Raw genomic sequence first — 123,107 nt, 5'->3', positions numbered from 1 at the left:
GAGGGCTGTCTAGCTCTCCTATTTCTCTAGCTATTTCCTGTAAATGGGGCCATTATAGTAATAGAGGGACCATAGTTTTACTTTCACTTTTATTTTACAAATAAGAACATCAGGTGGTTATGTGGTTTACACAGAAAGACACTCAGCTCTTATAGTCTTCTAAACCCATTACATTTCTATGAAGTCAGACCATTTATGAACACAATTGTTTATATTTTATCAATATCATTACAAGTGAGAGATGGTCAGTGAACTATTAACATAAATATTTACAGTATTATATTATGTGAACTGCTGTCATATAATATGCTTATGTTTCTCACAATACTTGTGTGGTTAATTTGTCCTGAAACTCCCAGTACGTATAGAGTTCATCCAGGCTACTTTTGAAATGGGCTTATGAGGTGAAATAGAACCAGAACCACCCTTGTCCTCCGTCCTCCGTGAGCACTATGAGGTAAAATAGAGCTAGCAACCAGCATAGCAACCAGTATAGCAAGCTGCATAGCAGCAGACGCTTTGGTTCATTGCGTAGGCCGGTCAGGATTTGACAGGTTCTAGCAACGTCCCCAGCAACAAACGCTAACAGCTAATTGACCCAGGGGTGGAAACCATTTGGCAGTGGACACTATTTGACATGGCAGGCCCTGTTATAAATAATGTGAATATCATTTTTTGAAATAACCCTCCCATTCAAAATAAAGGGCAGGACCTTTTGTTTTCTCTGTTCTCTAACCTGAACCTGCAGAGGCTGGCCAGTGAAGCAGAACGTGTCCAGCGAGACCTTCCCTGGCACGACAGCGTCAAGGTAACACTACTGTAACACACCCTACCAGCAGACTGTCTGCATTTGTAACGTATAAATGATTCAGCAGGGGGTCATGATACGAAGCACATCCCCTATTGATGTAATGATTATATCAACAGTAAATGTTCACACAACCATCATCATGCACTCCTCAAAGTCATCAGTGACCTCCTCACCGCTGCTGGTACTGGTGCCCTCAACATCCTGATTCTCCTTGATCTTAGTGCCACCTTTGACACTGTGAGACATCATATCCTACTCAGCAGGCTGGAGGGTCTGGGTGTTGAGGGCACTGTAGTCTCCTGGCTACAATCCTACCTCACCAACCGTGTCAGGTTTTGCCAGGACATTTCAGGTTTTGTTCACTAGATGTCCCCCTTGCACCTTTTTTGTACCTTTTGTTTTTCTTGCTCTAATTATTGTTTGCACCTGTAAGTCATTCCCTTGTTAGTATTTAAACCCTGTGTGTTCCTCAGTTCCTTGCTCTGTGTTTGTATGTTAGCACCCAGCCCCAGCCTTTGTGTACATTTTTCTCTTGTTGGATTTTCCAGAGGTTCTCTGGTTTTGTTCTCGTGTATTTTTGGATTGGTCTTTTGAGGTTTGTTTTTTCCCTTGCTGTTTTTACCACTTTGTGGATTTTCTTTTGTATTTTGGAAGATATCTATTTTTTATTAAACCACCATCTCTAGTACTGCTGTGTCTGCCTCATCTTCTGGGTTCTGCCAATTATTAGTGACTGTTTCTCGCACCGGGTCCTGACAGAAACACTGAGCCATTAATATGAACCCAGAGGCAGCCAGTACCCAGGACTTTTTTCCCATGCTGTCCCACCACGAGGGGACTGTCCAACGTCACGAAGCTGCTCTGGTTCAGCAAGAGGCCTTACTGGCTGGACATTCTCAACTTCTGTCGGAGGTGATGACTTCCATAAAGCAGATTTCTGATCAACTTTCTCCTGCAACCGCTTCTGCTCCAGTTCATCAGATTCAAGTGCCCGTGGCAGTTAACCTCCTGGCTGAACCTCGTCTGCCGCCTCCCCAACAGTTCTCAGGTGATCCGAGTGTTTGTAAGGGGTTTTTCACCCAATGTTCTCTTTCCTTCGAGCTGCAACCCTCGTCGTTTCCCACCGACCGGTCCAAGATAGCATATATCATCACCCTGCTGTCGGAAAAAGCCCTAGCCTGGGCTACTGCTGTGTGGGATGCCCAAAGTCCCTGCTGTGCCAGCTACTCTACCTTTGCTGAAGAATTCAAGCGAGTGTTTCAAGGTCCTACCAGCGGTCCTGACTCAGCCAAACAGCTCCTGACTCTCCGCCAAGGTCGGCGCAGCGTGATGGACTATGCCATCCAGTTCCACACGGTGGCAGCAGCGAGTGGCTGGAACGACGAGGCGCTCACAGTGTGCTTTTTGAAGGGTCTTTCCGACACCATCCAAGATGAACTGGCCACTCGGGAACCACCAGACAACCTCGAGTCCCTGATCAAGTTGGCTTCACGCATAGACCAGCGTCTGAGAGAGAGAGAGCTCAACCGTAGATCTCTCACCCTAGCTCCTATCGGTCCCAGCTCCGAGTCTCCACCTTTATCCTCGCTGACTCCACCGGAACCCATGCAGGTTGGACGCATCTCCCAGGCTGAGAGAGACCGCCGGATGAGGGAGCGATGCTGTCTATATTGCGGCAAACCGGGCCATTTCCTCTCCACGTGTCCCGGGCTCCAGGGAAAACGCACTCTCCCGTGCAGGCCTGGGAGGACTGTAACGGGAAACATAACCTCCTCCCATCCATCCAACTCCCGCCTGCTCATTCCAGTTACCCTTTCCTGGGACAACCACGAGCTTCCCCTTCAAGCCTTGGTAGACTCTGGAGCCGCAGGTAACTTCATGGATGGTGTCTGGGCGAAGGAGAATGGCGTTCCCTCTGAACCTCTAAGTGACCCCATAAGGGTTACTACGTTGGATGGAAGCCCTTTGGGATCTGGACTTGTCACTCGTGTCACTACCCCCTTGCGACTTTCAGTTTCCCAACACCAGGAAGTGATGAACTTTCATCTGACCTCGTGTTCCGAGTTCCCTCTCGTCCTTGGATACCCCTGGCTTCACAGCCATAACCCTCACATCGACTGGTCTGTGGGCACTATCAAGCAGTGGGGTCCTACGTGCCAAGCCACTTGTATCTTCCCAAGTTCCCCGAGTTCCCCTCCCGAGTCTCTAGAATCCATCGACCTGTCCCGAGTTCCCGAGTGTTACCATGACCTCAAACCGGTATTTAGCAAACAGAGGGCCACCAAACTACCACCCCATAGACCTTACGATTGCCCCATCGACCTGTTTCCGGGCACCTGCCCCCCCAGGGGTCGGATCTTTTCCCTATCTCCTCCCGAACGAGCTGCTATGGATACCTACATCAAGGACGCTCTGGCAGCAGGCCTCATGCGTCCATCCACCTCGCCGGCGGGAGCAGGGTTTTTCTTTGTGGCCAAAAAAGACGGGGGATTACGTCCTTGCATCGACTACCGGGGACTTAATGCCATAACCGTCCGTAACCGCTACCCGCTACCCCTTATGGCAACAGCCTTTGAGCTGCTCCAGGAAGCAGTTGTCTTCACTAAGCTTGACCTGCGGAACGCATACCATCTTGTGCGGATCAAACCCGGTGACGAGTGGAAGACCGCTTTCAACACGCCTACTGGTCACTACGAATACTTGGTGATGCCCTTCGGCCTGACCAACGCCCCGGCTGTGTTCCAAGCGCTCATAAACGATGTGCTTAGGGATATGCTTAACATCTTCGTGTTTGTTTACTTGGATGACATCCTCATCTTTTCGAGCTCCCTTCAAGAACACACTAAGCATGTCAGACAAGTACTCAAACGCCTCCTTGACAGCCATTTGTACGTTAAGCCGGAAAAATGTGAATTCCATTCCTCCCGAGTACAATTCCTGGGATTTGTAGTGGAACCCGGTCGAGTCCAGATGGACCCCAAGAAGGTAGGGGCGGTAGCGGATTGGCCCACCCCCAAGTCCGTTAAGGAAGTTCAGCGTTTCCTGGGCTTCACCAACTTTTACCGCAAGTTCATCAAGAACTTCAGCTCGGTGGCAGCCCCTCTCTCAGCTGTAACCAAGGGTGGCAACACAAGGTTTCTGTGGGGAAGAGAAGCTGAGACGGCCTTCCAAGGACTCAAGCAGCGCATCCTCTCTGCTCCCATTCTGACACTACCAACGGCGGATGAACCTTTTGTGGTGGAGGTAGACGCATCAGAGGTTGGGGTTGGAGCTGTCCTGTCTCAGAGGGGTGAAGACAAGAAGCTTCATCCTTGCGCCTTCTTCTCTCACCGGCTTACCCGGCCGAGAGGAATTACGATGTGGGGGATCGTGAACTCCTAGCGGTTAAGATGGCATTGAAGGAATGGAGACACTGGCTCGAGGGGGCTTCTCAACCGTTTCAAGTGCTTACGGACCACAAAAATCTGGAGTATATCCAGCAGGCGAAGCGGTTGAACTCCAGACAAGCTCGATGGTCTCTTTTCTTCAGCCGTTTTCAGTTTATCCTCACCTATAGACCCGGGTCGAAGAATCTCAAACCGGACGCCTTGTCACGAATCTACTCTCCTGCCATTCGAGAAGATACTGACATGACTGTCCTTCCGGCCGCTAAGATCGTGGCTCCGATCTCGTGGCAAGTGGAGGATACCGTGAAACAAGCCCAAGCCATCGAACCGGGCCCTGGAGGAGGTCCTGCCAATCGGTTGTTTGTTCCCAAGGCAGCAAGGTCCCAAGTCCTTCTGTGGGGGCACTCCTCTCGCCTCACCTGTCACCCGGGCGTAGGTCGCACCTTGGAGTTCATCCAGCGTAAGTTCTGGTGGCCCACCATAAAAGAAGACGTTGCCACTTTCGTCAAGGCCTGTTCCGTGTGCTGCCAGGGCAAATCTTCTCACCTCCGCCCTCAAGGACTCCTTCACCCTCTATCTATTCCCCACCGACCCTGGTCCCATATCTCATTGGACTTTATTACTGGCCTTCCTCCGTCCCATGGTAATACTACTATCCTAGTCATCATCGACAGGTTTTCTAAGGCGGCCAGGTTCGTTCCCTTGACTAAGTTACCTTCTGCCAAGGAAACGGCTGAGTTGGTGATTAACCATGTGTTCCGAGTCTTCGGCATTCCGCAAGATATGGTTTCCGACAGAGGTCCCCAGTTCGCCTCAAGGTTTTGGAAGGCCTTCTGCCAACTCATAGGGGCCACTGCCAGTCTATCTTCAGGGTACCATCCGGAGTCCAATGGCCAAACCGAGAGGATGAATCAAGAGCTGGAAACCACCCTCAGATGTATGGTCTCCAACAACCCGTCCACATGGTCGTCCTTCATGGTTTGGGCCGAGTACGCGCACAACACCTTGTGCTCCTCCTCCACTGGTATGTCCCCGCACGAGTGTCAGTTTGGCTATGCTCCTCCATTGTTCCCGGACCAGGAGGCAGAAGTCAGTGTGCCTTCAGCCTCGAGGTTCATCAGACGCTGTCGGCTTACGTGGAAGAAGGCCCGTCTTAATCTTCTGCGTTCCTCACAGAGGTACCAACAACAAGCCAACAGACGTCGCCGTCCCGGGCCTACCCTGCGCCTCGGCCAGAGAGTATGGCTCTCAACCAAGAATTTACCGCTACGGGTGGAGTCTCGCAAACTGTCCCAGAAATTCATCGGTCCTTTTAAGGTTGCCAGAAGAGTGAACCCCGTTACTTTTCGCCTGCACTTACCCAGATCCCTTAAAATTAATCCCACGTTTCACATTTCTTTATTAAAACCTGTTGTTTTTTCTCCCCTTATCCCGGCAGGCAGACCTCCCCCTCCGCCCCGTATCATCGGAGGCCAGTCGGCTTATACCGTCCATCGGATACTGGATTCCCGCCGGGTGCAGCGGTCCTGGCAGTATCTGGTGGATTGGGAAGGCTACGGTCCCGAGGAGCGCTCCTGGGTTCCTGCCAAGGACATACTGGACCCTGACCTCATTCGTCAGTTCAGGGTCCTCCACCCTGAGAAGGCTGGTAGGAACGTCAGGAGCCGTTCCTAGGGGGGGGATTCTGTCAGGTTTTGCCAGGACTGTTCAGGTTTTGTTCACTAGATGTCCCCCTTGCACCTTTTTTGTACCTTTTGTTTTTCTTGCTCTAATTATTGCTTTTTCAAGGGTTGCTCCATGACTCTGGGCCTGGTTGCATAAAACACCTTAACGTTAACAGTGCTGCCAACTTTCACGCATTGGGCATGAGACACATGCAATTGACCCTCTTCTCACGCTCACTTGCCACACCTCCTATTTCTCACATATTGAAAAAAGCACTGCTTTTATCCAGTGTATCAATCCGCAACTTTTCAACTGTGACTCTAAATTATTTACAAATTGGAGCCTGATATTCTACATCACAAGCATTGTAACTTCAGCAGCTTCATGATTGCTCATGCTGTAAACACAGTCCAGTTCAAAGTGAACGGCACAGATCCATATATGGCAATTATTTGTATATAGGTCTACTGCATCTCTGATTGGTTATTCCACAGCGCAGGGAGTCAGGAAGCAGGTGCAGAAGGTGAGTTTAATAATAATAAACATGACGATAATACAAAACAGGAGATGCGTACTAAACATAACCAAAAAACAATACTGCCTGATGACACAGGCTGCTGAGGGCTATATGAAGGGAGAGTAATCAGGGTGGTGATGACGTCCAGGTGTGTGTAATGATGGGGAGCAGATGTGCGCAATGGTTGCCAGGTGTGCACAATGTGGGTTGCCAGGACCTATGGTTAGTAGACCGGCGACGTCAAGCTCCGGAGGGAGGGAGCAGGAGTAGTCGTGACAGCTGGCATTCGCAGATTCTGCTTTTACGATCCTCGAGTTGCCGGGCAACCTTTTCCATTTGGAGTGCCAATTTTCTCACCATTTCTACCGATCTGCGTGCCAGTTATAATTTCCATATGCACATTTTCGTGGAACAGTTTCATTTAATTTATAAAAAAGTCTTTATATCTCAAAATCATTAACATGTGGTTAAAAACTTCTTATGGATGTAATGACGGGTGAGTGAAATGAGTGAGGAGTCAAATGCAGAGAGCGAAATGAACGGGAAAACGCTTTAATGTCCTTCAAAACGTAACAGGTCCAAAACATGGGTGAATGCCCAAAACACTGGCGCTAAACAAACCCCAAACCTTGTTACAAACACTGGACAGCGAAAACCCAAAACAAAACACGATACATCACCAAACGTAACAACCAACAAGCCTTCACAAACACCAGCGGGCAAAACAAACATAAATATCACCCATCCCAAAACCCCAACAAGGAACAGGTGAAAACAATTAGACAGAAACAAACGAAAAGGAAAAAGGGATCGGTGGCAGCTAGTAGATCGGTGACGACGACCGCCGAGCGCCACCCGAACAGGAAGGGGAGCCACCTTCGGTGGTATTCGTGACAATGGATCAAATCCCTTTAGCGGGATCGATTTGACAACATCCGGTGAAATGGCAGACCGCCAAAATCAAATTAAATTACTATAAAAATTAAACTTTCATGAAATCTCACATGCAATACACCAAATTAAAGCTACACTTGTTGTGAATCCAGCCGCAGTGTCAGATTTAAAAAATGCTTTACGGCGAAAGCAAACCGTGCTATTATCTGAGGACAGCACCCCATCAAACAAAGACAGACAATCATAATTCAACCCGCCAGCCGATATAATTCATGCCTTACCTTTGACGAGCTTCTTCTGTTGGCACTCCAATATGTCCCATAAACATCACAAATGGTCCTTTTGTTCGATTAATTCCGTCGTTATATATCCAAAATGTCCATTTATTTGGCGCGTTTGATCCAGAAAAACACCGGTTCCAACTGACGCTACATGACTACAAAATCTCTCATAAGTTACCTGTAATCTTTGTCCAAACATTTCAAAAACTTTCGTAATATAACTTTAGGTATTTTTTAACCTTTCTAGGCCATGCGTTCCGCTAGCGGAACCCCTGACAACATTCCGCTGAAAAGGCAGCGCGGGAAATTCAAAAATATTTTTTAGAAATATGTAACTTTCACACATTAACAAGTCCAATACAGCAAATGAAAGATAAACATCTTGTTAATCTACTGTCATGACGTTGGCCTGGAGGTAGGTTCATGACAGTCATAAATACCTCTTTCCCCCTTTTTCTCTCTCCCTACTATAACTGATGTGACATAAGAAAACCCATTGGTTAACATAGAGATTCTGGGAACATCAGAAGTTGGGGGGGAAATGAACTATATTCTGGTAATCCGACCAACTGAACATATGCGGTGGAACTTAAGGTATATTATGTCAGTTCGGTTGCCCTCTGACACATTCTCATCAATGATATAATGACATAAACTCTACTGTGGAAAGTCTAAACGTCAGAGGTATCGGATTCACATGGAATTGTTGTTTAATTCAAAAGTTTGAATATGAAATTATTTGTGAAGAGATGAAATGTAATTTTAGCTTCCAAATGAGAGATTTGGGTTTTCATAAGCTTGGCTTCTGCTCAACCAGGGGCCCGCCCCTGTGAAGAGACATGGGTTACAAACTTTTCAGACACACCCCTCTCCCTCCACTATAAAAGCCATTGACAAAAATATAACTTCCTGTTCCGGGGACATTAGGATGACGGTCCGATGTCAGAATGGTTCAGATAATAACTACAGAACTAAGCCACCATCAGCATGGACTTTGGTTGTGAATGGTATGAACTTTGAACTCGTATTCACTACAGAAGTGATACCTCCTAGCCGTTGAGTTAGCAACAGCTGCTACAAACGCAGGTTAGGAAGGACAGTCAGAGTATCCCGTCTACTACACACGACGTTACTCCAACGTATCCAGTGACCACCAGAGACATTCTTCAAAGGACAGAGGACTCGGTTTGGCAAGACGGTCTTCCATCTACCACCAACCTACTGAAGCGCAGCTCAGAGTAAATATTTATTGCATTTTCCTTTTCTAAATGGGCGGTAATTTAGAATGCATAAGATACTGTATTTACGATAGCACAGCTTCGGCCCTGTTCCAGTCTCCCGCTCTTTCACTAAAACTCAGCCCCTTCCCTTTGTGAAACATAGAAACAGACAAACTAGACACACAACATAGAATGCCCACCCAGCTCACGTCCTGACCAACACTAAAACAAGTAAAACACACAAGAACTATGGTCAGAACGTGACAGGTGGGCTGTTTACAGATGGACTATATACAGCTGCAGCGATCGGTTAGCTGCTCAGATAGCAGATGTTTAAAGTTGGTGAGGGAAATAAAAGTCTCCAACTTCAGCGATTTTTGCAATTCGTTCCAGTCACAGGCAGCAGAGAACTGGAAGGAAAGGCGGCCAAATGAGGTGTTGGCTTTTGGGATGATCAGTGAGATATACCTGCTGGAGCGCGTGCTACGGGTGGGTGTTGTTATCGTGACCAGTGAACTGAGATAAGGCGGAGCTTTACCTAGCATGGACTTATAGATGACCTGGAGCCAGTGGGTCTGGCGACGAATATGTAGCGAGGGCCAGCCGACTAGAGCATACAGGTCGCAGTGGTGGGTGGTATAAGGTGTTTTAGTAACAAAACGGATGGCATTAAGATAAACTGCATCTAGTTTGCTGAGTAGAGTATTGGAAGCTATTTTGTAGATGACATCGCCGAAGTCGAGGATCGGTAGGATAGTCAGTTTTACTAGGGTGAGTTTTGCGGCGTGAGTGAAGGAGGCTTTGTTGCGAAATAGAAAGCCGATTCTTGATTTGATTTTGGATTGGAGATGTTTAATATGAGTCTGGAAGGAGAGTTTACAGTCTAGCCAGACACCTAGGTATTTATAGATGTCCACATATTCTAGGTTGGAACCGTCCAGGGTGGTGATGCTAGTCGGGCGGGCGGGTGCAGGCAGCGAACGGTTGAAAAGCATGCATTTGGTTTTACTAGCGTTTAAAAGCAGTTGGAGGCCACGGAAGGAGTGTTGTATGGCATTGAAGCTCGTTTGGAGGTTAGATAGCACAGTGTCCAAGGAAGGGCCAGAAGTATACAGAATGGTGTCGTCTGCGTAGAGGTGGATCAGGGAATCGCCCGCAGCAAGAGCAACATCATTGATATAAACAGAGAAAAGAGTCGGCCCGAGAATTTAACCCTGTGGTACCCCCATAGAGACTGCCAGAGGACCGGACAACATGCCCTCCGATTTGACACACTGATCTCTGTCTGCAAAGTAGTTGGTGAACCAGGCAAGGCAGTCATCAGAAAAACCGAGGCTACTGAGTCTGCCGATTAGAATATGGTGATTGACAGAGTCGAAAGCCTTGGCCAGGTCGATGAAGACGGCTGCACAGTACTGTCTTTTGAGGGTGCCTGGGGACATACCTCCACTTCACCCGTGGAACAGAGGAGGAGTAGGATGAGGGTGCGGCTAAAGGCTATCAAAATTGGTCGCCTAGAGCGTTGGGGACAAAGAATAAAAGGAGCAGATTTCTGGGCGTGGTAGAATAGATTCAGGGCATAATGTGCAGACAGGGGTATAGGGGGGTGCGGGTACAGCGGAGGTAAGCCCAGGTACCGGGTGACGATAAGAGAGATTGTATCTCTGGACATGCTGGTTATAATGGGTGATGTCACCGCATGTGTGGGAGGTGGGACAAAGGAGGTGTCAGAGGTATGAAGAGTGGAACTAGGGGCTCCATTGTAAACTAAAACAATGATAACTAACCTGAACAACAGTATACAAGGCATATTGACATTTGAGAGAGACATACAGCGAGGCATAAAGTAATCGCAGGTATTGATTTGGAGAGCTAGCTAAAACAACAGGTGAGACAACAGCAGCTAATCAGCTAACACAACGACAGCAGGTAAAATGGCGATGACTACACAGAGAGGTGTCGGATTAACTACACCCAGAGCCTGAGTTCGCGGCTGGGGCCGACAGATAAAAAATAAACAGAATGGAGTACCGTGATTAATGGACAGTCCAGCAGGCATCAGCTATGTAGCCAAGTGATCATAGTGTCCAGGGGGCAGCAGTAGATGGAACAGGGAAGCCGCGGAGTAGTCGCCACACGGCGTTTAAAGTTAGTAGCCCGGGGCTAGTGGGAGCGTCTGCTCCGACGGAGGCCGGTTGACGGCACAGCGGATGGAGTATTCGTCGGCAGACCAGTCGTGGTGGTGCGGCGGGGCGCCGTGTCGACAGAGGATCCAAGCCAGAAGGCGAAAGAGGTATTGTAGAATTTGGTTTGCTAGCCGGGAGATGCGCCTGGCTCACGGCTAACTGGTGCTAGCTTCGTGGCAGGGGCGTTAGCCACTAGCTAGCTGTGAAGATCAGAAGTAGTGGTCCAGGGATTACGGCAGGAAACAGGAAACCGGCGTTGTAGTGGAGAGACAGTCCAATACTGGTAGATTGGCGAGTATTATCCAGGCTAAAAACAGGTTATTATCCAGGCTAAAAACAGGGCTGGTATCTGTGCAGAAGGTAAAAGCCGCTAGCATTGGCTAACAATGCCTAAATAGCTTGTAGCTAATTAGCTTGTTAGCTTCTGGTGGTTCTAGAATGTGTTCTAAAATTAAAAATAATAGCGATTCCGTATCACATTGGGTGAGGCAGGTTACCGGAAGGTATAATGGAATTAAAATGGAAAAGAGTGAAAATAAAATTGAAATATATACAAGAAGAAGAAAAGAGGAAAAATGCAAAGTACACGAGAGGACGAACAAAAACACGTCTTCACTGCTACGCCATCTTGGAAGAGATGAATATTCCCTTACCTTTGATGGTCTTCATCAGAATGCACTCCCAGGAATCCTAGTTCCACAATAAATTGTTGTTTTGTTCGATAATGTCAATTATTTATGTCCATGTAGCTACTTTTTCTAGCACGTTTAGTATACATGTCCAAACGCTCGCGCAGGTCCAGGCCAACTCGGACGAAAACTTCAAAAAGTTATATTACAGGTCGAATAAACTGGTCAAACTAAGTAGAGAATCAATCTTCAGGATGTTGTTATCATAAATATCCAATAACGTTCCAACCGGAGCATTCCTTTGTGTCTACAGAAGTACTGGAACGCAAGGCGATATCATTTGGAATGCGCGAGACCAAGAACTGTCACTCTGCCAGTCCACTGACTGAAACAGTCCCCACCCGGCCCCACATAACAGCAGAGGCTTCATTCAAAATTCTACAGACTGTTGACATCTAGTGGAAGGCGTAGGAAGTGCAAACAGATCCATATTCCACTGGGATTTCAATAGGCAATGAGTTGAAAATCGACCAGCCTCAGAATTTCCACTTCCTGTTTGTAAGTTTGCCTGCCATATGAGTTCTGTTATACTCACAGACATCATTCAAACAGTTTTAGAAACTTCAGAGTGTTTTCTATCCAATACTACTAATAATATGCAGATATTAGCATCTGGGACAGAGTAGCAGGCAGTTTACTCTGGGCACGCATTTCATCCAAAAGTGAAAATGCTGCCCCCTATCCCAAACAGGTTAATGTATTTCGCCTTTGAATTGTCTCGCTGAAATTCTTACTCTTTCAAATGACTGCTCGACTTGAACTTGTTTAGTTGTTGGAAGTGTGCGCTTATATTTTTCTGCTATGTTATAAGTAGTCGCTGAACGTCTGGGGGTGATGCACTTTCAAATGAGTAATTAGGTTTGTGGTATTGAAAGATTCCACCTTCTCCCCTCCTCGGGAAATAATTGTCACGCCTGCTCCCACTCTCCCTCCCTGGTGCTTGAGGGTGGGCCTTTCATTACTCACACCTGTCACCATCATTGGACTCACCTGGACTCCTTCACGTTTTGATTGCCTTCCCTATATCTGTCTGTTTCTTCTGTTTCATCCCTGTCAGCATTATTGTCGTTTCCATTTCCCCTGTCCAAACACTGTCTGTATTCTCTTCATGTCCGTGGTTATTAAATGTTCACTCCCTGTACCTGCTTCTCGTCTCCAACGTGGATCCTTACAATAATAGCAGCTCAAACATTGCATATGGCCTTTTTGTTATCTTCCTTTGAAACTTCAAAATAGATCCACACAGCAGACATTGTGGGCTAGGTTAGGAATGCTGTGTTGCACGTGTAATGCTGTATTTTTCATTACATCATTACATCCTCTACCTAAGTTATACAGGTATTTTGCAAACTGCAGAAATGCAGCAATGTTTTTTTGGACAGCAGTGGCTTCTTCTGTGATGTCCTCCTATGAACACCATTCTTGTTTAGTGTTTGATGTATCGTAGACTCGTCAACAGAGATGTTAGCATGTTCCAGAAATTTCTGTAAGTCTTTAGCTGACACTCTAAGATTCTTCTTAACCTCATTGAGCATTCTGTGCTGTGCTCTTGCAGTCATCTTTGCAGGACGGCCACTCATAGGGAGAGTAGCAACAGAGCTGAACTTTCTCCATTTATAGTCAACAAGCCTACCAGACGAGCTAAACTACTTCTATGCTCACTTTGAGGCAAATAACACTGAAACATGCATGAGAGCACCAGCTGTTCCGGAAGACTGTGTGATCACGCTCTCTGCAGCCAAATTGAGTAAGACCTTTAAATAGGTCAACATTCACAAGGCCGCAGGGCCAGACTGATTACCAGGACGTGTACTGCGAGAATGCGCTGACAAGTGACTTCACTGACATTTTCAACCCCTCCCTGTCTGAGTCTGTAATACCAACATGTTTTAAGCAGACCACCATAGTGCCTGTGCCCAAGAACTTCTAGGTAACCTGCCCAAATGACTACCGACCCGTAGCACTCATCTCTGTAGCCATGAAGTGCTTTGAAAGGCTGGTCATGGCTCACATCAACACCATCATCCCAGAAACCCTAGACCCACTCCAATTTGCATACCGCCCTAACAGATCCAAAGATGATGCAATCTCTATTGCACTCCACACTGCCCTTTCCCACCTGGACAAAAGGAACACCTATGTGAGAATGCTATTCATTGACTACAGCTCAGCATTCAACACCATAGTACCCTCAAAGCTCATCACTAAGCAATGGACCCTGGGACTAAACACCGCCCTCTGCAACTGGATCCTGGACTTCCTGATGGGCCCCCCTAGGTGGCAAGGGTAGGTAACAACACATCCGCCACGCTGATCCTCAACTCAGGGGTGCGTGCTCAGTCCCCTCCTGTACTCCCTGTTCACTCATGACTGCACGCCCAGGCACGACTCTAACACCATCATTAAATTTGCTGATGACACAACAGTTGTAGGCCTGATCACCGACAACGACGAGATAGCTTATAGGGAGGAGGTCAGAGACCTGGCTGTGTGGTGCCAGGACAACAACCTCTCCCTCAACGTGATCAAGACAAAGGAGATGATTGTGGACTACAAGAAACGAGGACTGGGCACGCCCCTATTCTCATCGATGGGGCTGCAGTGGATCGGGTTGAGAGTTTCAAGTTCCTTGGTGTCCACATCCCCAACAAACTAACATGGTCCAAGCACACCAAGACAGTCGTGAAGAGGGCACGACTTATTTGGCATGGGTCCTCAGATCCTCAAAAGGTTCTACAGCTGCACCATCGAGAGCATTCTGACTGGTTGTATCGCTGCCTGGTATGGCAACTGCTCGGCCTCCGACCGCAAGGCACTAGAGAGCGTAATGAGTACAGCCCAGTACATCACTGGGGCAAAAGCTTCCTGCCATCCAAGACCTCTATACCAGGCAGTGTCAGAGGAAGGCCCTAAAAATTGTCAACGACTCCAGCCACCCTAATTATACACTGTTCTCTCTGCTACAGCATGGCAAACGGTACCGGCGCGCCTAGTCTAGGTCCAAGAGGCTTCTAGACAGCTTCTACCCCCAAGCCATAAGACTCCTGAACATCTAGTCAAATGGCTACCCAGACTATTTGCATTTCCCCCCCCCCCCTCTTCAATGGCCAGGGTAGAGATGATGGCATCCTTTGACTCAAGAAACCGCTTCAATTTATAAAATGTTGAATTCCACCTTGTAGTGCAGTCTTGTTTAGGCCTCAGCTCAGGCATCCCCATCTGGCGTTGTGTAGACTTTAGTTTTTCAGCACCTACTTTGCTCCTGTGGAAGTATTCCACAGCTGCTTTCACTTTGTCCACAGTGGGCTTCATCACCTTCAGAGCATCTCTTACAATCAGGTTGATTGTGTGGGCAAGATATGGATGATGGGTCCATTTGAACATTTTCATGGCTTTGGTTTTGTTAGCTGCATTGTCGCTAACACAACAGACCACTTTTCCATCTAATGCTCTGGCCACACTCAACAGTTCCTCTGCCAAGTTCTCTGAGGTGTGTCTGTCGCTGAACTCAAAGCTGTCCAAAAGACAGCTAGACATCGAAAAATCTTCAATGAAGGGACATGTAACCGACATGTAAGAAGTGGGTTTACCCTTGATGTCCAGCAGTCAGTGGTAAGTCAAACTGCAGTAGCTTTTTGGACTCTTTCCCGCACTGAAGCCTGTGTGCTCTCGTACAGTTGTGGAATAAGTGATTTTGAAAGGGTTTTTCTGCTTGGAATTGTGTACATTGGATTTAGACTATTGTTATAATTTCTAAAACCTCTGTTCTCCACGATCGAAAATGGCTGGAAATTGGTGGCAATCATTTTAGCCAATACAAAATAAATTTGGCCTTGTTTTGCTACAGACATAGACTTTGGCGTAAACTGGTCCATAGAAGACTGTGTTGCTGTGGGTCGCGGAGTAGGCCTACTTGACTGAGTGGATACATCTCCACGCATGGAGGTGCTGGCTACACCACTATCACTAGCAGGCCCACTAGTTTCTCGACGTTCCGCTACAGCTAGCTTCACAGTTGGGTCCACAGTTCGCATATGCCGGTGTAGGTTGTGCGTAGAACCGGCTTTATATGAGATTTTGTTTTGGCAAATTCTACACTGTGCTCTAACGTTGTCTACATAATTAAAATGCATCCAAATGTTACTGTGCGTGACTCATTTACCAGCTGTTGTTTTCACAGCTGTCCTTCCTCTCTCTCCTCGGCTGCTAAGTGTGTGACTGTGAATGAGTTGGCTCGGCCCTCCCTCACGCATCTTTGCTTCATTGGTTGACACTGCGTGTCTGATTGACAGTAACAACAGGTGAGGCTGTTAGTCTGAGCTGACAGTCAGAACGAATGTGTGTGCAATTTAGCATTTAGGTCTGTATTATTATATTAATTTTTTCGTTCTTTGAATTAGTTAATTCTATTAATTTAAATCTTTTGATTATTCATATCTTAATTTTGTAATGTTTTTAAAAATAGATTATGCTCTTCTGATATGCGAGCCGGCTCCCAATGTTCACCTACAAGAGCCGGCTCTTAGAGCCGAATGTTTCTGGAGTGAATTTACATAACATGAGAATCTGTGTTTATGTGCTGGAACAACAAGCACATCATAAGAGAACAACTGTGTATGCCTGGTGTTAACTCTGCATCTGGATGAATGCATGGTAGGCCCACCTGTCTGTCAGTGGCAAATGTTCTGTCTGTCAGTGGCAAATCTCAATTAGAATAATATACTATTCATACGATCTTGTCATGTCTTGAATTCTATTTCGCTTTGGTGATCTTGAACATGGAAAAATACACTCTACCAACTGCAATTGACATTACTGTGAGATTTATAAAACGGATTTTGTTCAATTAAATAGTACACATTTGACTTATTATTAACCGTTTTAGTTAAAAATTGATAGGACCAGTGCTGTCAAAAATGTGGGTATCCTGTGTTTTATATACATTTCCACACTATGAGGTTGAAATAATACTGTGAAATTGTGAAAATTATGATAATGCCCTTTTAGTGTAAGAGCTGTTTGAAAAGAAGGCTTGTTTTGGTGGGATGGAGTTTTGGCCGTATGGAGTTTTGGCCGAGTTTTGGCCGAGTTTTGGCCGTATTAGCCGGGATGTCCCTTATATTGGGCTAAATTGGTTTGTCCCATACGGGATCTCCCTTGTCCCGTATATTCATCCAATCACAGTATAGCGTAAACGCGCCAATTCCTGCAAGGTCATTTCTGTTGTTGTTCGGTCGGTTTGGCATATCAAGGAATATGGATAAACCTGCAAAAAAGAAAAGACAGTGCAGCCACAACAAACAATGGGAAGCAAATAAGACGTGTGTTAAGCCCGTCAGTGGTGACTCGACTAAAGCTTTCTGTACTTTATGCCGTCGGGAATTCTCAATTGGCCATGGAGGGGAGAATGACCTAACTCAGCATGCATCCACAGAAATGCACAAGAAGGCCACGCTGGCTAAAGGTGCTAGTAATATCGGTCCATTCTTCGTGACGTCTACTGCGGAAAATGCTTTGTTTCATGACTCAAATGTTGTGAAGAAGATGCACTTTTGGAAGAACGAAAGCTGAGATGATTGCAATTAATGTTTTAGGACCAAAGAGTGTGCGAGATATTTTGGATGATCTGTCCCCGACCGAAGGTGAGGCGTTGTATTTCTCAGTTGCCAGTGATGCCTCAAACAAGGGAAATAGAAAAATGTTTCCAGTGTGCGTGAGATATTTCTCTGTGTCTGATGGACTGCAGTGCAAGTCACTTGACGTTTATAAAGACAGTGATGAAACTGAAAATAGCATACATCAAGCTCTGACGAACTGTCTGGAAAAGCGTGAATTGGATATTAGACACATCACACCCTATGCCGCAGATAATGTCAACTTTGGAAAACACCACTCCGTTTACCAGTTATTGAGCAGTGCCAACGATCGCATTCTGAAAGCTAATTGCCCAGCTCACGTAGCTCAAAATGCCTGCAAGCACGCCTGCGATCAGCTGTCAGTGGATATTGAGACAATTGTTTTAAAGATCTACAGCCACTTCTCAGTTTCTGCTTCCCGAAGAGAGGAACTGCGTGCATTTTTTGCCTCTGTTGACACTGAGTGGGGTGAAATTCTGCGACATGTTTGCAGTAGATGGCTCTCTATTCATCCAGCTGTCGATCATCTCCTGCAAAGCTGGCCAGCTCTTACTTCATACTCCAGGTCCCTTGGGGAGATCTGTCCTGTGACACTGAAGAGTATTTTTGAGTTTGAAGAAAAAACGGAAGCTGCTGAGATTTCTCTGTGCTTTTTCCACAACGTGGGGTGTGTTTTGACCAACTCATAAAAAGCTGGAGGAAACAACACTCTGCATCACAGATGTTTACGAGGAAGTCCAAAATTTAAAAATGAAGATGCTTCAGCGGAAACAGGACAGCTTTTTTGGATACCAGACCAAGCAGCTGATGGACAAACAATTGTCAGTGCAAAGGTCCACACAGCAACAGGACTTTGAAGTTCTATGACACTGTCATTACATACGTTGACAAGTGGTTTGATTTCTCACCAGAAAATGTAACGTTGAAACTGAAACCGATCGACCTCTATGAGGAGCTCTCCTTCACTGACCTGGAGCAGGTGGTGGTTGCCCTCAAAATGACAGAGACAGTCAGTATGGACCAACTCTATGAAGAGTTTTGTGCTAGCCGGGAGGAAATACAGAAAGACAGACAGGATACCACAAAATCCACCAGTGAGAAGTGGGTGGCAGTTTTCCAAAACCTAGGGAAAGCCAACTTGATCAACATGTTCAGGATTGTCTCATTTGTCCTCAGTGTGCCAGGCTCAATGCCTTTGTAGAGAGGATTTTCTCTGATGACCATTAAATGGTCAGACTCAAGAAACCGATGCAGCACAGAGCTGATCAAAAGTGAACTTGAAATATCTGTGAACTGTGACTTGTCATGTAAGGACTTCTCTCTGGCAATGCAAAAGGACAAATGACTGCTTGAAATAGTCAAGAGCAGCAAAAAATATCCATGGAAAAAGTAGACTTGGTGAGTGACTCATGCCCCTCTTTTCCTCTTTTGCATTTGGAATGTTTTTTTGTTTGTTGTTGCTGTAAAGGTCCAAATTGTGATTTCTTTGATCATTTATTTTGAGGTTTATTCACATAAGTTTACATGATGATTCAGTTTTAGTAAAGTTATAGACTAAATGGAATATAAAAATGTTTTGCCTTTCCAATTTAATAAGAATATACACTGTATTCATTCCCACAACACCATACCCACACCGCCGTGACACCGTGCACTGGCACGCCACCTTTTGTCCCTTATTTGGCAGTGAGAAAGTTGGCAACCCTACTGGTGACAGCCTATTTCTCTCTAAAAAATATTGGACCAATTCAAAGTGCAATGTCAAATCAAATTCAAACGTTATTTTAAATTGCATTTAAATATGTATTTGCCACAATACTCTTGCATGTTCTGATGGGACAGGAAGCTTGCCAGAAAGACGGAGACAAAGGAATTACCAGTGACGTCACCGATGGGGCTTTTTGAATCGAGATTCCCTAAAAACGCGCCATTTCGATAAAGATACGACTTACACAGCAGGTTAGGAGAATTAACATAGTAGGTTAGGGGAATTAGGTTGAGGTTAGGAAAAGGGTCATCGCTGACCGGACTGTCCGTCAATTTGTGGTGGACGGTACATCACAGGCACACAAACTGCATAGCGCTGCAAAGCTGAGAGTCTACTGCAGCCATAGGAAGTCTCATCATTCTATATCGAATTTAATTTAAAAAAAACTCGAACACAATTTGAAGATGTGATACAAAACCACTTTGTGTTCTTCACAGTGGGATAGAGACGTCAATGAATGAGAGCAGTGCACCGATTGTCCGATTTTCCGACCACTAGTTTTATACCAAAGTATTACAGTAATTAGGCAGCTAAAATCTCATAGCATATCAATATTGTCATTTGTCATGAATTGGTTGTTCATAGCGAATGAAATTTGAAAATAAAATCTAAAATGTTTATTTTGTCATACTATTTCCTATAGCAGTGCGTGCTAGTGCAAGAATTAATACAAATAATAAATACCCCAAAAAAGCAACAAAACCGCTTTCTAACAGTGTATAGGTACTGTTCATGGCCCTCTCATGAAGATATGTTTTATACAGCCATCCACTACACATTAACATTCAACAGGTTAACTAGCATAAGTTCATCATAATTGACGGTATTTAATCTGCTTATAAACTCTGCATGCTTTTCCACATCGTGGTGGTTGTACAACATGCACACCATCCATCGCGTGACTCCAAGTGTACTTCGAAATGATTGTTATTATATCAATATTTGCGCTTAAATGCGTTTCCACTACAATTGTCACATAATCTATTTCACAGACCCCAAAAATGATCCATCCTTGTGAAGGTTATTTTGTTTTGTCGACATTGGGAAATTTTAGTCAAATTTGCCGTTTCCATCAGGCCTTTCGTGAGTTTATTTTATCCGTCAGGTAATTCATCCCCATGAAGTTGGATGGAAACCTGGTTATATATAGAGAGAGAAAGATGGCGATGTCATCAATAGCCATTATTTTTTTAAATTATTTTTTTAACTTAAAATTTACCTGGAAATTAAGTCAACTTAAGCAGAAAAGCAACAAAAAAAAAGATACAACAATAATGATGCATCATATTAATTTTACAGCAATATCAGTAAAACAAAGTATGGTTTAAGATCAGTTTCAGTCATCAAGGAATTCTGTGAAGGATGCTAGTTTATCTAACACAATTGTACACTGTTGGGTGTTAATGTTAAAAAGTAGCATATATGCACAGCAATGTTCAGTTTATTTTAAAGATTTTCTTGTCACACGAAATGCATACTCACTCAAAATACATTTCTCCCAGAGCCGCAGATAACCTATTTAGGCCTCTACATGGAAGTGAAATGATACGACCACAATGTCAAAAATATAGAAATTAGGAACTTCATTCCAATCTTAAACTTCAGGGCTCACTAACTAATCTCTTAATACTCATTCTATTTTTGAATTGCATGTTGTTGGAGTTGCCAGAGGTAGTCGTTGGCGAAGTTCATAATCTGAGTCATGGCGTTCAGTATCAGGATGTCCATGTCGTTATCCAGCATCCCCTCCTCGTGGTAGTTCTTCACCGGCAAGATGAAGTTCATGGGAAGGCCTAGCTCATTACTGCAGAGCTCCATCTGAAAAACGTTGGAGACAAAAAGGGCAGGATCAATTTGATGATCATTGAATCATGTCAGCACACCCAAGATATAATGGCTGACTACATCGCAGACATTGCATTGCGTCAACCAATGGTTGCGTGCCACATCATCATGTCAAGGCTTTGGGTAACTGGTGAAAAGGAGTCAGGCGCAGGAGAGTTGAGATGCGTGGACAAGGTATTAAATACACGAAAAAACACCAGTATAGAAACAATACAACGGTGCGTGAAATATACCGGTACCACGAATAAACGGGCGTAAATACAAAACCCGGCAACAAAATACCAGCCGTCAGATACAGCCATCAACATAGAACAAACACGCACACAAACATGGGGGAAACCAGAGGGTTAAATAATAAACATGTAATGGGGGAATTGAAACCAGGTGTGTAAACACCAAAGACAAAACAAATGGAAAATGAAAAGTGGATCGGTGATGGCTAGAAGGCTGGTAACGTCGACCGCCTATCGCCGCTCGGACAAGGAGAGGGACTGACTCCGGCGGAAGTCGTGACACATCAACTGTGCAGTTGGGCATCAGATTGCCTCATCATATTATGTGGTTAGCTGACATGTTAAAACACTTGTCCAGGCAATGTGAAATTTGATCAGGTCTGAGGTCATGTGATTTACCTTCTCTTTGATTGCCTTGCTGTAGAAGATTCTCTTCACATCCGTGTTCACCAGCTCACAAGCCTTGTCTGGCATGGTCATGACAACAACTTGAGGGATTTCTGCCATAGAAATGAATATTTAATGAATAGAAGGACTAGCATAAGTAACACTGTATCATGTAATAGTGAAAAGTCAAGAGCTACAGCTGAAAGGTGACAACTGATCGCCAGCCATAGTTGTAGTTACCATTGAGAAACAGAGTTTAAAGAGGGTACTTACTCAGTCTGCTGGCTTCTGCCCTGATGTTCCTCATCTTGTCTATGACCTCCTTTGACATGAGAGAGATTTTGTCCGCTGACACAATACTCACCAGGCAGTGAGTTTTGTCACTTAAGCTGGGATTCTGAATGAATTCCTTTTTTTGGTCCGATAATGGGTGGAAAGGATTGAACTGGCCAAGAAAATATAAGATTTATTAGTGTGTGTGTGTGTGTGCGTGCGTGTGTGTGTGTGTGTTTGACTTTTGCATTACCTCATAGCCCTCTGGTAGATGGCCCTTCAGAGCATTGATGATGTCATCAGGGTGCAACCCATTTTTTTGTGTTTCCAGACCCATGACATCATTGAATGCAAAGGGAAGACGTTTTTCTCCTGAACGGCCTTGAATGTAGTGTGTGTCATACTGAAAATACATTTTTTATGTATTAACATGTATCTTTTTTTTCTATGGAAAAGATAAATACCCTCACACACATGAAACATACCAAACTGAGGCACAGAATCAACAAATATATACACTGAGTGTACAAAACATTAGGAACACCTGATCTTTCACCTGAACTCTACCTACAGTACATGTACATAATACCTCGACTAACTGGTGCCCCCACACATTGACTCTGTATTGGTACCCCCTGTTAATAGCCTCACTATTGTTATTTTACTGCTTCTCTTTAATTATTTGTTACTTTTATTTGTAATTTTTTACTTATCTATTTTTTTCCTTAGCACTTATTTTTTCTTAACTGCGTTGTTGGTTAAGGGCTTGTAAGTAAGCATTTCACTGTAAGGTGAATCAACACCTGTTGTATTCGGTGCATGTGACAAATCAAATTTGATTTGATCTTTCCATGACAGACTGACCAGGTGAAAGCTATGATCCCTTGTTGATGTCACTTGTTAAATCCACTTCAATCAGTGTAGATGAAGGGGAGGAGACAGGTTAAAGAATATTTTTAAGCCTTGAAACAATTGAGACATGGATTGTGTATGTGTGCCATTCAAAGGGTGAATGGGCAAGACAAAATATTTTAAGTGCCTTTGAACACATTCTGGTAGGTGCCAGGCGCACAGGTTTGGTTCAAAAACTGCAACGCTGCTGGGTTTTTCACGCTCAACAATTTCCCGTGTGTATCAAGAATGGTCCATCACCCAAAGGACATCCAGCCATCTTAACACATCTGTGGGAAGCATTGGAGTCAACATGGGCCAGCGTCCCTGTGCAACGCTTTCGACACCTTGTAGAAAATACCCTGACGAATGAAGGCTGTTTTGAGGGCAAAAGGGGGTGCAACTCAATAGTAGATAGCTGTTCCTAGTGTGTGTATGTGTGTGTGTGTGTGTGTATACAGTACCAGTCAAAAGTTTGGACACACCTACTCATTCAAGAGTTTTTCTTTATTTTTACTATTTTCTACATTGTAGAATAATAGTGAAGACATCAAAACTTGGAGTCATAATAATAAATAACACATGGAGTCATGTAGTAACCAAAAAAAGTGTTCAACAAATCAAAATATATTTTATATTTGAGATTCTTCAAAGTAGCTACCCTTTGCCTTGATGACAGCTTTGCACACGCTTGGCATTCTCTCAACCAGCTTCACATGGAATGCTTTTCCAACAGTCTTGAAGGAGTTCCCACATATGCTGAGCTTTTCCTTCACTCTGTGGTCTAACTCATTCCAAACCATCTCAATTGGGTTGAGGCTGGTTGATTGTGGAGGCCAGGTCATCTGATGCAGCAGTCAATCACTCTCCTTGGTCCAGTAGTCCTTACACAGCATGGAGGTGTGTTTTGGGTCATTGTCCTGTTGAAAAACAAATGATAGTCCCACTAAGCGCAAACCAGATGGGATGGCGTAGTGCTGCAGAATGCTGTGGTAGCCATGCTGGTTAAGTGTGCCTTGAATTCTAAATGAATCAGCAAAGCACCCACACACCACCACACCTCCTCCTCCATGCTTCACGGTGAGAACCACACATGTGGTAATCATCCGTTCACCTACTCTGCGTCTCACAAAGACACGGCGGTTGGAACAAAAGATCTAAAATTGACCAAAATACAGATTTCCACCGGTCTAATGTCCATTGCTCCTGTTTCTTGGTCCAAACAAGTCCCTTCTTGGTGTCCTTTAGTAGTGGTTTCTTTGCCACAATTCGACCATGAAGGCCTGATTCACGCAGTCTCCTCTGAACAGTTGATGTTGAGATGTGTCTGTTACTTGGATTTTGTGAAGCATTTATGTGGGCTGCAATCTGAGGTGCAGTTAACTCAAATGAAGCAGAAGTAATTCTGGATCTTCCTTTTCTGTGGCGGTCCTCATGAGAGCCAGTTTTATCATAGCACTTGATAGTTTTTGCGACTGCACGTGAAGAAACTTTCAAAGTTCTTGAAATGTTCTGGATTGACTGACCTTCATGTCTTAAAGTAATGATGGACTGTCGTTTCTGTTTGCTTATTTGAGCTGTTCTTGCCATAATATGAACTTGGTCTTTTACCAAATAAGGCTATCATTTGAATATCAACCCTACCTTGTCACAACCCAATTGATTAGCTCAAACGCATTAAGAAGGAAATAAATTCTACACATTAACTTTTAACAAGGCACACCTGTTAATTGAAATGCATTCCAGGTGACTACCTCATGAAGCTGGTTGAGAGTATGCTGTCATCAAAGATAGGGTGACTACTTTGAAGAATCTCAAATATAAAATATATTTTATATAACACTTTTTGGTTACTACATGATTCCATGTGTTATTTCATAGTTTTGATGTCTTCACCATTATTCTAAAATGTAGAAAATAATACAAATAAAGAAAAACCCTTGAATGAGTAGGTGTATCCAAAATGTTGACTGGTACTATAAGTTCAGACCCTTTACTCAGACCCTTTCTATAAAATTGATTTAGAGCACAATACCCCGAAATGTGCATAAAGTAAAAATGCAACACCAACGTTTCAGTTTTTAACTCAAAGGATATACCTAAGCAGTAGAATACATATTATAAACTGGGTGGTTCGAGCTCTGAATGCTGATTGGCTGACAGCCGTGGTATATCAGACCGTATACCATGGGTATGACAAAATATTTATTTTTACTGTTCTAATTATGTTGGTAACCAGTTTATAATAGTAATAAGGCACCTCAAGGGTTTGTGATATATGGCCAATATACCACGGCTAAGGGCTGCGTCCAGGCACTCCGTGATGCGTCGTGCCTAAGAACAGCACTTAGCCGTGGTATATTGGCCATATACCACACCTCCTCGGGCCTTATTGCTTAAATATAACATTTCTACTGTGTACATTTCTACTTTGTATTCTACTGTGTAGTTACATGCTTTGCATTTATCTAGTCTTGATTATGTGATGTATTCAACTCATTTATATTTTCTTTATAGACAGATTTGTGTGCTTTCATTTGTCTTGTCCCTTTTCTTTATGCACCTTTTCACATAAAAATATGTAAATTATATTACATTTGTGCATCTGAGTCTCCATTTTAGTTTTTTATTTGAAGTTTCCAACAGTCTGAGTGTATTTATTCTTTCCATGGTCCTACTTTTGCAAACCGACACCCCTGTAATTGACTACGTTTTGCAGTTAAATTAGCGCAGACAACCTCTCTTTGCTCCTGTAAGTCCCTCTTCAAGTCTCTGCCTGTTTGTAGCTCATGAAATACTGTGTCTTAATGTACCAGGATATATTAGGTAGCCATATCCCATGCCTGCATTGTGTCTGTGTTAAATGTATTAGGCACTGCAGCTTACTGTCATGGTGAAGCTTGTGCCAGAGGTAGAAGCTACCAGGGCACTACTTGTTATCCGATTTTGGAAGACATTGTTGACTGAGTTGATGAAGCTGGACTTTCCTGCACCGACTGGTCCATATAGCAGGCATCTGAGCTGACCCACGTCAGGATCACTCAGTTTAAAGTTCCTCAGTTCATCCACCATGTGGTCTCTCTCTCCTTTACTGTGAGAGACAATGAAGAGTACCTGTTATTTCTTATGTTTACCTGGCCACTGTTTCCAAATGCTAACCTTTTAGCATTTGTGGCACAGATTCAATGCAAATCAATGGTACCGATTGTTTTTGCATGATTCATGTCCTAATCATCCTAAAGTATTTCAAATTGATTGTGTAGCTCAATTAAGTGTCACGTTCCTGACCTGTTTTCTGTTGTTTTGTATGTGTGTGATGGTCAGGGCGTGAGTTTTGGGTGGGCATTCTATGTTGTGTGTTTCTATGTTGGTTTAGGGTTGCCTGGTATGGCTCTTAATTAGAGGCAGGTGTTTTGCGTTCCTCTAATTAAGAGTCATATTTAGGTAGGTTGTTTCACTGTGTTCGTTGTGGGTGGTTGTTACCTGTCTCTGTGTTTGTGTTCTGCACCAAATAGGTCTGTATCGGTTTTGCACGTTTGTTATTTTGTAAGTTGTTTGTAGTGTTCACTTGTTCTTATAAATTAAACATGTTGAGCACTGGCTACGCTGCATTTTGGTCCTCTCCTTCACCCCAGGAAGAAAACCTTTACATTAAGTTACTTATAGGTGATTGACATGAAGCGTGGAAAATGCTAATTTCGGTACCATTAACTTGCAATGGATTTGTGCCACAAATGCTAAACATTTAGGATTTTGAAACAGTGGCCATAGACGGCTTATAATTATGTACAGGGATATTGTATCAAGATAACACCAGGACTAATTTAAGATGGTGGGAAAACTGATATCAGCAATTTAGTATAGCACACCATTCACACAACCCTTGATAGTGATTGTAATTATAACCTAAATGTTTGTTTTACTTTCTCTTTCATCCTCCATATTGGTCAGTCAGTACAGTACTTACCTCCAACATGTTTTCCTCCATTGTTGGTCAAATTCTGTGTGAACACATGGAACACATTTTGATTAAATTAGTTCATTATTGTTTTCCACATTCCAACACCCCCCATCTCTTATTTTCAAAAGAATTTGAAGATTGAGTACAATGACACATAATTAATGAGAGTAGGCAGGGTATGATACAGGGTATGTACTATATATGTAATGCCTTGGGGCTGTGGTCAATGCATGCACTAAAACGGTGTAAGCAGGTTCCCAGAACAAGTAAAAAGAATTGGGACCGATGCACTGTGCTTGAACAGAATTTGCACTCACACCTTATATTAACTATCAGGGGTTGACTGTATTTTACAGATATGTCATCTCTCTCTTACCCTTCTTTGGTGGGGTTGGTGGTGGTGGTGGTGGCGTTGATTCTTCTCCACCCATGTTTGCTTTTCTGAGAGGGAATGTAACAGGGTTGGGGTCAATTCCAATTTAATTAGAAATTCCAATACAATTATTGAATTCACTGATGGAAGGGGAGAATTTATTTTGAATTCAATTTCAACAATCTTTCAAGTTATTGAATTAGAATTAGACTGCATGCACTTTTTTTATTGGAATTTAATCGGAATTGTAAAACATTTAATCTGGAATTGAATTAAATTGGAATTCAGTATTATTACATTTCCCAGTTAATGCAATGTATCAAACATTGACTGCAGGATTTGTATTTCTATAGTTCCAGTATAGTTAGGCTGTCTGAACAGTCACATGATCAATCTGAAAGCCTGAGGGAATTGAATTTGAATTTGTGGAATTGTTGTGACCTAATATTGATTTGGGAATTGATTTCTTGGAATTTACCTAACATTGGAATGGAGAGGAATTTAGTTATCTAAATTCAAAGACTGACATGGAATTATAATTGAATTAAATCGAAATTATAGATATAATTAAATTATTTCTAAATTAATTTGTGGAATTAGAGGCCCAGCGCAGTCAAAAATGTGATTTTCCTGTGTTTTATATATACTAACACACTTTGAGGTTGGAATACTGTGAAATTGATGATAATGTCCTTTTAGTGTAAGAGCTGTTTTAAAAGACCGCTTGAAACTTCAGCCTGTTTTGGTGGGATGGAGTGTTGGCCTCCCTGGTGACATCCCCAGGTGGTAAATTAGTTAGTAGACCAATAAGAAAGAGCATTCCAAACCTCTCTGCCAATAACAAATAGTTTTCACCTCCCCACTCAGACCACTGCCAGACAGTCCTATCAACATTTTTGCTTGAGAAATTGCTCTCTGCTAAGAAGCTATTTGTGTTCGTTTTTAACCATTTTAATTGAAAACAATCACAGAAAGGTACTTAATTGTTAGCATAAAATTATTTGATAGTGAAATAAAACCGGCTGCATTGGACCTTTTAACTCAATCCTGGAACAAAAAAATACTATTTGGGTTGAATAGTACGTCATGTCTGCACTGCAGCTATTAGGGCTGGGTGGATACCAGTATTACAATATTTTTTCCATGGCAAAAATGAAAATACGAAGCAGACCTTTGGTCCTTTAAATACCTGCTGTATGTAAGATAGTGTGCTATAGCTTGAAAAATAAATACATGTGACTGAATGGCAACATAATGATGTTTGTTTCCAACATTAGGGCTGTTTTCCTAAAGAAGTTTAATCCGCTTCATGTTTTGTTTCCTTGCCACGATACTAAGGAATATTGTGATATTGGTATCGTCACGGCCCTAGTAGCTACACTACATGGCCAGATGTATGTGGACACCCCTTCAAATTAGTGGATTCAGCTATTTCAGCCATACCCGTTGCTGACAGGTGTATAAAATTGACCACACAGCCATGCAATCTCCATAGACAAACATTGGCAGTAGAATGGCCCATACTGAAGAGATCAGTGACTTTCAATGTGGCACCATCATAGGATCCCCCCTTTCCAACAAGTCAGTTCGTAACATTTTTGCCCTGTAGAGCTGCCCTGGGCAACTGTGTGTGCTGTTATTGGGAAGTGGAAATGTCTAGGAGCAACAATGGCTCAGCCGCAAAATGGTAGCCCACACACGCTCACAGAACAGGAACACGAGTGCTGAAGCGTGTAAAAATCCTCTGTCCTCAGTTGCAACGCTCACTACCGAGTCCCAAACTCCCTCTGGAAGCAACATCAGCACAAAAACTGTTTGTCGGGACCTTCATTAAATGGTTTTCCATGGCCGAGCAGCCGCGCACAAGCCTTAGATCACCATGCGCAATGCCAAGCGTTGGCTGGAGCAGTGGAAACACATTCTCTGGAGTGATAAATCACCCTTCACCATCTAGCAGTCCGACGGACGAATCTGGGTTTGGCGGATGCCAGGAGAACGCTACTTGCCCCAATGCATAGTGCCAACTGTAAAGTTTGGTGAGGGAGGAATAATGGTCTGAGGCTGTTTTTTATGGTTCGGGCTAGGCCCTTTAGTTCCAATGAAGGGAAATCTTAACGCTACGGCATAAAATGACATTTTAGACGATTCTGTGCTTCCAGCTTTGTGGCAACAGTTTGAGGAAGGCCCTTTCCTGTTTCAGAATGACAATGCCCCCATGCACAAAGCGAGGCCCATACAGAAATGGGTTATCGAGATCGGTGTAGAAGAACTTGACTTGCCTGCACAGAGCCCTGACCTCAACCCCATCGAACACCTTTGGGATGAATTGGAACGCCAACGGTGAGCCAGTCCTAATCGCCCAACATCAGCGCCCGACCTCACTAATACTCTTGTGGCTGAATTGAAGCAAGTCCCTGCAGCAATGTTTTAACATCTAGTGGAAAATCTTCCCAGAAAAGTGGAGACTGTTAAAGCAGCAAATGGGTACGCCATATTAATGCCCATGATTTTGGAATGAAATGTTTGACAAGTAGGTGTCCACGTACTCAAGGATCGGAAACTGTTGCAAATTATGTTAAATGCAGTAATACAATCAGTACATGTACAACATAAGTGGAACTATCATTTAACTGCACTCAAATTTTTAAACTTTTTTTGCAGATCTACAATGAGAAAAGAAGGCAGTTCAGCCTGGTAAAGAATTCTCCTTATGAGATGGTGGAGAAGGTAGCTTTAGACATCGAGAAGCTACTGGCCAAGAAACGCAAAGCACTTGATGTAAGTCAGCAATTTTACTTTATTTATTTCACAAAAAATCACTACATTTAGTGTCAGTTTGACAGACACAGATTTAGCTCGGTCCTGGGCTAAAAGCAAGTTCAGTAGTGAATCTCCATTGAAAATGCTTCTTAATCCAGGATTCCCTACTGGATATTTCACACAAAATGTACACATTGCGTTCGCAATACTAACATATTCCATGGCATATGAAATTACTTGATAGCCTGTTTCCAATAAAAAATGTATCTATATTGAACAAAAATATAAATGCAACATGCAACAATTTCTAAGATTTTACTGAGTTACAGTTCATATAAGGAAATCAGTCATTTGAAATACATTTATTAGGGCCTAATCTATGTATTTTACATGACTGGGCAGGGGCACTGGGGAGCCAGGCCCAGCCAATCAGTTTTTCCACACAAAAGTGCTTTATTACAGACAGAAATACTCCTCAGTTTCATCAGCTGTCAGGGTGGCTGGTCTCAGACTCAGACAATCCCGCAGGTGAAGAAGCCGGATGTGGATGTCCTGGGCTGGCGTGGTAACACCTGTTCTGTGGTTGTGAGGCCGGTTGGACGCACTGCCAAATTCTCTAAAATGACGTTGGAGGCGACTTATGGTAGAGAAATTAACATTCAGTCCTCTGGCAACAGCTCTGGTGGACATTCCTGCAGTCAGCATGCCAATTGCACGCTCCCTCAACTTCATATTTTAGAGTGGCATTATTTGTCCCCAGCACAAGGTGCACCTGTGTAATGATCATGCTGTTTAATCTGCTTTTTGATATGCCACACCTGACAGGTGGATGGATTATCTTGGCCAAGGAGAAATGCTCACTAACTAGAATGTAAACAAATTTGTGCACAACATTTGAGAGAAATAAGCTTTTTGTGCGTATGGAACATTTCTGTGATCTTTTATTTCAGCTCATGAAACATGGGACCAACACTTTACATGTTGAGTTTATATTTTTGTTCAGTATATTTAGTAACAAAAAATGCACCCCAAACCAGCTTTCAGGTGTTTGTGAAAGCAAAGACAGGTGGGATGCATTTTTAGCAAGTTACAATTCCATTTGTGTTACAGTAAACATTTATTGTATAGTTTTAATATATGTCCAGGAAACTGCCCCATAATGTAGAAGATGTATAGGAACAATAGAAGACAAGGTTACAGATTTCCTTTCTGCACAAATTATAGACAGCTTCTACAAACATTGCAGTATAGCAATTAGATTTTTCCTTTTGCAATGCAAATATTGTACTGTATATCGATCAGGTCTACCAATTTTTCCTATCAGAAGAATAAGTTGTTTATAAAAGATAATATAAAAAATGAATAAAAAAAATGTGAATAGACTTACCTTGTTGGTACTAGTTCCTCTTGAGGCTGAGATTCTGATATAGTTCTGAAATAAGGATTGCACCAGCACCTATTTATAAAGGCACAACAGAAAGTGAAATTCAAGTGGGGAGGGCTGTCTAGCTCTCCTATTTCTCTAGCTATTTCCTGTAAATGGGGCCATTATAGTAATAGAGGGACCATAGTTTTACTTTCACTTTTATTTTACAAATAAGAACATCAGGTGGTTATGTGGTTTACACAGAAAGACACTCAGCTCTTATAGTCTTCTAAACCCATTACATTTCTATGAAGTCAGACCATTTATGAACACAATTGTTTATATTTTATCAATGACAAAAAAAGAGATGGTCAGTGCTATGAACTATTAACATAAATATTTACAGTATTATATTATGTGAACTGCTGTCATATAATATGCTTATGTTTCTCACAATATTTGTGTGGTTAATTTGTCCTGAAACTCCCAGTACGTATAGAGTTCATCCAGGCTACTTTAGAAATGGGCTTATGAGGTGAAATAGAACCAGAACCGCCCTTGTCCTCCGTCCTCCGTGAGCACTATGAGGTAAAATAGAGCTAGCAACCAGCATAGCAACCAGTATAGCAAGCTGCATAGCAACAGACGCTTTGGTTCATTGCATAGGCCGGTCAGGATTTGACAGGTTCTAGCAACGTCCCCAGCAACAGACGCTAACAGCTAATTGACCCAGGGGTGGAAACCATTTGGCAGTGGACACTATTTGACATGGCAGGCCCTGTTATAAATAATGTGAATATCATTTTTTGAAATATCCCTCCCATTCAAAATAAAGGGCAGGACCTTTTGTTTTCGCTGTTCTCTAACTTGAACCTGCAGACGCTGGCCAGTGAAGCAGAACGTGTCCAGCGAGACCATCCCTGGCACGACAGCGTCAAGGTAACACTACTGTAACACACCCTACCAGCAGAATGTCTGCATTTGTAACGTATAAAAGATTCAGCAGGGGGTCATGATACGAAGCACATCCCCTATTGATGTAATGATTATATCAACAGTAAATGTTCACACAACCATCATCATGCACTCCTCAAAGTCATCAGTGACCTCCTCACCTCTGCTGGTACTGGTGCCCTCAACATCCTGATTCTCCTTGATCTTAGTGCCACCTTTGACACTGTGAGACATCATATCCTACTCAGCAGGCTGGAGGGTCTGGGTGTTGAGGGCACTGTAGTCTCCTGGCTACAATCCTACCTCACCAACCGGACCTCCTACATCTCCTTCAATGGCCACATCTCAGATTCATTGCAGTTTCACTGGGTGTCCCCCAAGGCTCTGTGCTGGGCCTCTTACTCTTCACCATCTACATCCCCTTTTGGTCAGATCCTCCATCACTTCAACCTTAACTTTCACTGCTACGCTGATGACACCCAGATCTACCTAGGCACCAAATCCCTCCTCAACCCACCTCTGACCCACATTGAATCATGCCTCTGCAATAAAAACCTGGATGCAACAAAACTTCCTCAAGCTCAACAGTGCTAAAACGGAACTCCTCCTCATAGGCATCAAATCCATCCTCACCAAAGATGGCACCCTCACCATTGACGACACCACTGTCTCTTCCTCCCCCCATGCACGCAACCTTGGCACCATTCTGGACTCCACCCTCTCCTTCGACCACCACATCCAGCAGACTGTCAAATCCTTATTCTTTAACCTCTGCAACATTGCCAAAGTCAGGTCTCCTCCCGTCTCGACTACTTTACTCTCAGGCTTCAACTTAAGCTCCCTCCATAAGCTCCAAATGGTTCAGAACTCCGCAGCCTGATTTCTCACCCACACTAAGTCCTGGCACCACATCACCCCTGTCCTCCATGAACTCCACTGTCTCCCTGTCTCCCACTAGATTGAATACAAGATCCTCCTCCTGACCTACAAAGCTCTCCACCACCTTCGCTCCCCCCCTCTTCTCCCCTAGCAACCCACATGCTCACTCTGTTCCACCACAGCAGGCCATCTTGTTGTCACCAATTCCAAGCTTCAGAGCTTCGGTGATAGGGCTTTTTCAAGGGTTGCTCCATGGCTCTGGGCCTGGTTGCATAAAACACCTTAACGTTAACAGTGCTGCCAACTTTCACGCATTGGGCATGAGACACATGCAATTGACCCTCTTCTCACGCTCACTTGCCACACCTCCTATTTCTCACATATTGAAAAAAGCACTGCTTTTATCCAGTGTATCAATCCGCAACTTTTCAACTGTGACTCTAAATTATTTACAAATTGGAGCCTGATATTCTACATCACAAGCATTGTAACTTCAGCAGCTTCATGATTGCTCATGCTGTAAACACAGTCCAGTTCAAAGTGAACGGCACAGATCCATATATGGCAATTATTTGTATATAGGTCTACTGCATCTCTGATTGGTTATTCCACAGCGCAGGGAGTCAGGAAGCAGGTGCAGAAGGTGAGTTTAATAATAATAAACATGACGATAATACAAAACAGGAGATGCGTACTAAACGTAACCAAAAAAACAATACTGCCTGATGACACAGGCTGCTGAGGGCTATATGAAGGGAGAGTAATCAGGGTGGTGATGACGTCCAGGTGTGTGTAATGATGGGGAGCAGATGTGCGCAATGGTTGCCAGGTGTGCACAATGTGGGTTGCCAGGACCTGTGGTTAGTAGACCGGCGACGTCAAGCTCCGGAGGGAGGGAGCAGGAGTAGTCGTGACAGCTGGCATTCGCAGATTCTGCTGTTATGATCCTCGAGTTGCCGGTAGGTAATAGGCTACACCAGGCAACCTTTTCCATTTGGAGTGCCAATTTTCTTACCATTTCTACCGATCTGCGTGCCAGTTATAATTTCCATATGCAGATTTTCGTGGAACAGTTTCATTTAATTTATAATAAAGTCTTTATATCTCAAAATCATTAACATGTGGTTAAAAACTTCTTATGGATGTAACGACGGGTGAGTGAAATGAGTGAGGAGTCAAATGCAGAGAGCGAAATGAACGGGAAAACGCTTTAATGGACCCTTTCAGAACGTCCGCGAGCAGCCAGCAGATGGTCTAGCCGGATAGACATGTCAATCAGCTCATCCAAGCTGAGCGTAGTGTCCCGACAAGCCAGCTCCCTGCGGGCGTCCTCTCTTAGGCTACACCTGTAATGGTCTATCAGGGCCCTGTCGTTCCACCCTGCTCCAGCGGCCAAAGTCCGGAAGTCCAACGCAAAGTCCTGCGCGCTCCTCGTCCCCTGCCGGAGATGGAACAACCTCTCACCCGCCGCTCGGCCCTCCGGGGGGTGATCGAACAGTGACCCCTCGCTGAGTCGGGCCCGTTCCAGACGGCGTTGACCCACTCCAGGGCCCTACCCGTCAGGCAGGAGACGAGGACACTCACGCTCTCCTCGTCCGAGGGAGCAGGCCGAACGGTGGCCAGGTAGAGATCGAGTTGTAGCAGAAATCCCTGGCACCCTGCCGCTGCTCCATCGTACTCCCTCGGAGGCGTGATGCGCAGAGTGCTGGCACCGGATCCCGCTGGAGGAGATGGTATAGTTGCTGGTGGGAGGGTAGGTGGGGTAGTAGGGAGACCACTCCTCTCCCAACGGACGAGAGGAGTGGACGTATGATGAAGGACTCTCTCCTCCATCGTGGGGAGAGGGGTGGTCGCTGCTCCTGCTGACTCCATCTGGAGGTGCGGGCTTCTGTAACGACGGGTGAGTGAAATGAGTGAGGAGTCAAATGCAGAGAGCGAAATGAACGGGAAAACGCTTTAATGTCCTTCAAAACGTAACAGGTCCAAAACATGGGTGAATGCCCAAAACACTGGCGCTAAACAAACCCCAAACCTCGTTACAACACTGGACAGCGAAAACCCCAAACAAAACACGATACATCACCAAACGTAACAACCAACAAGCCCGCACAAACACCAGCGGGCAAAACGAACATAAATAACACCCATCCCAAAACCCCAACAAGGAACAGGTGAAAACAATTAGACAGAAACAAACGAAAAGGAAAAAGGGATCGGTGGCAGCTAGTAGACCGGCGACGACGACCGCCGAGCGCCACCCGAACAGGAAGGGGAGCCACCTTCAGTGGTATTCGTGACAATGGATCAAATCCCTTTAGCGGGATCGATTTGACAACATCCGGTGAAATGGCAGACCGCCAAAATCAAATTAAATTACTATAAAAATTTTACTTTCATGAAATCACACATGCAATACACCAAATTAAAGCTACACTTGTTGTGAATCCAGCCGCAGTGTCAGGTTTCAAAAATGCTTTACGGCGAAAGCAAACCGTGCTATTATCTGAGGATAGCACCCCATCAAACAAAGACAGACAATCATAATTCAACCCGCCAGCCGATATAATTCATGCCTTACCTTTGACGAGCTTCTTCTGTTGGCACTCCAATATGTCCCATAAACATCACAAATGGTCCTTTTGTTCGATTAATTCCGTCGTTATATATCCAAAATGTCCAGTTATTTGGCGCGTTTGATCCAGAAAAACACCGGTTCCAACTGAGGCTACATGACTACAAAATCTCTCATAAGTTACCTGTAAGCTTTGTCCAAACATTTCCAAAACTTTCATAATACAACTTTAGGTATTTTTTTACGTAAATTATCGATAAAATTTAAGACGGGATAAACAGCGTTCAATACCGGACGAAAACAAAGAAAGCATGTTCTAGGTCGCGCGCACCAAATCATTAGAGTGCACCTGGAGTGACACAGGAAAATAACAGGGCTACTTCTTAATTTCTCTAAAGAAAAACCTCAACCAATTTCTAAAGACTGTTGACATCTAGTGGAAGCTATAGGAACTGCAAGGATATTTCTATTAAAACGGCCTTGCCATAGAAACCCAATGGAAAACAGATTGACATCAAAAAATGTTTTCCCTGGATGGATTGTGCTTGGTGTTTCGCCTGCCAAATCAGTTCTGTTATACACAGACTTTATTCAAACAGTTTTAGAAACTTTAGAGTGTTTTCTATCCAAATCTACCAATTATATGCATATCCAAGCTTCTGGGCCTGAGTAGCAGGCAGTTTACTTTGGGCACACTTTTCATCCGGATGTGAAAATAGCGCCCCCAAGCCATAAGTTAATCAAAATTCTAAAACTTCTATTGCCATTGACAACTATGTAAAAATAGCCTACATAAAGACAACAAATAAAAACCTTGCAGCCTGCAGGTAGAAAATATCCTGCTAAAAGCAAATATCATAAATCACAAATCGCTTCGCATGGCTTGTCTGCAAGGAACTTGAAACATTGTATCAACTATTAACTTGGGTCCATCCATGAAGCTCACACTAGTAACTTGCAACATTGGATAAAATATTCTGGGCCCTCTATTTGCATCAGGGATAATAAGTAATCAGGTAGGCCTATTTTTGACGTTTCCACCGGATCAGAGCATTACTATTTTTTCACTTTCATGCTGAGTGGTTATCAAATAGGCTACTTTGAGGAACTATTGTCATTCTCAATGGATCTAAAAACAGACTTTGTTTACTTGCTGTTTGAGGTGAGAGAAAAAAGTACTTTGTCTTAACTTACCACCACAGTGGAGCTTCTCAATCAGAAATAATATCAGATCCCCAAATGGCCACATTTATAGGCCTACATTTGCGCGCAGGCCAGGTAGCCTAGGCCTACTTCTATGCATAATCAGATGCGCGTCTTTACTCAACATTGACAGGAGCACTACAAACAAAAGACAATGAATAAAATTGACAACTCATAAATGGAATGAAAAAACAAAACTTGTTCCTCACAAGTGTACTGTAGCATCGGTTGTTGCGGTCTGCAAACATTGTGTCCACTACGACAATGATAACGGTAAAACACTATAATATATTTTTTAAATGAATTAACAGAAATTGCCGAAACCATACAAACATTGTAGATAAGAAATGATGGTAAATGTACTACTGGTGATACTGGTGTGCCATCCCCGCGGCCTTTGCAATGGATTAGTCCACTGAGACAGGCGTGAATCAGACAGGTGTCTCATTTGCCATAAAATACATCTCTCACACACACACTTCGGAAAGTATTCAGCCACCTTGACTTTTTCCACATTTTGTTATGTTACATCCTTTTTCTAAAATTGATTAAATATTATTTTTTCCTCAGCATTCTACACACAATACCCATAATGACAAAGCGAAAACAGTTTTTTATACATTTTTGTTTAAAAAAAGCTGAAATACCTTATTTACATAAGTATTCAGACCCTTTGCTATGAGACTCGAAATTGAGCTCAGGTGCATCCTGTTTCCATTGATAATACTTGATGTTTCTACAACTAAATTGGAGTCCACCTGTGGTAAATTCAATTGATTGGACATAATTTGGTAAGGCATACACCTGTCTATATAAGGTCTCACAGTTGACAGTGCATATCAGAGCAAAAACCAAGCCATGAGGTGGAAGGAATTGCCCATAGAGCTCCGAGACAGGATTGTGTCGAGGCACAGATCTGGGGAAGGGTACAAAACATTTCTGCATCATTGAAGGTCCCCAAGAACACAGTGGCCTCCATCATTCTTAAATGGAAGAAGTGTGGAACCACCAAAACTCTTGCTAGAGCTGGCCGCCGGGCCAAACTGAGCAATCGGGGAAGAAGGGCCTTGGTCAGGGAGGTCACCAAGAACCCTATGATCACTCTGACAGAGCTCCAAAGTTCCTCTGTGGAGATGGGAGAACCTCGCAGAAGGACAACCATCTCTACAGCATTCCACCAATCAGGCCTTTATGGAAGAGTTGTCAGACGGAAGCCACTCCTCAGTAAATGGCACATGACAGCCTGCTTGGAGTTTGCCAAAAGGCACCTAAAGACTCTCAGACCATGAGAGTCTCTGTTCTGACGCTGAATACCAAGCGTCACGTCTGGAGGAAACCTGGCACCATCCCTACGGTGAAGCATGGTGGTGGCAGCATCATGATGTGGGGATATTTTTCAGCGGCAGGGACTGGGAGACTAGTCAGGAGTGAGGCAAAGATAAACGGAGTAAAGTAAAGAGAGATCCTTGATGAAAACCTGCTCCAGAGCGCTCAGGATCTCAGACTGGGGCGAAGGTTCACCTTCCAACAGGACAACGACCCTAAGCATACAGCCAAGACAACACAGGAATGACTTCGGGACAAGTCTCTGACTGTCCTTGAATAGTCCAGCCAGAACCCTGACTTCAACCAGATTGAACATCTCTGGAGAGATCTGAAAATATCTGTGCAGCAACTCTCCCCATCAAAGCTGACAGAGTTTGAGAGGATCTGCAGAGAGGATTGGGAGAAACTCCCCAAATTCAGGTGTGCCAAGCTTGTAGCATCATACCCAAGAAGACTCGAGGCTGTAATCGATGCCAAAGGTGCTTCAACAAAGTACTGTGTAAAGGGTCTGAATACTTATGTAAATAGGATATTTCAGTGTTAAATTAGTTATACATTTGCAAAAATGTCTAAAAACCTGTTTTTGCTTTGTCATTATGGGGTATTGTGTGTAGATTGATGGAGGGGGAAAAATATAATAAATTTTAGAAAAAGGCTGTAATGTAACAAAATGTCAAAGGGTCTGAATACTTTCCGAATACACTGTATATTTGCGACTGCTCGACCAAAAAAATCTTGGTCGACCAACAGCCCATCGACAAAACAATCGACAAAATTGTGTCAGCCCTAAAGTCAACACACCGATATTTTAGCAATAAAAAATGCTACATTTTCTCTAAGCCTCATATCAAAATGTGTAGAATAGCATGAGATTAGATAGAAAACTCCACATTTTTCTCTTTGCTTAATGGCAAAATGTTAACAAATTTCTGTCTATGCCACTGGTGATTTAATCCACAGGCTACATGTTTCACCTTGTTTGGTAATTGGCAATTTAGCGCTAGGTTCATTTGGCTGTAACAACGAAAAGGCATCATTCAGCAGGCATTTTGGTAGTGTCACGCCCTGACCATAGAGAGCCTTTTTATTCTCTATTTTGGTTAGGTCGGGGTGTGACTAGGTTGGGTAATCTAGGTATTTTTATTTTTATGTTGGCCTGGTATGGTTCCCAATCATAGGCAGCTGTTTAGCGTTGTCTCTGATTGGGGATCATATTTAGGCAGCCATTTCCCTGCTGTTTTTTTTGTGGGATCTTGTTTATGTGTAGTTGCCTGTGAGCACTCCATAGCTTCACGTATATTTTGCTTTTTATTGTTTTGTGCGTTTCACGTCAATAAATATGTGGAACCCATATCACGCTGCGCTTTGGTCCGAATGTTCTTACGACGATCGTGACAGGTCGGGTGAACATTATTTTGCCCAAACAGATTGTGAACCCAAATGTGTAACTGATTCTAGTGGGGGGGGGACAATACGGTGCCTTCAGAAAGTATTCACACCCCTTGACTTTCTCCACATTTTGTTGCATTACAGCCTCACTTTAAAATGTATTACATGTAGATTTTTTTTACACACACACACACACACAATACCCCATAATGTCAAAGTGGAATTATGTTTTTCAAAAATGTTTGTCAATAAGTATCAACCCCTTTGTTATGGCAAAGCTAAATAAGTTCAGGAGTAAAAATGTGCTTAACGAGTCACATAATAAGTTGCATGAACTAACTCTGTGTGCAATAGTAGTGTTTAACATAACTCTGTACCCCACACATGCTGTACAGTTATCTGTAAGGTCCCTCAGTCGAGCAGTGAATTTCAAACACAGATTCAACCACAAAGACCAGAGAGTTTTTCCAATTCCTCGCAAAGAAGGGCACCTATTCTGCCCTACAAAGCAGAAGAGCATTAACTGCACATTTGGTCAGAAATGTGTTATTGACATTTTTGATGGTGCTTTATCATGTGGAGAAATATCCTGCCTCCACTGTGTTGTTTTGGAGAAAAGGTTACAGTGAAACCACAGAAAAAAATCAGTAACAAACAAAAACCATCACTCACTTCAGTTACTGCCTTTAACCTTGGTTTCACCGAGATTTGGGCTGCAGTTACTACGGTTGACCTAGTTATTATTTATTGTTGTTTGCTGATACAAGTTTCAAACTATATAACACTGACAGCCACATACAAATAAATCTATGAGCACATGTTTTGTAAAAAAAAACTATCATAATGGACATGTATTCCAGTGGGTGTACCAAGCAAGAAGGCAGTAACTGCTGTCTAGGGTCAAAGGTCATGTCAGAGGTCAATATGAATGAAAAATGACATAGTAAGACAACAGATAACTACATCTCCAATGATCAGACTACAATTCATTTGGCTGGAAAATGTAAAAATGTTTAAGTCCTTTTTCTCAGTTTCAATCTATGAGCAGTCTCTGCTCTTTTACTTGGTAGGGCAGTATCGGTAGATGGGTAAAAAAACATTTAATATCCCTTTGAGCATGGTGAAGTTATAAATTACACTTTGGATGGTGTATGAATAGACCCATTCGCTACAAAGATACAGGCATCCTTCCTAACTCAATTGCCAGAGAGGAAGGAAACCGCTCAGGGATTTCACCATGAGGCCAATGGTCACTTTATAACAGTTAGAGTTGAATGGCTGTGATTGGAGAAAACTGAGGATGGATCAACAACATTGTAGTTACTCTACAATACTAACCAAATTGACTGAGTGAAAAGAAGGAAGCCTGTACAGAATACAAATATTCCAAAACATGAATCCTGTTGCCAACAAGGCACCAAAGTAATACTGCAAAATATGTAGCAAAGCTATACTGAAATGCCCCTTTCCTCAAATAACCTCTTTTGCTGCTAGGCAAAAATGGTAGGCATAAATGCAGAAGAGCTTGCCTATGCAGAGTAAGATGATGGCAAGGTTTTGCAAATCAGCCTCAACCACCTGAAAATCAAATGAATATCAATTTTTCTTCAAAAAGGCTTTACAGCGAAAGCACAACATATGATTATGTTAGGTCAGAGCCAAGTCAAAAAATCACACAGACATTTTTCCAGACAAAGATAGGAGTCACAAAAAGCAGAAATATTGATAAAATGAATCACTAACCTTTGATGATCTCCATCAGATGACACTCATAGGACATCATGTTACACAATACATGTATGTTTTGTTCGATAATGTGCATATTTATATCCAAAAATCTGTTTACATTGGCGCGTTACGTGCAGTAATGTTTTGATTCCAAAACATCCGGTGATTTTGCAGATAGCCACATCAAATCCCAGAAATACTCATAATAAACATTGATAAAAGATATAAGTGTTATTCACAGAATTAAAGATAGACTTCTCCTTAATGAAACCACTGTGTGAGATTTCAAAAAAACTTTACGGAAAAAGCATAATCTGAGTACGGCGCTCAGAGCCCAATCCAGCCAAGGAAATATCCGCCATGTTGGAGTCAACAGAAGTTAGAAATAACATTATAAATATTCACTTACCTTTGATGATCTTCATCAGAATGCACTCCCAGGAATCCCAGTTCGACAATAAATGACTGATTTGTTCCATAAAGTCCATAATTTATGTCCAAATAGCCACTTGTTGTTAGCGTGTTCAGCCCAGTAATCCATCTTCATGAGGCGCGAGCACTGCGTCCAGACAAAAACTCGAAAAGTTCTGTTACAGGTCGTAGAAACATGTCAAACGATGTATGGAATCAATCTTTAGGATGTTTTTAACATAAACCTTCAATAATGTTCCAACCGGAGAATTCCATTGTCTGTAGAAAAGCACTGGAACGAGAGCTAACTCTGTCGGGACTGCGCGTCACGAGCCTGAGACACTCTGCCAGACCCATGACTCATTCAGCTCCCATTCCCCCCTCCTTTATAGCAGAAGCCTGAAACAAGTTTCTAAAGAAGGTTGACATCTAGTGGAAGCCTTAGGAAGTGCAACTTGACCCCATAGACACTGTGTATTCAGTAGGCTAAGCTTTGAAAAACTACAAACCTCAGATTTCCAACTTCCTGGTTGGATTTTTCTCAGGCTTTCGCCTGCCATATGAGTTCTGTTATAATCACAGACATCATTCAAACAGTTTTAGAAACTTCAGAGTGTTTTCTATCCAATACTATTAATAATATGCAGATATTAGCATCTGGGACAGAGTAGCAGGCAGTTTACTCTGGGCACGCATTTCATCCAAAAGTGAAAATGCTGCCCCCTATCCCAAACAGGTTAATGTATTTCGCCTTTGAATTGTCTCGCTGAAATTCTTACTCTTTCAAATGACTGCTCGACTTGAACTTGTTTAGTTGTTGGAACTGTGCGTGTCACGCCCTGGCCTTAGTATTCTTTGTTTTCTTTATTATTTTAGTTAGGTCAGGGTGTGACATGGGAAGTTTGTGTGTTTTGTCTAGGTTAGGGTGTGTGTATTGTTTAGGGGGTTTTGTATAGTGTATGGGGTTGTGTTCAGGAGAGAGGTCTAGGAAAGTCTATGGTTGCCTGGTTTGGTTCTCAATCAGAGACAGATGGTTATTGTTGTCTCTGATTGGGAGCCATATTTAAGGCAGCCATAGGCTTTAGGTGATTGTGGGAAATTGTCTATGTCTATGTTGCATGTTTTGCACTTAGTCGTTTATAGCTTCACGTTTGTCTATTTGTTGTTTTGTTTTATTTTTTCTTCTTCTAAATAAAGAGAAGATGTATTTTTCACACGCTGCGCCTTGGTCCTCTCTCTCACCGCAAGACGATCGTGACAGTGCGCTTATATTTTTCTGCTATGTTATAAGTAGTCGCTGAACGTCTGGGGGTGATGCACTTTCAAATGAGTAATTAGGTTTGTGGTATTGAAAGATTCCACCTTCTCCCCTCCTCGGGAAATAATTGTCACGCCTGCTCCCACTCTCCCTCCCTGGTGCTTGAGGGTGCCAGGCTGCCTTTCATTACTCACACCTGTCACCATCATTGGACTCACCTGGACTCCTTCACGTTTTGATTGCCTTCCCTATATCTGTCTGTTTCTTCTGTTTCATCCATGTCAGCATTATTGTCGTTTCCATTTCCCCTGTCCAAACACTGTCTGTATTCTCTTCATGTCCGTGGTTATTAAATGTTCACTCCCTGTACCTGCTTCTCGTCTCCAACGTGGATCCTTACAATAATAGCAGCTCAAACATTGCATATGGCCTTTTTGTTATCTTCCTTTGAAACTTCAAAATAGATCCACACAGCAGACATTGTGGGCTAGGTTAGGAATGCTGTGTTGCACGTGTAATGCTGTATTTTTCATTACATCATTACATCCTCTACCTAAGTTATACAGGTATTTTGCAAACTGCAGACATGCAGCAATGTTTTTTTGGACAGCAGTGGCTTCTTCTGTGGTGTCCTCCCATGAACACCATTCTTGTTTAGTGTTTGATGTATCGTAGACTCGTCAACAGAGATGTTAGCATGTTCCAGAAATTTCTGTAAGTCTTTAGCTGACACTCTAAGATTCTTCTTAACCTCATTGAGCATTCTGTGCTGTGCTCTTGCAGTCATCTTTGCAGGACGGCCACTCATAGGGAGAGTAGCAACAGAGCTGAACTTTCTCCATTTATAGTCAACAAGCCTACCAGACGAGCTAAACTACTTCTATGCTCACTTTGAGGCAAATAACACTGAAACATGCATGAGAGCACCAGCTGTTCCGGAAGACTGTGTGATCACGCTCTCTGCAGCCAAATTGAGTAAGACCTTTAAATAGGTCAACATTCACAAGGCCGCAGGGCCAGACTGATTACCAGGACGTGTACTGCGAGAATGCGCTGACAAGTGACTTCACTGACATTTTCAACCCCTCCCTGTCTGAGTCTGTAATACCAACATGTTTTAAGCAGACCACCATAGTGCCTGTGCCCAAGAACTTCTAGGTAACCTGCCCAAATGACTACCGACCCGTAGCACTCATCTCTGTAGCCATGAAGTGCTTTGAAAGGCTGGTCATGGCTCACATCAACACCATCATCCCAGAAACCCTAGACCCACTCCAATTTGCATACCGCCCTAACAGATCCAAAGATGATGCAATCTCTATTGCACTCCACACTGCCCTTTCCCACCTGGACAAAAGGAACACCTATGTGAGAATGCTATTCATTGACTACAGCTCAGCGTTCAACACCATAGTACCCTCAAAGCTCATCACTAAGCAATGGACCCTGGGACTAAACACCGCCCTCTGCAACTGGATCCTGCCCCCAGGTGGCAAGGGTAGGTAACAACACATCCGCCACGCTGATCCTCAACTCAGGGGTGCGTGCTCAGTCCCCTCCTGTACTCCCTGTTCACTCATGACTGCACGGCCAGGCACGACTCTAACACCATCATTAAATTTGCTGATGACACAACAGTTGTAGGCCTGATTACCGACAACGACGAGACAGCTTATAGGGAGGAGGTCAGAGACCTGGCTGTACGGTGCCAGGACAACAACCTCTCCCTCAACGTGATCAAGACAAAGGAGATGATTGTGGACTACAAGAAACGAGGACTGGGCACTCCCCTATTCTCATTGATGGGGCTGCAGTGGATCAGGTTGAGAGTTTCAAGTTCCTTGGTGTCCACATCACCAACAAACTAACATGGTCCAAGCACACCAAGACAGTCGTGAATAGGGCACGACAAAACCTATTCCCCCTCGGGTGACTGAAAATATGTGGCATGGGTCCTCAGATCCTCAAAAGGTTCTACAGCTGCACCATCGAGAGCATTCTGACTGGTTGTATCGCTGCCTGGTATGGCAACTGCTCGGCCTCCGACCGCAAGGCACTAGAGAGCGTAGTGAGTACAGCCCAGTACATCACTGGGGCAAAAGCTTCCTGCCATCCAAGACCTCTATACCAGTCACATGGAAGCAATAAGGCAAGAGGGGGTATGGTATATGGCCAATATACCACGGCTATTGGCTGTTCTTAGGCACGATGCATCGCGGAGTCATTGAGAGCCACTCTTAAATGTTCTGCTGGTTGGCCTGTTATCTGTAATGAAATGTCCTTCATGTGCTTGCTCAAAGCCAAAAATAGCAAGCACACACATTTTCTTTGGAAAATGTCCTTGTCTATTTCATAGTAGGACGTACACAACCGCAGACCACCTGCAACCACGCCAGCCCAGGACTTCCACATCCGGCTTCTTCACCTGCGGGATCTGAGGAATATTTATATCTGTAATAAAGCCCTTTTGTGTGGAGAAACTCATTATGATTTGCTGGGCCTAGCTCCCCAATGGGTGGGCTTATGCCCTCTCAGACCCACCCTGCCAAGTCATGTGAAATCCAAAGATTAGGGCCCAATTAATTTATTTAAATTGACTGATAAATCAGTAAAATCGTTGAAGTTGTTGCATTTTGCGTTTCTATTGTTGTTCAGTATAGTTGTTTAAGGTCATACAAAGACAGGGTGCAGTATCTGCATTTTATGGGTCATAGGTCAAATCAGTGGTCATGGTTGATATGCATAACACATTACTTCATAATAAGATAATACATCAGTGCATTATCACATATCTACCTACAACATGCTGAATTTGGCTGGACAGCAAATACACTTTAAGCAATTTTTCTCAGTTTCACTGTTTGCATAGTTACTGCTCTTTGCCTTTGTAGGGCATCATAGTGAAAGCCATATTAGGGGAGCAGCTCATATTATTCCCTATATAGTGCACTACTTTTTTACTAGATCCCTATTTTTAAATAGGGTGCCCTTTGGGACATAGACACTGTTCCCTCCTTGCCTGCTTCATTCGTCACATACTTACTTTCTGTATTAATCATTCACTTGCTGTGTTTTGTATTAATGTTAGCACACACTCTTTCTGTTTCTCTTTCTAGAAGACCAATGTCCCGCGAGCTCACTGCAATAAAATTATCATGCTGTTCACTGATGGAGGAGAGAATCGAGCTCAGGACATCTTTGAGCAGTACAACTGGCCCAACAAAACGGTCCGTTTCTCAGAAACTAAACACATACACAAAACACATAAGCTGACATTTCAATCACTATTTCATTGGTAACTTCATTCTTGGAATCCATAAATGTGTCACTAGGGTTTAAAAAATTCCTCCTGCTTATTTCCTCCTGATTACAGGAATCTTCCAAATGGGATTTCTGGTCAAAGGATACCACAATGGATATCACAGTTGGCCGTGTATCTCTGTGTTAATGTCCCAGAATAAAGATGAATGGGTTCTTTGAATTCTCTTTCTCCTAAGGTGCGGGTCTTTACATTCTCTGTGGGGCAGCACAACTATGATGTCACACCCTTGCAATGGATAGCGTGTGCCAATAAAGGTGAGTGGGATCTGTGCAGGGCTATTTTTCCTAACCATCAGTGAAGATCCCTCTTGTCCAAAAATAGATGCAGTAGGGAGTTGTAACAAAATTGCCTTTTTCATTTCCTTGTGCCCTCATAAACATGACACTTGTCTGCTTAAGAGAAGTTACTGTAGTCTTTCAGTTTATAACCCTTAGCCTAGTTTATAAGCGCCTGATACACAACCTCCATCTTCACTCTCCCTCATCTGTGCCATAATTGTGAGCTCTGTTTCTCATCCTATCTCTCTTTTTATCCCCCTCTCTCTCTCTCTCTCTGCTCTCCCTCTAGGTTTCTATTTTGAGATCCGCTCCATCTGTGCCATAATCATTAACACCCAGGTGGGTTTGTCTAGTGCCTCTTACACAGCTGATCCTGGGTCAGCCAGTTCTCCTCCTGGCACTGCTTCCTGGAATTGTTTGCTATTCCTGTGTGTTGTTACCAGGAGTACCTGGATGTGCTGGGCCGCCCCATGGTCCTGGCAGGCAGCCGTGCCAAGCAGGTTCAGTGGACCAATGTCTATCAGGATGCCTTGGTGAGGTCACCTAGCTCAGAACATTCAGCTATACCTAATCTATAGCCTGAATGCCAGTCTGTTTGTGCTATCATGCCAACTTCATTGCAGTCAGTCGCTGTTTGGTATGACATTGAGTGACAAGGAGTTGGCATGACAGCACAAACAGACTGGCACTCATGCTAATTCATCTACATTGGACTTAAAGGGCGACTGCATGTCCTGCTTTGGCCAAATTCTTGTCGTCAGGTTTGCTTGATTATGAGCTAGCTAGCTAATGTTAGCTAGCAGGGATAAAACCTTTCTTCAGGTTCAACGATAGCTATGCAATTCTATCTCTGACATTACCAATAAGCAAGAGGCTATGTATTTAGCTAGTTACACCACAGTATCACAGCCTAGTATCATAGCGGCATAACCTACAATGACATGTAGCTGTTTGACGGTTGACAGCCCAAGAAGAAACTAGTCGGATGTAATCCATATCCTGGCCATCTGCCCAAGATTGTTGAACAACTTTCTGGAAGCCCATTTTCTCTAGAGCAGCTACTAACCACACGTCTTGTCTGGGGATGAGGTTCCAGTGGGCGAGTTCGTTTTGCGCAGTGGTGGAAAAAGTAGGCTACCCAATTTTTATACATGAGTAAACGTAAAGATACCTTGATAGAAAATGACTCAAGTAAAAGTGAAAGTCACCCAGCAAAATACTACTTGAGTAAAAGTCTAAAAGTAATTGGTTTTAAATATACTTAAGTTTAAAAAGTAAATGTAATTGCTAAATATAAAATGTATCAAAAGTAGAAATAATTTCACATTCTTTATATTAAGCAAACCAGACGGAACCATTTTCTTGTTTTTTTAATTTACGGATAGCCAGGCTCACACTCCAACACTCAGACATCATTTACAAATGAAGCATTTTTGTTTAGTGAGACCACCAGATCAGTGGCAGTAGGCATGACCAGGGATGTTCTCTTGATAAATGTGTGAATTGGACCATTTTCCTGTCCTGCTACTTTTGGTTTGGTTTGCTGCTATTGTTGTTGTTTGCTTGGGACAGCGTTTCCTCTCCTTGTGCGCAGTCGTCCATGTCACCTCGTGTTTTGTACAGATGACTCAAAGCAGTCAACGGAAGAAGGCCAACGTTGTACAACATTTTGTCTGCTACATGAAAAAAATGTATCTCTAAATGTTTATACAGTGGGGAGAACAAGTATTTGATACACTGCCGATTTTGCAGGTTTTCCTACTTACAAAGCATGTAGAGGTCTGTAATTTTGATCATAGGTACACTTCAACTGTGAGAGACGGAGTCTAAAACAAAAATCCAGAAAATCACATTGTATGATTTTTAAGTAATTAATTTGCATTTTATTGCATGACATAAGTATTTGATACATCAGAAAAGCAGAACTTAATATTTGGTACAGAAACCTTTGTTTGCAATTACAGAGATCATACGTTTCCTGTAGTTCTTGACCAGGTTTGCACACACTGCAGCAGGGATTTTGGCCCACTCCTCCATACAGACCTTCTCCAGATCCTTCAGGTTTCGGGGCTGTCGCTGGGCAATACGGACTTTCAGCTCCCTCCAAAGATTTTCTATTGGGTTCAGGTCTGGAGACTGGCTAGGCCACTCCAGGACCTTGAGATGCTTCTTACGGAGCCACTCCTTAGTTGCCCTGGCTGTGTGTTTCGGGTCGTTGTCATGCTGGAAGACCCAGCTACGACCCATCTTCAATGCTCTTACTGAGGGAAGGAGGTTGTTGGCCAAGATCTCGCGATACATGGCCCCATCCATCCTCCCCTCAATACGGTGCAGTCGTCCTGTCCCCTTTGCAGAAAAGCATCCCCAAAGAATGATGTTTCCACCTCCATGCTTCACGGTTGGGATGGTGTTCTATGTACTCATCCTTCTTCTTCCAAACACGGCGAGTGGAGTTTAGACCAAAAAGCTCTATTTTTGTCTCATCAGACCACATGACCTTCTCCCATTCCTCCTCTGGATCATCCAGATGGTCATTGGCAAACTTCAGACGGGCCTGGACATGCGCTGGCTTGAGCAGGGGGACCTTGCGTGCGCTGCAGGATTTTAATCCATGACGGCGTAGTGTGTTACTAATGGTTTTCTTTGAGACTGTGGTCCCAGCTCTCTTCAGGTCATTGACCAGGTCCTTCCGTGTAGTTCTGGGCTGATCCCTCACATTCCTCATGATCATTGATGCCCCACGAGGTGAGATCTTGCATGGAGCCCCAGACCGAGGGTGATTGACCGTCATCTTGAACTTCTTCCATTTTCTAATAATTGTGCCAACAGTTGTTGCCTTCTCACCAAGCTGCTTGGCTATTGTCCTGTAGCCCATCCCAGCCTTGTACAGGTCTACAATTTATCCCTGATGTCCTTACACAGCTCTCTGGTCTTGGCCATTGTGGAGAGGTTGGAGTCTGTTTGATTGAGTTTGTGGACAGGTGTCTTTTATACAGGTAACGAGTTCAAACAGGTGCAGTTAATACAGGTAATGAGTGGAGAACAGGAGGGCTTCTTAAAGAAAAACTAACAGGTCTGTGAGAGCCGGAATTCTTACTGGTTGGTAGGTGATCAAATACTTATGTCATGCAATAAAATGCAAATTAATTACTTAAAAATCATACAATGTGATTTTCTGGATTTTTGTTTTAGATTCCGTCTCTCACAGTTGAAGTGTACCTATGATAAAAATTACAGACCTCTACATGCTTTGTAAGTAGGAAAACCTGCAAAATCGGCAGTGTATCAAATACTTGTTCTCCCCACTGTATATGATATTTGGTGATTAAATGCTATTGATATTTTTCACTTTAGCTCTTTGTGATTTGTGTCCCTTTGATTTAATACTATTGTGGTGTGCAGTGCATTTGATAACTTCTGTTTCATAGTACTGTAAGTTTTATGACTAACCTCCACAATTGAAATATTATACACACACACAGTGTACAAAACATTAAGGACACCTTCCTAATATTAAGTTGCACCCCTCTTCCCACCCCCCTCTTTTCCCTTCGAACAGCAAGGTGTCGAAAGCGTTTGACAGTGATGCTGGTCCATGTTGACTCCAATGCTTCCCACAGTTGTGTCAAGTTGGCTGGATGTCCTTTGGGTGGTGGACCATTCTTGATACACACGGAAAACTGTTGAGTGTGAAAAACACTGCAACGTTGCATTTCTTGACAAAAACCGGTGCGCCTGGCACCTACTACCAGACCTCATTCAAAGGCACTTAAATATTTTGTCTTGCCCATTCACCCTCTGAATGGCACACATACACAATCCGTCTCAATTGTCTCGAGGCTTAAAAATCCTTCTTTAATCTTTCTCCTCCCCTTCATCTACACTGATTGAAGTGGATTTAATAAGTGACATCAATAAGGGATGATAGCTTTCACATGGATTCACCTGGGCAGTCTATGTCATGGAAAAAGCAAACGTCCTTAATGTTTTGTATACTCAGTACATACATACATACTCTTAGAATGGCAGACTAAGGCCTAGTTTTCTGTGACATTTTAGAGGCAGAAAGTATGAATAGGAAGGCCCCACTCACACACACCCATGAAGAAGTTTTACTTACACTCACTTGGAGCACAAAGAAGAACGAACAGAGAAAAATTGACAATGCCTTAGAAAATGTTAAAAATAAGAAGAAATTCATTGGGACTGGAATTTATTAAAATAATAATTAAAGTTATGTTGAATGTTAAAGGTTGACTATATATAGTCAAATGGTTAAGGATGAAATGTTGGTTTTAAGGTATATTTGGACTATGTCTATTAGGCTTGGAGGATAAGGTCTTAGGAGGTTGATAGTGATACGTTAGAATGTTGAAATAAGAGAATGGTGGGATGTTGGATGTTTAAGATGTAACTGGAGAAATAGAATTAGGTTAGAGTGAGATTAGAATTGAGGGAAATTAGAATAGTCAAGGGAATAAGAAGTGTTAATGTTTAAAACTAGTAATGGTGATGATATGTAGCTAAAAGTATATTAAGGGTGCAAGCTTGACCGAGAACCACCCCTAGCCAGCATAGACTGTTAGAAGGAGGCAGGAAATCCTGTGGATGCGAGGGGGGAGGATCTTGTGGTTTTAGAATGCCTAGAGTGAAAGTAAAAGTGGGGGTTAGTGGGTGGCTGAAAAATAGTTTGCTGATGCAAGTGCAAAAATAGGTGTTAGGCTGAGAATAATGATAGATAGATAGGGGTGGGGTTAGGACCACAGATACAGTGCATTCGGAAAATATTCAGACCCCTTCACTTTTTACACATTTTGTTGTTACAGCCTTATTTTAAAATGGATTAAAGAAAAACATTTCCTCATCAATCTACCCACAATATCCCATAATGACAAAGCAAAAGTTGTTTAAAAAAAAAATGCTTGCAAACTGAAATATCTCATTTACATAAGTAGTTAGACCCAGTACTTTGTTAAAACACCTTTGGCAGCGATTACAGCCCCGAGTCTTCTTGGGTATGACGCTACAAGCTTGGGGTCTGAATACTGTTAAACAAATATATTTTAGATTCTTCAAAGAACTCCTTCAAGACAGTTGGAAAAGCATTCCTCATGAAACTGGTTGAGAGAATGCCAAGACTGTGCAAAGCTGTCATCAAGGCAAAGTTTGGCCACTTTGAAGAACCTAAAATCTATTTTAATTTGTTTAACACTTGTTTGGTTACTACATGATTCCATATGTGTTATTTCATAGTTTCGATATCTTCACTATTATTCTACAATGTAGAAAATAGAACAAATAAAGAAATGAGTAGGTGTGTCCAAACTTTTGACTGATACTAATATATATATATATATATATATATATATATATATATATATATATATATACATACATACACACACATAGATAGATACATATATACTTACATAGATACATAGATACATACATACACACGCAGCATGCAGATCCTGTATCCAAGATGGTAGAATATCAAGTCGTTTGTGACTAGTAGTTTTTAAACTATGTGTTTATGGTGGAGCAAATCTACACTTTACTTGTTGTGTAGTGCAAATTATTTAGTTTTGCTGGTGTAAAGATCGCGGGTCTCCCTCAACTCGGATAATTTTTTATTATCGCTATTTGCACCTCCCTATTCGAAGTTTACCAAAGTAAAACTCTCCTCTGTCTGGCCTGAGTGCTATCCTCTGCTTTCCCTCCGCTGAGACTCTCGTCCAAGCTGCTCAACTTCGCTCTCCACCTGGCTTTCAGCGGCAGCTCAACAATCCCCAACCCGTTCTCTCAATCTACTCACACTGACATACAGACTCATACATACACACAGTTCCTCTCTCTCCTTACCTTTCCTTGGCCTCTATTTCTTACATCTCTCAGAGAAAATGACAATTTTCGTGGAATTGCTTTGCGCACTGATTTTACTGAACTCTGGAGAAAACAAACATTGTCACTGGGTGAGTACATCTGACAATATGCTCTCCTCTCCATTAGACATTGTGTCGGCGGGAACTCGCTCTTTCTCACTCGGTCCACTCGTCCAAGTGCCGATGCGTTTGTGTCATGATTTGAATAGTACGAACTTGTGTCACTACCAAAATCCAATGGTTTTAAATGACTGTTTTGTATTGTCTGGAAGCTCACTTGTAGAATTCGCTTGCAGTAGGTCTCTTAAAAAAGAGAAGCCGTGGAAGGTTATTAAACAGAGATGCCTAGTTATTCTTATTTTGTTGAAATCAGGTAACGTGCAACCTAATCCTGGCCCTGGTATGCAATTTCTCCAAACCCCCTCTGATTTTAAATCTAGATCTGGTCTTGGTATTTTTCATTTAAAAGAACGTAGCCTGTTGTCTAAAATGTATGGAGTTAGGATTTGGCCTAAATCAACTGATGCTGATGTAATGAAACCTGGCTCAAAAAGTATGTTCTTGATAAGGATATTTGTATAAATGGTTACAATGTGTATCGCACTGAATTAGTAATGTTGGGGGTGTGGCTATATATGTAAAGACTAAATTCCTTGTAAGTGTGGCAAAGTCAAACTATTTGTAAACAGTTTGAATTTCTTGCTTTGAATCTTGAGGTTTCAATGTTGACCCTAATGTCACACAATGGCCCCTTTATTTAGAGAAAGACCCATTTACCAAAACAGGCTTCCTAGGCACATCATGCTGAAATTATAAAGGAAATAAAGAAACAAACAGATCAATACAAACCAAGCTTTTGACATGCTAGCCTGTATTTAATGTACCTAAGCAGGCTTCCAAGGATTGGTCTTGTTGCAGACACGAGAGCCCCCAAACGTTTGATTATCTGAAGCTAAGCAGGGTTGGTCCTGGTCAGTCCCTGGATGGGAGACCAGATGCTGCTGGAAGTGGTGTTGGAGGGCCAGTAGGAGGCACTCTTTCCTCTGGTCTAAACAAAGATCCCAATGCCCCAGGGCAGTGATTGGGGACACTGCTCTGTGTAGGGTGCCGTCTTTCGGATGGGACGTTAAACGGGTGTCCTGACTCTCTGAGGTCATTAAAGATCCCATGGCACTTATCGTAAGAGTAGGGGTGTTAACCCCGGTGTCCTGGCTAAATTCCCAATCTGGCCCTCAACCATCACGGTCACCTAATAATCCCCAGTTTACAATTGGCTCATTCATCCCCCTCCTCTCCCCTGTAACTATTCCCCAGGTCGTTGCTGCAAATGAGAACGTGTTCTCAGTCAACTTACCTGGTAAAATAACGGATAAATAAATAAAATAAATTAAATTGACCTGCAAGAGAGAGAGAAAAACCTAATAGTCACAATGAACAGAGGAGGAAACCAAGAAGGTTTGGGTGATATGGCCTAAAAACACTTTCCTAATATTGAGTTGCAACCCTTTTTCCCCCAGAACAGCCTCAATTCGTCTGGGCATGGAATTTACAAATGGTTTGGGACCCAAATTCGAAATTCTGTGTTTTCCTGGGACCCAACCACTTCACTGCACAAAACACATTGTGGGCGCTCCTCGTTATTTCTCAAAGTTTTTATTAAACCAAGAGAAAGAAACTCATCGCCTTACTTGCTTTTCATGACAATTGAGCTCAGTCAGAACCTGTGGCTAGCTTGAGTACATTCGATGACAGCGGCGAGTGTGTATGACAAGCCAGTGCAGTGGCTGACAGCGCATCATCTGCTGCTGAACAACAGCACTGCCCGGAGTGGGTCGCGGAGTGATCTTCAAGGACACTACCGAAAAAAGACACCGGCATCTTCCACCCACTCGCGCAGCTGCCAAACTGAGCAGACACTGGTGCTTAGCAGAGAGCGCACTGGACAGAGTGCAGTTTCACTTGGCCAAGATCTACTCCAGTAATTAATGAAATAATTATCAATTTACTCTGACACGTCGCGACCCACCATTAACAGATCCGTGACCCGCTTTGGGTCGCGACCCATACTTTAGGAAAGGCTGCGCTAGAGTAATTACTGTGCTTCTTGGCAGCAAGAACATTACGGTTATTCTCTACACTTGTTTTATTATTCCACTTCTTTACAATTTTACCAGTGTAATCACATATTTGAAATCTGATATGCCTACGTGAGTCTTTAAAAACGATTTATATGAGGCTATGTATTTTTGCATGCGGTCATGAATAAGTAATACAAATAAGCATGGGTTATTAAATGCTCCAGGAATCAAATATAATTTTTGACATTTTAGTATTGTGTACATGCTAGGCGGAGAGATTGGTAGGGGGACTCAGAACTCCTAAACACATCACATTTTATCTGTGTAGAGCAGTCCTTCTCAAATGGGGCGAGGACCCCGGGGAACATGCTTTTTTTTTTGCCGCAGGGAGTAGTTTTTTTTGTTGCACCGAACAAGAGCACACAGCACAGAGCAGGAGATATGAAGTGCAGATAACAAACCCTTTGTTGGCTTCACTGTGACTACGGTGGGAGACGAGGAAAGACCGGTATGTTTACTGTGTCTAAAAATGTTGGCAGCGGACAGCATGAAGCCAAATAAATTAAGGCGTCACTTAAAGACATTTCACGCTGATAAGCCGCTTGAGTTTTTTCAGCGAAAACGTGCCGAATATTGCCAACAATCGTCCCGCTTTGTGAATGCTACTTCAGTAAACCAGCGAGCACTGTTAGCATCATATAAGGTGGCGTACCAAATTGCTCAGTGCAAAAAACCCCACTCCATAGCAGAGGAGCTGATACTGCCTGCAGCATTAGACATGGTCTCTGTCATCAGGTCCCAGCTAAACATTGAGCAGGAGCTGAGAGTTGCAGTATCATGCTTCAAACCCCGCTTCGAAAAGCTGTGCTCTGCAAAACGTGCTCATTGTAGCCATTAATCCTGACTTCCTCATTTTGATTTTTTTTAAATCAGCACAAATTGTTTTATTAATTTTTGTTTTATAGGTCAAAGTGTTTCATATATTGTGCTCCTGAGTTAATGTTGCTGATCAATTTGAATTTATTTATTGATTATATTAAATTTTATTTTTCAGTATCAAATGGTCAAAAAAAAATTACAGTTTAAATAAGGCTTGAATTAAAAAAAAAAATTCAGGCAAATTGATGCACTTTAAGTCTTTTCTGTTACAGACTAAAAAACAATGTTAATAAAGTTATTCTTTGTTGTAAGTTGATCTATATTTATTTTTTCGTTTTCTTTAATGTTAATAAGGATACAATGTTATGCAGAGGTGTACTTATAACAATTTTATAGACAAATGATACTATTTACAGTCGTTGGGGGGCGCGAAATGTTTACTTCTTCCTAGGGGGGGGGCGTAACAGAAAATAATTGAGAAGCACTGGTGTAGAGTAAGACGATGGCAAGGATCTTCAACTAGAAGGCATAAACCACCTGAATATTGATATTTGTAAAATATTTCTTGAAGGTTGGGTGATTTTGAGAAATTAGCCCTATTTTAAAGAGAGAATTCACCCAAATTACAAAATACAAAATGTTTGTGTCCTTACCTTGAAAGCAGTCTGCCACCTGAGATCTAAGATATAATTAAATCTGCTAACGTTACAAAGGATAAGTTATTGCCCATTTAAGTAAATTAAATTCAGCTAGCTAAGTTCCTGTTAGCTATGTAAACAGCTAACAGTATGGTCATGCATACTGTGCGATGCAACCAAGAGTTTTTACATCATGCACAATGTAAAAACTCTGTTGGTTGCATCAAACCTGTATATACCTATGTATTTGTTTATGAATTAAAATCAGTCATTCGATGATGTAGCCCAGGTATTCCCAAACTGGGGTACGAGTACCCCTGGCAATGCCGTCGGGGGTACGCCAAATAAAAATGTGATTTAAAAAATAAAATAATAATCTTCACACTTTCAAACAGTCCATTTACATTTTACAACGGGGCTATACATTTAGGTGAGGTTTTTTTCTCGCCTGAGTAACCTCGTTTCTAGTGTTCAGCAAAATAACAACATAATGTCAAATACAGGTAGCCTAGTCAAATAATTCTCTCGCGGGAATTACACTAACGGTCCGTATGTAGTCAAACGTTGCTGCTGCTCATGTTGGTATCTGTACTGATGATGCAAAAGCCATGACAGGGAGACATAGTGGAGTAGTAACGCGCGTGCAAGCAGTGGCTCATGACGTCACTTGGGTACACTGCAGCATCCACCGAGAGGCTCTTGCTGCCAAGGGAATGCCTGACAGCTTGAAAGAGGTTTTGGACACTACAGTGGAAATGGTTAACTTTGTTAAAGCAAGGCCCCTGAACTCTCATGTATTTTCTGCACAATGCAATGATATGGGCAGTGACCATGTAACGCTTTACAACATACAGAAGTGAGCTGGTTATCAAGGGGCAAAGTATTGACATGTTTTTTTTAATTGAGAGAGGAGCTTAAAGTTTTCTTTACTGACCATAATTTTCACTTGTCTGACTGCTTGCATGATGATGAGTTTCTCACACCACTGGCCTATGTGTTATGCTGATGAATGAGGACCCAAAAGCGACGTAATAGTAACAGAGTCTTTATTCCAGTATTAAACAAATAATGATTCTCCTGGATATAATCAATGGTAATCCAAAACAGGAAACTGAAATCCTCTCGTCAATAGAGAGGAACGCCTGGAGACGCGACCACAGACTGCAGGTCGCTTCGGGAAGGCACTGGCCGTAGCAGACATTGACACCTGCTCACACGCAGCATCTGAAGAAGGCAAAGAACACGACAGGGCGAAACAAGGACACAGGAACAGCAAACATCAAACAAGAATCCGACAAGGACAGGAGCGGAAAACAGAGGGAGAAATAGGGACTCTAATCAGAGGGCAAAATAGGGGACAGGTGTGAAAGAGTAAATGAGGTCGTAGGGAGAATGAGAAACAGCTGGGAGCATGAACGGAACGATAGAGAGAGAGAAAGAGAAAGAACCTAATAAGACCAGCAGAGGGAAGCACAGGGACAAGACATGATCAAAGACAAAACATGACAGTACCCCCCCACTCACCGAGCGCCTCCTGGCGCACTCGAGGAGGAACCCTGGCGGCAACGAAGGAAATCATCAATCAACGAACGGTCCAGCACGTCCCGAGATGGAACCCAACTCCTCTCCTCAGGACCGTAACCCTCCCAATCCACTAAGTACTGGTGACCACGTCCCCGAGAACGCATGTCCATGATCTTCCGTACCTTGTAAATAGGAGCGCCCTCGACAAGGACGGGGGGGGGGGAGGGAAGACGAACGGGGGCGCGAAGAAAAGGCTTGACACAGGAGACATGGAAGACAGGGTGGACGCGACGAAGATGTTGCGGAAGAAGCAGTCGCACAGCGACAGGATTGACGACCTGAGAGACACGGAACGGACCAATGAACCGCGGAGTCAACTTGCGAGAAGCTGTCGTAAGGGGAAGGTTACGAGTGGAAAGCCACACTCTCTGACCGCGACAATACCTAGGACTCTTAATCCTACGTTTATTGGCGGCTCTCACAGTCTGCGCCCTGTAACGGCAAAGTGCAGACCTGACCCTCCTCCAGGTGCGCTCACAACGTTGGACAAAAGCCTGAGCGGAGGGAACGCTGGACTCGGCGAGCTGGGACGAAAACAGAGGAGGCTGGTAGCCAAGACTACTCTGAAACGGGGACAGCCCGGTAGCAGACGAAGGAAGCGAGTTGTGAGCGTACTCAGCCCAGGGGAGCTGTTCTGCCCAAGACGCAGGGTTTCGAAACGAAAGGCTGCGTAAAATGCGACCAATCGACTGATTGGCCCTTTCTGCTTGACCGTTAGACTGGGGATGAAACCCGGAAGAGAGACTGACGGAAGCACCAATCAAACGACAGAACTCCCTCCAAAACTGTGACGTGAATTGCGGACCTCTGTCTGAAACGGCGTCTAACGGGAGGCCATGAATTCTGAACACATTCTCAATGATGATTTGTGCCGTCTCCTTAGCGGAAGGAAGCTTAGCGAGGGGAATGAAATGTGCCGCCTTAGAGAACCTATCGATAACCGTAAGAATCACAGTCTTCCCCGCAGACGAAGGCAGACCGGTAATAAAGTCTAAGGCGATGTGAGACCATGGTCGAGAAGGAATGGGAAGCGGTCTGAGACGACCGGCAGGAGGAGAGTTACCTGACTTAGTCTGCGCGCAGTCCGAACAAGCAGCCACGAAACGACGCGTGTCCCGCTCCTGAGTAGGCCACCAAAACCGCTGGCGAATAGAAGCAAGCGTACCCCGAACGCCGGGGTGGCCAGCTAACTTGGCAGAGTGAGCCCACTGAAGAACAGCCAGACGAGTAGAGACAGGAACGAACAGAAGGTTACTAGGACAAGCGCGCGGCGACGCAGTGTGAGTGAGTGCTTGCTTTACCTGTCTCTCAATTCCCCAGACAGTCAACCCGACAACACGCCCTTCAGGGAGAATCCCTTCGGGGTCGGTAGAAGCCACAGAAGAACTAAAGAGACGGGATAAGGCATCAGGCTTGGTGTTCTTATTTCCCGGACGATAGGAAATCACGAACTCGAAACGAGCGAAAAACAACGCCCAACGAGCTTGACGTGCATTAAGTCGTTTGGCCGAACGGATGTACTCAAGGTTCTTATGGTCAGTCCAAACGACAAAAGGGACGGTCGCCCCCTCCAACCACTGTCGCCATTCGCCTATGGCTAAGCGGATGGCGAGCAGTTCGCGGTTACCCACATCATAGTTGCGTTCCGATGGCGACAGGCGATGAGAAAAGTAAGCGCAAGGATGGACCTTATCGTCAGACTGGAAGCGCTGAGACAGAATGGCTCCCACGCCCACCTCTGAAGCGTCAACCTCGACAATGAATTGTTTAGTGACGTCAGGAGTAACAAGGATAGGGGCGGATGTAAAACGCTTCTTGAGGAGATCAAAAGCTCCCTGGGCGGAACCGGACCACTTAAAGCAAGTCTTGACAGAAGTCAGAGCTGTGAGAGGGGCAGCCACTTGACCGAAATTACGAATGAAACGCCGATAGAAATTAGCGAAACCGAGAAAGCGCTGCAACTCGACACGTGACTTAGGGACGGGCCAATCGCTGACAGCCTGGACCTTAGCGGGATCCATCTGAATGCCTTCAGCGGAAATAACAGAACCGAGAAAAGTGACAGAGGAGACATGAAAGGCGCACTTCTCAGCCTTCACGTAGAGACAATTCTCTAAAAGGCGCTGGAGTACACGTCGAACGTGCTGAACATGAATCTCGAGTGACGGTGAAAAAATCAGGATATCGTCAAGGTAAACGAAAACAAAAATGTTCAGCATGTCTCTCAGTACATCATTAACTAATGCCTGAAAGACAGCTGGAGCATTAGCGAGACCGAACGGCAGAACCCGGTATTCAAAATGCCCTAACGGAGTGTTAAACGCCGTTTTCCACTCGTCCCCCTCTCTGATGCGTACGAGATGGTAAGCGTTACGAAGGTCCAACTTAGTAAAGCACCTGGCTCCCTGCAAAATCTCGAAGGCTGACGACATAAGGGGAAGCGGATAACGATTCTTAACCGTTATGTCATTCAGCCCTCGATAATCCACGCAGGGGCGCAGAGTACCGTCCTTCTTCTTAACAAAGAAAAATCCCGCTCCGGCGGGAGAGGAAGAAGGCACCACGGTACCGGCGTCGAGAGAAACAGACAGATAATCCTCGAGAGCCTTACGTTCGGGAGCCGACAGAGAGTATAGTCTACCCCGAGGGGGAGTGGTCCCCGGAAGGAGATCAATACAACAATCATACGACCGGTGAGGAGGAAGGGAGCTGGCTCTGGACCGACTGAAGACCGTGCGCAGATCATGATACTCCTCCGGCACTCCTGTCAAATCACCAGGTTCCTCCTGAGTAGAGGGGACAGAAGACACAGGAGGGATAGCAGACATTAAACACTTCACATGACAAGAAACGTTCCAAGATAGGATAGAATTACTTGACCAATTAATAGAAGGATTATGACATACTAGCCAGGGATGACCCAAAACAACAGGTGTAAAAGGTGAACGAAAAATCAAAAAGGAAATGGTCTCACTGTGGTTACCAGATACTGTGAGGGTTAAAGGTAGTGTCTCACATCTGATACTGGGGAGAAGACTACCATCTAAGGCGAACATGGGCGTGGGCTTCCCTAACTGTCTGAGAGGAATGTCATGTTTCCGAGCCCATGCTTCGTCCATAAAACAACCCTCAGCCCCTGAGTCTATCAAGGCACTGCAGGAAGCAGCCGAACCGGTCCAGCGTAGATGGACCGACAAGGTAGTACAGGATCTTGATGGAGAGACCTGAGTAGTAGCGCTCACCAGTAGCCCTCCGCTTACTGATGAGCTCTGGCTTTTACTGGACATGACATGACAAAATGTCCAGCAGAACCGCAATAGAGGCAAAGGCGGTTGGTGATTCTCCGTTCCCTCTCCTTAGTCGAGATGCGAATACCTCCCAGCTGCATGGGCTCAGTCTCTGAGCCGGTGGGAGGAGATGGTTGAGATGCGGAGAGGGGAAGCACCGTTAACGCGAGCTCTCTTCCACGAGCTCGATGACGGAGATCTATCCGTCGTTCTATGCGGATGGCGAGTGCAATCAAAGAGTCCACGCTGGAAGGAACCTCCCGGGAGAGAATCTCATCCTTAACCTCAGCGTGAAGTCCCTCCAGAAAACGAGCGAGCAACGCCGGCTCGTTCCAGTCACTGGAGGCAGCAAGAGTGCGAAACTCTATAGAGTAATCCGTTATGGATCGATCACCTTGACATAGGGAAGCCAGGGCCCTGGAAGCCTCCTTCCCAAAAACTGAACGATCAAAAACCCGTATCATCTCCTCTTTAAAGTTCTGATAATCGTTAGAACACTCAGCCCTTGCCTCCCAGATAGCTGTGCCCCACTCCCGAGCCCGACCAGTAAGGAGTGATATGACGTAAGCGATCCGAGCTCTCTCTCTTGAGTACGTGTTGGGCTGGAGAGAGAACACAATATCACACTGGGTGAGAAAGGAGCGACACTCAGTGGGCTGCCCAGAGTAACATGGTGGGTTATTAACCCTAGGTTCCGGAGACTCGGAAGACCAGGAAGTAGCTGGTGGCACGAGACGAAGACTCTGAAACTGTCCAGAGAGATCGGAGACCTGAGCGGCCAGGGTCTCAACGGCATGACGAGCAGCAAACAATTCCTGCTCGTGTCTGCCGAGCATTGCTCCCTGGAACTCGACGGCAGTGTTGAGAGAATCCATAGTCGCTGGGTCCATCTTGGTCGGATTCTTCTGTTATGCTGATGAATGAGGACCCAAAAGCGACGTAATAGTAACAGAGTCTTTATTCCAGTATTAAACAAATAATGATTCTCCTGGATATAATCAATGGTAATCCAAAACAGGAAACTGAAATCCTTTCGTCAATAGAGAGGAACGCCTGGAGACGCGACCACAGACTGCAGGTCGCTTCGGGAAGGCACTGGCCGTAGCAGACATTGACACCTGCTCACACGCAGCATCTGAAGAAGGCAAAGAACACGACAGGGCGAAACAAGGACACAGGAACAGCAAACATCAAACAAGAATCCGACAAGGACAGGAGCGGAAAACAGAGGGAGAAATAGGGACTCTAATCAGAGGGCAAAATAGGGGACAGGTGTGAAAGAGTAAATGAGGTCGTAGGGAGAATGAGAAACAGCTGGGAGCATGAACGGAACGATAGAGAGAGAGAAAGAGAAAGAACCTAATAAGACCAGCAGAGGGAAGCACAGGGACAAGACATGATCAAAGACAAAACATGACACTATGTCATGACTTCCACCGAAGGTGGCTCCTCTTCCTGTTCGGGCGGTCGTCGTCACCGGTCTACTTGCTGCCACCGATCCCCTTTTCCTTTTCTGTTGGTTTTGTCTTATTGGTTACACCTGTTTCTTGTTTGGGGTTTGTTTAGGCCTATTTAAGCCGGTTATGCCCGCCTGCTTTTGTGCGGGCTTGTTTCTCTGTTCGGTTTTGTGGATGTGTTATTTTTGTATTTCTCCGGACTGTTTGTGTCCTGTTTTTGGGCCGGTCATTTTATGCGCCTGGTGTTTTGGCGTGACCTTTCTTTCACCGGAATAAATACGGTTGTCCTTAACCCTCTGCTCTCTGCGCCTGACTCCGCACCCACTACTCCTAGTCACGTAACAGCCTATCAGGGTGATATTTTTTCTCGCCTGAATGATCTGAATCTAGGATTACAGGGACTCTCCGCAACTATATTCAATGTGCTGGACAAAATTGAGGATATGATTAAGAAGTTGGAGCTCTTCTCTGTCTGCATTAACAAGGACAACACACAGGTCTTTCCATCATTGTATGATTTTTTTATGTGCAAATGAACTCATGCTTACCGACAATGTCAACTGTGATATAGTGAAGCACCTGAGTGAGTTGGGTGCGCAATTAAGCAGGTACTTTCCCGAAACGATCAATTGGATTCGTTATCCCTTTCATGCCCTGCCTCCAGTCCACTTACCGATATCTGAACAAGAGAACCTCATCGAAATTGCAACAAGCGGTTCTGTGAAAATTTAATCAGAAGCCACTGCCAGATTTCTGGATTGGGCTGCGCTCAGAGTATCCTGTCTTGGCAAATTGCGCTGATAAGACACTGATGCCCTTTGCAACCACATGCCTATGTAAGAGTGGATTGTCAGCCCTCACTAGCATGAAAACTAAATACAGGCACAGACTGTGTGTGGAAAATGATTTAAGACTGAGACTCTCTCCAATACAACCCAACATTGCAGAGGTATGTGCATCCTTTCAAGCACACCCTTTTCATAAACCTGTGGTGAGTTATTCACAATTTTCGATGAACAAATAAGGTTTTATATGTAAGATGGTTAAATATAGAGCAAAATTATTTATTATTATATTATTATTTGTGCCATGGTCCTATAAGAGCTCTTTGTCACTTCCCATGAGCCGGGTTGTGACAAAAACTCTCACTCATTCTTATGTTTAATAAATGTATCGTATAGTGTGTGTGTGTGGCAGGCTTACAATGATGGCAAAAAACAACATTTGAAAGTGCATTGACCCTGGTACTATGCAGCTGGAGGTTGAATGTTTGAAAGGGTACGGGACTATAAAAAGTTTGGGAACCACTGATGTAGCAGCCTAAGTTGACTAATTTGCAATGAGTGAGATTTTCTATGTGAATTTCCTTGCCCCCTGGTACAACCTCTAGATGGGGGACTGGGGGTCCTCCATCGGGAACATTTTACTGTTTTATAGCTAATTTCATGAAATTGTACGTATTTTTTACATGGCTTAGGCCTGTGACCAGTGTGGAATATAAAAACCACAGGTCAGGTGTATTCAGGATGCTTTGAACATTAAATGAACACTCAATATTTGATGATTTTGTTACTTTGAGATTTTGGGGGGGGTGAATTTAAAGTATGCTAATATTTTTGTAAACATATTTTTTAAGTGGTTTGACAAGTTGTTCAGACAGTAATACAATGTGATAAAGTGACAGGCAAATGCTAGAAACAGATGGAAGGTTGGACACAGCGATTGATCCCTGTTCTCAGGTGGAAAGATGTAAGCAACATGTGCAGGGAAGTGTTACCACTACACCAAGGCTCTGATCAGGACTTTTTTATATTAATGGTTGGCAGTTGGTAACCAAATCAGATTGATTGCAGTGTCCTTGTCCATAGAATTAAAAAAAACATGTCAATACTTTGCCCCTTGATAACCAGCTCACTTCTGTATGTTGTAAAGCGTTACATGGTCACTGCCCATATCATTGCATTGTGCAGAAAATACATGAGAGTTCAGGGGCCTTGCTTTAACAAAGTTAACCATTTCCACTGTAGTGTCCAAAACCTCTTTCAAGCTGTCAGGCATTCCCTTGGCAGCAAGAGCCTCTCGGTGGATGCTGCAGTGTACCCAAGTGACGTCATGAGCCACTGCTTGCACGCGCGTTACTACTCCACTATGTCTCCCTGTCATGGCTTTTGCATCATCAGTACAGATACCAACATGAGCAGCAGCAACGTTTGACTACATACGGACCGTTAGTGTAATTCCCGCGAGAGAGTAACGGTTAATGAGATTGGATGTTAATTATTTGACTAGGCTACCTGTATTTGACATTATGTTGTTATTTTGCTGAACACTAGAAACGAGGTTACTCAGGCGAGAAAAAAACCTCACCTAAATGTATAGCCCCGTTGTAAAATGTAAATGGACTGTTTGAAAGTGTGAAGATTATTATTTTATTTTTTAAATCACATTTTTATTTGGCGTACCCCCGACGGCATTGCCAGGGGTACTCGTACCCCAGTTTGGGAATACCTGGGCTACATCATCGAATGACTGATTTTAATTCATAAACAAATACATAGGTATATACAGGTTTGATGCAACCAACAGAGTTTTTACATTGTGCATGATGTAAAAACTCTTGGTTGCATCGCACAGTATGCATGACCATACTGTTAGCTGTTTACATAGCTAACAGGAACTTAGCTAGCGGAATTTAATTTACTTAAATGGGCAATAACTTTGTAACGTTAGCAGATTTAATTATATCTTAGATCTCACCAACTTTGACAGTTCTCTATGAAAATCTATGCTAGAGCTACTGTAACGTTCCTGTACCATTACCATGCTAGCTAGCTAGCTAGCTTGCCAGGCAGCTAAGCTAAGCAGCAACTATAGCTACAAGTTAGCAGTTGCTATTTAAATTCTACTGTTGGAAAACAAGTTGGCTCTGGTTAATATCACCATTGCAGTATAAGTCATGTTTTTCATCTTACCTTGTGGTATGAATTGATGATAGTCCAGGAGAAAGTTGGAGAAGGCTGGCCAGCTAGCTAGCTACAGTTCTGTCTTGATCCTGCACTGACTGGAAGTCTCTCTTTTTTTCCCAGGTGGTTCGCTGAGTCAACCAATAATGTCGCACCCCTCCATCTTTTCAATGCTACTGGATGTGTCCTTCTATCAAAGAAGGGGAAGATATACATGATTGGCTTACGAAACATGGACAACTGGATGGTGATTGGACATGTTTGACAGACTTATGTGAGTTAGGAGGCTTTTAAAAACAATTACCTGCACTCCAGATAGACAAATCGGCCAATAGATGGTATGGGCATACTAGAACACATCCATCCGTTTATATCATCATGACAAAGTATATATTTTGCTTAGATGTGCACAATCTAAACAGTTCACCAAATGATTTGTCGTGTCTTTGGCTTTGCCGGATTAAGTGATATGACATGCTATTCTATAAAATAATTTCTCTGTAATTAATATTCCCTGATTAAGCTAATCATGTAAATGTAATTAACTAGAAAGTCAGGGCACCACGAAATAATGTTTATAGAGCTGTTATCTTCTGAATAAACTCTTAAAGAGCTAGTAATCTTTTACATCAATAGCAGTCAATATTTAATCGTCACCTTATTTAGTCTCATCTGAAAGTTGTAAATTCTTGGTTATCTTCATGAACCCTGGCTAACAAGTTGAATCAGCAATACAAAATTTGGTTTAGTTATTTATTTAGTAAATAATCACACAGAATTACATCTACATATAATGGATCATACATTGATTACAAATGATGTCATAAAGGAAAACGTCCCTAGCGCTTCGGTAGATTGGTCGTTGATAGAAGGAGGGTTGGTCCAGCATGGATCTCTGGTCTTCTGAAGAATGTCTCTGGTGGTCAACTGGATACGTTGTAGTATCGTTGTGTATGTTAGACTGGATACGTCGTCCGTCCTTTCCTAGCCCACGTTTACAGCGACGTCTGCTAACTCAACGGCTAGGAGGTATCACTTCTGGAGTGAATAAGAGTTCAAAGTTCATACCAAGTTGCCATACTTTTAAGCTCATGCTATATTCTGGCGGGTATAGTCGAAATTCATCCTTTCGGCGTGTTGACCGTCATCTTCACGTTGAAATTCGATGCTAATTTCGTTAGGTTATTATCTGAGCCCTTTTAACGTAGGACAGTCGCCCTAACGTCCTCGGAACAGAAAGTTACATTTTCGTCAAGGGGCTTTAATAGGATTGGGAGAGAGAGCCGCGTTTCATAGTTTACAACCAGTGTCTGTTCACATGGGCGGGGCCACTGAGTTGAGCATAGTTCACTCATGAAAACCAATTCTCTCATTTAGGAGCTAAAATTACATTTAATCTTTTCACAAATAGTTTCACATTTAAACATATAAATTGCACAACAATTCCATGTGAATCTGATAACTAGAATGTGTAGACTTTCCAAGATACAGTTTATGTCGTCCTATCATCAGTAATCATGTCTCCGACACCAACTGACGTGACATCATATTCATTAAGTCCCACGCATATTTTCAACTAGTTGGATTACTGAAATATGGTTCCGTTTCCCATCTTTTGATGTCACCAGACTCTTTCTCAATGTCAACAAAGGCTCTACTAGAGTCACGTCGGTAGAGTAGAGAGAGGAAAAAGGGGAAAGGTATTTATGGGGGTCATAAACCTCCCCCATCAGGCCAACGTCATGACATATTCAACTTAGTTTCTCCTTCAAGTACCATCTCGCAATGCTCCCATGTGTCTGTGGGAAACGTGGGAAAAGTTAGTTGTTGCCATAAGCAACATGCTCTGCACTAGCTTTGGGCAGATAGGAACTGCAAGTTGTACTCTGTGAGATATACTCCAAAATTGATAGTGGAGTTTGTTCTGGCGATTTTACAGCTAGCTAACTACTTCATCCTGATATTGAGGTTGGTATTTTTGTGTGTAGCTACTATGCTAGCTACCCAGCTAGCTAGCCAGCCAGCCCAAAGAGAGAGCATTTCATTCAGGGTTTTGTAGTCGACTTGAGCTGGGGTAGATTTTCACATGTTGCTACCAACCTTGTTATAACAACAAAAGGAAACATTTGTCCACATAAAATATTGTTTTCACATATTAGTGTTATTTAACACTTTAACACTGTTAATAATAGGAACAAGTCATTTGGGGTGCATTATCCCTTTAATCTTTGTAATGTTTTGAACATGTCATGCAAAAACAAAGACACATTTCCTTAGAAAAATGTAACAATGATTGACATTGTCCTTGGTTCATCCACCCAGGACTCATCCATGAACATTGAGGAATATACATCACAGGCTTCATTAGGAAATATGTTGGTAACGTTGTACCCACAATATCAATCCAGACCAGTGGAGGCTGATTAGAGGACTTCGATACAAAACATAGGAGGCTGGTGGGACTCACCCCCTTCCATAGACATACATGGTAATTATGACCACTTCCGGAGGGCGTCCTCCAACCAATCAAAGATTTTGCAGTACTCTTTCTCAGTGTTAACAAAGGCTCTACTAGAGTCACATGTTGTCCATCCAATCATAGATGTAGGATCAGATAATGAACCTAGTGTGTTGTATTGGGATTGTGCCACAGAGCATTATGGGGGTTCTATGTGTTGAGAAGCTTGGTGACATTGTTAGATAGAGATTAAGAGTGAAGAGTGATAGTTAAGCATTTTTGGGACATTATTCAATTGAAATTTGTTTTTTCAAATTACAGGAGATGGAGGAGGTATATTATACATTGTTTTCTTGGGTTTAGAACTTTATTTTTGTGTCCAGTTAGTGCAATTTATTTAAATTTGCCTTACTAACTTCAGTAGCTAGCTAACTGTTAGCTATTAGCGCCAGAGTGCAGTTTTCTCCGCCAGAATGGTAGAATGGCCAACTCTGCCGAAAATGTTGTGGACCTTTTGTTGAAGAACCCGTTTCATTCTCTGGGGTACACGGAAAAGGTTTGAAATAAAAGCAAGGGTCGAATTCTGCCTGAGATCAGTTTCTTGAAGAAGGGTGAAAAGTTGAGGGTGTTCAATACCAACTGGTATCAAATGTATTAGTCGGCTCTTGTAGGTGAACGTTGGGAGCCGGCTCGCATATCAGAAGAGCCGAATCTATTTATAAAAATATTTAAAAATTAAGATATGAATAATCAAAAGATTTAAATGAATAGAATGAACTAATTCAAAGAACGAAAAAAGAAATATAATAATATAGGCCTAAATGCTCAAGCGCACACACATTCGTTCTGACTGTCTGCTCAGACTAACGGCATCACCTGCTGTTCCTGTCAATCAGACACGCAGTGTCAACCAATGAACCAAAGATGTGTGAGGGAGGGCCGAGCCAACTCACTCACAGTCACACACTTAGCAGCCGAGGAGATAGAGGAAGTCCTCCTGTGAAAACAACAGCTGGAAAATGAGTCGGAAGCACAGTAGCATTTGGATGCATTTTAATAATGTAGACAATGCTAGAGCACAGTGTAGAATTTGCCAAAACAAAATCTCATATGAAGCCGGTTCTACGCACAACCTACACCGGCATATGCGAACTGTGAAGCTAGCTGTTACGGAGCTTCGAGAAACTAGCGGGCCTGCTAGTGATAGTGGTGTAGCCAGCACCTCCACACGTGGAGATGTATCCACTCAGTCAAGTAGGCCTACTCCGCGACCCACAGCAACACAGTCTTCTATGGACCAGTTTATTCCAAAGTCTATGTCTGTAGCAAAACAAGGCCAAATTGATATTGCATTGGCTAAAATGATTGCCACCCATTTCCAGACATTTTCGATCGTGGAGGACAGAGGTTTTAGAAATTATAGCAATAGTCTAAATCCAATTTACACAATTCCAAGCAGGAAAACCCTTTCAAAATCACGTATTCTACAACTGTATGAGAGCACACAGGCTTCAGTGCGGGAAAGAGTCCAAAAGGCAACCGCAGTTTGCCTTACCACTGACTGCTGGACATCAAGGGTAACCACTTCTTACATGTCAGTTACATGTCACTTCATTGAAGATTTTTTGATGTCTAGCTGTCTTCTGGACTGCTTTGAGTTAGCGACAGACACTCCTCAGAGAACTTGGCAGAGGAACTGTTGAGAGTGGCCAGAGAATGGCAAGTAGATGGAAAAGTGGTCTGTTGTGTTAGCGACAATGCAGCTAACATAACCAAAGCCATGAACATTTTCAAATGGACCCATCATCCATGTCTTGCCCACACAATCAACCTGATTGTAAGAGATGTGATGAATCCCACTGTGGACAAAGTGAAAGCAGCTGTGGAATACTTCCACAGGAGCACAGTAGGTGCTGAAAAACTAAAGTCTACACAACGCCAGATGGGGATGCCTGAGCTGAGGCCTAAACAAGACTGCACTACAAGGTAGAATTCAACATTTTATATGTTGAAGCGGTTTCTTGAGTCAAAGGATGCCATCATCTCTACCCTGGCCATTGTCTATGCACCTGTTGATGCTCTGACCAATGAGGAATGGGAGGTAACCACAGGACATGTGACAGAGTTGATGGACACCCTACGTTCATCAATGGACAGAAAGTTCCACAGAATGGAATATAATCATGGGCTATCAGAAACCGCTGCACTTGACCCCAGGTTTAAGAAGTTAGCCTTCAGTGATGCCAGAGCGATTGATGAGGCTCTTCAAAGAATAACCTCAGCAGCAGGGATGGACAGCCCCATCAGTCAGCTGGCTCAGGCACCAGGGCAACAGGAAGAAGAGGGATCAGATGGAGCAGAAGCACCAGCAGCAGTGCCACAAACGTCTGCTGTTTGGATGCTGTTTGACGAGAGAGCAACTGGGGATGCAGCACAAAGGAATCCCTCAGCAGATGCCATAATGGAGGTCCGATCCTATTTGGAGGAGCCCCTCCTCGAAAGATCTGCAGATCCTCTGAGCTGGTGGAGGAACAAGGCCTCTGTCTACCTACGGCTTACTAAAGTCATGACAGGGAGACTCTGCATAGTGGCCACATCCGTTCCCTCTGAGAGGGTCTTCTCGAAAACGGGACAAACAATTACTGAGAGAAGAAACCTCATCAGCCCCTCGAAAGTGATGCAGGTTGCATTTCTGAATGCAAATCTCTCATAAAAGCAAGATATGGTCAGCATTGCTGTGTGCTGCTAGTTATAACATGGCAATAAAGAAGAGAGAGAAAAGAGGGACCAGTTTAATATTTTAAGTGGGATGCTGCAGTTTTGCACATTGTTATTTATTTTTCTTTGACATGGTACAATATTTTATTATTATGTTGTTCAGATTGTATTAGTTTTGAATGGTTAGATTTATATGCACTTTGTTTGTATACATTAAAAAGTTATACTTTAAATGCAAATGTTTAATAGCATTATTTTTCATAACAAACCAATGCATTGTTAAATACATTGTGGTTAAGGTAGAGTATGATTTCGTTGAATTATTTAATTAGAATTGTTTTAACACCAATCATAGTCAAACTATCGCAAACTGTTTGACTTGAAAAAAATACAAAACATATTTTTTTTAAAGAGCCGTTTGGGAGCCAAAATAGACGGCTCTTTTTGGTGAGCTGAGCCGAACGAGCCGGCTCACTGAAAAGAGCCGGAATGCTCATCACTAAGTTTGGTCATTCTCATTGAAAGCAGGTCTACGCCGTAGATCTGTACCATGTGCGTTATTTCTATACGTCCCGTTCGTAAATTTCGTGTTTGCATCTTTTACTTTCGGTTTTGTACACCAGCTTCAAACAGTGATGTTATGTTTGATACCGGTTTGGTGTTCGGGTGCAGAGACGCAGAGTGAGGGACAGCATGATTCGTGTTAACCCGAGGCCAGAGCCATGTCTCAGAGGCTACATAGAAGGTCATACCGTGTTACTGGACCAAACTCGTTATGGCACCTTGATGGAAACCACAAACTGTTAAGGTAGATGTATCTTTGTGATAGACACAATTATCTATATCACTGGTGAGAAGTAGAAGTACATTGTAACATCTCAAATTGTTCAACAACTAACAGTTCAGTTTAGCAAGCAATGGCCCAGTATGTCAATCATGTCGATAATAATTGTTTTATTGTGTTTCTGCTACGTCTGTGATCAATAGAATATCTGCATCATGAAATTAACAAACATGCTTATATTGAGGACATACTGAGACAAAAATGGTTGGAACAAAGTATTTGTTCCTAAGGGTGAACAACAGGAGAGTCTGTCCTCTTGACTCATTAACTTGATTCATTAATAACATTGTTCCACATTTTGGATGTTAATTTAATATATGGTCTGCTGTTTTGCTATATACTGCAGGAACCTGATGCAGCATCTAAGTGGTAAAAGAGGATGGTGATGTTTGTATATTTCATGTTTTCGGCTTTTGTATCAACCAGTGCTGTGTTTTCTGATTTAGGTGGAGGACAGTCATACATGCTGGCATTGATGGGTGCAGCTGCCTCGTTGTGCTTCTCTGTGCTTCCAGCAACAATCACAGCAGTACTGTAATGGATTGCTTTATGAATGCTGTCTCTAGATATGGCGTTCCCTCCAGTTAGGACGGACTTTCTGTAAATCATTTTCAGAACGCAATCACATTGTTTGACAGCTTTATTGCTTTCTCCAAGTTTTTGAAATGTATAAGCCTTTAAATGACCTTTTACAGACTACTTCTACAAACGAGGCTACACTTGTGGCAGCACCTATTCCTGTGGCACCCCATCTTCTGCACCACTTCTTGTGGCCCCCCTCCACCTATACCACTTCCTGTGGCCTCCCCTCCACCATTCCCTGAGGCTTATCGTCCACCTTCACCACACTCTTCTGTTGATGTTGGTGATGACAATGAGTAAGTCATCCCTGTAAATAATTAAATGTCTTGTTATTACAGATGAATTGTGGGAAGTATCTGAACTTTGTTATTCTGAATGTCTCTTTTAGTGTTGACCTCCAAACACTGCTGAAGTTAATGAGATGCCAACCAAATGAATGTGATGAGGGACAACGTTTATGATTGTGCAATGAGAGGCTTTAAGAGAGCCCGCTTTAATCCGGAGGCAAAAATAGACATGGTTTTTAGGGATGCTAACGGAAAAGGGGCAGCTGATGAGAGTGGTCCCTCAAGAGAATTTATCCGGCTGCTAATGAGTGCCATCCATTCCTCTGCAATATTTGAGGGACCTGATTGACAAAAATGCCTTTCTTGCAACTCTCAAGGTGAGTTAACCTTTTACACCAACAAAGACACGTTTGTTTATGGCAATATATATGACTTGAGTAAGACATTTGATTTTTGTATGTAATGTGTCCTTTATTTATTGTTTGTCTTCTGTGTGACAGCAACATGGGGGTGTAGAGCCACATTTTTTCAGAGAGGCTATACAGGCATGTGTGTGGCCTACAACCTGTGCCAGAACTGAAAGAAATTGCAGAATATGACTTTAGAGAGAAGTTGGAGAAGGTAAGTACTTTATACTATGATAGATGTCATGTTACTGTTAATTTGCACTAAGTTTGAAAACATTTTGGGTTGTAGTTCATGAGAACTTTTCCAGCTGGATTTGGTTTATTTTTGTTGGCAGTCAATCTTTAAGGGTAGTGATAATCAGTTTATTGTTTTGCTAATATGTCCCAAAACACAGTTCAATAAACAATCTAAGATCCAGTAGCACAAACTGTTGACGAGGCACAGGAAGTGGTCATGTTGGGTCCAGTGCGATACATTCGTACATTGGAGAGGGATGCCCTGGTGGAGTCAGCCACAAAGTTCTACTTAGAAAGCAGGATACGGGATGCTCTTGAGTAGTGAGTTTCCATATATCTAAGGAATCTCAAGTTTAGTTAAATTCTTCAGGGCAAATTCATACTTTTTTTTCCCTTTATAGATTCAAAGAGGGTCTGGAGTGTCTAGGTCTCCTGTCTTACATGAATAGACACTCAAGCCTCTTCAGAGAGGTTTTCATCTACGCTGAGAAACCTCTTTTGGCCAAAGACATAGCTTCTCTCTCCAAAGCAGAGCGCTCCCCACCTGGTACCAATCAAAGAGCAATAGAGAGAGGAGTCATATGTTTCCGGAGGGACTGACTTCTGGAGGTGGAAGGTTAGATGCAAAACCATGATCATTGAAGTAACACGGCCCACATCAGTAAAACATCACCTAATCACTCACAACTGTGGGACAGCATTTTGTAGCCTTATTCTTCCATGGGCCCCCTAAGAATGTAGTAGATAAATTAAATCACAAACTACTTTCACTTAAGAGTATTGTGTTCTCCAACAAGTGTTACTTATGGACTTTAATGTCCCCCCCTTTCCTTTTTTCAGGGGGGAACACATAACCTCCGTGGTTAAAGGGTTTCATTTTCACTTTCGGGGCTTCAGCATTCCTAGGCTGGGATTGCCAGTGGAGGCACAGCTACAGTTCTCTGCAACCGCACGGCAAGCTGTACCGGAGCACCAAGTCTAGGTCCAAGAGGCTTCTAAACAGATTCTACCAGATTCTACAGACTACTGAACATCTAATCAAATGGCTACACAGACTATTTGCTGCTACTCTATCTATGCATAGTCACTTTAATATCTCTACCTACATGTATATATTAACTCGACTAACCAGTGCCCCCGCACATTCTCTGTACCGGTATCCCCTGTATATAGGCTCGCTATTGTTATTTTACTGATGCTCTTTAATTATTTACTTTTCTTGTAACTGCATTGTTGGTTAAGGGCTTGTAAGTAAGCATTTCACTGTTGTATTTGGCGCATGTGACAAATACAATATTTGATAAAAAATTTTTTTTTAAGGGGAATTATCCAAAACGTTTATTGCATGACCACCTAGCATGTTCGGAATACTGCAGTCAATGTTAATTAGGTGTCCCAAAATAATTTATATTATGAAAGTTTCCGACAGGATTGTCCATCAGCAAAAAAAAGTTGTGAAGTGAAAGTTTTCAAAAACATTACAACCAACCAGAATCAATTGGACACAGTAATACATAATGCAGCTTTAAAATTTAAATAAATGTATGATTTCTTAGTGGGTAAACTGAGCATTATGCAAAGTAGTTAAGTCATGTATGTCAAGGGACTGTTACAACATGTGCAATGTTACCATAAATAAATCTTACAGTAAATATGGACATTTCATTTACATGTGTTATGGCAATAAGACACTGTAGTTGGTACACAGGTCGTGGTGCAGCAAGTTTGAGGGTAGTGGAGAAGCACAAGTGGGACTTTGAGTGAAGTAACTAAGGGCAGAAAAGGATATCAGGGTGCCCAGGAACTTGAAGCTGCTGATCATCTCCATGTCAATGTACAGTAGATGGGAGAATGGTCAAGTATCACCATCTACTTTGCTTTGCTAATGCTGAGACTGTTGTCCTATCACCATTATGTCAGGTCCCACAGCTCCTTCATGTACTTGTGTGTAACGTGGTAGTGTCGGGTCCATTCTGGAGATACACATTCTTATAATGTAAAAAATCGAATTTGTTATTACAGGATTTACACCCAGAGCCTGCTAACCAGCTTGTGGGTAAGGATGGCATTGAAAGCAGAGCTATAAAAGAAAATGCACTGATGTATTTAAAAATGTATAATTGACATTTGTTGGGACAATAGGCAAACTGGAGTTGTGCATAGTGTAGCACAATCTATTGTTCCAGTTTTTTTAATTTTATGGATATCGACTGGGCTGCAGTAAGAAGCTTCGATATCATAACTTCTTACGTCCTTTCCTGGTACACCCACAGACACTGCAGTCAAATGCCAACCTGCGGCACTCGGTCCTACGGTGGTTGAAGACATTTTGCCTGACGTCAAACATTAAGAGTGTCAGATTAAAGGGATCTGGAAAAAATGTAAACAGAACCATAAGAGCAGATTACTTTGTCATCTTTACTGGCACAGTTTTAAAATGTCTAATTGTAGTCACTTTCAATCAATTCATTGACTCCAAGAACTATAGATTGTTTGTAGTTCATAACATTAACACAACTGACAAACGTTGCTTGACTGTAAATTGGGATACATGTTTTAATAACATTGGATATTTGATTGGGCTTAATGTTGCATACCTTGTCGTGTTGTGCATGCATGCCAACCAGGTGAGAATCAACAAAATCAATTGATACTTGATGAATCAGGTATTCTCTGCTGCTTTATCAGACTCTCCCTTGCCCACTCCAAGCTCCTCTTCATGGTTCCCTTCTGCAAGAGACAATTGTGAAAATAAAGCATAAGGAATGGGAAACTATTCCTTTGAAGCAGTACTGGGTATATGCCTGAAGTTATTTTACCCTAATAAGCTTTGATGGAATATATTCAAAAAATGAACGTGCACATTGAAGTCTACTCTGTTCGAAAGCTGACATGTAACGTTAGATGTTAGCAAAGGTTTTACAAGGTTGTCACTAGCCAAATTTGCTTTGTGTGAGCTTTTCTGTGTCATCATTCTAATCGCGAGCTAGCGCGGCTAACGCTAGCATTTAAATGAAAGCCAGTCAGGATGAAGAAGTTGGCTACCTTAAGTTGTTTTGCTTAAATACAAGGCTTTGGGCTAAAAACGTAACTCAAAAACATGTCCTGCTTCAGTACTAGCCGATAAGTCACATTTAGGTAGCTTGTCTTAAGTCAATGATAAATCAAAATAAAGACAATAGTCCAAAAATCGAGAACTACCAGGATTTTGAGCATCTCTGTTGTCTAATCTATGTATGCCTGGCCCTGCATGCAAGCAACAATCTTGCTAGTATGTAAGTTAATTTACCTTGATAGTATTAACACAGTCCAATGTGTTTCCGTGGCTGTTATAGTTTACATGTTTTTTCAGCAGGACTTTTAAGAAAACACAAGACGGTGTCGTTCACTGCGGCTAGCAGTATGACCTGGCAAAATTTGAGGCTAACTAAATGATATAATATGGCCGGCGTTCGAGGCTACCGACGTTAGCTAAATTAGCTAGAAAAATATCTGATTTGGCTTATGTTAAGCACTGCTGATCCTGGTGCTAGATTAATGTTAGCTGAATTTTATAGCCAGGGAGAAACAGATCCTTCCACTGTAAACTAGCTGATAAACTTTAGATTCAGTAACAACACATTTCAAAGACAAACCCGTTATCTTGTAAAGGCTGAAAACTCTGCTTGCAGTGGAAAAGGAAGTTCCTTCAAACTGTGAAATCTGGTTGAAAGGAGGAGCTAGGGAAATTGTCTAGTAAAATTAGCATATTAAGGAATGTGTTAACTTCTTGCAACTATAGGGGGTGCTGTTTCGCATTAGCATTTTTTGGTCTCCAAATTAAACTGCTTTGTGCTCAATTCTTGATCGTACAATATGCATATTATTGTTATTATTGGATAGAAAACACTTTCTAGTTTCTATAGCCGTTGGAATTTTGTCTCTGAGTGGTACAGAACTACTTCTACAGCACTTTTCCTGACAGGGAGTCAGATTTCAGAAATTTTGACCCCTGATCTGGGGTCGGTTTTAAGGTGCCTGTAAATGCTATGGAGAAACCGACACTGCCTACGTCTTCCTCTGGGTGTCAGTACGTCATCACGCTTTGAATGGAGTCGATTGCACAATCAGAGCCACTATAAAACAACAAAACGTGGAAGTACCGTTCTTTCCCTTCACGCGTCTTACGCAAGATGGACATCGGACTTGCCTCCTTCCAAATGGTTGTTTAGCCAGTGATATTTCTCCGGTCATGTTTTTACTCGTTATAGTTGTTAAAAACATCATAATGTAGTTAATTTGAACCGTTTTATAGCAATTTATATCCGTTTAGTGCGATTTTGAGGAATTTCTTTGTCGTGCACTTTGAAGCTTTGGGCACGTTTCGGGGTCTCGGTCGATGTTAGTGGACATTTCGAAGGACAGAGGACATCTATCGACCAAAAGAAGATTAGACCCAAGAAAGGATACATTGCCCAAGAATCTGATGGAAAATCACCTCATAGTAAGAAATATTTAATATGATAAATCGTTGTTCTGTCGAAATATTTTAAACGCATAATCCGCCATTTTGTTTGTTATCGCTTCACTTGGCGAACCCTGTATTGTACAGTAAGGATAATTTTAGAAATGTAAATCAGCGGTTGCATTAAGAACTAATTTGTCTTTCGATTCCTGTCAACCCTGTATTTTTTAGTCAAGTATATGATTAGCTTTCGATTAAACTAGATCACTCTGAAAGATGACGTCCGACATTTTGAGGCTTGATTTGCTAGTATTTTCATTGTATAACCACGGTTTTGTATGGCTAAATATGCACATTTTCGAACAAACTCTATATGTATGTTGTAAAATGATGTTACAGGAGTCTCATCGGAAGAATTCTGAGAAGGTGTGAAAAAATTAATATATTTTGGCGATGATTACGTTATAGCTCTCTTTGGCTTGAATCGATGCTCTGGTAACGTTTGCACATGTGGTATGCTAACTTATCGATTTATTGTGTTTTCGCTGTAAAACGCTTAGAAAATCTGAAATATTGTCTGAAATCACAAGATCTGGGTCTTTCCATTGCTATGCTTTGTCTATTTTTATGAAATGTTTTATGATGAGTAAATTGGTCATACACGTTGCTCTCTTTAGTAATTCTAGTCGAGTTGTGATGGTCGGTGCAATTGTAAACTGTGATTTCTACCTGAAATATGCACTTTTTTCTAACAAAACTTATCCTATACCATAAATATGTTATCAGACTGTCATCTGATGAGGTTTTTTATTGGTTAGTGGCTATTTATATCTTTATTTGGCCGAATTTGTGATAGCTACTGATGGAGTAAAAAACTGGTGGAGTAAAAAAAGTGGTGTCTTTTGCTAACGTGGTTAGCTAATAGATTTACATATTGTGTCTTCCCTGTAAAACATTTTAAAAAACAGAAATGATGGGTTTATTCACAAGATCTGTATCTTTCATCTGGTGTCTTGGACTTGTGATTTAATGATATTTAGATGCTACTATCTACTTGTGAAGCTATGCTAGCTATGCTAATCAGTGTGTGGGGGGGGTGGGGGGTGATCCCGGACCCGGGGTAGAGGCTCGTGAAAGGTTAAATTAGCGTGTGTAGGTGTATATTTAGGCTGTAGGCACCTTTTTGGGATAGGGGGCAGCATTTTCACTTTTGGATGAATAGCGTGCCCAGAGTGAACTGCCTCCTACTCTGTCCCAGATGCTAATATATGCATATTATTATTCGTATTGGATAGAACACACTCTGAAGTTTCTAAAACTGTTTGAATGATGTCTGTGAGTATAACAGAACTCATATGGCAGGCAAAAACCTGAGAAAAATCCAACCAGGAAGTGGGAAATCTGAGGTTTGTAGTTTTTCAAAGCTTGGCCTACCGAATACACAGTGGGATATGGATAAAGTTGCACTTCCTAAGGCTTCCACTAGATGTCAACCGTCTTTAGAAACTTGAATGAGGATTCTACTATAAAGGAGGGGCTCATGAGACCTGTTTGAGTCAGTGGTCTGGCAGAGTGCCTTGGTCTCATGACGCGCGGTCACGAGAGAGTTAGCTCTCGTTCCAGTGCTTTTCTTCAGACATAGGAATTCTCCAGTTGGAAGCTTATTGATGATTTATGTTAAAAACATCCTATAGATTGATTCCATACATCGTTTGACTTGTTTCTACGACCTGTAACGGAACTTTTGAGTTTTTGTCTGGACGAAGTCCTCGCGCCTCATGAAAATGGATTACTGGGCTGAACACGCTAACAACAAGTGGCTATTTATAATGATAGACTTTATGGAACAAATCAGTCATTTATTGTCGAACTGGGATTCCTGGGAGTGCCTTCTGATGAAGATCATCAAAGGTAAGTTAATATTTATAGTGTTATTTCTAACTTCTGTTGACTCCAAAATGGCGGATATTTCTCTGGCTCTGAGCACCGTTCTCAGATTATGCTTTTTCCGTAAAGTTTATTTGAAATCTGACACGGCGGTTGCATTAAGGAGAAGTCTATCTTTAATTCTGTGAACAACACTTGTATCTTTTGTTAATGTTTATTATGAGTATTTCTGCAAAATTACCGGATGTTTTGGAATCAAAACATTACTGCACGTAACGCACCAATGTAAACTGAGATTTTTGGATATAAATATGCACATTATCGAACAAAACATACATGTATTGTGTAACATGATGTCCTATGAGTGTCATCTGATGAAGATCATCAAAGGTTAGTGATTAATTGTATCTATATTTCTGCTTTTTGTGACTCCTATCTTTGGCTGGAAAAATGGCTGTGTGTTTTTTTGACTTGGCTATGACCTAATAAAGTAATATGTTGTGCTTTCGCTGTATTGCATTTTTGAAATCGGACACGATGGGTAGATTAACAAGATGTTTATCTTTCATTTGCTGCATTGGACTTGTTAATGTGTGAAAGTTACATATTTCAAAAAAATATTTTTGAATTTGCGCGCTGCCTTTTCAGCGGAATGTTGTCGAGGTTCCGCTAGCGGAACGCCTGCCCTAGAAAGATTTTTTAACGTCTTCATGCGCTAAATTAACGCCTACACGCGTCATATAAGCACGTGCAAATGTGCTTGCAGGTGGTTCAACATGTGTTAAATAAACGGCTGCAAGCGGTCCTGCACGTCAAGTTAATGTAACGCGTGTACGCGTTAATTTAGTGCCTGCACCTGTTTACTTTACACACAAAGCATTAAAAATATTGCGTTTTGACCACGTGCTTTCAGACCCAAATGGCGTTCCATAGTGTACGTGTGTGAGTAGATTGAGAGAACGGGTTGGGGATTGTTGAGCTGCCGCTGAAAGCCAGGTGGAGAGCGAAGAGGAGCAGCTTGGACGAGACTCTCCGCGGAGGGAAAGCAGAGGATAGCACCCAGGCCAGACAGAGAGGGTTTTACTTTGGTAAACTTTGAATAGGGAAGTGCAAATAGCGATAATAAAAAATGATCCAAGTTGAGGGTGTCCCGCGATCTTTACACCAGCAAAACTAAATAATTTGCACTACACAACAAGTAAAGTGTAGATTTGCTCCACCATATACACATAGTTTAAAAACTACTAGTCACAAACGACTTGACATGCTACCATCTTGGATACAGGATCTGCATGCTGCGTGTGTATGTATGTATGTATCTATGTGTGTGTGTGTGTGTGTGTGTGTGTGTGTGTGTGTGTGTGTGTGTGTGTGTGTGTGTGTGTGTGTGTATACAGTGGGGCAAAAAAGTATTTAGTCAGCCACCAATTGTGCAAGTTCTCCCACTTAAAAAGATGAGAGAGACCTGTAATTTTCATCATAGGTACACTTCAACTATGACAGACAAAATGAGAAAAAAAATTCTAGAAAATCACATTGTAGGATTTTTTATGAATTTATTTGCAAATTATGGTGGAAAAAAAGGATTTGGTCACCTACAAACAAGCAAGATTTCTGGCTCTCACAGACCTGTAACTTCTTCTTTAAGAGGCTCCTCTGTCCTCCACTCGTTACCTGTATTAATGGCACCTGTTTGAACTTGTTATCAGTATAAAAGACACCTGTCCACAACCTCAAACAGTCACACTCCAAACTCCACTATGGCCAAGACCAAAGAGCTGTCAAAGGACACCAGAAACAAAATTGTAGACCTGCACCAGGCTGGGAAGACTGAATCTGTGATAGGTAAGCAGCTTGGATTGAAGAAATCAACTGTGGGAGCAATTATTAGGAAATGGAAGACATACAAGACCACTGATAATCTCCCTCGATCTGGGGCTCCACGCAAGATCTCACCCCGTGGGGTCAAAATGATCACAAGAACGGTGAGCAAAAATCCCAGAACCATACGGGGGGACCTAGTGAATGACCTGCAGAGAGCTGGGACCAAAGTAACAAAGCCTACCATCAGTAACACACTACGCCGCCAGGGACTCAAATCCTGCAGTGCCAGACGTGTCCCCCTGCTTAAGCCAATACATGTCCAGGCCTGTCTGAAGTTTGCTAGAGAGCATTTGGATGATCCAGAAGAAGATTGGGAGAATGTCATATGGTCAGATGAAACCAAAATATAACTTTTTGGTAAAAACTCAACTCGTCGTGTTTGGAGGACAAAGAATGCTGAGTTGCATCCAAAGAACACCATACCTACTGTGAGGCATGGGGGTGGAAACATCATGCTTTGGGGCTGTTTTTCCGCAAAGGGACCAGGACGACTGATCCGTGTAAAGGAAAGAATGAATGGGGCCATGTATCGTGAGATTTTGAGTGAAAACCTCCTTCCATCAGCAAGGGCATTGAAGATGAAACGTGGCTGGGTCTTTCAGCATGACAATGATCCCAAACACACCGCCCGGGCAACGAAGGAGTGGCTTCGTAAGAAGCATTTCAAGGTCCTGGAGTGTCCTAGCCAGTCTCCAGATCTCAACCCAATAGAAAATCTTTGGAGGGAGTTGAAAGTCCGTGTTGCCCAGCAACAGCCCCAAAACATCACTGCTCTAGAGGAGATCTGCATGGAGGAATGGGCCAAAATACCAGCAACAGTGTGTGAAAACCTTGTGAATACTTACAGAAAAGGTTTGACCTCTGTCATTTCCAACAAAGGGTATATAACAAAGTATTGAGAAACTTTTGTTATTGACCAAATACTTATCTTCCACCATAATTTGCAAATAAATTCATTAAAAATCCTACAATGTGATTTTCTGGATTTCTTTTTCTCATTTTGTCTGTCATAGTTGAAGTGTACCTATGATGAAAATTACAGGTCTCTCGTCTTTTTAAGTGGGAGAACTTGCACAATTGGTGGCTGACTAAATACTTTTTTGCCCCACTGTATACACACACACACACACACACACACACGCACATAGATACATACATACATACACACGCAGCATGCAGATCCTGTATCCAAGATGGTAGCATGTCAAGTCGTTTGTGACTAGTAGTTTTTAAACTATGTGTATATGGTGGAGCAAATCTACACTGACTAAATACTTTTTTGCCCCACAGTATATACAGTGGGGAGAACAAGTATTTGATACACTGCCGATTTTGCAGATATTCCTACTTAAAAAGCATGTAGAGGTCTGTAATTTTTATCATAGGTACACTTCAACTGTGAGAGACGGAATCTAAAACAAAAATCCCGAAAATCACATTGTATGATTTTTAAGTAATTAATTAGCATTTTATTGCATGACATAAGTATTTGATACATCAGAAAAGCAGAACTTAATATTTGGTACAGAATCCTTTGTTTGCAATTACAGAGATCATACGTTTCCTGTAGTTCTTGACCAGGTTTGCACACACTGCAGCAGGGATTTTGGCCCACTCCTCCATACAGACCTTCTCCAGATCCTTCAGGTTTCGGGGCTGTCGCTGGGCAATACGGACTTTCAGCTCCCTCCAAAGATTTTCTATTGGGTTCAGGTCTGGAGACTGGCTAGGCCACTCCAGGACCTTGAGATACTTCTTACGGAGCCACTCCTTAGTTGCCCTGGCTGTGTGTTTCGGGTCGTTGTCATGCTGGAAGACCCAGCCACGACCCATCATCAATGCTCTTACTGAGGGAAGGAGGTTGTTGGCTAAGATCTCGCAATACATGGCCCCATCCATCCTCCCCTCAATACGGTGCAGTCGTCCTGTCCCCTTTGCAGAAAAGCATCCCCAAAGAATGATGTTTCCACCTCCATGCTTCACGGCTGGGATGGTGTTCTTGGGGTTGTACTCATCCTTCTTCTTCCTCCAAACACGGCGAGTGGAGTTTAGACCAAAAAGCTCTATTTTTGAATCATCAGACCACATGACCTTCTCCCATTCCTCCTCTGGATCATCCAGATGGTCATTGGCAAACTTCAGACGGGCCTGGACATGCGCCTGCTTGAGCAGGGGGACCTTGTGTGCGCTGCAGGATTTTAATCCATGACGGCGTAGTGTGTTACTAATGGTTTTCTTTGAGACTGTGGTCCCAGCTCTCTTCAGGTCATTGACCAGGTCCTGCCGTGTAGTTCTGGGCTGATCCCTCACCTTCCTCATGATCATTGATGCCCCACGAGGTGAGATCTTGCATGGAGCCCCAGACCGAGGGTGATTGACCATCATCTTGAACTTCTTCTATTTTCTTCTATTTTCTAATAATTGCGCCAACAGTTGTTGCCTTCTCACCAAGCTGCTTGCCTATTGTCCTGTAGCCCATCCCAGCCTTGTGCAGGTCTACAATTTTATCCCTGATGTCCTTACACAGCTCTCTGGTCTTGGCCATTGTGGAGAGGTTGGAGTCTGTTTGATTGAGTGTGTGGACAGGTGTCTTTTATACAGGTAACGAGTTCAAACAGGTGCAGTTAATACAGGTAATGAGTGGAGAACAGGAGGGCTTCTTAAAGAAAAACTAACAGGTCTGTGAGAGCCGGAATTCTTACTGGTTGGTAGGTGATCAAATACTTATGTCATGCAATAAAATGCAAATGAATTACTTAAAAATCATACAATGTGATTTTCTGGATTTTTGTTTTAGATTCCGTCTCTCACAGTTGAAGTGTACCTATGATAAAAATTACAGACCTCTACATGCTTTGTAAGTAGGAAAACCTGCAAAATCGGCAGTGTATCAAATACTTGTTCTCCCCACTGTATATATATACACTGCTCAAAAAAATAAAGGGAACACTTAAACAACACAATGTAACTCCAAGTCAATCACACTTCTGTGAAATCAAACTGTCCACTTAGGAAGCAACACTGATTGACAATAAATTTCACATGCTGTTGTGCAAATGGGTTAGACAAAAGGTGGAAATTATAGGCAATTAGCAAGACTAATTGCAAGACAATAAAGGAGTGATTCTGCAGGTGGTGACCACAGACCACTTCTCAGTTCCTATGCTTCCTAGCTGATGTTTTGGTCACTTTTGAATGCTGGCGGTGCTCTCACTCTAGTGGTAGCATGAGACGGAGTCTACAACCCACACAAGTGGCTCAGGTAGTGCAGCTCATCCAGGATGGCACATCAATGCGAGCTGTGGCAAGAAGGTTTGCTGTGTCTGTCAGCGTAGTGTCCAGAGCATGGAGGCGCTACCAGGAGACAGGCCAGTACATCAGGAGACGTGGAGGAGGCCGTAGGAGGGCAACAACCCAGCAGCAGGACCGCTACCTCTGCCTTTGTGCAAGGAGTAGCACTGCCAGAGCCCTGCAAAATGACCTCCAGCAGGCCACAAATGTGCATGTGTCTGCTCAAACGGTCAGAAACAGACTCCATGAGGGTGGTATGAGGGCCCGACGTCCACAGGTGGGGGTTGTGCTTACAGCCCAACACCGTGCAGGACGTTTGGCATTTGCCAGAGAACACCAAGATTGGCAAATTCGCCACTGGCGCCCTGTGCTCTTCACAGATGAAAGCAGTTTCACACGTGACAGAGTCTGGAGACGCCGTGGAGAACGTTCTGCTGCCTGCAACATCCTCCAGCATGACCGGTTTGGCGGTGGGTCAGTCATGGTGTGGGGTGGCATTTCTTTTGGGGGCCGCAGAGCCCTCCATGTGCTCGCCAGAGGTAGCCTGACTGCCATTAGGTACCGAGATGCGATCCTCAGACGCCTTGTGAGACCATATGCTGGTGCGGTTGGCCCTGGGTTCCTCCTAATGCAAGACAATGCTAGACCTCATGTGGCTGGAGTGTGTCAGCAGTTCCTGCAAGAGGAAGGCATTGATGCTATGGACTGGCCCGTCCGTTCCCCAGACCTGAATCCAATTGAGCACATCTGGGACATCATGTCTCGCTCCATCCACCAACGCCACGTTGCACCACAGACTGTCCAGGAGTTGGCAAATGCTTTAGTCCAGGTCTGGGAGGAGATCCCTCAGGAGACCATCCGCCACCTCATCAGGAGCATGCCCAGGCGTTGTAGGGAGGTCATACAGGCACGTGGAGGCCACACACACTACTGAGCCTCATTTTGACTTGTTTTAAGGACATTACATCAAAGTTGGATCAGCCTGTAGTGTGTTTTTTTTGTGTGTGATTTTGTTGTCAGCACATTCAACTATGTAAAGAAAAAAGTATTTAATAAGAATATTTCATTCATTCAGATCTAGGATGTGTTATTTTAGTGTTCCCTTTATTTTTTTGAGCAGTGTATATTAGTACCAGTCAAACGTTTGGACACACCTACTCATTACAGGGTTTCTCTTTATTTGTACTATTTTCTACATTGTAGAATAATAGTGAAGACATCAAAACTATGAAATAACACATGGAATCATGTAGTAACCAATTTTTTAAAAAACAAATTCAAATAGATTTGAGACTCTTCAAAGTGGCCACACTTTGCCTTGATGACAGCTTTGCACACTCTTGGCATTCTCTCAGGCAGCTTCATGAGGAATGCTTTTCCAACAGTCTTGAAGGAGTTCTTTGAAGAATCTAAAATATATTTGTTTAACAGTATTCATATCCCAAGCTTGTACTGTCATACCCAAGAAGACTCGGGCTGTGATCGCTGACAAAGGTGCTTTAACAAAGTACCGAGTAAAGGGTCTAACTACTAATGTAAATGTGATATTTCAGTTTGAAAACATTTCTAAAAAACAGTTTTTGCTTAGTCATTATGGGATATTGTGGGTAGATTGATGAGAAAATGTTTTTCTTTAATCTATTTTAAAATAAGGCTGTAACAACAAAATGTTGAAAAAGTGAAGGGGTCTGAATTCTTTCTGAATGCACTGTATCTGTGGTCCTAGCCCCACCCCTATCTATCATTATTTTCTGCCTAACACCTATTTTTGCACTTGCATCTGCAAACAATTTTTCAGCCACCCACTAACCCCCACTTTTACTTTCATCCTAGGCTTTCTAAAACCACAAGCTCCTCCCCCCTCGCATCCACAGGATTTCCTGCCACCTAACAGTCTATGCTGGCTAGGGGTGGTTCTCGGTCAAGCTTGCACCCTTAATATACTTTTAGCTACATATCATCACCATTACTAGTTTTAAACATTAACACTTATTATTCCCTTTACTATTCTAATTTCACTCAATTCTAATCTCACTCTAACCTAATTCTATTTCTCCAGTTACATCTTAAACATCCAACATCCCACCATTCTCTTATTTCAACATTCTAACGTATCACTATCAACCTCCTAAGACCTTATCCTCCAAGCCTAATAGACATAGTCCAAATATACTCTACCTTAAAACCAACTTCTCATCCTTAACCATTTTACTATATTACTTAAGTCAACCTTTAACATTCAACATAATTAACCTATAATTATTTTTTAAATAATTTCCAGTCCCAATGAATTTCTTCTGTTCAACGTCAATTTTTCTCTGTTCGTTCTTCTTTGTGCTCCACGTGTGAGTGTAAGTAAAACTTCTTCATGGGTGTGTGGGTGCGTGAGTGGGGCCTTCCTATTCATACTTTCTGCCTCTAAAATGTCACAGAAAACTAGGCCTTAGTCTGCCATTCTGAAAGTATGTATGTATGTATGCACTGAGTATACAAAACATTAAGGAAACTTGCTCTTTGCTTGACATAGACTGCCCAGGTGAATCCATGTGAAAGCTATGATCCCTTATTGATGTCACTTATTAAATCCACTTCAATCAGTTTAGATGAAGGGGAGGAGACAGATTAAAGAAGGATTTTTAAGCCTCGAGACAATTGAGACGGATTGTGTATGTGTGCCATTCAGAGGGTCAATGGGCAAGACTAAGTATTTAAGTGCCTTTAAATGGGTTCTGGTAGTAGGTGCCAGGCGCACCGGTTTTTGTCAAGAACTGCAACGTTGCTGTGTTTTTCACGCTCAACCGTTTTCCGTGTGTATCAAGAATGGTCCACCACCCAAAGGACATCCAGCCAACTTGACACAACTGTGGGAAGCATTGAGTCAACACGGACCAGCATAACTGTCAAACGCTTTCGACACCTTGCTGTTCTAAGGGAAAAGAGGAGGGGGTGCAACTTAATATTAGGAAGCTGTCCTTAATGTTTTGTGTGTGTGTGTGTGTGTGTGTGTGTGTGTGTGTGTGTGTGTGTGTGTGTGTGTGTGTGTGTGTGTGTGTGTGTGTGTGTGTGTGTGTGTGTGTGTGTGTGTGTGTGTGTGTGTGTGTGTGTGTGTGTATAATATTTCAATTGTGGAGCTTAGTCTTAAGTTACAGTACTATAAAACAGAAGTTATCAGATGTACTGCACACCACAATAGCATTAAATCAAAGGAACACAAATCACAAAGAGCTGAAGTGAAAAATATCAATAGCATTTAATCACACATAAACATTTAGAGATAATTTTTTTCATGTAGCAGACAAAATGTTGTACAACGTTGGCCTTCTTCCGTTGACTGCTTTGAGTCATCTGTACAAAACACGAGGTGACTGTGTCACGAACGTTGTTGTAAGAATCGGACCAAAGTGCAGCGTGGTTTGAGTTCATCATCTTTTTTAAACGTGAACTGGCAAAAAACAATAAAGAACAAAATTAACGTGAAGCTAAGCAGTGCTCAAGGCAACTATACACAAACAAGATCCCACAACCAACAGGTGGGAAAAGGCTGCCTAAGTATGATCCCCAATCAGAGACAACGATAGACAGCTGCCTCTGATTGGGAACCATACCAGGCCAACCTAGAAATAAAGAAACTAGAATGCCCACCCTAGTCACACCCCGACCTAACCCAAAAATAGAGAATAAAGGATCTCTAAGGTACGGGCGTGACAGACTGCGCACAAGGAGAGGAAACGCTGTCCCAAGCAAACAACAACAATAGCAGCAAACCAAACCAAAAGTAGCAGGACAGGAAAATGGTCCAATTCACACATTTATCAAGAGAACATCTCTGGTCATGCCTACTGATCTGGTGGTCTCACTAAACAAAAATGCTTCATTTGTAAATGATGTCTGAGTATTGGAGTGTGAGCCTGGTTATCCGTAAATTTAAAAAACAAGGAAATGCTTAATATAAAGAATGTGAAATGATTTCTACTTTTACTTTTTATACTTAAGTATATTTAAAACCAATTACTTTTAAACTTTTACTCAAGTAGTATTTTCCTGGGTGACTTTCACTTTTACTTGAGTCATTTTCTATCAAGGTATCTTTACTTTTACTCATGTATAAAAATTGGGTAGCCTACTTTTTCCACTGCTGCGCAAAACGAAGTCGCCCACTGGAACCTCTTCCCCAGACAAGACATGTGGTTAGTAGCTGCTCTAGAGAAAATGGGCTTCCAGAAATCTTGGGCAGATGGCCAGGATTTGCATTACATCGGACTAGTTTCTTCTTGGGCTGTCAACCGTCAAACAGCTACATGTCATTGTAGACTATGCCGCTATGATACTAGGCTGTGATACTGTGGTGTAACTAGCTAAATACATAGCCTCTCGCTTATTGGTAATGTCAGAGATAGATTTGCATAGCTATCGTTGAACCTGAAGAAAGGTTTTATCCCTGCTAGCTAACGTTAGCTAGCTAGCTAGCTCCTAATCAAGCAAACCTGACGACATGTTTGATGCATGTTGCCAGATTGCTTTCAATGTTTCAACTCGAAATAGCTAGCTACTTTCATTGTTTGTTGTGATTGACTGGCAAAGACAAACCCAAGAAAGACCCACCTCAAACCACACCACCAAGATAACTTGTGTTTGCCTTCAGTCATGGCCGCTAGCATTTCTTAATGAGCATTGATAAAGAATTTGGCCAAAGAAGGAAGTGCAGTTGCCCTTTAAGTCCAATGTAGATGAATTAGCATGAGCGCCAGTCTGCTTGTGCTGTCATGCCAACTCCTTGTCACTCAATGTCATACCAAACTGCGACGGACTGCAATGAAGTTGGCATGATAGCACAAACAGATTGGCATTCAGGCTATAGATTAGGTATAGCTGAATGTTCTGAGCTAGGTGACCTCACCAAGGCATCCTGATAGACATTGGTCCACTGAACCTGCTTGTCACGGCTGCCTGCCAGGACCATCGGGCGGCCCAGCATATCCAGGTACTCCTGGTAACAACACACAGGAATAGCAAACAGTCAGGCATCAGCTGTGTAGCAATACTGATGTTACACATTCTGTAGCTTGTGTCCCAAATGGCACTGTATTCCCGTTATAGTGCACTACTTTGGACCAGGGCACACAGGGATCTGGTTAAAAGTAGTGTACTATGTAGAAAATAGGGTGCCATTTGGGACGTACTCATGCTGATGTCACACTCATGCTGATGTCACACAGGAAGCGGAAAAATATTTCACATGATTATGTGCTGTTGCTGATGGAAAGATGCTCAGTAAAGTTTGTCCAACTTTATATCTTTGCCTGTCATCCAGCTGTAAGTGAAAAACACTTCACAGTAATAACCTCAGGGTAATAATATATACGCTACATTAGAGTCAGTCTCCGGTAAACAACAACAATTCCAGGAAGCAGTGCCAGGAGGAGAACTGGCTGACCCAGGATCAGCTGTGTAAGAGGCACTAGACAAACCCACCTGGGTGTTAATCCTTATGGCACAGATGGAGCGGATCTCAAAATAGAAACCTAGAGGGAGAGCAGAGAGAAAGAGAGAGAGAGAGAGAGAGAGAGAGAGGGATAAAAAGAGAGATAGGATGAGAAACAGAGCTCACAATTATGGCACAGATGTAACTGTAAAGTATATTTAAGCAATAAGGAAAGAGGGGGTGTGGTATATGGCCATTATACCACAGCTAAGGGCTGTTCTTAGGCACGATGCATCGCGGAGTCATTGAGAGACACTCCTAAATGTTCTGCTGGTTGGCCTGTTATCTGTAATGAAATGTCCTTCATGTGCTTGCTCAAAACACAAAATAGAAAGCACACACAGTTTCTTTGGAAAATGTCCTTGTCTATTTAATAGTAGAAGCCCTAAAGAATTGGGCATCAGTTGTACAGAATGCGGTCGTTCAGAGTGTTGAGCTTTAAGTCATTCACGTTTAGTAGCTGATTGAAGGCAAAGTGGAAACCAGACTTGTAGTCTGTGGTACCTTTAGCTTGCATGAGCTTTACAGCCTCTTTGAAGACCTTCTTGTTGCGAACGTTGGCCTGGACCAGGTGTTTGAAGCAAGGGACCACTGCCTCGGCCTTTTCATTAAACTGAAACAAGAAAGGAGAGAGAATGACAGAGCAGAAATGGGATTAGGGAACAACAATGAGAGAGCATGCTAGATAGACAGCAAGAGATAAAGACAGTGAGAGAGCAGGCGAGATTGACAGCAAGAGATAAAGACAGTGAGATAGCAGGCTAGATAGACAGCAAGAGATAAAGACAGTGAGATAGCAGGCTAGATAGACAGCAAGAGATAAAGACTGTTAGTGAAGGAGGAAATTGGTTATGAACAAATGTATAACCGTTCATATGAGTGATTGATGTGTTGTTTAAGGTTGTGCAACATGTTTTATAGTGATGTCTATGAGAATAGTACGAAATTGAATTCTACAAAAAAATCGAATGTATAACCAATGAAATGTCAATCCCAGGTGTAACTACAGTAAGTACCACACTATCACAGACACACTCACCCTGGCCACGTTGACATAGTCGTCATCAGACAGAGTGTCCAGCATCTCCATCACTGATGACTTGATCAGCTTCAAAGTGAGGCCGCTCACACTGCCACTCCTGAGGGGGGACAGGTATCATGAGACGCACGCACACACGCACGCACGCACGCAGTAAATTAGTTAGTAGACCAAGAGAGTTCCAAACCTCTCTGCCAGTAACAGCTAGTTTTCACCTCCCCACTCAGACATTCCTAGCAAAATTCTAGCTTGAGAAATTGTTCTTTGGCAAAAATCAATTTTAGTTTATTTTTGACCATTTTAATTGAAACAAATCACAGTAAGGTACTTCATTGTTGCCCAGAAATGATAGATAAATCACAGGTTTATAGCTAGATACTCAGTGGATGCATCCCAAATGGTACCCTATTCCCTATATACTGTAGTGCACTACTAGGGGCCCTGGTAAAAAATAGTGCACTATAAAGGGAATAGGGTGCCCTGATTAAAAATAAGGCACTATAAAAGGGAATAGGGTGACATTTGGGACACAGATATATGAGACAGAGGGGGGTTATTATGGAACACTTCAATTGTGCAGACTTGCTGACATTCAGTTGAGTTTCACAACCCAGCATATTTCCAATCATTCATATAACCATATAACCATTCACATTTAAGTAAACTTTTATTGCTTTACAGTATATTGCATTGTCGTGAAGGAAAGAACCAAATAAATCCTATAATACTAATAAGGACATCCTGTATTCCTGTAATAAGGTCATCCTGTATTCATGTAATAAGAACATATTGTATTCCTGTAATAAGGACATCCTGTATTCCTGTAATGAGGGCATCCTGTATTCATGTAATAAGAACATATTGTATTCCTGTAATAAGGACATCATGTATTCCTGTAATAAGGGCATCCTGTATTCCTGTAATAAGGACATCCTGTATTCCTGTAATAAGGGCATCCTGTATTCCTGTAATAACAACATCTTGTATTCCTGTAATAAGGACATCATTTATTCCTGTAATAAGGACATCATATATTCCTGTAATAAGGGCATCCTGTATTCGTGTAATAAGGGCATCCTGTTTTCCTGTAATGAGGGCATCCTGTATTCGTGTAATAAGGGCATCCTGTTTTCCTGTAATAAGGGCATCCTGTATTCCTGTAATAAGGGCATCCTGTTTTCCTGTAATGAGGACATCATATATTCCTGTAATAAGGGCATCCTACATTCCTGTAATAAGGACATCATATATTCTTGTAATAAGGGCATCCTGTATGTCTTGTAATAATGGCATCCTGTATGTCCTGTAATAAGGACATCATATATTCCTGTAATAAGGGCATCCTACATTCCTGAAATAAAGACATAATTTATTCCTGTAATAAGGACATCATATATTCCTGTAATAAGGGCATCCTGTATGTCCTGTAATAAGGGAACCATGTATTCTTGTAATAAGGACATCATGTACCTGGGTAGTAGCGGGTGACCCCAGTGGCGCTACCAAACGCCTGCCAGAGTAGTGAAGGATCCTCTTGACTGTTCTCCATAAACACCTTCTCCAGCGCCTGTGTCCAGTTCAGCTCATTTAGAATCACTGGGGCTGAAGGGAAAGACCAGGTAGAAGACGGATTGATCTCACTTACAGTGCCTATAGAAAGTCTACACCCCTTTTTTCACATTTTGTTTTGTTACAAAGTGGGATTAAACTGGATTTAATTGCAATTTTTTTGTCAACGATCTACACAAAATACTCTCATGTCAAATTGAAAGAAAAATTATATATATTTTTAAAAGATTCATGAAAAATCAAATACTAATACACCTTGATTAGATAAGTATTCACCTCCTGAGTCAATACATGTTAGAAACACCTTTGGCAGCGATTACAGCTGAGTCCTCTTGGGTAAGTCTCAAAAGAGCTTTGCCAACTGTATTGTGCAATATATGCCCATTAATCTGTTGGAGACTATTTGATTTGAGCTCGTTTTAGTTGCATAATGAGTCCGTTTATGATTTCATAATCTCATTATCAGTAGTAATAACTTGTTATTGGTTAGGATGTTGGAGCTGGAGAGTGTTATTGCAGCAACAAAGGGGAGTCCAGAAAGTCTTTGAATGTCCAGATACACTAAATGACCAAGAGTATGTGGACAACTGCTCGTCGAACATCTCATTCCAAAATCATGGCCATTAATATGGAGTTGGTCCCCCCTTTGTTGTTATAACAGCCACTAGATATTGGAATATTGTAGCGGGGACTTGCTTCCATTCAGCCACAAGAGCAGTAGTGATGTCGGCACTGATGTCGGGCGATTAGGCCTGGCTTGCAAGCTGCGTTCCAATTCATCAAAGGTGTTCGATGGGGTTGACATTAGGGCTCTGTGCAGGCCAGTCAAGTTCTTCCACACCAATCTCGACAAACCATTTCTGTATGGACCTCGGTTTGTGCACGGGGGCATTGTCATGCTGAAACAGGAAAGGGCCATCCCCAAACTGTTGCCACAAAGTTGGAAGCACAGAATCGTCTAGAATGTCATTGTATGCTGTTGTTAAGATTTCCCTTCACTGGAACTAAGCGGCCTTGCCCAAACAATGAAAAACAGCCCCAGACCATTATTCCTCCTCCACCAAACTTTACAGTTTGCACTATACATTGGGGCAGGTAGCGTTCTCCTGGCATCCGCCAAACTCAGATTTGTCCGTCGGACTGCCACATGGTGAAGCGTGATCCATCACTCAAGAGAACGCGTTTCCATTGCTCCAGAGTCCAATGGTGACGAGCTTTACACCACTCCAACCGACGCTTGGCATGGCGCATGGTGATCTTAGGCTTGTGTGCGGCTGCTCGGCCATGGGAACCCATTTCATGAAGCTCACCGACGAACTGTTCTTGTGCTGACGTTGCTTTCAAAGGCAGTTTGGAACTCGGTAGTGAATGTTGCAACCGAGGACAGACGTTTTTTTATGTGCTACGCGCTTCAGGACTCGGCGGTCCCGTTCTGTGAGCTTGTGTGGCCTACCACTTCACGGCTGAGCCGTTGTTGCTCCTAGACGTTTCCACTTCACAATAACAGCAGTTCCAGTTGACCGGGGCAGCTATAGCAGGGCATAAACTTGACAAACTGAGTTGCTGGTGCCACGTTGAAAGTCACTGAGCTCTTCAGTAAGGCCATTCTACTGCCAATGTTTGTCTATGGAGATTGCATGGCTGTGTGCTTGATTTTATACACCTGTCAGCAATGGGTGTGGCTGACTTAGCCAAAACCACTAATTTGAAGGGGTGTCCATATACTTTGGTACGTTATTGTCCTCCTGAAAGGTGAATTCCTCTTTCAGTGTCTGGTGTAAAGAGGACAGAGGATCTCGCAAGAATGGAGAATGGATGATTGATGATGCAGTGTGGCATGGAATGAGCGCATTCTAAACTTTGCAAATCTGAGTAGATTACTACTCTAGTAACAGCTGCACTTAGGGAGAAAGGAGGAGGGGCCAGTCACCGCAGCAAGGCCCCGGTGTTCGCACCGGGGGATCGGGTCAGGCTCTCGACCCGAAACCTGCCCCTCCGCCTGCCCTGCCGGAAGCTGGGTGCGCGGTTTGTGGGACCATTTAAAGTCCTGAGGAGACTGAACGAGGTATGTTACAGGTTACAGCGCCTCGTCCTCCGGGTCGTCCCTGAGTGTCAAGGGGGGGTACTGTCACGACTTCCGCCGATGTCGGTCTCTCTCCTTGTTCGGGCGGCGTTCGGCGGTCAACGTCACCGGCTTTCTAGCTACCGCCGATCCACTTTTCATTTTCCATTTGTTTTGTGTTTGTTTCACACACCTGTTTTCAATCCCACAATCACTTGTTCATTATTTAACCCTCTGTTCCACACATGGTTTTTGTGAGTGATTGTTTATTTTGTATTTTCGGTCTGTCATGGTGTGCATGTATATGTTACTTTGTATGTTTTATATTTTGAGTAAAGTACGTTTGATTACTCATATCTGCTGTCCTGCGCCTGACTCTCTACACCAGCTACACCTAGGACCCATTACAACAAGTTTTGCACACCTGAATTTGGGGAGTTTCTCCCAAGTTCCTTGCAGACAAGCCATGCGAAGCGAATGTGATTTATAGGATTTTTTTATTTTTATATCAGGATATTTTCTACCTGCAGGCTGAAATGTTTTTATTCGTTGTCTCTGTAAGCTATTTTTACATACATTACATGTCAATAGCAATAGAAGATACTTTTAGAATTTTGATTTACCACATGATAATGATTTTGAGATACGAAGACTTTATTATAAATTAAATGAAACTGTTCCACAAAAATGTGCATATGAAAATCATAACTGGCACGCAGATCAGTAGAAATGGTAAGATAAATTGGCACTCCAAATGGAAAAGGTTGCCTACCCCTGGTGTAGCCTATTACCTACCGGTAACTTCAGGATAGTATGAGCAGAATCTGCGAATGCCAGCTGTCACGACTACTCCTGCTCCCTCCCTACTAATCAGCGGTCCTGGCAACCCACATTGCATACACCTGGAAACCATCATTGTGCACATCTGCTCCCCATCATTACGCACACCTGGACTTCATCACCACCCTGATTACTCTCCCTTTATATAGCCCTCAATAGCCTCTGTCATCAGGCAGTATTGGTTTTTGGTTACTTTTAGTACGCATCTCCTGTTTTGTATTATCATCATGTTTATTATTATTAAACTCACCTTCTGCACCTGCTTCCTGATTCCCTGCGGTGTGGCATAACCAATCAGAGATGCAGTAGGCCTATACAGTTGAAGTCGGAAGTTTACATACACCTTAGCCAAATACATTTAAACTCAGCTTTTCACAATTCCTGACATATAATCCAAGTAAAAATTCCCTGTCTTAGGTCAGTTAGGACCACCACTTTATTTTAAGAATGTGAAATGTCAGTATAATAGTAGAGCGAATGATTTTTTTCAGCTTTTATTTCTTTCTTCACATTCCCAGTGGGTCAGAAGTTTACATACTAATTGAGTGTATTTGGTAGCATTGCCTTTAAATTGTTTAACTTGGGTCAAATGTTTCGGGTAGCCTTCCACAAGCTTCCCACAATAAGTTGGGTGAATATTGGCCCATTCCTTCTGACAGAGCTGGTGTAACTGAGTCAGGTTTGTAGGCCTCCTTGCTCGCACACGCATTTTCAATTCTGCCCACAAATTTTCTATGGGATTGAGGTCAGAGCTTTGTGATGGCCACTCCAATACCTTGACTTTGTTGTCCTTAAGCCATTTTTCCACAACTTCAGAAGTATGCTTGGGGTCATTGCCCATTTGGAAGACCCATTTGCAACCAAGCTTTAACTTCCTGACCGATGTCTTGAGATGTTGCTTCAATATATCCACATAATTTCCCCCCCTCATGATGCCATCTATTTTGTGAAGTGCACCAGTCCATCCTGCTGTAAAGCACCCCCACAACATGATGCTGCCACCCCTCGTGCTTCACGGTTGGGATGGTGTTCTTCAGCTTGCAAGCCTCCCCCTTTTTTCTCCAAACATAACAATGGTCATTATGGCCAAACAGTTCTATTTTTGTTTCATCAGACCAAAGGACATTTCTCCAAAAAGTACGATCTTAGTCCTCATGTGCAGTTGCAAACTGTAGTCTGGCTTTTTTATGGCGGTTTTGGAGCAGTGGCTTCTTCCTTGCTGATTGTTTTTCAGGTTATGTCGATATAGGACTCGTTCTACTGTGGATTTAGATACTTTTGTACCTGTTTCCTCCAGCATCTTCACAAAGTCCTTTGCTGTTGTTCTGGGATTGATTTGCACTTTTCACACCAAAGTACGTTCATCTCTAGGAGACAGAACGCGTCTCCTTCCTGAGCGATATGACGGCTGCGTGGTCCCATGGTGTTTATACTTGTGTACTATTGTTTGTACAGATGAACGTGGTACCTTCAGGTGTTTGGAAATTGCTCCCAAGGATGAACCAGACTTGTGGAGGTCTACAAATGTTTTTCTGAGGTCTTGGCTGATTTCTTTTGATTTTCCCATGATGTCAAGCAAAGTGGCACTGAGTTTGAAGGTAGGCCTTGAAATACATCCACAGGTACAGCTCCAATTGACTCAAATTATGTAAATTAGCCTATCAGAAGCTTCTAAAGCCATGACATCATTTTCTCGAATTTTCCAAGCTGTTTAAAGGCACAGTCAACTTAGTGCATGTAAACTTCTGACCCACTGGAATTGTGTTACAGTGACTTATAAGTGAAATGATGTCTGTGAACAATTGTTGGGAAAATGACTTGTGTCATGCTCAAAGTAGATGTCCTAATCGACTTGCCAAAACTATAGTTTGTTTACAATAAATTTGTGGAGTGGTTGAAAAACGAGTTTTAATGGCTCCAACCTAAGTGTATGTAAACTTCGACTTCAACTGTATACAAATAGACCATTGCCATATATGGATGTGTGCCATTCACTTTGAAATGGACTGTGTTTACAGCATGAGCGGTCGTGAAGCTGCCGTAGTTACAATTCTTGTGATATAGAACATCAGGCTCCAGTTTCAAAATGATTTGGAGGCACAGATGAAAAGTTGTGCATTGATACACTGGATAAAAGCAATACTTTGTTCAATGTGTGAGAAATAGGAGGTGTGGCAAGTGAGCGTGAGAAGAGTGTCAATTGCATGTGTCTCATGAGTTGGAAGGACTGCTAACGTTAAGGTGTTTTTTGCAACCAGGCCCAGAGCCATGGAGAAACCCTTGAAAAAGTCCTGTCCATGAAGCTCTGAAGCTTGGACCTGGGGACAACAAGATGGCCAGCTGTGGTGGAACAGTGAGCATGTGGGTTGGTAGGGAAGAAGGAGGGGAGGGGGGCAAAGGTGGTGGAGAGCTTTGTAGGTCAGGAGGAGGATCTTGTATTCAATCTAGTGGGAGACAGGGAGACAGTGGAGTTCATGGAGGACAGGGGTGATGTGGTGCCAGGACTTAGTATGAGTGAGAAGTCGGGCTGCAGAGTTCTGAACCATTTGGAGCTTATGGAGGGAGCTTAAGTTGAAGCCTGAGAGTAAAGTAGTCGAGACGGGAGGAGACCTGACTTTGGCAATGTTGCAGAGGTTAAAGAATAAGGATTTGACAGTCTGCTGGATGTGGTGGTCGAAGGAGAGAGTGGAGTCCAGGATAGTGCCATGGTTACATGCATGGGGGGAGGAAGAGACAGTGGTGTCGTCAATGGTGAGGGTGCCAACTTTGGTGAGGATGGATTTGGTGCCTATGAGGAGGAGTTCGGTTTTAGCACTGTTGAGCTTGAGGAAGTTTTGTTGCATCCAGGTTTTTATTGCAGAGGCATGATTCAATGTGGGTCAGAGGTGGGTTGAGGAGGGATTTGGTGCCTCGGTAGATCTGGGTGTCATCAGCATAGCAGTGAAAGTTAAGGTTGAAGTGACTGAGGATCTGACCAAAGCGGGATGTAGATGGTAAAGAGTAAGAGGCCCAGCACAGAGCCTTGGGGGACACCCAGTGTAACTGCAGCGAGTCTGAGATGTGGCCATTGAGGGAGATGTAGGAGGTCCGGTTGGTGAGGTAGGATTGTAGCCAGGAGACTACAGTGCCCTCAAAACCCAGTCCCTCCAGCCTGCTGAGTAGGATATGATGGCTCACAGTGTCAAAGGTGGCACTAAGATCAAGGAGAATCAGGATGTTGAGGGCACCAGTACCAGCAGCGGTGAGGAGGTCACTGATGACTTTGAGGAGTGCATGATGATGGTTGGGTGAACATTTACTGTTGATATAATCATTACATCAATAGGGGATGTGCTTAGTATCAAGACCCCCTGCTGAATCATTTATACATTACAAATGCAGACAGTCTGCTGGTAGGGTGTGTTTCAGTAGTGTTACCTTGACGCTGTCGTGCCAGGGATGGTCTCGCTGGACACGTTCTGCTTCACTGGCCAGCCTCTGCAGGTTCAAGAGTTCAGGTTAGAGAACAGAGAAAACAAAGGTCCTGCCTTTTATTTTGAATAGGCCTAGTTGAATGAGTTGAAATTATATTCACATTATTTATAACAGGGCCTGCCATGTCAAATAGTGTCCACTGCCAAATGGTTTCCACCCCTGGGTCAATTAGCTGTTAGCGTCTGTTGCTGGGGACATTGCTCGAACCTGTCAAATCCTGACCGGCCTACGCAATGAACCAAAGCGTCTGTTGCTATGCAACTTGCTATACTGGTTGCTATGCTGGTTGCTAGCTCTATTTTACCTCATAGTGCTCGCGGAGGACGGAGGACAAGGGTGGTTCTGGTTCTATTTCACCTCATAAGCCCATTTCTAAAGTAGCCTGGATGAACTCTATACGTACTGGAAGTTTCAGGACAAATTAACCACACAATTATTATGAGAAACATAAGCATATTATATGACAGCAGTTCACATAATATAATACTGTAAATATTTATGTTAATAGTTCACTGACCATCTCTCACTTGTAATGTCATTGATAAAATATAAACAATTGTGTTCATAAATGGTTTGACTTCATAGAAATGTAATGGGTTTAGAAGACTATAAGAGCTGAGTGTCTTTCTGTGTATACCACATAACCACCTGATGTTCTTATTTGTAAAATAAAAGTGAAAGAGTTATATTGAAAGTAAAACTATGGTCCCTCTTACTATAATGGCCCCATTTACAAGAAATAGCTAGAGAAATAGGAGAGATAGACAGTCCTCCTCACTTGAATTTCACTTTCTATTGTGCAAGTATAAATTGGTGCTGATGAAATCCTTTTTTCACAACTATATCAGAATCTCAGCATCAGGAGGAACTAGTGCCATCAAGGTAAGTCTATTCACATTTTTTAATACATAGTTTATTTTATATTTTATAAACAATAGAAAACAATTTATTCTGCTGAAAGGCAAAATTGGTGGAGGACCTGATCGATATACAGTACAATATTTGCATTGCAAAAGGAAAAATCTAATTGCTATACTGTAATGTTTGTAGAAGCTACCTATAATTTGTGCACAAATGAAATCTGTAACCTTGTCTTCTATTGTTCCTATACATCTTCTACATTATGGGGCAGTTTCCTGGACATATATTAAAACTATACAATAATTATACAATAACAAATGTTTACTGTAACACAAATTGAATTGTAACTTGCTAAAAATGCATTCCACCTGTCTTTGCTTTCACAAACACCCGAAAAGCTGGTTTGGGGTGCATTTTTTGTTCCTGAATATACTGAACAAAAATATAAAATATATATATATGTAAAGTGTTGGTCTCATGTTTCATGAGCTGAAATAAATTATTCCAGAAATTTTCCATACGCACAAAAAGCTTATTTCTCTCAAATTTTGTGCACAAATTTGTTTACATTCCTGTTAGTGAGCATTTCTCCTTTGCCAAGATAATACATCCATACGACAGGTGTGGCATATCAAAAAGCTGATTAAACAGCATGATCATTACACCGGTGCACCTTGTGCTAGGGACAACAAAATGCCACTCTAAAATGGGAGGTTTGTCATACAACACAATGCCATAAGTTTTGAGGGAGCGTGCAATTGGCATGCTGACTGTAGGAATATCCAACAAAGCTGTTGCCAGAGAATTTTATGTTCATTTCTCTACCATAAGTCGCCTCCAACGTCATTTTAGAGAATTTGGCAGTGCGTTCAACCGGCTTCACAACCACAGAACAGGTGTTACCACGCCAGCCCAGGACCTCCACATCCGGCTTCTTCACCTGCGGGATTGTCTGAGTCTGAGACCAGCCACCCTGACAGCTAATGAAACTGAGGAGTATTTCTGTCTGTAATAAAGCACTTTTGTGTGGAAAAACTGATTGGCTGGGCCTGGCTCCCCAGTGGGTGCGCCCCTGCCCAGTCATGTAAAATACATAGATTAGGCCCTAATAAATGTATTTCAAATGACTGATTTCCTTATATGAACTGTAACTCAGTAAAATCTTGGAAATTGTTGCATGTTGCATTTATATTTTTGTTCAGTGTAGATAAAAAATGTATTGGAAACAGGTTATCAAGTAATTTCATATGCCATGGGATATGTTAGTATTGCAAATGCAATCTGTTCATTTTGTGTGAAACTTCCAGTAGGGAATCCTGGATTAAGAAGCATTTTCAATGGAGATTCATTATTGATCTAAATCTGTGTCTGTCAAACTGACACTAAATGTAGTGTTTTCTTGTGAAATAAATAGTCAAATTGCTGACTTACATCAAGTGCATGGCGTTTTTTGGCCAGTAGCATCTCGATGTCTGAAGCTACCTTCTCCACCATCTCATAGGGAAAATTCTTTACCAGGCTGAACTGCCTTATTTTCTCATTGTAGATCTGCAAAAAGAGTTAAAAAAAACAGACATCAATTTGAGTGCAGTTAAAGGACAGTTCCACATATGTTGTACATGTACTGAATGTATTACTGCATTTAACATCATTTGCAACAGTTTCCAATCCTTGAGTATGTGGACACCTACTCGTCGAACATTTAATTCCAAAGTCATGGGCATTACTATGGTGTACCACTTTGCTGATATAACAGCCTCCACTCTTCTGGGAAGGTTTTCCACTAGATGTTGGAACATTGCTGCGGGGACTTGTTTCCATTTAGCCACAAGAGCATTAGTGAGGTCGGGCGCTGATGTTGGGCGATTAGGCCTGGCTCGCAGTTGGCGTTCCAATTCATCCCAAAGGTGTTCAATGGGGTTGAGGTCAGGGCTATGTGCAGGCAAGTCAAGTTCTTCTACACCGATCTCGATATCCCATTTTTGTATGGACCTCGCTTTGTGCATGGGGGCATTATCATGCTGAAACAGGAAAGGGTCTTCCTCAAACTGTTGCCACAAAGCTGGAAGCACAGAATCGTCTAAAATGTCATTTTATGCTGTAGCGTTAAGAATTCCCTTCATGAAAAACAGCCCCAGACCATTATTCCTCCCTCACCAAACTTTCCATTTGGGACTATGCATTGGGGCAGGTAGCGTTCTCCTGGCATCCGCCAAACCCAGATTCATCTGTCGGACTGCCAGATGGTGAAGCGCGATTGATCACTCCAGAGAATGTGTTCCACTGCTCCAGCCGACGCTTGGCATTGCGCATGGTGATCTAAGGCTTGCGCACGGCTGCTCGGCCATGGAAAACCATTTCATGAAGGTCCCAACGAACAGTTTTTGTGCTGATGTTGCTTCCAGAGGCAGTTTGGAACTCGGAGGTGAGTGTTGCAACCGAGGACAGATGATTTTTACACGCTTCAGCACTGGTGGTCCTGTTCTGTGAGCTTGTTACCACTTCGCGGCTGAGCCGTTGTTGCTCCTAGACGTTTCCACTTCCCAATAACAACACTTACAGTTGCCCAGGACAGCTCTTGCAGGGCAGAAATGTTAAGAACTGACTTGTTGGAAAGGTGGAATCCTATGACGGTGCCACGTTGAAAGTCACTGAGCTCTTCAGTACAGGCCATTCTACTGCCAATGTTTGCTATGGAGATTGCATGGCTGTGTACTCAATTTTATACACTTGTCAGCAACGGGTGTGGCTGAAATAGCTGAATCCACTCATTTGAAGGGGTGTCCACATACTTCTGGCCATGTAGTGTAGCTACTAGGGCCGTGACGATACCAATATCACAATGTTCCAAGATGGCGTAGCAGTCGGACGTGTGTTTTGTCTTGTCCCGTCCCGTTTAAATATCGTTTTCTTTTCGAATATATTTTAATCTCACTTTAGACCCAAACTGTTATAGACCTATATCCATCCTGCCCTGCCTTTCTAAAATCTTCGAAAGCCAAGTTAACAAACAGATCACCGACTATTTTGAATCCCACCGTACCTTCTCCACTATGCAATCTGATTTCAGAGCTGGTCATGGGTGCATCACAGCCACGCTCAAGGTCCTAAACGATATCATAACCGCCATCGATAAAAGACAGTACTGTGCAGCCGTCTTCATCGACCTGGCCAAGGCTTTCGACTCTGTCAATCACCACATTCTTATCGGCAGACTCAATTGCCTTGGTTTCTCAAATGACTGCTTCGCCTGGTTCACCAACTACTTCTCAGATAGAGTTCAGTGTGTCAAATTGGAGGGCCTGTTGTCCGGACCTCTGACAGTCTCTATGGGGGTGCCACAGGGTTCAATTCTCGGGCCGACTCTTTTCTCAGTATATATCAATGATGTCGCTCTTGTTGCTGGAGATTCTCTGATCCACCTCTATGCAGATGACACCATTCTGTATACAGCTGGCCCTTCTTTGGACACTGTGTTAACAAACCTCCAAACGAGCTTCAATGCCATACAACGCTCCGTCCGTGGCCTCCAACTGCTCTTAAATGCTAGTAAAACTAAATGCATGCACTTCAACTGATTGCTGCCCGCACCCGCCCGCCCGACTAGCATCACTACTCTGGACGGTTCAGACTTAGAATATGTGGACAACTACAAATACCTAGGTGTCTGGTTAGACTGTAAACTCTCCTTCCAGACTCACATTAAGCATCTCCAATCCAAAATTAAATCTAGAATAGGCTTCCTATTTCGCAACAAAGCATCCTTCACTCATGCTGCCTAACATACCCTTGTAAACCTGACTATCCTACCGATCTTTGACTTCGGCGATGTCATTTACAAAATAGCCTCCAACACTCTACTCAGCAAACTGGATGTAGCCTATCACAGTGCCATCCGTTTTGTCACCAAAGCCCCGTAACCTACCCACCACTTCGACCTGTATGCTCTAGTCGGCTGGCCCTCGCTACATATTCGTCGCCAAACCCACTGGCTCCAGGTCATCTATAAGTCTTTGCTAGGTAAAGCCCCGCCTTATCTCAGCTCACTGGTCACCATTGCAACACCCACCCGTAGCACGCGCTCCATCAGGTATATTTCACTGGTCATCCCCAAAGCCAACACTTACCGCCTTTCCTTCGAGTTCTCTGCTGCCAATGACTGGAACGAATTGCAAAAATCACTGAAACTGGAGACTTATATCTCCCTCTCTAACTTTAAGCATCAGCTGTCAGAGCAGCTTGCCGATCACTGTACCTGTACACAGCCAATCTGTAAATAGCACACCCAACTACCTCATCCCCATATTGTTATTTATCTTCTTGCTCTTTTGCACCCCAGTATCTCTACTTGCACATCAATTACTCCAGTCTTAATGCTAAATTGTAATTATTTTGTCTCTATGGCCTATTTATTGCCTTACTTCCCTAATATTCTACATTTCCACACACTGTACATAGTTTTTTCTATTGTGTTATTGACTGTACGTTTGTTTATGTGTAACTCTGTGTTGTTGTTTTTGGCACACTGCTTTGCTTTATCTTGGTCAGGTCGCAGTTGTAAATGAGAACTTCTCAACTGGCCTATCTGGTTAAATAAAGGTGAAATAAAAAAAGAATACAAATAAAACATTCCTTAGTATCGTGGCAAGGAAACAAAACATGAAGCGGATTAAACTTCTTTAGGAAAACAGCCCTAATGTTGGAAACAAACATAATTATGTTGACATTCAGAGTCACATGTATTTATTTTTCAAGCTATAGCACACTATCTTACATACAGCAGGTATTTAAAGGACCAAAGGTCTGCTTCGTATTTTCATTTTTGACATGGAAAGAATATTGTAATACTGGTATCCACCCAGCCCTAATAGCTTCAGTGCAGACATGGCGTACTATTCAACCCAAATAGTATTTTTTTGATTTAAAGTTGAGTTAAAGGCCTAATGCAGCCGTTTTTATCTCACTATCAAATCATTTCATGGTAACAATTAAGTACCTTTCTGTGATTATTTTTTAACCATTTTAATTGAAAACAAACAAAAATAGCTTCTTAGCGAGCAATTTCTCAAGCAAGAATTGGGATAGGACTGTCTGGGAGTGGTCTGAGTGGGGAGGTGAAAACTAGCTGTTATTGGCTTTTTCTTATTGGTCTACTAACTAATTTACCACCTGGGGATGTCACCAGGCAGGCCAATACTCCATCCCACCAAAACAGGCTGAAATTTCAATTATCATAATTTTCACAATTTCACCGTATTAGTGTGGATATATATATAAAACACAGGAAAATAAAGTTGACTGCACTGAGCCTCTAATTCCACGAATTAAATTATTTATCTCTGTAAATTCTATTTAATTCAATTCAAATTCCAGGCCAGTCTTTAAATTCAGAGATAATTAAATTCCTCTCCATTCAAATGTTAGGTGAATTCCAATAACTAAATTCCCAATTCTATATTAGGTCACAACAATTACACAAATACAAATTCAATTCCCTCAGGCTTTCAGGCAGATCATGTGACTGTTCAAACAGCCTACCTATACTGGAACTATAGAAATACAAGTTGAAAGTATTGAAAACAAATCCTGCAGTCAATGTTTGATACATTCCATTCCATTGTTTGGACTTTAAATGTCCAATTCCAATTAGTCTAATCCCAATTCAATAACTTGAAAGATTGTTGAAATTATAATTAAATTGGAATTGACCCCAACCCTGTTACATTCCCTCTCAGAAAAGCAAACATGGGTGGAGAAGAATCAACGCCAGCACGAACGCCAGCACCGACGCCAGCAAGGACACCATCACCACCACCACCACCACCACCACCAACCCCACCAAAGAAGGGTAAGAGAGATGACATATCTGTAAAATACAGTCAACCACTGATAGTGAATATCAGGTGTGAGTGCAAATTCTGTTCAAGCAAAGTGCATCGGTCCCAATTCTTTTTACTTGTTCTGGGAACCTGCATACACCGTTTTAGTGCATGCATTGACCACAGCCCCAAGGCTTTACTTATAAAGCACATGCCCTGTAGGGGCGGCAGGTAGCCTAGTGGTTAAAGCATTAGGCCAGTAACTGAAAGGTTGCTGGATCGAATCCACGAGCTGAAAAATCTGTCATTCTGCCACTGAACAAGGCACTTGATGGCCTATTGGGGAACAGTGGGTTATTGTAAATAAGAATTTGTTAACTCACTTGCCTAGTTAAATAAAGAGAAAATGTAACCCTACCCTCATTAATTATGTGTCATTGTAATCAACATTTGAATGTAATTGGAATGTGGAAAACAATAATTAAGTGAATTTAATCAAAATGTGTTCTATGTGTGTCACACAGAATTTGACAATCAATGGAGGGAAACATGTTGGACGTAAGTACTGTACCGACTGACCGATATGGAGGATGAAAGTAAAACGAAAGTTTTGGTTATTTTAAAAGTTGTATTTAACCTTTAACTAGTCAAGTCAGTTAAGAACAAATTCTTATTTACAATGACAGCCTACCCCAGCCAAACCCTAAACCAGAAAACACTGGGCCAATTGTGCACCACCCTATGGCACTCCCAGTCACGGCCAGTTGTGATACAGCCTGGAATCAAACCAGTGCGTGATACCTCACGGACTAAGATGCAGTGCCTTAGACCGCTGCGCCACTCGGGAGTTATCATTACAATCACTATCAAGGGTTGTGTTGTGTGAATGGTGTGCTATGCTAAATTGCTGATATCAGTTTCCCACCATCTTAAATCAATTAAGTCCTGGTGTTATCTTGATGCAATTTCCCTGTACATAATTATAAGCAGTCTATGGCCACTGTTTTGCATTGAATCTGTGCCACAAATGCTAAAAGGTTAGCATTTGGAAACAGTGGCCAGGTAAACAAAACAAGAAGTAACAGGTACTCTTCATTGTCTCTCACAGTAAATAAGAGAGAGACCACATGGTGGATGAACTGAGGAACTTTAAACTGAGTGATCCTGACGTGGGTCAGCTCAGATGCCTGCTATATGGACCAGTTGGTGCAGGAAAGTCCAGCTTCATCAACTCAGTCAACAATGTCTTCCAAAATCGGATCACAAGTAGTGCCCTGGTAGCTTCTACCTCTGGCACAAGCTTCACCATGACAGTAAGCTGCAGTGCCTAATACATTTAACACAGACACAATGCAGGTATGGAATATGGCTCCCTAATATATCCTGGTACACTAAGACACAGTATTTCATGAGCTACAAACAGGCAGAACAGAGATATGAAGAGGGACTGTAGAAACAAAGCGAGGTCGTCTGCGCTCTTTTAAATGCAAAACGTAGTCAATCACAGGGGCGTAGGTTTTGAAAAAGTAGGACCATAGAAAGGACTGTTGGAGACTCAAATGCACAAATATGTATAATTTCTATGTTTTCATATAAAAAGGTGCATAAAGAAAATGAACAAGACAAACGAAAGCACACAAATCTGGCTATAAAGAAAACATAAATTAGTTGATTACATCACATAATAAAGCCTAGATTAATGCAAAGGATGTAACTACACAGTAGAATACGAAGTAGAAACGAACACAGTATCAATGTAATATTATGTATTCTACTGCTTAGTTACATCCTTTGACTTAAAAACCGAAACGTTGGTCTTGCACTTTTACTTTATGCACCCTTTTGCATGTCTGGGCATTGTGCCCAAAATAAATTATATATACAGTACCAGTCAAATGTTTGGATACACCTACTCATTCAGGGGTTTTTCTTAATTTTTACTATTTTCTACATTTGTGAGCTGGTGAACAAGGATGTGAAGAGAATCTACTACAGCAAGGAGATCAAAAAGAAGGTAAATCACATGACCTCAGACCTGATCAAATTTCACATTGCCTGGACAAGTGTTTAACATGTCAACTAACCATATAATATGATGAGGCAATCTGATACCCAACTGCACAGTTGATGATGTGGCAAGCAACCATCGGTTGACGCAATGCAATGTCTGTGATGTAGTCAGCCATTAAATCTTGGTTGTGCTGACATGATTCAATGATCATCACTCAAGAAAAACTGATCCAGCCGTTTCTGTCTCCAACGTTTTTCAGATGCAGGAATGCAGTAATGAGCTAGGCGTTCCCATGAACTGCATCCTGCCGGTGAAGAACTACCACGAGGAGGGGAAGCTGGTTAACGACATGGATATCCTGATACTGGACGCCATGACTCTGATTATGAACTTCGCCAACGACTACCTCTGGAAACTCCAACAACATGCAAATCAAAAATAGAATGAGTATTAAGAGATGAGTTAGTGAGAGCTGCAGTTTAAGATTGGAATAAAGTTCTTAATTTCTATATTTTTGACATTGTGGTGGTATCATTTCACTTCCATGTAGAGGCCTAAATATGTTATCTGCGGCTCTGTGAGAAATGTATTTTGAGTGAGTATGCATTTCATGTGACAAGAAAATCTTTCAAATAAACTGAGCATTTCTGTGCATATATGCTACTTTTTTAACATCAACACCCAACAGTGTACAATTGTGTTAGATAAACTAGCATCCTTCACCGAATTCTTTAGATGACTGAAACTGATCTTAAACCATACTTTGTTTTACTGATATTGCTGTAACATTAATTTGATGTGACATTGTTGTATCTTTTTTTTGTAGCTTTTCTGCTTAAGTTGACTTCATTTCCAGGTAAATTTTAAGTTAAGTAAATAATTGATGGCTATTGATCACATTTCCACCTTTCTCTCTATAACCAGGTTTCCATCCAACCATTTCATGGGGATGAATTTCCTGACGCATAAAGAAACTCACGATAGGCCTGATGGAAACGACAAATTTGGCTGTAAAATTTCCCAATGTCGACAAAACAAAATACACTACACAAGGGTGGATACTTTTTGGAGTCTGTGAAATAGATTATGCGACAATTGTAGTGGAAAGCATTTAAGCGCAAATATTGCTATAATAACCATCATATCGAAGTAAACTTGGAGTCACGCGATGGTATGTTATGTTGTACAACTACCACAACGTGGAAAAGCATGCAGAGTTTATAGGCAGACTAAATACCATAAATTATGATGAATTTATGCTAGTTAACCTGTTGAATGTTAATGTGAAGTGGATGGCTGAATAAACATATCTTCATGAGAGGGCCATTGAAATGGGTCCTAGGTGTAGCTGGTGTAGAGAGTCAGGCGCAGGACAGCAGATATGAGTAATCAAATGTACTTTACTCAAAATCTAAAATACACAAAATAACAAATACAAGTACACCATGACAGACCGAAAATACAAAATCAACAATCACTCACAAAAACCATGTGGGGAACAGACGGTTAAATAATGAACAAGTGATTGTGGGATTGAAAACAGGTGTGTGAAACAAAGACAAAACAAATGGAAAATGAAAAGTGGATCGGCGGTAGCTAGAAAGCCGGTGACGTCGACCGCCGAACGCCGCCCGGACAAGGAGAGGGACCGACTTCGGCGGAAGTCGTGACAGCCATGAACAGTACCTAATAATGCCTTACACTGTCAGAAAGCGGTTTTGTTGCTTTTTTGGGGTATTTATTATTTGTATTAATTCTTGCACTAGCACGCACTGCTATAGGAAATAGTATGACAAAATAATTTTAGATTTAATTTTCAAATTTCATTCGCTATGAACAACCAATTCATGAAAAATGACAATTGATATGCTATGAGATTTCAGCTGCCTAATTTACTGTAATAATTTGGTATAAAACTAATGGTCGGAAAATCTGACAAATTTCCTGGTGCACTGCTCTCATTCATTGATGTCTCTATCCCCCTGTGAAGAACACAAAGTGGTTTTGTATCACATCTTCAAATTGTGTTTTTAAAATTAAATTCGATATAGAATGATGAGACTTCCTATGGCTGCAGTAGACTCTCAGCTTTGCAGCTCTATGCAGTTTGTGTGCCTGTGATGTACCGTTCACCACAAATTGAAGGATAGTCCGGTCAGCGATGACCCTTTTCCTAACCTAAACCTAATTCCCCTAACCTACTATGTTAATTCTCCTAACCTGCTGTGTAAGTCGTATCCTTATCGAAGTGGCGCTTTTAGGGAATCTCGATTCAGAAAGCCCCATCGGTGACGTCACTGGTAATTCTTTTGACTCCGTCTTTCTGGCAGATGGACGCCTACTTGGCGTATCGCTGTCACCGTTGGTTTGAGTGCACACTCCACTCTCTACCCAAAGTTTTGATTGTGACTAAAACTAACCAGTAACCTTACATAAAAGTAACAAGCTTCCTGTCCCATCAGAACATGCAAGAGTATTGTAGCAAACACATATTTAAATACAATTTAAATAATGTTAGAATTTGATTTGACATTGCTTTTTTAATTGGTTCAATATTTTTTGAGAGAAATAGTCTGTGTCACCAGTAGGGTTGCCAACTTTCTCACAACCAAATAAGGGACAAAAGGTGGTGTGCCAGTGCACGGTGCCACGGCGGTGTGGGTATGGCGTTGTGGGAACTAATATACAGTGTATATTCATATTCTTATTCAATTGGAATGGCAAAACATTTATATATTCCATTTAGTCTATCGCTTTACTAAAACTATCATGTAAACTTATGTGAATAAACCTCAAAATAAATTATCAAAGAAATCACAATTTTGACCTTTACAGCAAAAAAAAATATATACATTTCAAATGCAAAAGAGGAAAAGAGGGGCATGAGTCACTCACCAAGTCTACTTTTTCCATGGATATCTTTTTGCTGCTCTTGACTGTTTCAAGCAGTCCTTTGTCCTTTTGCATTGCCAGAGAGAAGTCCTTATATGACAAGTCACAGTTCACAGATATTTGAAGTTCATTTTTGATCAGCTCTGTGCTGCATCTGTTTCTTGAGTCTCACCATGTAATGGTCATCAGAGAGAACATCCTCTCTACAAAGGCATTGAGACTGGCACACTGAGGACAAATGAGACAATCCTGAACATGTTGACAAATGAGACAATCATCAAGTTGGCTTTCCCTAGGTTTTGGAAAACTGCCACCCACTTCTCACTGGTGGATTTTGTGGTATCCTGTCTGTCTTTCTGTATTTCCTCCCAGCTAGCACAAAACTCGTCATAGAGTTGGTCCATACTGACTGTCTCTGTCATTTTGAGGGCAACCACCACCTGCTCCAGGTCAGTGAAGGAGAGCTCCTCATAGAGGCCGATCGGTTTCAGTTTCAACGTTACATTTTCTGGTGAGAAATCAAACCACTTGTCAATGTTTGTAATAACAGTGTCATAGAACTTCACAAAGTCCTGTTGCTGTGTGGATCTTTGTGCTGACAATTGTTTGTCCATCAGCTGCTTGGTCTGGTATCCAAAAAAGCTGTCCTGTTTCCGCTCATTTAGAAATTTTGGACTTTTGGACTTCTTCGTAAACATCTGTGATGCAGAGAGTTGTTTCCTCCAGCTTTTTATGAGTTGGTCAAAAACACACCCCACGTTGTGGATAATGCACAGATAAATCTCAGCAGCTTCCATTAATTCTTCATACTCAAAAATACTCTTCAGTGTCACAGGACAGGTTTTTCCAAGGGACCTGAAGTATGAAGTAAGAGCTGGCCAGCTTTGCAGGAGACGATCAACAGCTGGATGAATATGGAGCCATCTACTGCAAACATGTCGCAGACTTTCACACCACTCAATGTCAACAGAGGCAAAAAATGCACGCAGCTCCTCTTCGGGAAGCAGAAACTGAGAAGTGGCTGTAGATCTTTAAAACAATTGTCACGTTCCTGACCTGTTTTCCCTTGTTTTGTATTTATTTAGTATGGTCAGGGCGTGAGTTGGGGTGGGTTGTCTATGTGTGTTTTTCTATGTTGGTATTTTGTGTTCGGCCTGGTATGATTCTCAATCAGAGGCAGCTGTCAATCGTTGTCATTGATTGAGAATCATACTTAGGCAGCCGGGGTTTCACGTGTGGTTTTGTGGGTGTTTGTTCCTGTGTCAGTGTTTCGCCACACAGGACTGTTACGGTATGTTCGTTTGTTGTTTTGTATCGTGTATTGTTTTCGTGTCTATTAAATATCATGGAAACTTACCACTGCAAATTGGTCCTCCGATCCTTCTCGCCTCTCCTCGTCCGATGAGGAGGACGACTTAGACTGCCGTTACAACAATTGTCTCAATATCCACTGACAGCTGATCGCAGGCGTGCTTGCAGGCATTATGAGCTATGTGAGCTGGGCAAATAGCTTTCAGAATGCGATCGTTGGCACTGCTCAATAACTGGTAAACGGAGTGGTGTTTTCCAAAGTTGACATTGGCATTATCTGCGGCATAGGCTGTGATGTGTCTAATATCCAGTTCATGCTTTTCCAGACAGTTCATCAGAGCTTGATGTATGCCATTTTCAGTTTAATCACTGTCTTCATAAACGTCAAGTGACTTGCACTGCACTCCATCAGACACTGAGAAATATCTCACGCAGACTGGAAACATGTTTCTGTTTCCCTTGTTTGAGGACCGAGGTAGACAGTTTGAAGTTGGCTATTCAACGGATATTCGCGCTTTCAAATCTCAATAGCTTTCAAACCATTCGAGCCACAGACTCCAAATAAGTCTCATGATGTTGGAAAAATTGGGCACAACATTTCACAGGTCTTCTTTTCACGATTTGGACATTAATTCGCTTTCCAAAGCTAATAAACATGTGGAAATGCATTTTGTATTCCTAGTTGAATTAGTTAGGGAGTGTAAACGAATTTCAATTGCTCCTTGGTCATGTGACCTACTTGACTCAAACAAGGTTCAGAATGTCCACTGACTACCCTTCTATATTGCACACCCTTTGGTTTGTCCATTTTCATCTCGCACGTTTTTACATGAATTAAAAAAATAAATAAATGTCAATAGCTCCTTGGTCATGTGACCTACTGACCTCAAATAAGGTTCAGAATGTCCACTGACTATGCCTTCATATCGCACACTCTGATGTTTGTCTACTTTCATCTCATGCTATTAGACTTAAATCTGTAAGCTTTGCAGGCCTTCATTTTACATGGGTGTTAAAAAACATTTTAAGTTAACAAAATGTTCCAGCCTCGCAATAACTATCTTTCACATGGACACTGAAAAGATCCACAAATGGCTGTATGTGGTATGGATCAAGGACAGGAGAGGTGTTCAAACAGAGGTGCTTAAAGGAAGGCGCACAGGAAGGCCTCGTGAAAAACACTGTTTCATGTGCTCTTTTTAATCACAGTAATAGGCAGGGATTTGTCAGAGTGAGCTTGATAACGTGAAATAATCATTTTCATAGCATCACTTTCATATACTGTACATTAAGACAAATCCTTCTACGTTGAGTATTACAACGCAGTTTACATAACCTGATAATGACTTGATATTTGAGTGCATTCACAACAAGCCACCTGCAGACAACTTACAAAATGCTATAGTGCATTTGAGGGTTCCTTTTTCTGATGCAAATAGTTATTTGATGCATGGCCTACTATTTCTAACTGGAAAAATAAATTCTTATGTCTTTTGTGTAACACCAAAATGTATAACATTCACACCACAACTACACGTTGAAACTACAGTTTTTTTCCTGTGCAGTGATCAACTTACATTTTGATAGCTTTTAGTATTTCTGAGTGACGTAAAGGTATCGACACAGTGATTCACTTTTAATGTCATTACAGAAAACATACAACTACAACAAAATGATCGAGTTAACAACACATTAGAAACAAAGCGCGTCATGAAACTGGCAAATAAATATGACAAGGGAAAGGGAAATATTGATGATGGCCAGAAATTCAGTCAACACCAACCAACTAGATCATTACTCCAGAGACGGAGAGACAGAAGAGGAGGCAGAGACTCTAGAGGACAGGAAAGATGACATACAAGCACAAAGTGCAATGTTTTTTTTTTCAAATGTTAAAGGATTGTGATAGTTTGTTTTCAGTTCATGTTTAAGAGGACAACAACTCTTCTAAATGTGTTTCATATGCATATTGCAGGTCACAGCTCTGTGGTGAAGAAACAATTGCGAGGTGGTGGTTGCTGTTGCGAGGTCTACAGACAAAAAGTCCTCTTTCCTTCTCCATCATTCAGTTGAAAACTCTGCAGCCCTACAAATGCTTGTGGGTGAGGTAATAAATACTAGTCATAACATGACAATAAGCATTTTTTTAATCACAATTCTAAACATAGCGTAAAAAAAAATTCATACAGTACGAAGAATGAACATAGAAGTACATTAGATGTGCACCTAACCAAGTCTACGGACATGTATGAAATATATGTAGTTAACTGGAATTGGAGTTGAATGTTTCTGATGACGTACACTTGAATATTTATGGCCCTTATTCTGTCATTTTAAAGTAAATAGTGAAGATGTGTCATCACATAAACACAATATTGCCAGCAATAACACACTTTTTTGACTACATAACACCTTATGTATGATTACTTAATCTCCCTAACAAGGCATATATGCAGTTGAAGACGGAAGTTTACATACACCTCAGACAAATACATTTAAACTTGAACTAGAACGCGTCTCCTTCCTGAGCGGTATGTGTGGTCCCATGGTGTTTATACTTGCGTACTATTGTTTGTACAGATGAACGTGGTTCCTTCAGGCGTTTGGAAATTGCTCCCAAGGATGAACCAGACTTGTGGAGGTCTACAATTTTTTTTCTGAGGTCTTGGCTGATTTCTTTTTTGATATTCCCATGATGTCAAGCAAAGTGGCACTGAGTTTGGAGGTAGGCCTTGAAATACATCCACAAGTACACCTCCAATTGACTCAAATTATGTCAATTAGCCTACCAGAAGCTTCTAGAGCCATGACATAATTTTCTGCAATTTTCCAAGCTGTTTAAAGGCACAGTCAACTTAGTGTATGTAAACTTCTGACCCACTGGAATTGTGATACAGGGAATTATAAGTGAAATAATCTGTCTGTAAACAATTGTTGGAAAAATTACTTGTGTCAAGCACGAAGTAGATGTCTTAAACGACTTGCCAAAACTATAGTTTGTTAACAAGAAATTTGTGGAGTGGTTGAAAAACTAGTTTTAATGACTCCAACCTAAGTGTATGTAAACTTCCGACTTCAACTGTATGTTTGTATCTGGTGTGAATATTTTTTATTTTTTATTTATTTCTACAAAGAAAATAATAAATGCCTTAATATAATTTGGTTTTCTGAGAAGTATTTTAAATACTTTCAAATATTATTTGTTTTTCTGAGACCTGTATTTGAATATCAAAGAAAATAGTTGCCTTTTAGTTGAAACTCTATATAAGCTATATTCCACTACCGTGAGTATTTGAAAAGTTTGTATTTTCAAATAAACTACAAAACACAATTATTTTCTGCCCTGGTCTGGTGGGGACCCAACACAACAGCGGCACACTACAGAATAGCGGCACACTACAGCCCCTGCAGGAGGCCTTTGGTAGGCCATCATTGTAAATAAAATGTTGTTCTTAACTGACTTGTCTAGTTAAATACAATTAAATATAAATGGTTACAATTCAGGTCATGTGACGTGATTAACCAAAAGACAGGGCCCTAACTATGAGGTGTGTGTGTGTTAATGCGTAGCTGTGTGTGAAGAGGTGATGAGTGGTTGTTTCTTCACATTACATAGACACTGCCATCTAGAGGATGTGGTATGGAAGTGTGACACATGTATGGATACACAGCTGTTTCACAAGACCAAGCAAAGCTCTATTGAAATTATAATTTTCCTTTACTCATATAATTGAAGCAAACTGGTCAATTATAGTAGATTGGCAGCTTTGATGTCTCCGGTGGTCTGTCATTTGGCTGAGGAAGAGAAAGGACAAACATTTTACAGCCTCTCAATACCTTTAAGCACTGTACCTGCTTTGTGTTTTTACCTACATTTGTTGCAGTAGTACAAAGTTTGTACATACGTTGCACACTATACATACACTGAGTGTACAACACATTAGGAACACAAACTTTACAGGTGAAAGGTAGGATCCCATATTGTCACTTGTTAAATCCAGTTCAATCAGTGTAGATAGATGAAGGGGAGGAGACAGATTAAGGAAGGATTTTTAAACCTTCTAGAGACAATGGAGAAATGGATTGTGTATGTGTGCCACTCAGAGGGTGAATGGGAAAGACAAAATATTTAAGTGCCTTTGAACAGGGTATGGTAGTACGTGCCAGCCGCACCGGTTTGAGTGTGTCAAGAACTGCAAAGCTGCTGGGTTTTTCACACTCAACAGATTCCTGTGTGTATCAAGAATGGTTTACCAACCAAAGGACATCCAGCCAACTGTGAGAAGCATTGGAGTAAACGTGGGCCAGCATCCCTGTGGAACGCTTTCGACACCTTGTAGAGTCCATGCCCTGTCGAATTGAGGCTGTTCTGAGGGATAAAGGGGGTACAACTCAATATTCGCCAGGTGTTCCTAATGATTTTTAGACTCCGTGTCTTTATTAAAGGTCAAAAGAAAATAATTTAAATATTAAGACATTTAAGCTAGTCTAAACTAAGGTGAAGTTCCAACTTTGTTTTTTGTAACTGTGCACAGTGGCCGGAGTTTGCACATTCGGGACTATGCCATTGGTTCTGCCAGATAAGGACATTTTTGCAAATATATAAAAAATATAACCTGAAACATTACATTTACAGAAGTGGTCAGAGATTTAACTCAGTACTTTGTTGAAGCACCTTCGGCAGCGATTACAGCCTCGAGTTTTCTTGGGTATGACGCTACAAGCTTGGCACACCTGTATTTGGGGAGTTTCACCCATTCTTCTCTGAAGATCCAGATATGTTCAATTGGGTTCAAGTCCGGGCTCTGGCTGGGCCACTCAAGGACATTCACAGACTTGTCCCGAAGCCACTCTTGCGTTATCTTGGCTGTGTGCTTAGGGTCGTTGTCTTGTTGGAAGGTGAACTTTCGCCCCAGTCTGAGGTCCTGAGTGCTCTGGAACAGGTTTTCATCAAGGATCTCTCTGTACTTTGCTCCGTTCATCTTTCCCTCGACCCTGATTAGTCTCCCAGTCCCTGCCACTGAAAAACATCCCCACACCATGATGCTGCCACCACCATGCTTCACAGCAGGGATGTTGGCAGGTTCTCTAGATGTGACACATTATATTCAGGCCAAAGAGTTCAATCTTGGTTTCATCAGAACAGAGGATCTTGTTTCTCATGGTCTGAGAGTCATTAGGTGCCTTTTGGCAAACTTCAAGATGGCTGTCATGTGCCTTTTACTGAGGAGTGGCTTCCGTCTGGTGGAGTACTGCAGAGATGGTTGTCCTTCTAGAAGGTTCTCCCATCTCCCCAGAGGAACTCTGGAGCTCCATCAGTGACCATCTGATTCTTGGTCACCTCCCTGACCAAGGCTCTTCTCCCCCAATTGCTCAGTTTAGCCCGGTGGCCAGCTCTAGGAAGAATCTGTGGTCCCGTGTGGCTCAGTTGGTAGAGCATGGCGCTTGCAACGCCAGGGTTGTGGGTTCATTCCCCACGGGGGGACCAGGATGAATATGTATGAACTTTCCAATTTGTAAGTCGCTCTGGATAAGAGCGTCTGTTAAATGTAAATGTAAATCTTGGTGGTTCTAAACTTCTTCCATTTAGGAATTCGGCGTTCTGTCAACGGGACAGCTGTAAACCATACAGCGCGTGATGTCAAGATGTGTCTTATATCGTGTCTTATATCGGCTGAAAGCTTAAATTCTTGTTAATATAACTGCACTGTCCAATTTACAGTAGCTATTACTGCGAAAAAATTTGATTCTATTGTTTGAGGAGAGCTCCTAACAACAAAAGTTTTTTCACTGCGATAGGTTTGATAAATTCACCTCTGAAGGTGAAATGTGTACTTACAATCTGAAATCTTGCTCTGATTTATCATCCAAAGGGTCCCAGAGATAACATGAAGTGTTGTTTTGTTAGATAAAATCCTTTTTCATATCCTAAAAAGGTCCATATAGCATGCACGATCGATTTTGTATTTCCACTCGTTCAATTTGCAAAGAAAGGAATCTGTGAATACCTCACCTTAAACGTTGTTTCAACGACTCAAATTCCGTTTGTATCTATTCCTCAGAGATCCTAGAAGGTAACAAGACTTCACTATTTCATTAGGGGTGTAGTATATCCTGTTGGACACCATATTTGGTCAGAGAGCGACGCCTTCATGGCATGCCGATGACGAGGGCGGCCATCACTTTAATGAGTGTTTCTTTGTCAAATAAGCACCAATCGGGGTCAAACAAAGCTAACTAGATAGCCAATGAGCTGGGCTTTACGGGAGTATCCGGAAACCATGTATATGTCGTAAAATGTAGCTTTTAACCTTGTACGACAGCATGCCTTTTCATTTTGGACAAAAACTATAAGGATATTCAGAGTTATGAAGTTATGAAAACTGGTTGTTTTGCAAATGTTGAACTTATAATATGGCTACTAATACTTGGAAAGCTAAATCAAAGTCCAAATATACAGATTTGATGATATTCTTGCAGAAAAATGGAAAATGAGTGCGAATGTCTCCTTCACGATTTGCCCAAATCTACCTGGGGACTTCACACTAAAAGTCTTGAGGATCAGTCAAACTCCAAATTATCCATCTGAAACTTTGCACATACACTGCTGCCATCTTGTGGACACTATCGAAATTACAACCAGAGTGACGGCTATAACAGTGACCTTTCTCTTGCATTTCAAAGATGGTGGTATAAAAACACTGGTTTGTTTTTTCATTGTATTTTCTTCTACCAGATCTATTGTGTTATATTCTCCTACATTCAATTCACATTTCCACAAACTTCAAAGTGTTTCCTTTCAAATGGCACCAAGAATATGCATATCCTTGCTTCAGGGCCTGAGCTACAGGCAGTTAGATTTGGGTATGTCATTTAGGATATTTTTTTTGAAAGGGGGCTATCCCTATTAAGAATGATGGAGGCCACTGTGTTCTTGGGGACCTTCAATGCTGCAGAAATGTTTTGATATCCTTCTCCAAATCTGTGCCTCGACACAATGGTGTCTCGGAGCCCTACGGACAATTCCTTTGACCTCATGGCTTGGTTTTTGCTCTGACATGCACTGTCAACTGTGGGACCTTATAAAGACAGGTGTGTGCCTTTCCAAATCATGTCCAATCAATTGAATTTACCACAGGTGGACTCCAATCAAGTTGTAGAAACATCTCAAGGATGATCAATGGAAACAGGATGCACCTGAGCTCAATTTCGTGGCTCACAGCAAAGGGTCTGAATACTTACGTAAATAAGGTATTTCTGTTTTCTAAAATCTAAAAACCTGTTTTTGCTTTGTCATTATGGGGTACTGTGTGTAGATTGATGAGTAAAAAAAATATTTTATCAATTTTAGAATAAGGCTGTAACATAACATAATGTGGAAAAATGGAAAGGGAATTTCAACTGAAATGTGTCTTTCGCATTTAACTCAACCCCTCTGAATCAGGTCAAGGTGTCTGAATACTTTCTGAATGCACTGTATATACACTACCATTCAAAAGTTTGGGGTCACTTAGAAATGTTCTTGTTTTCCATGAAAACATACATGAAATGAGTTGCAAAATGAATTGGAAATATAGTCAAGACGTTGACAAGTTATAAATAATGAGTTTTAATTGAAATCCTTCAAACTTTGCTTTCGTCAAAGAATCCTCCATTTGCAGAAATTACATCCTTGCAGACCTTTGGCATTCTAGTTGTCAATTTGTTGAGGTAATCTGGAGATTTCACCCCATGCTTCTTGAATCACCCCCACAAGTTGGATTGGCTTGATGGGCACTTCTTACTTACCATATAGTCAAGCTGCTCCCATAACAGCTCAATAGGGTTGAGATCCGGTGGCTGTCCTGGCCACTCCATTATAGACAGAATACCAGCTGACTGCTTCTTCCCTAAATAGTTATTGCATAGTTTGGAGCTGTGCTTTGGGTCATTGTCCTGTTGTAGAAGGAAATTGGCTCCAATTAAGTGCCGTCCACAGGATATGGCATGGCGTTGCAAAATGGAGTGATAGCCTTCCTTCTTCAATATCCCTTTTACTCTGTACAAATCTCCCACTTTACCTCCACCAAAGCACCCCCAGACCATCACATTGCCTCCACCATGCTTGACAGGTGGCGTCAAGCACTTCTCCAGCATCTTTTCATTTTTTCTGTGTCTCACGAATGTTCTTCTTTGTGATCTGTAGACCTCAAACTTAGATTTGTCTGTCCATAACACTTTTTTCAAATCTTCCTCTATCCAGTGTCTGTTCTTTTGCCCATCTAAATCTTTTATTTTTATTGGCCAGTCTGAGATATGGCTTTTTCTTTGCAACTCTGCCTAGAAGGCCAGCATCCTGGAGTTGCCTCTTCACTGTTGACGTTGAGACTGGTGTTTTGCGGGTACTATTTAATGAAGCTGCCAGTTGAGGACGTCTGAGGCGTCTGTTTGTCAAACTAGACACTCTAATGTACTTGTCCTCTTGCTCAGTTGTGCACCGGGGCCTCCCAATCCTCTTTCGATTTTGGTTAGAGCCAGTTTGCGCTGTTCTGTGAAGGGAGTAGTACACAGCGTTGTACGAGATCTTCAGTTTCTTGGCAATTTATTGCATTCATTTCTCAGAACAAGAATAGACTGACACGTTTCAGAAGAAAGGCCTTTTTTTCTGGCCATTTTGAGCCTGTAATCGAACCCACAAATGCTGATGCTCCAGAGACTCAACTAGTCTAAAGAAGGCCAGTTTTATTGCTTTTTTAATCAGAACAACAGTTTTCAGCTGTGCTAACATAATTGCAAAAGGGTTTTCTAATGATCAATTAGCCTTTTAAAATTATAAACTTGGATTAGCTAACACAACGTGCCATTGGAACACAGGAGCGATGGCTGCTGATAATATGTAGATATTCCATAAAAAAATCTGCCGTTTCCAGCTACAATAGTCATTTACAACATTAACTTCTTTGGGATAGGGGGCGGTATTTTGACGTCCGGATGAAAAGCGTGCCCAAAGTAAACTGCCTGTTACTCAGGCCCAAACGTTAGGATATGCATGTAATTGGTAGATTTGGATAGAAAACACTCTAAAGTTTCTAAAACTGTTAAAATAATGTCTGTGAGTATAACAGAACTGACATGGCAGGTGAAACCAGAGGACAATCCATCCCCCCCCAAAAAATTATATTACCACTGATTTCAATGGCTGGCACTTTTATAATAGCGTGAAATCGTGCCCGGTTGCAGTTCCTAGGGCTTCCACTAGATGTCAACAGTCTTTAGAAAGAGTTGCAGGCTGGTTTTTGGAAGAATGAGTCAGAAATTGTAGTTTTTCTAGTTGGCTCCCATTTTGGCTGTACTGTTTCCAAGCGCGTCAATGAGAGCGCGTTCTGTGGTATTTTTCTCCGGTAAAGACAATAACAATTATCTTAAATTTTATCGTTTATTTGCGTATTAGGGTACCTAAGGTTTGATTATAAAAGTTGATTGACTTGTTTGGATAAGTTAATTGGTAACGTTTGAGATTCATTTTGTATGCATTTTGAAGGAGGGAAAACGAGTGGATTATTGACTGAAGCGCGCCAGCTAAACTGAGTTTTTATGGATATAAAGAAGAAGTTTATCGAACAAAGGACCATTTGTAATGTAACTGGGACCTTTTGGAGTGCCAACAGAAGAAGATCTTCAAAGGTAAGGCATATATTATATCGTTATTTCTGACTTTCGTGTCGCAACTCCCTGGTTGAAAATGATTTGTTATGCATTTGTGTGCTGGGCGCTGTCCTCAGATAATCGCATGGTTTGCTTTCGCCGTAAAGCCTTTTTGAAATCTGACATGGCGGCTGGATTAACAACAAGTTAAGCTTTATTTTGATGTATTGCACTTGTGATTTCATGAACATTTAATATTTATAGTAATTTCATTTGAATTTGGTGCTCTACAATTTCACCGGAAGATTTCGAAATGGGAAGCTCGCGTCCCACTGATCCGCAAGGAGTTAACAATGTCTACACTGTATTTCTGATCAATTTGATGTTATTTTAATGGACAACAATCAAGGACATTTCTAAGTGACCCCAAACTTTTGAACGGTAGTGTATAACACACTGTGGCTGAGGAAAGGCACTACACCCAATATAAGTGAACCCCAATTGTGTTCAATAAAGACATGAAACGTATAATTGTTTGTGTGTTATTAGTATAAGCAGACTGTGTTTGTCTATTGTTGTGACCTAGATGAAGATCAGATCAATTTTTATGAACAATTTATGCAGAAATCCAGGTTTTTCCAACGGGTTCACATACTTTTTCTTGCCACTGTATTTAGCAGATGTTATTAGTGTAGTGAAATGCTTGTTCTCCTAGCTCCAACAGTGCAGTAGTATCTAATGACAACAATACGCACAAATCTAAAAGAAAAAGAATGGAATTAAGAAATATATAAATATTAGGACGAGCAATGTCGGAGTGGCATTGACTAAAACACAGTAGAATAGAATACAGTATATACACATGAAATGAGTAAAGCAGTATGTAAACATTATTAAAGTGACTAGTGTTCCATTATTAAAGTCACTGATTCCATACCTATGCATATAGGGCAGCAGCCTCTAAGTCGCAGGGTTGGTACCGGGTGGTAGTCAGCTAGAGATGGCTATTTAACAGTCTGATGGCCTTGAGATAGAAGCTGTTTTTTAGTGTCTCGGTCCCAGCTTTGATGCACCTGTATTGACCTCGCCTTCTGGATTGTAGCGGGGTGAACAGGCCGTGGCTCGGGTGGTTTGATGTCCTTGATGATCTTTTTGGCCTTCCTGTGACATCGGGTGCTGTATGTGTCCTGGAGGACAGGTAGGGTGCCCCCCGGTGATGCATTGGGCAGACCGCACCACCCTCTGGAGAGCCCTGCGTTTGCGGGTGGTGCAGTTGCCATGCCGGGCTGTGATACAGCCCCACAGGATGCTCTCAATTGTGCATCTGTAAAAGTTTGTGAGGGTCTTAGGGGCCAAGACAAATTTCTTCAGCCTCCTGAGGTTGAAAAGGCACTGTTGCGCCTTCTTCACCACACTGTCTGTGTGGGTGGACCATTTCAGATTTTCAGTGATGTGTATGCCAAGGAACTTGAAGCTTTTTATCTTCTCCCCGGCGGTCCCGTCGATGTGGAGAGGGGCGTGCTCCCTCTGCTGTTTCCTGAAGTCCATGATCAGCTCCTTAGTTTTGTTGATGTTGAGGGAGAGTTTTTTTTTCCTAGCACCACTCCGCCAGGGTCCTCACCTGTAGGCTGTCTGGTCATTGTTGATTATCAGGCCTAGTACTGTTGTGTCGTCTGCAAACTTGATGATTGAGTTGGAGGCGTGTGTGGCCACGCAGTCATGGGTGAACAGGGAGTACAGGAGGGGGCTGAGCACGCACCCTTGTGGGGGCCATGTGTTGAGGATCAGCAAAGTGGAGGTGTTGTTTCCTTCCTTCACCACCTGGGGGCGGCCCATCAGGAAGTCCAGGACCCA

General features: G+C 42.5%; 4 protein-coding genes and 3 long non-coding RNA genes across 10 annotated transcripts in view; 4 read left to right on the top strand and 3 right to left on the bottom strand.

Annotated features, from left to right (window-relative positions):
• The first annotated feature begins 16,940 nt into the window (after positions 1-16,940).
• On the top strand, positions 16,941-49,595 carry LOC139543103 (voltage-dependent calcium channel subunit alpha-2/delta-2-like). The gene is made up of 6 exons (XM_071349276.1): positions 16,941-18,683; positions 29,678-29,794; positions 45,979-46,089; positions 46,360-46,438; positions 46,752-46,801; positions 46,906-49,595. Exons 1-6 carry the CDS (start codon positions 18,666-18,668, stop codon positions 47,038-47,040), a joined length of 510 nt encoding a protein of 169 aa, XP_071205377.1. The 5' UTR covers positions 16,941-18,665; the 3' UTR covers positions 47,041-49,595.
• Positions 20,477-31,264, bottom strand: LOC139543073 (interferon-induced protein 44-like). Its single transcript, XM_071349216.1, has 8 exons — positions 31,164-31,264; positions 27,020-27,084; positions 26,650-26,683; positions 25,569-25,773; positions 22,045-22,194; positions 21,792-21,963; positions 21,531-21,631; positions 20,477-20,871 (listed from the first exon to the last, which is right to left on the bottom strand). Exons 2-8 carry the CDS (start codon positions 27,072-27,074, stop codon positions 20,689-20,691), a joined length of 900 nt encoding a protein of 299 aa, XP_071205317.1. The 5' UTR covers positions 27,075-27,084; positions 31,164-31,264; the 3' UTR covers positions 20,477-20,688.
• A 2,525-nt stretch (positions 49,596-52,120) lies between the features above and the next one.
• Positions 52,121-74,421, top strand: LOC139543123 (uncharacterized). 3 transcript variants are annotated; one of them, XR_011668602.1, is made up of 8 exons: positions 52,121-52,434; positions 65,354-65,504; positions 71,946-72,128; positions 72,221-72,496; positions 72,620-72,740; positions 72,922-73,084; positions 73,165-73,379; positions 73,604-74,421. It is a non-coding gene; the product is annotated as an uncharacterized lncRNA (long non-coding RNA). The 3 variants fall into 3 exon arrangements; XR_011668603.1 differs by lacking the exons at positions 52,121-52,434; positions 65,354-65,504 and adding an exon at positions 66,115-71,214 and having other exon boundaries at positions 71,697-72,128; XR_011668601.1 differs by lacking the exons at positions 52,121-52,434; positions 65,354-65,504 and having other exon boundaries at positions 66,119-72,128.
• Positions 74,422-74,864: 443 nt separating this feature from the next.
• LOC139543130 (uncharacterized) lies at positions 74,865-76,521 on the bottom strand. Of its 2 annotated transcripts, none has more exons than XR_011668604.1 (3): positions 76,399-76,521; positions 75,361-75,493; positions 74,865-75,133 (listed from the first exon to the last, which is right to left on the bottom strand). It is a non-coding gene; the product is annotated as an uncharacterized lncRNA (long non-coding RNA). The 2 variants fall into 2 exon arrangements; XR_011668605.1 differs by having other exon boundaries at positions 76,053-76,475.
• Positions 76,522-87,535: 11,014 nt separating this feature from the next.
• Positions 87,536-101,145, bottom strand: LOC139543110 (voltage-dependent calcium channel subunit alpha-2/delta-2-like). Its single transcript, XM_071349290.1, has 7 exons — positions 101,028-101,145; positions 98,679-98,738; positions 92,261-92,392; positions 90,791-90,890; positions 90,256-90,364; positions 89,742-89,791; positions 87,536-89,256 (listed from the first exon to the last, which is right to left on the bottom strand). Exons 4-7 carry the CDS (start codon positions 90,839-90,841, stop codon positions 89,122-89,124), a joined length of 345 nt encoding a protein of 114 aa, XP_071205391.1. The 5' UTR covers positions 90,842-90,890; positions 92,261-92,392; positions 98,679-98,738; positions 101,028-101,145; the 3' UTR covers positions 87,536-89,121.
• A 4,186-nt stretch (positions 101,146-105,331) lies between these two features.
• Positions 105,332-123,107, top strand: part of LOC139543055 (interferon-induced protein 44-like) — an 83,697-nt gene continuing 65,921 nt past the window's right edge. Inside the window, exons 1-3 of the mRNA XM_071349191.1 lie at positions 105,332-105,444; positions 105,940-105,973; positions 106,524-106,728. Of these exons, the coding sequence (XP_071205292.1) occupies positions 106,543-106,728 (186 nt within the window). The 5' untranslated portion in view covers positions 105,332-105,444; positions 105,940-105,973; positions 106,524-106,542. The remainder of the gene's footprint in view (positions 105,445-105,939; positions 105,974-106,523; positions 106,729-123,107) is intronic.
• LOC139543135 (uncharacterized) lies at positions 106,737-108,308 on the top strand. The gene is made up of 2 exons (XR_011668606.1): positions 106,737-107,429; positions 107,686-108,308. It is a non-coding gene; the product is annotated as an uncharacterized lncRNA (long non-coding RNA).

This window comes from Salvelinus alpinus, chromosome 2 (genome assembly GCF_045679555.1).
Source record: "Salvelinus alpinus chromosome 2, SLU_Salpinus.1, whole genome shotgun sequence".
NCBI lineage: Eukaryota > Metazoa > Chordata > Actinopteri > Salmoniformes > Salmonidae > Salvelinus > Salvelinus alpinus.
The sequence above is the reverse complement of the archived record's forward strand: the minus strand, read 5'-3'. Positions and strand labels throughout refer to the sequence as shown.

What these genes read in the sequence shown, in the direction of transcription:
- LOC139543103 (XM_071349276.1), top strand. An exon ending in ACAACTGGCCCAACAAAACG is followed by an intron (nt 46,090 to 46,359) that starts GTCCGTTTCTCA and finishes CTTTCTCCTAAG; the next exon opens with GTGCGGGTCTTTACATTCTC. An exon ending in CCATAATCATTAACACCCAG is followed by an intron (nt 46,802 to 46,905) that starts GTGGGTTTGTCT and finishes TGTTGTTACCAG; the next exon opens with GAGTACCTGGATGTGCTGGG.
- LOC139543110 (XM_071349290.1), bottom strand. Translation starts at nt 90,841, where the DNA reads ATGGAGATGCTGGACACTCTGTCTGATGACGACTATGTCAACGTGGCC. An exon ending in AAAGCTCATGCAAGCTAAAG is followed by an intron (nt 89,792 to 90,255) that starts GTACCACAGACT and finishes CTCTCCCTCTAG; the next exon opens with GTTTCTATTTTGAGATCCGC. An exon ending in CCATAAGGATTAACACCCAG is followed by an intron (nt 89,257 to 89,741) that starts GTGGGTTTGTCT and finishes TGTTGTTACCAG; the next exon opens with GAGTACCTGGATATGCTGGG.
- LOC139543073 (XM_071349216.1), bottom strand. Translation starts at nt 27,074, where the DNA reads ATGGGTGGAGAAGAATCAACGCCACCACCACCACCACCAACCCCACCA. An exon ending in TGGAGGAAAACATGTTGGAG is followed by an intron (nt 25,774 to 26,649) that starts GTAAGTACTGTA and finishes TGTCTCTCACAG; the next exon opens with TAAAGGAGAGAGAGACCACA. An exon ending in GCAAGGCAATCAAAGAGAAG is followed by an intron (nt 20,872 to 21,530) that starts GTAAATCACATG and finishes AACGTTTTTCAG; the next exon opens with ATGGAGCTCTGCAGTAATGA.